This window comes from Vidua macroura, chromosome 2 (assembly GCF_024509145.1).
Source record: "Vidua macroura isolate BioBank_ID:100142 chromosome 2, ASM2450914v1, whole genome shotgun sequence".
NCBI classification, from domain to species: Eukaryota; Metazoa; Chordata; class Aves; order Passeriformes; family Viduidae; genus Vidua; species Vidua macroura.
This window is the reverse complement of record NC_071572.1, coordinates 106,705,064-106,849,242: the sequence shown is the minus strand read 5'-3', so window position 1 is coordinate 106,849,242 and position 144,179 is coordinate 106,705,064. Positions and strand designations below refer to the sequence as shown.

General features: G+C 40.2%; 1 protein-coding gene and 1 long non-coding RNA gene across 5 annotated transcripts; one reads left to right on the top strand and one right to left on the bottom strand.

Moving 5' to 3' along the window:
• Positions 1–47,138: 47,138 nt before the first annotated feature.
• NRIP1 (nuclear receptor interacting protein 1) lies at positions 47,139–121,143 on the bottom strand. Of its 3 annotated transcripts, XM_053970484.1 has the most exons (4): positions 120,261–121,143; positions 113,502–113,586; positions 70,140–70,188; positions 47,139–55,958 (listed from the first exon to the last, which is right to left on the bottom strand). In XM_053970484.1, exon 4 carries the CDS (start codon positions 55,598–55,600, stop codon positions 52,112–52,114), a length of 3,489 nt encoding a protein of 1,162 aa, XP_053826459.1. In that variant the 5' UTR covers positions 55,601–55,958; positions 70,140–70,188; positions 113,502–113,586; positions 120,261–121,143; the 3' UTR covers positions 47,139–52,111. The 3 variants fall into 3 exon arrangements, 2 of the variants coding, with proteins under 2 accessions (XP_053826459.1, XP_053826460.1); XM_053970485.1 differs by lacking the exons at positions 113,502–113,586; positions 120,261–121,143 and adding an exon at positions 95,777–95,825; XR_008435727.1 differs by lacking the exons at positions 47,139–55,958; positions 70,140–70,188; positions 113,502–113,586; positions 120,261–121,143 and adding exons at positions 83,721–83,886; positions 84,314–84,454; positions 95,777–95,841.
• LOC128803472 (uncharacterized) lies at positions 95,936–98,120 on the top strand. Of its 2 annotated transcripts, none has more exons than XR_008435729.1 (3): positions 95,936–96,008; positions 96,175–96,373; positions 98,013–98,120. It is a non-coding gene; the product is annotated as an uncharacterized LOC128803472 (long non-coding RNA). The 2 variants fall into 2 exon arrangements; XR_008435728.1 differs by lacking the exon at positions 98,013–98,120 and adding an exon at positions 97,459–97,843.
• Positions 121,144–144,179: the final 23,036 nt, after the last annotated feature.

The window sequence follows — 144,179 nt, the reverse complement described above, 5'->3', positions numbered from 1 at the left end:
ATAAATATTTTTCTAATAAAAAGCTTAAAAAAAAAAAAAAAAGCCACTTGTGCAAGCCTCTTTTCCTTAAACCAAGGACTGCATTTGTGATAGCTTATTGTTACATGAGACTGCCATGGCAGAACTACCAGTATTTGAGTATATAAATCCCAATAGCTCCCATGTCACCAGATGCTGCTCAAAGCAAGAACACACTTCACCATGCCTTCTTACCATGGATTTTAAATACCAAAATAAACACAGAGAGTCTCTAGATCATAAGTGCCAACTTCTGGAGGCAGATCATCTGAATACTGCTGCTTGTGGAGGGAATTAAGACCCCTCCAAGAGCAAACAGCAGTAGTGTGCAGTCATTTCTCAGCGGAACAACCACCAAAGGAAAGCACTGTGCACACTTAGCAGGGCTTTTATCATAATAATTTATCTGAACCTGTATACATCTATCTGCTGTGGAACCCTGAACTATTTTTGTTCCTTTGTCTGATCAGAGCACGCTGCCTGTTCTGCTTACTTCCCCATCGGAAGATGGCATTTCCACTGAACCATGAACCCGCTTTGGCATAACAAATTTTCCTGGATGTTTCTCAAAATGTGTCACAAAGTGAACATCCTTTGTCTACTCCAATTATATCAGCATTGTCCCCTTCTTCCAGCTGTCATTTGAATATCTTCTGTTTGCAACCTTTCTTCCAAGCATTCCGGCCCTTCTTCCTGAATCACCACGTTTGTGTCTAATCACAGAAAAAAGTCACCACGCTGTGTGATGAAATAAAGGGAGGCTGCCATTTCCTCACCCTTTGTTATATCCTTTCCATGGAGAAGGATCTGATCCTGCATTACTAATGGATCAAAGGTCTCCCAGTGACTTCAGTCAGAATTTCTAAGTCTAAGAATGAATCCAGACGGAGACCATAAATCTGCCTATTCATTTGAGTCAGCCAAGCGGAGTTAGATATTCAAGATATTTGTCAGAAGAACATTTTCCCCTAAGAAAAGAACTTGTACAAACAAGAGTGGACTTGAAATAATGCAATATTTCTATGCAACAATGGAGTTATATTTACACATCCATTTCAGTCTCATTTACACTGAATTAGTTCACTTAGCTCTATTACAAGGAAAAAAATGTTTAAATCAAAGCGCAGGCCTTGTTGTCACAGCACTGCTTGGGAAAGGCTTTGTAACTACAATGCCATGGCTACTTCATACTATTGTGGACCCACCAAAATCATTGACCAGGGGCTGGGGAGCAGAGAGAGGAGGTGATCTGGACATCACAGCAATCATTTTCCTGTGGAGGGGATATGGAGGCTAATAGAAATTTTTTTCTTTTCTCCCCTCTACACACATGCATTTGTACAACAGCTCTGAGAAAACTCAAGACTGCTATTATGTTTTTCATTTTGACAGTTTGCTAGCACACACCACTTCAGTGAACTGACCCCAGCCCCTGGAATTCCCTGCTGTGGGGATAACCACAATCCTCCTGGCGGAAGGGCTGCTTCAGGCTCACAATGTGACAAAGAAGGACAGGAGAGAGCAGGAATAACTCTTCCACACATTGCCATAATCCATATCCCTAGGATGAAGGGTACACAGAGTTTTGGGGTTATCCTGCTCAGCTGAGTCCAGCAGCCCAGAACCTGCTGTCCCACACATTCCACTGTCCCCTGTACCCTCACACGCTGTAGTGAAGGAGCTTTTCCCTCACCAGCCATGAGCAATGCCTCAGACCCCAGCATGTGGCAATTCAAGCTTCAGAGCATCTGCACAAATCTTCCAGAGCCCCTCAGTACACACAGAACAGGGCCCCCCACCCTCCTCTTCCCCTCTGAACCCTGACCCCCGCCAGCTGCAGGCTCAGGCCCTCGCCTTAGTCCCGGTGCACCGTGACACAAGACAGACCTGTAGCAAAACAATAGGAAGGTTTATTTAACCTGGTTTGAAGCCAAGGTTCAGAGGTATTCATGAAAGGGTTGGGAAAAAAAAGGCCCACAAGAAAACCATAATAAAACTTTGCTTGCAATACTTCCTACTTTTTAAAGATATTTGCCCAAAACATATTCTCTAGACTGCTGATCACTGATTTCTACATGTTTCCCACATTCTCATCTCATTGTCTAGATTATTTCCTCCAGTGCCTTTTCTGAGGGCTTTTCCTGGAGATTTACACTTCAGAGACCCCTTCACATTCTTTCCCTTTTTGCTTTTTTTCAGATTGAGTGCCCTCCCACAGGCTCTTGTGACTAAAATGCATCCATATGAACCTTTGAGCTCAAAAGCATCACGTACTATGGACTGTATGTGTTGTCCCTGCATTTTGTCAAACAATTCCAGACATAAAAATGAGAGTCTTGATGAGACATACCTCAAGCAGACAGCTCCCTGTGGCTCTAATTTCCTGATAGATTTTGGAGACTTCTGGAGAAACCAGTTAGGTAGTAGATGTTGCAAAAAAATCAGTTATTTCTTTTTGAAATAAAACTACCTGATTTATGCCCTTATTTAATAATATTTCAAGTTTTAAATGCTTCAACTGTTAATTTATCTCATTTGCAATTCCTATATTCAGATAGCTTCCCTTCATAGCTATGGGTTTATTTCCTTGTTTTCTAGAACACCTGAAGCATATGTTATAATAATTAAAATAGAATGAATATGCTAACAGCTCCTCTGTGTGACATATTTCTCTAACATCCTGCTTTAAAACCAAAGAGGAATGGCACATACATAATGAAAGATTCTCCATTACTCGGTTGCGCTCTGTAAACTCCATCAAACATTTTTGCAAGAAAACAAGAGAAAGTGAATTCTCCAGAACATTAAAGGTTTCAGGCTTTCTCGAAAATGAGTGATTCCCTGAAGCTGCAGGCTTGTAAAAAGGTCCTTTTCACCAAAAGGTTTAGACGTCAGCAGAGGCAGCCCTGCGTCACATTTCCTGTGCTGCAAAGGTTATGATATGGCAGCTAGAATCAACACAGAGTCAAACTGCAAATTAGATTACAGAGCTGAAAATAATTAAGCAATAACGATAGAGGGACACGGTATTTCCTGGGGCTTAATGACCTGCTGGGAGGAGCTGAGGTCTCAAATGTTACTTCCAGCTAAACATCAGGAAGAAAAGTGCTATAGCATATTTTTTACTGGTCCTTGCATATACAAAGGGCAATGCCACGCTGTTGCTACTCCCAGAGAATTAATGTTCACAGCACTAGTCAATCAGATTTATTTATTTGCCACCAGACACAGTCTGGGGCACTGCAGGTCCCTGTCTGTGGCAAAGTAATTGGAGACAAGACAATTGGAAGATGACTGTCTTGGCCAGTTTCTCTCATGCAGAGGCAGGGGAATTAAATCAGTTGTCCACAGAAAGCGGTCCTGCAGCACTGGATGGGTGGATCCAGTCATCTCTTCCAATCTCTGTACAAAAGAAGTTGCACTGTCTCATCCTCAGGCACCTCAGACCTTTCTCTCAATCCCTTAATCTCTAGAAAGTCTCCAATTCATCATATTTGTGTTCTCATTAGCTCTATCCCTCTCCTTCGTGCCTTTCCCTTCTGCCCTCCCGCACCGAAAGCCGCCAGTTCCCTGCCGCAGTGTCCCACTGTGCGAGGCAGAAAAGGCTTTCTGCTGCCCTCAGCCTCTCCCAGCAGGCTCCTGTGGGTGCTCAAACCCACACCAGGCTCTCTTGGTGCCTCCTCTGTGGGGTGCTCATGTCCCCTCCAATTGCCAATCCTTGCCCAGTGTTCCCAGCTCAGACAAGGAGTAAGCCAAAGGAACCCTATTCCTTTCCTGTGTTTGTAGCAGAATTGTATTTGTGTTTTCAGCATGGAACGATGTCACAGAGGAAGGCATAGCTAACATTCTATATTTATTTTATCTCCTGATTTTGCTGTCATTTACAGTCTTATATTTACTGTACAATGGCTAGAAAGCAGATGAAATACATTTTTTTTTCCTTTTTTTTTCAACTAAACAATGTCTATTCCAGCTCTGGTTAATGTCAGTGGGGAAAAGAAAAAGAAAAAGAAAAGGAAAAAGAAAAAGAAAAAAAAGAAAAAGAAAAAGAAAAAGAAAAAGAAAAAGAAAAAGAAAAAGAAAAAGAAAAAGAAAAAGAAAAAGAAAAAGAAAAAGAAAAAGAAAAAGAAAAAGAAAAAGAAAAAGAAAAAGAAAAAGAAAGACTCCACCCAAATACTAACTTTATATCTCTAATCAAAATAGAGTTATTCTGCAGAATTATGAACTACAGTCATCTCTTGTGCAACCCTGCTGGAGTCAAAGGAGTCACCCTGGGAACAGATTTGGCCCATTCTGTGGAAAACAACTCAAAGGGCAAGGTGACCTGTTTTGCAGCAAGAATGTAAATACAAGTAATAGAGGTTTTTTTTTTTTATTTTGATGACTAATCTGCAGAATAGAAATCTAATTTTTAGACCTGCAGTTTTGTTCAATGAGGCTCAGCAACATGAGCCTGAGATTTTCTTCATATTGTATAAGAAACCAGTAATGAACTGCACATCGAAACATACATCATAATCTTTTTTTATCAAACTATTATTACTATAATTGTAAGATAAATATTATTAAGTACTATTTTACACACCTGGATCTACAGAGTGCTGCACAAACTGGCTGAACAAACAGTACAGCAGAAATCTCACTACCTATTCCTAAAATGCAGCCACTCTGTCACAAAAACCAGCAGCTATTAATACTACACAGCTGTACCAGACAAAACCTTGGGGCATAAAATGAGCATGATGACTCTACTTATCCAAAATTGCAAGTGAAGTGTAAATAGGTAGAAAGCATGGTGATAATCCAAATACAGAGAGTGATACACTGCCACTCTCTTGCCAGAAGCAGGAGATTGTACTTACAAGGACATCAGTCTTATCCAAAACCCCTGCAGATCTTCGCCCACTACTGTCAAAGGCAGTTTCCAGCTGTAAATAGAAGGCCACAGTACCCAGCCTGGCAACTGCATCTTCTTTGCAGAGCATCTCAAGCTTTCCCCAGGAGGGCTGCCTAAAACGGGTCCTTTTAAACCAGGAGTTCTCACAGGTGCTGCACTAAGTCACAAAAAAGCAGTTTTCTTGTGAACAAAATGTGTTTTCCATTTTCCTCTTACAACAAGCCTCTTCCTTTGTTTGTTAGCTTGGATTTTTAAAGGAGATGGGACTGATGAAGACTCCTTTTTATATTTTCCAAGCCCTTTCCATCTGGAGGAAAAATTATTTGGTCAGAAAGAGTGGCAGCATAAGGGACAGAATCTGCCATCTTTCTTCTTCATGAAATCACTTACCTTATAATAATATAGCAATATATTATTATAAGGTAATAATATAGACTGTGATAAACATTGCCATGCATGTTTGCATGTATGTACTCTAAATGCCCCATAAATCCATAGTGCTTCGTCTTCCAGCCAAGACTGCAGGCCCTGCTTCTGATACCTGTTATGTCACAACAGGAAAGAAGATTCTCCAGAAATTTCAATGCCTTTAGACTATTTTTTTTATGAAAAAGTGTTTTTCAGCCTCATTTGTAATAGCAGAGTGTTCTATAATCAGCCAAAGTTCACATTAACATGTGCCATCTCCATTTGCAAATTACATAACATGGTATTTTTTTCTGTCTCTCTTCAGATCGTGGTTGTCATGAATAACTGTCAACTGGCTCATAAGAGGAGAAAAATACAAAAGCCTAGTAATATTTTCATCATCAGAGACACAAGCTTTCTAGAGATCCCTGTGACATACAATATTCCCTTAAATTCCCTCTTCTTCCCTCCCAGCAGCCTCACAGCCTCTGGAGAGACCCTGTCCTCTCTCTCACTGATGGATATCCCCACAGTGGGGGGGTATATCACCATTAAGCAGACTATTAAAAAAATCTGCCTGCCATGATAACAACAAGAAGAAAAGGAAGATTTGCCTAAGATCCAAGCAATGGATGAAAACATCCTTGGATTGTCAGGTTTCAGTGATGAAAATGCCTTACAACCAGAAAGAGAAAAGGGAGAAGCAACGATGCCATGCCAGCAGGTGAGAACAAAGGCTTTTTACTTCATGTCTCCCAGGAACAGGATAGAAAGATATACCTTTCTCAATGGGTTTTGTTCCCTTCTCCCTTGTTTATGCACCTCCAGCTGACCTGATTATGTCAGTGCCTCCTGAAACTTGTTATAACAAGTTCTCCCCATTGCAGTGACACTTCTGATGAAAGCAGCGTTGAGCTGACCTGGGGAGCGGCAGGAGATTCCTGGAACTGGCTGAGGCTCCTGTGCCACCCTGAACTTTACAGATCAGGGTTTGCTACCCTAAAAGGAGAAAATGGCAGCACACTCAGGAGGGTGCAAGGCTGGGCTCATCACCTCTGGGAGAAAAGACAAGCTTGGGGTGATCCTAACAAAGTTTTCATACAGTGCTTCCTGTACTCTTCCCCTTTCTTCCTTGGGGAAGGCTGTTTACATTAGGTGTATCAGTGCTTAGAAACAAAACATGAAGTCCCTTATAACACTAAAATGACCATTCTTCAGTGGACAGGGTGCTTGTTTACAAAAACACCTTATGGCCCAACAAGAATGCACTTTGTTAAATGCTAAACGTGGTGTGTATCCGCCAGCAAAGCAAGCATGTCAAATTTACAACTGTGACTAGCAGAGATGAGAGGATTTTTTTGCTTAGGTAGTAATGTGCTTTAAAAGGAGAGTGAATCTGCATTTCTTGGGAGGGAAAGCTGGGATACAGCCAGAATTCCAGCCAAATGATGACTCCTGATGTTCTTTCGCTGGCTGAGATCACAGCTCCTCTTTTTGATTTTGTTGAACTTTCTCATTTACTACCATTTACCTTAATTTCCTTAAATAGTGAGAACTTAGAAAACATCCATTATTTCATTTGCTTCTCCTCTGGCTTTGACAATGTGTGATGCTGGATAAATATTAATTCATTATAATTATGTATTTTTGGAATATAATAAGGGTCCTTTACAAGAGGAAATAAAGCACATCTTTCTGAGCTACTAGCAGTAATTTTCCAGTAGCATAGAATTGATATAATCTTTTCTGTACTACTTGTGACCATTGATTTTGTGGTATCCTCACCATGGTCACAGACAACTGTTTTGTGCTTTGATTTGACTTTTGTGGGAGGTCAAAAAATGAAGCCTTGGGAATAGTAATAAACATCAGAAATCCCACACATACAAACAAGTATTCCTTTGGTACAACACCCAGCAGTCCTGATGATGCTATGGCCAGTAAGGTAGGATTTTAGGCTCAGATTTTAGCATTTTATCATATGAATTAGGCTATGCACTTATACCTTAAGATGCTTTAAAAAAAATGATGAGACTGTGAAACAAATCAATTTTTTATAAGAACAAAAATCTGATCAGTTGTGATTTGTTCATTTTCTATTCAAAATATCTTCATTTGAAGCCTGAACACTTCTTTCACTATTTGTTTTCCTGTTCACTAGCACCTCTGATATAACCACTATGTTCTTCTAAAATAAAGTCACCTGTCTTTTGGCCCCACCTAAGGAACTTCACCAAAGAACACAAGAAGTAATACATTTCATTATCTGGCTTTGGTTAGGCACAAGGCATGATACAAAAACATGCTTTGATCTTTATTCTGTGCAAGAAGTCCCACTGCTGTGAGAAAAAAGAAGGAGCAAATTATAAGAGATTTGGACATAAAGACAAAAAAGACCATTAATGGGTCCCTCCTCTGTATGGTTCTGTAGTTTATGCAGTGGAGTGTAATATGCTCTCCTTTCCTGGCAAAAAAATACCATTCAAAGGGGAAGATTCCTCTGCCAGAAGGCAGCTTAGCCAACAAGGTCTGAAATGTAGTTGGTAAGCTGATTGGAATGCTCTTCTGTTAAATGTTTGGGATACAACCATGGCACAGAAGAGAAGGAAAAACAGGAGAGAACTTTTTTAACATGGTGTTGGCTTATGAGAAGTTCAGCTTTGCGGCCTTCAATCTTAAATTTAAAGTTTCCTTTTATTTGTACACCAGTATCTGCTTGGCTACTTCACAAACTTAAGGCACATCATTTTTAATACCTGTAGCAATGGATCAACCCCACAGACCTACTTACATGGGAACAAACCCCAACCAAACAGAAACCTTTTTCCAACACACCATGAAGAAAGAGGGCTTTAATAAGCATGCAGTCTGTTTTTCTAATAAAACTCCTACTCAGCCTACATCTATTCACCAGTGTATCCTGTCATCCTTCATGATCAATTCCCAAATTTGATTGCAAGCAGTTTTCATCAGGGATCATGTCTTCTTCATCCCTGTGGACATTCCGATGTCTGCTCTGCAGAGTCATAAACTAATAAAAACAGACACACACATCCATCAGCTAACCTGGCATAAATAGTAGTCACTACAGACAAATCTTTGCATGTTATTGGACTTATATGTAATCTAAGAGAGCAACAGCTGAGGAATAAAAATGAGCCAAGGTGAGATTTTCTAAGCTTGCCTTTGCAAAACACAATGAGGAGATGAAACCTACACCTTCAGAAGAGCCTGATTTCTGGGTGCCAAGGAATCACTTTCTCAGCTTCATGTATGGCTCCTTTTTATTGCCAAAGTTTTCTCCTTTGCACTCCTTCTTGGAATCACTCCTCCTGTTGGGCACTGTAAATCAGGGTCTTCCCAATCCCAAGGCCGCATGATCATTTGGTGTGAGGGGTAAAGCAGGTACCACAGGCCATCAGTGAAAGAATTTTGCAGGAGAAAGTTTTAATAGGATCAAGTTCTACTACAGACTTGGTGTTTGGCCTTCAACTCATCAGTCAGCCCCTCTGAGCTGTGCTTGTGATGCCTGGGCTTTAGCTTTTTTTTTTTTTTTTTCAGATTCTGTGGATCTGGGCTTCATATTAAGGGACAGTAAACTCTCTTCACAGAATAGGTAGACAAAACAATTCCTTCTCTAGGTGGGGACCCAAGGAGAACTGATCCATAACTCAGGCCCAAGAGCATAAACAACGGTGGACTGAAGAGAGAAAACAAGAAGGATGGGACTTCATGTGCTAAAGCTGTAATTGAACAATTAGCTCCAATGTGCTAATGGACCAAAACTTATAAAAGTGTGAGATCTTGTGGCCAAGCCCTCTTTTGCTTCCATCTTGGAGCCATCTGGGCAGAGCCACAACCGTGGCTCCGGTACTGCCAGGGTGTGGCCTTTGAAGGCTCTTCAATAAACATCTTCTTTATTCCCCTTAACCTGGTCTAGCCTCTGTTCCAGCTCCTTAAGGCATCTCTTGAAGCAGCCAAGGGCAGCTGCAAGCAGGGCACAACTGTGCCAGGAAAGGACAGAAGTGGCACTGCCAGTTGTCACTGCCCTTACTCTCACCCTGACTAACCTGCCCAGGGCTAGGGGTGGCCTTCCCATTTGGCTCTAGTAGGTAGTGTGCTATCCCCCCCAAATGCCTAACCAGGGTTTATAATTCAGTTATAGCTCCTTTCTGTCCTTCACCTTGACCAGAATTAGGCTGTAAGAATCCCTTTGCAAGCTGAAGCAGGTTTTTTAATTCCTCTTCCTTCCTTCCACGCAATATATTTGAGCCTTGGACATTTGGCTTTGAAGGACTCGAGGCCAGAGTGTGTGGGATGTGACATTTGCCAGGATTCCTCTTTCATTCTTGTTTCAATGTGCAGGGCCAGGTGAGAATTTTGCTTTCCAATTTTTATAAACTCTGTCCATCACAGACCCATGCAGAAAGCAGTGAAAAGAAAAGCTACATTCATTCAGCATGGTATAAAGGTACTGACCTATGGGTTGATTGCAGGACTGACAACACTTCTACTTTGAAAACTTTATCCTGACATAGTTTCATACTGAAACCATCTACCTTCTGCTCCCCACTTAAATAAAGATGATAATAATTATTTGGCTTATATTTTATCTCTTTCTATAATATCTGTATTCTTCATTCAGGAAAAAAAAAAAAACAGCAAAAAAAAACCCAGTGTAATTTTGTCCCAATGATATCTTCCTGTATTATATAATTACCTCCTGAGAGCTCTCTATGTGCAGTGCACACAAGCTCATGTGCACGTGGACACTTTCCATCCATCCCCACACTCACATGCAAATACACTCACGCTGATTTTACATGTTCTGTCTCCGTGTGGGAGCTGTGAGATTGCAGGAGAGGCTGCTAGCAAGGTTTCCCAATGCTTGTTATGATGAACACCCTGCTATCAATTGCCTGTAACTTTGCCAAACTTTTCCTGTCTAGCTCCAGCTGAAATTTTCTGTGCCAAGCCCATACCGCAAGCTGAATGCTTTTGGGAAAAACTGCACTAGAGCAGTTCAGTGATCTGGATCAGGGACAAACACACTTGTGTCTGTGCTGAAAGACAGATAAAATCTGGGTAACCTGCTAGGATACATGCTCTTACTAACCTCATAATTTTTATCATGGATTTAAGCTTGTCTGGAGGACTTGAGACTTTGTTCTAAGAGTGATTTTTGCAATCCACATGAAAAAATTATCACTTTGGCCTGGTGACCAGACTTTGAAGCCTCTACTTTGCATCTGAAAAACTGGAAAACTTGCAGAGCTAAAAGTTGCAAAGGGAGCAGGGAAATCCTGCACAGCCCGTGGATTGCTCAGTCCTGCTGGTGCAGCAGGGGATGGACCAGCCCAGCCAAGCATGAGACTTCGCCATGGTTTTCATGCTCTCCTCTGAGGCCAAGGCACAAGGAAAGGATTCACTCTACTCTGCAAGTAGAACAGAAGAAAGCTGGATTTTATATGCAGATCCCTATCTCCCTTCCTATGCCCTGAAGAGGTGGCCATGTCCAGAACGTGAGAAAATTTTTGTTTAGATCTACATTTGAGAAAAATAAATTAATTCTCTTATGTGTAGTAACTCAAGTATTTTCCCTTTCACTATGGTTTTTGACTATAATAGAGCACAAACATCAGGTTCTAGCCCATTCACAGTTTCACTTCACAGACCTATTTGAACTGTGTCACCCTACCTGGTAATATAGACAATATTTTTAAACAGTAGAAAAGCAATGCAAAAGAATAGAAAACCAGGCTAATCAGTGCCTTTCCAAGTAGAAGCATATTTTTGCCTAAATTTTCAAGAGATCTTTTTCTCTGGGACATACAAGATGATGCCCTAAATAACAAGTTAATTTGTGGGGTTTTTTTTTTCAATGTTTGGCTGACTTTAAACAGGAGGTTTAAAAAATCTTCCAAATTCAACACTTTCAAGGTGCATGCATCCATACTTGCCACAACATCTAGCCAGCCTCAAGATTTTTCTGTTAATCTAATAATCTTAATAAAGCAATTTCATGCTCTGGCACATCTGCTTCCAAAAGACATTTTGCATTATTTTTCTGATTGTGTTTTTGCAGCTAAAGAAAACTGAAATGAATGCTACAATTTACACTGAACACTGTTGAGTTCCTAGTGGAGATGACAAAAAATGGTTATGATTGGACACACCATAATATGCAATAAACGTTTAGAGAACTGTAAGACATAAACTCACTTGTGTTCTTCCTTTCTTGTGGTTAAAAATTGAGAGGATATTGACATTTTGTCCCAGAAGCTTACAGCTTTCTCTTTCAGGAAATATTTTCATCCAATATTCTCTGTAGTTTCTTTCAGCTAAGTTCTTTTACCTCTGACTACATGGATTCACAATAATTCTATTTTACACCCCAATAACACTAATGCCAGGAATTTAAAGTGAAAATTTTACATCTGCTCACATTTTTCCCCAGACTAGTTCATAGTAAATAGTATCTCTGACAAAAAAATTGATCACAGATAATTGCTAAGACAAGAAGTATTTTTTTTTCTTTTATTAATATTGTAGCTGCAAGGAAGTAAAATTTATGTTCTTAAATACAGATTTCACAATGCTACTTATTTGATTATTTCCTAGTCAATAAATCCATAATCTCCTGGGCTGTTGAGTATCACTGCTTTTAATGCTTGAAGAAGCAAAGCCCAGTTGGAGAGTGAGATGAAACACCTCACAGAGTGTAAGGAAAATTTAGCTGAGGGGCAACACTAAAACACTAGTGTATGTCCTAAAGGTAAAACCCAGCAGAGTCTGAATTACAAACCCTGCTGCAGTGGCCACAGATTCATGGCTGCTTCTCCCTTTGCTTGGCTACTGTACTTGCCAGTTCCTGGAAAAGAGTTGTCTCTGTCACTTTTTGTATCCAAACAATATCCCCCTAGAGTTTTAACTGCTGCACAAATAGAAATATGACATAAAGGACAAAGGATAATTTTGGCCTGTTGACAGTTTTTGTGTCCATGGGTTAAAGAAAGTTAATAAGACAGTTTACTGTGTGTACCACTTGAACACTAAAAACGTTCCTCAAGAGGTTAAAAGTTCAAAGTTGAGTCAAAGTCTGCACTGCCTCCACTCTTCCCTTTTAATTATCTGAGGTCAGGAAGTTAATAATACCAGAAATCCCCAGTAGAGACCTCTTGCTCAGTGTATGAACTTTAAACTTGTTCAGCTTTTTTCAAAGGGTAAAAAGTTCAGTGAAAACACAGTGGATTTTCCCTCTGGTATCCACCAATTCAACCTCAAGGGTTAAAAGTTTAACTGTAAAAGAGGAACCTTTGTTCTCTGAGCTACATTTACAGAGTTCACTTATTAAAAGGTAAAGATTTCAAACAGCAGCTAAAGTCCAAAGTGATTCTTTTCCATAATGATGAAAATATCGCAATAAAAGCAAGTCCTTTGATCTGTTATCACTTCCCTCAGAAGTGACTGTCAAAACTTATTTTTCTCTTTATTTTGAACTTTGGACGAGTAATGGAGCCACATGGGTCCCTAAGGCCACGTATATCTGTTAAACAGCAACATGCTGCATTTGTGAATTTGTTCTACATTTTTCAGCCAGGCAGTATCTTTTCCCTACTGAAACATTTGCGGCAGATGTTTCTCCAGCAGGACTTTTTGCACAGTTTATTTCACACAAGCTCAGGTTCACACTTCTGACAATGGGGAATGTGTCAAGTATAGGTGTTCTTACTATCTTCACTCTCTAAAGACAAAGATCCCCCTGCTGACCCTTTGGAAACTACGCTGCTAGAAAATCTAAAAACCAGCTAATCTGAAATATATCTGGTTCTTATATAACACAGTTGAGATGTGAGCTAAGGGAGTTCCCTGGGGGGTATTCAATAGGTGCAAAGCATCTGATACTAATTGGTGTGGGTCGAAGGTTTCCAAAAAGAGGAAAAGCCAACAAAAAGGTTACTTTTGTTTTTACTATTTGTCCCGTGTCTAATGGCTAGGATAAGTATTTATGCAACTGAAATAGGAAATGCCCTTGGCTTGGAAGATAATAGATTGCTATGCACGGATTTGAAAATCTTGAAAAACAACAAATTCTAATTTGGGCCTTCCTTAGGGAATCTCTTATAATGTGAGTTTTGGATTGCAATGGTGTGAGTGGCGTTTTTATTGAAGATCAGCTTATTAAAGTTCAAATATTCCCAAAACAGCTCATTTCCCAGTCCTGTTTCATTTATGAAGAAGTTGAAGCTCAGCATTCGGGCTTGCTGTACCCAGAAGCAGAAAGCCCTCACTGTGTACCTGAAAGAGTTGCTCTGACCAATACCTGTGACTCTGTTCTTTGATACAAACCTCAGCAAAATCAATACACTTTGGAAAGATTTAGATCTGCCCATCTCACTCTCAGAACAGAACTCAAGATCGTTCTCCTCCACCTGACCCATGCTTGGGAGGACTACTCAGTTTTGAAAAACTAGCTTTTAAATTTAGATCCACTCTGAAATTTCTTTAACTGGGATGTAACCCACACTTTGCATTTCCAGATCTTTCTCAGAGACCAATATTCACCACTGTGTTTATAAAATGCATTTTGCAATGAACCTGCAAGTTTCTAAATTACTCTTTCAGTTTTTAATTCTCCTACAGACTTTGCATGACCTGGTTTCCATTTAACCTATCATTCATCAAGCATTAATACAAGCATCTCTTTTTTATCATTTTGGTCCCTTATTTACACTGTCAGATGAAGACCAGAGTAAAGATGAGCTTTTCTTGATTATTCTGATAAACATTTTCTCCCTCCTTTAAGTGACCAACTCTTGAGCTCTTTCAAGTTCAGTTCAGCAGGAAATATTTGCTATTCTGGCAGAACTACTTTACTAGGTCCAACAGTTCCAAAGTTCAGCTGAAGATGCTGACCTTAGGCAAGGGTCTAGTTGGGCCAGCCCTGCTGTGTTTTCACCAGGCTCTCTGAAGAGGATGCTTGGCTTTAACTCTGCATGACCCTCTCAGCAAGCTCCATTCAGACCACAAACTCACAAATTAACAACAGATTCTGTAGGTTACAGGCCATCGAGATAGAGGAAAGGACGACTGAATCTGATTATGGAGCCACTTATGAGACTTGCAATAGGTAGCATTGCATAATTTTTTATTGGGAGAGGTCCCTTTTGGACATAATTGCCATTTTACTCAACTAATTATAATTATGCTTAATACAAAAAAAAAAAAAAAAAAAAAAAAGAAAAAGCACAGACTGTTCAATACAGCTGACACTGACAATATTTGTGCAAAGCATGACTGTGTCACAAATATAATCTGAGTTCAAGTGATTCCAGGACCAAATTGAATGCCTGGCAATCAGACGTCCATAAATTATCATTTTAAATGGAGCATACACTTTCAGACTCAGTGAGATATGAACTATTTTAGTTCACTTTTGCTTCTCTATCAGTCTCCACATATGCCCTTTTGATTTAACTGTAGCTACTGCATGTTTCTATGGACTAACTTAAACAGGCTTTTGCTGTTTCTTAACCTTCAGGCTAAAACATTGTTTTTCTTTGCAGCAAAAGAAACTTCCCATGCAAAACTGCTAACACACACTGTACTCTTTTGAAACTGGGTTGTTGGGGGTTTTTGATAGTGCATTTGTAGCCACAGAGTCCAAAACCAGTACTTCAAAGTATTTCTTTACTCATTCTTGCCATCATGTCACCCCCTTCACAGGCATGCATCTATACAGAAGCACTTCTGAATGCAAAATTCACCCTCTGACCAGGGTAGGAGAAGTGCTTTCTAGAACAAGAGCTCTGACCTAAGAGTACCATCAAGTTGCACTGGGAAGATTAGAGGATTACACTTCCCACCTGCTCTCCTGGCTGGCAATACAGCCAAGTGTTTCCACCCTCCTGCTGCCTTATTCTCCTGCTCTGTGCTTTAATGTACTATGCAGAAGTTTAAATTAAAACAAATCAGCAACAATCTTTGGTAGCTTATATGCAATCACACATTCAGATCTGTTACCTTTGCATCTAGGGTGGTGACCTCCCCACTGAGGAAAAGGGAAAGATGCTAACTTTTGAAATTTCTCCAAAATGAGTCACTGGCACTGGTGAGAAGAGCCCTGAATGACACGTTGTACGGAGGGATGGGGCAGGGGCAGGTACTGGATGTTTTCATCATCTCTGCATTTTTTCATGACTCTACTATGGTTTGTTTCATTTGCTTTTCCTCCTTTTCATTCTCTGCTAAGTCATTCTGCAGCACTTGTGCCCTTTTACTGTAAGCCCAACTGACAAAGCTCTGTCCCTTGCCCTGCAGGAACATACTGCCATGATAGATATCAGGAAAAATCAAAGTAATTTGAACGCCTTTCCAACAGAGAAAGCTCTTCTGGATTTGCTGCTCCTCATGACATATTCAGTATGAGAAGAGAAGGAGAGAACATAGATTCAATCACCATATGCTACAAGAAAGCCACCCACAGATAGCACATTATCTGATGCTATAGCCCCTAAGTTTAGACCTAATAGGTCCTTTTGAACAAATGGATCTTGCCTCATAATGCAGCTCCTGCTCATCTAAAATGGAAAGAGCCAAGAAAAATAGCTGGATGCCAGCTGCCCACAGTACATTTCACACAAAACTTGTGAAAAAACTCAGTCACAGTGAAGAGCAAACCATCTACAGAAAGCTCTAACAAGCACTTTGGGCTCTTACTATTCTTTAATCGTAGCATTTTCATGTCTATTATTTTACTGGGATAGACTCACTTAATAGAAGGATGATGTGTCTCGTAAGGAGATGATCAGATTATCTCTCTGAGAGCTGCAGACAAAGGTGATGTGAAAAGGGAAAGAGCCCTTCTGCACCCAAATCCTTCAGCAGGTGATTCATTTGCAATCTCTGCAGCCACAAACAACAAATCATATGTTAATGGTAGCACTCATTTTAATTTGATGATTTACTAATTCAGAGGAGAGAAAATCTCCCCTTATGAGTACAGAATCGCCTGAGCTTAGAATCTGGTGTGCTGACCACCATTAGGCTCACAGTTGCATGCCAAAATTATGTCCTATGACACCAAGAGAAATGAAAGGTCATAAAACTCACAGTTTTCAAGTAATCCCTCAAGACCCAGGCCCCTAAAGAACGAAGCTTTTTGTCCTTTCAAGAACAGCAATAAACGGAAATTCTTCAGAGTGTGAAAAAAAGTCTGGAGCAAGCTTTGCAAGTGAAAACACATGGCATGACTCTCATCCCTCATGGAGGGAGCACACATGGAGGGAACAACTTGGTCCAGCTTGGAATGTACTGGCCATTGAAACACAGTTTCTTCTAAAGACACATCTGACCTAAAAGAGAAGAATGAGCACAGAACAAGGGAAGGATGAGGACAGAACAATGTTAAAATGGCTACATACTCTCATCAGAAACATCTGTGGGATGAGCAGTCCTAAAACAATGGGGTCTTTCAAAACCCCCTGCAAATTAACTTAAACACACTTCTTTTGAAACCAGTTTGTGTGTTAGTTCTCTTTTTCCTTTTACAAAAACCGTTGAAGGTCATTATAGCAAAGAGCTCCAGGCAAATTTCTCAAAGTTCACAGCATCTCATGGAGACAATTCACTTCGATAAATAAAGGGTGATAAGTAATATGAATTCTGATAAGATTTAGGAGTGCCCAGTGGAAAAAAAATCTGCTTTGAATTATCCAAAAATATGAGTAAGCCATGTAGAAATAATTAATCATACATAACTCATTATAATTAAAAATGTATTCTTAAATAGCTTCTTGATTGAGAACAAATGCCTCATTAATCTGGGGCATACTGACTTAAGAACATAAGAAATGTCAAGCAGAGAATGATGACCAAAATGACATGGGACTCCACATGCTGCATATGCCCCATCTCAGAGACTCACAAAGAACACTCAGTGCAAAGGACAGTGAATGTGGTGACTTGGAAAACTCCACTGACATCGGATTTTTTTAAAGTCAAATTATTTCCTTGTAGACCACTAAACATTATAGGAATTTAAGTGGCTGTGTTATCATCCCATCTGCCATTGTTTGCAGTCATAGCCTCTACTCCAGTATTTCTCTGGGAACATTTCTGCTGCTACTACTTTTACTTAAACAAGAGTATATTGTTGCAGCTGCATCACATTCTATGCCCACATACCACTTTTTAGACAAAGGTGAGTTTGCTCTGTCCATGATACAGGTGAATTAGGAGGGGCACAAACCACAGTGGCATAACTCCAACCCTGATCCAATACATCTTCCCTCACAGCAGGGCTTGCTGTCCTGGCCTTGGTATCCTGTGATTCAGCTATCCCAACACAAAGCAAGCTCTTTGAAAGTTCCTTTCTGGACTGAAATTTGCTTTTAAAAGGCTTCACCCTTCAATTTAATAAAACTTCATTGCTGATTCTCAAAGACCATAGTCTAAAAAAAGATCTCTCATGTAATTTAGAGAAGAAATTTCATTACATGAATATTTTGCAGTAGAATCTCTGGTGAAAATAACATAAATTATTCTTTTTCCTTAGAGATTTAATTTTGTTGGTAGATTTCACCCTGGGAGTCAGAACTAGCTCAAGTGGCAAAGCCAAGCTTTTTAGCAGCAGACCACTTTCAGTTGCATATTTGCTGAGACAATTAGGCTATTTGGGCTCAATACCAGTTTGAAAAGAAGAAGGATTTTATAGAGCAGCTTTGGAACTTTGAAAACTCAGTTAACACCTTTTTTTTTTCCTGCAGTCTACATAAGGAAGGCCCTGTCACCATGACCATGAAGCCAATTTTCTTGCATTGAAAGACATCACCTTTGATAAAAATGTAGATGCAAGCCATGTTTCCAGTTTCACAAAAGAAAGGAAACTTTCTGAAAAAAAACAAAATCATACATAGAGAGAATTTGGATTTTGCTGAAAAGTTGTTTGCTGGTTCAGAAATAGCTCCACTGCACTAACATTGTCCATCTGGATGAACTGCAGCAATGGGTCACAGGAGTTATCTTGTGAGCTGTTTATGGGAGCTCTTAATGATCTCTCTCATATCTTGCTTCTCCTCTGTGCCCCAGATTGTATTTCCTATTATACAGAGTGAAGTTTAGGAGATTTGTTGGACAGGGGTTACACCTGCAACTATTTAAAAATGTTTTAAAATTTATTCCAATTCAATTTCTATGCAGTGTAAACTGTACAGATACATATGAAATTGTGTTTAAATAGCCTGAAAAGCAGTCTTATAGATAAAAAAAGGAAATTACAATCATGGGGGAGTGTCTTGCCTGCAACAGCTGTCTGATCAGAGGATAATTCAATATAGCATAATTTGCGTTTCACATTTAAGTAATAGGACTTCAGAAAAAAAGTACTAAAAAATCTCATTGAAAGCTTAATTTAAATGAGAAACATTGAAGTTATGCTTTGTCAAATAATTCTGAACAATGAATGCTTTAAATGACAACACAGATTTCACTGAGCTATTCCATGGACATAGAAGATTTACACCCATTAAATAAAGTACTCATTGCATGTTAAGTTCTACTGTCTCTGGATATTCACCTTCATTTTCCAGTAACACAGTTAAAAATGTTTAAGTATATATTCCTAGAATAGGACTATAACTGGATCATGGTGTTTATTTTACTGCAGTTCATCCAGTTGTCGCTTATGCTTTCCCAGCCTGGCAGCTCCCTTTGGGAAGAGGCTTAGCTCCCAACACTCATCACAACAGAGGCTGCTAAGTTTTCACTGGTGATTAGAAAAATGGGAAAAATTTGTCAGGAGTACTGTATTCTGAGAACATTGGGTGTAGGTGAAGAATTCCCAGAAAAAGTTGTGCAGTTACACACTGTCACGTAAAATGTGGGACCACAACAGGGTGGCTATGAGTTTATTGATCACAGGTCCACACTCTGATGGCTGTGAGGAGCCCAAATAACCAGGCAGAGGATGGCAGGGGAAAAGTGGATGATTGGGTCAGTGCCCAGCCAGGACATAACAGGGCTCAACCCATACAATCTTTCCTTTTAGCAGCAGATCACATACATCATGCCCACGTGGTTCCAGAGCCAAGCAAACAGCGTGGCAATAAATAGAGGCTGGGGTCACGGTGACCTGAGGATCAGCAGTGGCAGGATGTTCACTCTGAACTGGGATGAGATAGCACATGCTGAGCCAAGCCCTAGGCTCTGAGCCAGCCTCCCCTCCCCCTGGCTCTGGGTGCCACTGCAGAGGACATGTTTTCAGATGCAGGGCAGGAAAAGTGACTCAGATTCTGTGACCTCTTCCATATTTCTTTGCCTGTAACAATCCCCTCAGTGTGCTGGATCAAACTCTCTTGTGTTCTTGCACTTCTCTACTTGCAAATAACAAACATCCAAGCATTGTCTTTCCTCTTACAGCACCATATGATGCCCTGGTGGATATGCCTGGTTTGTGGTAGCTCCACCAGTTCATTGTTGTCATTGATCAGCTGATCAATTATCTGCCACAGGACTCCACCAAATTCTAATAACATTTGTCAGTAATTTAAAGATGTGACCGTATTTTCAAAACACACTTCATTTTCACACAAACAAACTTTCCTAGGTTATAGTTTAAAACAAATCCTCAGATAATCTCTTATTCCAATTAAATTTAATCCTTTAAATAAACTGCAGCAAATTAGAGGCAAAGGTGAGAAGGCTACTGAGGTAAAAGAAAGTCTATGGGGGGATGATACACAAAGAAACTTGTAAGAAAAACTTGCTTATGTACTACCCACACGTGCCATCTGCACAGTTATTGATTCAAGGTCTGGGCTGGGGTTTTTTTTTCTCTTGTTTGAGTTATAAGGAACCATATTTGGCAGAATTTAGAAATGCATCCCTTGTACATAGCGATGCTGCCAGTGGTCCCTGGGTGGATCCAAATTTGGTCCTGCTGAATACAGTGCACAGCTCCCACCTCTGTCCATGCAGACTGCCCCTTGAACAGCACAAACATGTATGTCACCCTCACCAGAAAGGAGCAGGCTGCAGCACCTTTTAGAGAACAGTTGGGGGTTTTCAGTTTTAGTCATATCCTTCTGTTCTTTCTAATATGAATTTTAATCTGACACAGATTTTTTTCATATTGAAAGTCATCTTCTTGTACTGAACTGTCATCTTTTTGCTGGCACCCTCTCAGAGTTGTTCTAAACTTTATTAATAACTTTGGTGTTCATCATGGTAACATTAATAATGAAGGACTTATTTGGTATTAATCTACATGCCATGTAGAAGTTCCATTGCAATCCAGCAGTAGTTTTCTGTTCCTGCCAATCCTTATTGAATATTTCAGCACAAAAATAATTCTGAGAATTTTTGAAGTCTTTGGTACACTCTGCATACTTGGTAAGAAGTTTAATGACTATTGTTACTGCTTTTATTGATTTGCTTAAAATATTTCAGCTGTCTCATAAACATTAAACTGTCTCCCATGACTTGCATCACAGTAACATAAACACGATTATCTAATGTTTTAGTGGCTTTTAACTGCAGTTTAAGCCAATCCAGTTAGCTTTATACCCAGGCAATTTGAAAGAATTCATGCCCCTTCTGAGGTAGCTCTGCTCTCTGATTCAGCTTGGGTGCAGTGGGCAGCAGCATCTTAAACATGCATGGTGGTGTTTGCAGCCCCTGGCTAAGCACAGCCTCAGGCACATTTTAAATCCAAAATCTTAAATATCTGGTTTAAAAACTGAGACTCCAAGTAACAATACAGATGTCTTTCATCAAATCAAGGTCTTAATAACTGACTGGCCTAAAATTATATTGGTAATTTCTTACTTTTTCTCTTGTTCATCTCAAATCTACTTAATAACATTTCTCAATAAATCCAGGAATAAAGTGTATTTTTAAAAACTTACAGTATAGGTGTTACAGTGCCTCTCGCTACTTTTCATATGAATTTCTAACAGGGTTAAAGGGGAGGATTTCCATTTTCTAATTGGATTTCTTTCACAATAGCATTGTCTCAATAACAAAGCCTACATGGCACAGCATGACAGTGGAGTAAGGGAAGACATGGCCGTGGAGTAGGAGTCAGGAAAAATAGATCTCAACTAGAGACTTCTTGTGGTTATGATTCATTCAACCATGCAGCCCTTTCCTGTGCCACAAATTTTGCCATCTAAAATGAGGAAGAAATTATGTTGGACCTGTGGAGTTTCCATACAGCTGTCAGAGTGGATGATCAAGCTTCTGCACCCAACAGTCCATAAAATTCAAGTGCAAGCTCATGTGGCACCCTGAAAGAAGCACGGTCAGTGTTCTACCAATGCTTCAAAGGAGTCAGCCAGGATTAAACAAGCCATGGTATTTCACATATAGTCCCACTCAGGGTAATAAAACCGGGCACTGCATAGAGATCACAGTCCAGCTTTTGCCTTATGACATTAGAACTTAACCTTGGTCCTAAATTGTACCATGTTCTAGTCTAGAGACACCAACAAACAGAACAGACCTCACTTTTTGACCTTTTGCCACCTGATGCCCTTAAAATTAACTCATCACAGCTCAAACTTAGAGCAAAATCCAACTAAAAGCTTTTACATCTCAGAAAATCCATCCAAACAAAACTACCTCGTATTCTCTCCAGGTCTGTGAATAAATGCCACTGAATTTTCAGTTGTTTGTAGCTATGAAGTGGGGAAGGAATAATTGTCTCTTGGCTAGCCATACTTTTGGTTCCAACAAAATGAAATCACAAGAAGAAAGAATTCTATGCTCTAGCCCTCCCTTGCATTACTACTTGTGATGAAATATTTCTACTACCTCTAAAACCACTTATGCTTTTTAAATACAGAAACTTGTACACCCAGATTAAAAAAAAAAAAAAAATTAAAATCACAACCCTGCAGTAGAAAGAAAACTCATTCTTTTCATATGTGAAAAACACACATTATGTTGGATCACTGAAAGTGTTTCTATAACAGACTCCAAAAGCATAACCAGACTATGAGGAAGATTGACAGCTGACTTCAATACTCACTAGAAAATATTTAACTGTACAATTAACTTTGACTGGACAGCAAATTTTTAGATAGCCTAATAAAAAGAAAATTAATTCCAGCCTAAGACTCTTCTCTGTTATTCCACATTGTATTTACCTGAGCCTGCCAAGAAAAGCATGCTCAAAAATAAATCTGTTCTCTCCCCTTCAGTTCAGCAGTGGTGGAAAGTCCCCACCAGAAAGACAGTTATCGAAGTAAAATCATACTATCTTGTAAAAAAATGAAAAGACCCCCATATTTTAACAGAGAAAAGGCTAATGAATGATTCAGTGGAATAACAATAAGATTTTTAGGAAGTCTTGCATGAAAACATACATTAAAAAGAACAGTATTATCACAGTAATAATGTATAATTATCCCTTCACATTTATCTTGCCTCAAATAGACTTACTAAAGAAGGCAAGAACTAATACTCTCATTTTACAGCTAGCATATCACAGAGCAAAATATCCCTCTCAAAGTTGTATAGGAGAGCACATAGTGGATTCAGGCGTCCTGCATAACTTTGCTTTTATTATATAACTCTATTTCAGTTAAAAAACCAGAAACAACCAACCAATCAAAACACAACAGAACCTTCCAAAAACAAACAAAAAACCAACAACAAACCCCCAAAACAAACAAACATCCCCCCAAAAAATATTGGATTCTTTGCAGAAGAAAAAAATAGTGTTTTATGGATCTCTGACTGCATGATGAATCAAAGCCTCACTACACAATTCTGCAACCTAAAGTATCTGCTTACCAGGCTTCAGAGTCTGCACAGTTATTGATTCAAGGAAAAGTAACAGTTTAAAAATTAAGAGATGAAAAGAAGCATTTTATCAAATTTCTAAAATTATTTCAGTACTAAAAGGAATTTATAAAACAGCACCTACCTACCCCAATACGTGCGCACGAACTTAAAGTTTTTGTGACACAGCTGTTCAGGGACCCCATTTCTTAGTGTAGACTAAGATAATCACGTATATCAACCTGTTTGCTGTATTTCAGGTCCAATAGAAACATTATGCAAAGATTTATGCTTCCCAAACTTACTGCAAACGCTGTGAGTTTCCCAGCTAGATAAACATGGGCACACAGATGCACACGCACAACTTTTCAGAGGTAAACAAGGTTAATAGCCAGCTGCATTTTAGGACTGGAGGACTGCAAAATGCAACTTGTTTTGCTTATTGTTTTTCAGTTTTGGGGGGCTCTAAGCACTGCACCAAGGCACAGCCTTATTTTGAAGGCTGTATCTTATCTAAGGACATGGTAATGTGGCAGCTGAGGGCACATCAGGAGGCAAGTGCCTCCCAGCAACCTGGAGACTTGTGGGAAGTCCAGTATGGAGTCAGATCATCCTGAAAAACAGGCCAAAGGGTTATAGGCTTGAGGCAGGGATCTGGGACATGTCACAACTCACAAGGAAGGGCTTGAACTAGAACGAGCAAGAAAACGCTAAGACTGAACTATATTTTAAGCGCGTAATCTCCCATCATGTGGTATTATTGAGGCAGCTGCTTGAGCTTGGGGGTGGCAGGGCTTATTCTCTTAGTGAGAGCTGGTGCGTTAGCAGGAGATTATTGCAGGGCATGGAACAGAAAAGGAAAAGGATTGCAGTGCCTGTGACGTAGGAGGGAAAGGAGGTTACGCAGTGTGAGCCAGAGAAGGGAAAAGATCCACAGGCGCAGTGGCAGGGGGCATGTGACTGATAATGAACGGGCTGACAGCTTCTCTGGCAATAAAAATCAGTTGTTTAAAGTTAGAACCCGAATCTCAAAGCAAGAAGTCACTGAACATCCATTTTGAAGGAGGAAAAAAAAAGAAAAAAAGTGTTAACTGTGAAATATATATTAGATTAGCAGCTATGGGATTAAGCTAAGCGTTGCTGTACAGTTTGCTGTACAGGAATTATTCATCTAGATATGCAAAACCTGCTTACTTGATAGATGGCTGAAGTCCTCAAAAGCTAGCTGGATAAGCTGACTCTGTTGCTTTCACTGGGGCTGAACCCGTGCCAACCTTTTTCAGAATCAATACCTAGAGATGCTTCCAAGGCATCACAATAAAGTGTTGGCATTGTTACAAATGAGAAAGCACCCTCTCCAGATCTGCATGTGCCTGCTGCCTTTTGGACAGGTTTGAGCGTCTAAATCTTTCATCCCTCTTGCAGCAGCACAAAAGAACTACTGTGCACTTAAGGCAACCAATGGGGATAGGGAAGGTATTTAATAAGGTTCACTGCAGTTTCAACACCCAATTTAAAATTTTCCAAAAGAGATAAAAAGTAATAAGGCTGCAAATCCCTCTAGTTAAGACTATCACATCTCTGTATGCATATGAGAGTAAGCAGCTGCTAATTCAAGTCACTGATTTACATTTACCAGACATATGAAAGTCTAGACTTTTTTTTTTTTTTTTTTCCTAAAAAAATCAATACATGAATTAGTAAGGGTTTGGGGCACATAGGCTCTTGTCACAGTCATTCCAAGCACTCTTTTGTCATCTTGTCAGGTGGAAATCAAGTAAAAAATGGTTATTACTCTTTTATATTGGAAAAGGCAGCAACAGAAGCAGTATGCCTGTTCCTTCTCTGGGGATTTTTTTCCACATATTTTCTATCTTTGATTTTCAGTATTTCACTTTTGCACTGATCTTCCCTTGTAATTCTTCTACATTCTGTGCTTTATATTCTTCTGGGCTCAGTAAGTGTTATGATACCTGGTCCCTCTTTTTTAAGGACCTGCAGAGTTTTTAGTACTGTAGGTGGGTCCCAAAAGCTCATCAGTGCTTCCTGACCAGACTAGGCTTAAAAACTCAGATCCCATAAGCTACATGTAAATTATCAAAAGCTGTTTGGAAAAACAATTTAAAAAAACCTTTGCAAAACCTGAGGCTGCTCTTGATAGTTCCTCCATACACCTTAGCTGTTATTGTTCTAGATATTAAATATGACCTTTATGCCCCTTATTTGGCTTCCTTAGGCACCATATCTGACCAGTCAACTCAGGTGTTGTTTTGGAGGGTGGAAGGATAAAGGCAGAAGGGCAGGAGAGCAGGGCAGCACAAGCATAAATAGGAGAAAGCATGGAAGAGATTCCTAACAGAGGGAACTTCAGCCACTGTAATTACCAGAGACCAAATTTAACTATGCTACACTGATTTTTGCAAAAGGAGCTTCTTATCTATTAAAGATGAAGCTGAGAGCTTCAGTTTGATGGCCTAGTTCCTTTCTAAGGCTATCTCTAGAGATACAGCCTTCCTGGTGACTTTAACAGCACTATTCCATCTTTTTCTTTAAATCTTGGATATTTCACTTCATATTACCTCCATTATCAAGTTGCTTTGTTCAGCAGCTTTGAAATGTTATATAACACCAATCTCCTTTGAATACAAAATATTACTACTAATCTTTTTGTAACTGTGAATCTAGGTTATATAATTTCTTCTATAGTCTTTTTCTAAAGTTGACAGAAAATGCAGAAGAGGTCTTTTCCTGATTTAAATTTTAGAGCTTGTTCCAAATGAAAAGCTACTCGATTGGCCTTTAGGCAGAGTATCAACAGAGGCAGACATATTTAAGCAAAACCAAGGTGCACAGAAATAGATAAGGTGCTGATAAAGTCTTCTAGGCATTTTCAAATGTAGACTGAAATTATTATAGAACTTAGACATGTATCAAAAATATAGGGCTGATATTTTTTGTAATGAGGAGCTTGGCTGTTTGATGCCATGGTATTTTACAGATCCTAACTTCAGTGTTTATCTCTTCTTACAAATTACTCAGAAGTTACTCAGGTGAGAAAAAAAAAAACAACATTCAGTCGAGGTGTCTCTGACACATGGAATACATGCTAAATTTATGTTAAATACTGTGAGAAAGTTAACAGCTAGACTCTCTACATTCACATTCAGAAGCATCATAAGTTAAGTAATTTAATTGGTGATGATAAAATAAATCATGTTCTTTTTAAGGCTATGCACCTAAAAGCTGGTGAATGAAAAGCGACTTTTACTCAGTGGGCAAATCTGTTAACTGAATTTCAAGTCCTGCAGATTAAAAAAAAAAAAAAAAAATCTTTCTCTGTGCATTGAATTTAATTCAGATTCCCATTCTGAGAGGAGATACTATTGTACTGCCATTGTCTCTGCTGATGTAACAGACCTGCAGCTGAATGATCTTCATTTCTGAAATGTCACAGACTGAGAGATAAAACAACTATAATACTTTTAATTTAATAACTAAGTAAAATTAAAATCAGAAAAGTCCATTCTAGAAATGAAAAAAAAAAAAAAAAAGAAGAAAAAGCTATCTTTATCTTATTTTATTTTACTGTATGGGACTTGTTGTGGGAAAACAACCCCAAATTTCCAAAATTTAACAATAAAAGGGCTGTAAACAGTAGGTCTATCTAGAGCAGACTCCCCAGCACTGTGCCCAGAAGAATTTTTAATATCTCCAAGAATGGGGATTCCACAACTTCAGTGGGCATCCTGTGCCATTGCTATGCCACCCTCACAGTAAAAAAGCTTCACTCTCTTGAAGGGAAACCTGTGCTTCAGTTTGTGCACGCTGCCTCTTGGCCTGGTACTGGGCACCACTGACAAGAACCTGATGCTGTTGTCTTTGTGCCTTGTTGCAGATATTTAAATACATTGACACCATGCCCCTGCTCCTTCTCTTCAGCTGGGCTGTACAGTCACAGCCCTGCCAGCATCTGGAGCCTCTCTCCTGGGAGGAAAGGCTGAGAGAGCCCAGGTTGTTCAGCCTGATAAAGACAAGGCTTTGGGGAGACCTTAAAGCACCTCCCAGGGCCTGAAGGGAGCCCACAGGAGAGACAGAGAGGGGCTTCTTACAAAACTTGTGGTGACAGGACAGGGGACAATGGCTTCAAACTGAAAGAGGATGGATTTAGATTTGATATTGTGAATAAATTGTTCCCTGTGAGGGTGTTGAGGCCCTGGCAAAGGTTGGCCAGAGGAGCTGTGGCTGCCCCATCCCTGGGAGTGTCCAAGTCCAGGTTGGATGGGGCTCTGAGCAGCCTGGGATAGTGAATGATGTCCCTGCCCTTGGCAAGGGCTTGGAACCAGGTGATTCTTCAAGTCCTTTCCAATCTAAATAATTCAATGATTCATCAGAAGAACAAGAAACAATCAAAGTGTTCAGTCATGATTGTGCAAATTAGCCACTATGGCTCCAGTGCCTCTTCAAATTAATCTGCTACTTGACACAGGTAACCCTGGGAAAAAGGAACACCCTTCTAGGAAAAGCTTCATAATTTACTTTCTCTCTTGCTGAATAGCCTTGAAAACCCACAAAAACAATGAGACAGCATGAGAAAATACCAGCCACAGCTAAACTACATATTCTGCTGAAATAGAAAAACCTGAAACTGTGGCTTTAGGAGCAGATTCGAGTGTGCTCACACTGCACAGCAAGCAGGGAAGAGGTATTTGCCCCTCTCACCTGTACAGCATGGCTCACTATCCCACCGCCTGGGGAGCACAAAGACACTTCTGCCCTTTTGCTGCTGACTCTATTAAAATTCTCCATTTTTTAAGCTTTCACCTGTAATCTTGATAAATGAGATCTTACTGTGTATGTTCACTGAGTTCACTAAGATATATGGCTAATCAGGGCAAGAGTAACCTGTAAACACTAAAAATGTCATTTTTTAAGGAAAAAAAAAAAAAGACAGAATGCATTTTCCCCTAGTATACACCCAACTATTTTATGTTTCTGCTGTGGTCTTACTTCTGACAGAATTTTTTAAAATAAGGGCAAATATGATTTTGCCCCCAACACCCTTTATTTGTCGTTTTGTTTTGTGTTGGTTTTGGTTTTGTTTGTTTGATTGGTTTTTTTTGTTTTTTTTTTTTTTTTGTCTAAGGAATTGAGAAGAGCAACAGCAAATGCCAATGTTTGTAGGGATCTAGAAGAAGTATATTTGTGATTAAATTATTAACCAGGACTTTCTATACCAGGAAGGTGTGACTGAAAATATCTAGGCTGAGACAGACATTCCTCTGCTTAAAATTCAGCGTGAAACATATGGAAAGTGATACATCAGGATGAGTTTTGAAATCCTTATACAGAATAAGCTGGTGGGAGCCAACCAGCTGCTGTTTAATTTAGATTGTGCAGTGAATAAGCAGTGTCACCTGGCTACAAAAGGGAAATAAAGGTTCATAAAACTCACTACAGCCAATATTATAAGAAGGAAAGTTTCCTGCATTCCTCTGTCAATGTAAATATTGATTATTTCAGCCCCTCTGCTTAACTGGTGATTTCACTACTAGATATATCGCAATACGTAGGTTTGAACCAGTTCTAGAAATGAAATATTAACACAATGTGAACTGAAATAAAGAGTAACCTGCTTCAATAACAGTTACAGGAACTTGCCCACAATGGCAATGCATTTCAAGAAACTGCCTGAACACATAAAGGTAATTTCAACTTAGGTATTTTTTTCAGTTATGTGAAGAACTAACAGATTTTAGAGAAATGTGTGAACACATTGGAATTCCTCACTCTTAATTGAATCACTGGGCTGCAATTAAAAGCCTGGAGCCTGAAAAATAGGTATAAAACATAGTATGCAATATTTTTTACACCTATTTTTGGAAAAAGTAGTATTTTTCAAAATCTCCACAGAAAGTAATTTTCTGGCATGCACACCCATCAGACATCATATCTCTTTGTTTATGGGGGCATTTTCATACCAAGCTTTCACATTTGCTGTGGTTGACTGCATTCAGTCCAGAACTTCCCGTTGAATTGTAAGGGCTCTGGAGAACGCCATCAGTGACCTAATGTTTTCTACCTCTTCAATTTAAGTTTCTTTGAAGCTAAAAATAGATTTTTCAGTAGAGCATCTTTCCTCCTTATACTTTAATTATATTATTCTAAGCCAATAATACTTTACATTGAAAATATGTACAGCTGTGATATTTCCAGAAGCTGTGACATTCTGTTAATACACACCTTCAGTTTTATTAGAGACCTTATTAAAACTTACCCTGATTTCTCAATGTTAGATGCTAAGCTGTGGTTACAAGGCTGAGTTCTCAGTTTTATTCTAGAAAATGTGCTTCTGTAAATAGAATATAACTAGTTATTTTCCAGCTGTTCTGTAACTCAAAACACAGCACTGCTAATTTCTGCAAAACAGCAAACTCAACAAATTTGAGTACTTTTTGTTTCTGCTGCTAAGGAGCCTATGTGATCCACAGCAGGATAACCAAGAAAAAGCTTTGGTGATCTCTGGTTTAGATATCTATTGAATGACAACAAAGATCATGGTCTTATACTTGCAAACTACTGATAATCTGAACTAAACAGACCAGCATTAGATAGCATTTGACCAGTGAATCCCTATGACACATGCCATGATGCTCCCTACATAAACTGAACTGATATGCTCTGAGGATACAATTACACTTCTGATCCTAAAATACATAACCTTGGAGAGAGTTCCTAGGAAGGAAAACAAGAAAAATGAATAACCAACATTTCCACTGGGAAAACAATCTCACTTTAGTCTGCAGTCTCCACCAAATATTCCCACAACCAACTTTAGCCTGCTTTGGAGGTTCACAAACAAGTCTAAAAAGTATTCTTAAAAAACCTAAACAAACAAACAAATAAATAATAATGAAACCAAAACCAAACAAAACAGATCACATATTTATTTTACCACCCAATGACAAGCACTAGAACTATATTACTTGGCAAAACTAGAATACATTCATGAATCTGTGAAGCACAAGTTTCTTTCTGAGATCTCAGGACTTGAATTTTACTTTTAACTGCTTCTGACTCCGTCTCAAGTTTTTATTCAGACATATGGAACTGGAGAATTAATTTTTGTCTGGTATGTAAAGCTGTACTTTGAACCAGCCACAAGAAAAGACACCATATGAATGGCTAAGACCAGTGGCATTATATTATACCAAAATTACTCACAGAATTATCGTACAGGCAACAATTAATGGAAGATACCACTAAAGTCCAGTTTATGCTTCAGTAAGTATCAGAGTTCAGAAAGTTTCCATCTTAGTTTCCAGCACATTTCTCTCTTAATATTTGCACAGCAATATTTTCTTTTCTATCCATGACCTGTCTCAGAATTTTTCTGCTTGTTCACACTTTTCTTCTATTGAGAAGTACATCTAAAATACTTAATCCAGATTTGACCCTTCTCAAATTTAAATCTCAGCTTCCAACTGGTGACAAATTTTAAAATGCTGATTTTTTTTTTTCTCGTACTAAGACCAAATAAATCACTCCTTTAGCATGGCTGTTCAGACCCAAAGTGCTTCTCAAAACCCTGAGGCAGTCTTTAGAAGGATTAAAAAACTATAATAGGATAGCACCTCAGAAATCAATAAACAAACATCTAATAATGTAATGCACACCACTCAACTTTTCTATATCAGGTGAAACATTTCTCAGTAATTGAATTTACCTCAGATCCTTTAGGAATGTTGATGATCCACACAGCTGCCTGAAATTAAAAAATTGGAATATGATTCTAAGTAATTTTATTTAACACACAATAGAAATTTATCACTGAAAGACTTGTGTCAAGGGTCCTACAGCATCTTATCTAAAAGGATTGTGATGAATTTTCACTTGATTCAGCAGTTGCCTATGTTTTTATTACTAAAGCCTCCAAAACTCCTGGCAAAAGCAGCACTGCCATAATGAAATATCTCACAGTGAGTGGTGCTGCACACTAAAGGAAACAGACTGGGGTATGTCCCTAGTGCAGAACCCTGGGGCTGAATCTCTGCTGACCTGCCACTGCTCTCTCTGCACTTCAACATGGCACTGAAGACCCTGCCCTCTAATTCCTGGCCTTACAGCTGAATTGGAGGTTAAAAGAAAGTAAAATGTTGTATTTTGGTTTTTCCTACTTCAAAGATTGGGGTTTTTTTTTCCTATGGAGCTACTGCTTGGAGGTAGGAAAGCAAGGAATGATCTGGTAGGATTGCACTGTTAACTATTGCCCATTGAAATAAGTCTGTGCCTTTTTTTCACAGAAAATGCAGTTTTACAAAAACTGTTGTTTTCCACAGCACCAGCTTTTCCTTGTTGCTGTACACAATGTATTTTCAGAAACTCTATTTTAGCAAAAAGGTATGTTATTGTAATTACTCTGCTAACTGAAATGAGAGACACCAGAGGTATCAATCAGCTGATGTGAACCGAAGACTTTTATCCCAGTGACTGTGTTTCGTGAATCTGTGTACCTTTGGCACACACAGAACGAGCTCTTTGAGAGAGCTGCTCTGTGAAATTCATAATGATTTTTGCTCAAGGCAAGAGGGATAACAAAGAACCACCCCCTCAGCAGCCAGAAAAGGCAGGGGAGGACGCTGCCCAGTGAGGAGCAGCAGCAAACCTGCGCAGTGGATTCCTAGGAAGACGCAGCCTCAGGTTCAGCTACTTCCCCAGGATGGATGTGACCACTGCACTTCAACACAGGAGCTGAGCAAAACTAACAAGGAACAAAACCGAATCTGATGCTTTTAGAAATGAAGTCATGGCCTACTTTTACTTCCTGACCCCAGGCAAATGATTGACATTGGAGCAGACTGTGACCTGTTTAGACTGGTTTAGTGTGTCAACTGCCACCTGGTTTTATGTCATTGAACATGTAATGAGGCTCACTAAATAAGGCAGACCTAACCTACAAAACTGCATCAGTCTTCACTTATATTTTTAGGGTGATTTCTTCTCAAATAAATTTAAATACCAACCTGAGTCATTCACTGTGAAAGTCTGTACAAGCTTTCCTGTGCTATCAAGAGAGATTAAGGATTCTAGCCAGTTACTTGGTGTTATTTTATTCTGGCTGGGGTGATTTTTCTGTCTTTTTTATTTATTATTATTATTATTAGTTTCTTTTAAATGAACTCTCATATTATGTGTTGAAAACCTGCAGAGAAATGGCGTGCCAGAACCAGAAGCTTCTGTGTTTTCAGGAGAGAGGAAATACTGGTGCAAAAAGTGAGAAGTCATGTGCCAGCCCCAATAACTGGCCGATGCTGCTGCTCTTCCCCAGTAACAAATTAACATTAACTATTTTTATTACTAGCATTGGGCCTGGGTGAGGAAGCAGGACTACTGCTGCACATTTTCCTGAAGGTGACCAGTGCAGTTGTTTCTGATGGGATTGTCCCAGCCTGCCGCACTTTTGGATGCCCAACTGAGAGAGCCATTATCGCCCCAGAGCTAAGCTACACTGCCCAGGGGACACTCAACACTTACTGCCTTTTCTTCTCCACACTCCAACAGCGAATCAGCCTTGTCAAAGGGCAGGTTTGTGGTAGCCCTGGCTGTGGGCAGGCTCTGCCGTTGAAGGAAGCAGCTGGTGGGCAGGCTGAGCTGGGAGAAGTACTGTGGCCCCACACAAACCCCGAGATGGGCCATAACAGTATGACTCCAAGGCCAAAACCAAGCTTCATGCTTGGCTTGCTCTCACAGAGATGTATTCCTGCTGCTGTTCCTAGTAAGCTCACATGAGAAGTAGGGCATGTGTCAGCTGAAGCTTAACCCTTTTAAATTTTTTCCCCTGACTGAACACTTCTTAAAAAAGCATGATGATTTAGTCTCATTTTTAATGTTATTGCAGCATTGGAAGGTCTTGGATTAGGCTTTTGGATGTTCAGTCAACTTCTGGATCTGCTGCAAAGCAATGGCTTTAGGCAGTGCCTATGTTTTGAAAAATATGCAGATACTTTCTGTGAGTTGTTCAAACTGCAGTGCTGGGTCTAAACTCACTGACCTACTTTAACTTGGTTTTTGAGTGGCTGAGTTTCAGACTTATCTTCATTTTATCTGGATGTCAAATATTTCTCAGTTTTCAGAATTATTGTGCATGGCTCTGTCTGCAGTCGATCTCTTCTCTGGGTAGGTGGTTTCCTGTCCTAAATTGTCATTGCTAATTGTAGTCATTCCTAATGCACACAAAAAACACTGTTCCAGGCTACGATATCACCAGTGCGTGCTCTCATCCCCAAGAGGCCTTCAGACATCTGGGGCATTATGCAGTTAAGTACTTTCACATCTGAACATATTGAAACGAGCACATGTAAAAAAATAGTACTTGCAACGTGCTTGCTGCCTTAAAACCGAACAGCTGGCAGGCTACCAGAGCACCAAGTCCATTTGCAGGGATGGAAACCAAGTGTTTGAGGAAAGTTCAGCCACTAGGATTCACACATGATTGGGCTGTCCAATTGCAGGAGCGAGATGAGCATCTTTGAAGGCTCCCCATTCACAGAGGCAGCTGCCCAAACTGTGTCAGTTCGTGTCATTTGCTGGAGAACGTGGCCCCAGATCTTGGATCCTGGTGGGCAGATGTTGCTGTTCCCGTGCGGTGCTCCCCTTCACTTCCCGGGAGCCGTCGGGCATCTCTGCTCCGCGGCACACGCCAACTGTTATCACAAGCTTTCCTCGCGAGGGATTTCCGTGCTTCTCTGCAGAGGCAGTTGTGCAGGCTTCAGCTTCACCAGCGTGAAAAAAGAAAACAGCAGTTTCAGACGTTCAGAAACCTCCGCTCCCTTCGCTGCCTTTCAGTCTCTGCCACGTGCTTCCTTTGTGGAGTGGCTGAGGTTCCCCCCCCAGAGGGTGACACTGGTGGCTGTGCTGCCATTTCTCCACACATGGCATACCTTGCTGAAAGGGCTGTGGAACCCTTAGCTGGAAGCCAGCATCAGCTTATGCACTGTCTCCTGTATTGTGCTAGCATCTTACTCCAAATTTCTCCATGACAGCTCCAGCAGGTTCACATTTCCTTAGACTACCTTGACTCTGAGTAGCTCGTAGATGTGGCACAGTGTAGATGCCACACCAGTCACAGTATTTTTACTTTGTCCTAGCAATACCTCAAGACACTGTGTTGGTGGTGATCCAGCTGGCTGCCAGATTTTATTGAGTCATTGGCAGAGGAGAGCTGCCATCAGCAGAAGCACTCTCCTCACGCCCCATCTCCTCCTTTCTGAGCAATGCCCAAGTGCCCCTGAGAGTCCTGGCTCCCAGAGCCCTCTCCTGTGACATGGCACAGTCCTTCTGTTCTCCCAGGACAGGAGGAAGCGCCCACACCCAGCACCTGTTTGGTTTTAGTGAGTGCATCGTACCTGACCGGGTCAGGGCAGCACATCGGTGCGCTTGGCGCCAGGGTAAGAGGCTGCAAACGGCTTTGACATGATCCAGGCAGGCCCAAAATAATCTCAGCTCTTGGCAGAGCTGACACAATTTGTATGAGGAGATTTCAGGCTAGTCAGGAGACACAGTAGATCTGCTTTTTAAAAAAGCATTTGAAATGTTTGGAAAGTTCCTCTTCTTCAGCTTGGGTTTGTTCCCCCCACCCCCCTCCATTTTTGGATTTACAAAGGTATGTCAGTGGATAGTGCACATCTTGCATGCAAATTCCATATATTTTCCAGATGTTTGGAATATATATGGCTCTCAGATGCCACCATCCCATGCCCTGCCTGGGTCCCTCCTGCGTGCTCCCCCTAAACAGGGAGAATTGCCTCATCTGAGTGCACAACAGACATTATTTTTCCTACTCCCATCATGGCACAGGGCCACTACAGCAGGGCATGGCAGGGCCTCATGGCCAGTCCTGTCCCACCATCTCCACAGGGAGCAGAGGTGGCCCAGGAGCAGCATCAGCTCTGCCATGAGGGAGGCAAGGGACAGCGACAGCCTGTCGTGGTGCCAGGGCCCTGACACACACTCCAACAGCCCTGGTTATATGTATTTTTAAACAAAAAACTTTGCAGAAGAAAATACTGGAAATTTAGCACCAGCAAGGACTCATCCTGACCCACAACCTGGTGGTCAGCACAAATATGGTACAGCAATAGAGTCTGCTCCTCTGCTTCAAGCTACACCTGTGTGCTTGCAGTAGGAGTTAATGAATTTACTTAAAATCCCCCTCCTGGTAAAATCCTTGCTCCCTACAATGTAGCTGTTACACCAAGCCAGGTACAAACCCTTGCTGCTCAGAAGTCCTTTTTTTTTTTTTTTTTTTTTTTTTTTTTTAATCAGAGCATAAACAGAAGCTCCTTCAGCAAACCATAAAGGTTTGAAAATATCCATGTTATGAATGCTTGCACACTGTTCCTGCAGACACGTGGTTTCTCAAAAGGACTCTGTGAGGCATGGGACTGGACAGCTACAGGCTCTAGAGACAGACCATGGTGCTGTGCCTTCCACTGGATCATTGTCTTCTGTCCTGGAACTAATTGTTTGTCTACAAAAAAAACAGATGATGGCCTGATCAAAAAAAGCATAAAAAGATATATTACTCCTCCTTTGCAAATCTTGCATGCTCTCTACGTACCCCAGTGCAGGTGCTCCTAACTTGGCTTTAAAAAAGATCTTCTCTCAAGTGGTAAATGATGCAGATTCATTGGCAATACACTGGATTTAGATATGGAGATTCAAAAGCCCACAGTTGCAAGAGACCTCTGGTTTCCCTGGAACAGAGACATGGGCTCAGGCCCTGCCCTGGCAAAGCCACATGCAAGAACCAGGAGCTAATCACAAGAATGCCTGAGATCAAAATTTCATGGAGTCCATACCAGCAGCATGGCTGCATGCTGGACTCCTTTTAAGTAGATAAGAATCAATCACAACAGAGTTTATCAAATCATTTCTTGTTTACAGAGCCATAATTTACTTTGATATAAAAACGTAAGCCCCAGAAGTGTTCACAAATTTAATGTTGTGTTCTTTTCTTTGTTTAAGCTGGGACAATAACAACTTGCATAAAATCTTAGGAAGAGTTCAGAGTGACACTGTACCATTATTAAAAAAAAAAACCAAAACACCAAGAAAGCCACCATGGGAATTATAAAAGATGGGGCTGGCACTGGAGATGAAATTCACAGGCACGGCTGAGTTGGAAGTTGTCATGGTACCACTGCTACTACGTGTGAATCACAGCACCATCAGACCACCCTCTGAAAAGCAGCAGTTTCGCCTGCATACAAAGCAAGCAAAACCTCAGAACAAACTGTTCTGTACCTCCCAGGAACTCAGTGTTCACTCTGATCTAGTTGTTTGGATCCAAAGCTGAAAAAAATAGTGAGATTTTGGAAAAATTAGTAATTTTCTGCAAGCTAAGCTGGACTCCACCTTGCCATGACATTGTGGAGTTGCAATTCTACAACCTGTGAATTAAGTCAGAAGCACCAGAAACAAGTACCTTGTCAATGGAAAAAATAAAAATGAGCAGAATCTCTCTCAGTAATCAATGCTTTTATTGCTATTAGCCCTTTTGTGCTCTGCTACACATTGTAGCGTGGATAATTCATCACTATCTTGTTAAACTTATTTTGCAAATTTTTGCTTGAATATGTGGGCTAAGGTTTGTTCCCTTTATTGCTATGCTCCTAATAATAGTGTGCAGCCAAGTGTAAAAGATCTTCTGTCTTCTCAATTAACAGACTATTAAGCTTTCCCCTAAGAGTAATAAACTCCTGAAAACTGGCAGGAGCAGCAGTCCACAGATACATCTTTTTCCCCAAACTGCAGGTTTCTCTTTCCAGATCTGTGTGGAATGTTCTAAACCAGATTTTGCTGAGGAGATAAACAGAAGGTATATTCCCACTAACTACCATGCTAAACAGATGAAAGGTCATCTGGTATACAAGTAAATATTTCAAAAAGCATTTCTTTCATCAAGTATTTGCTCATGGTACACTAATAATCTTTAGAGACTCTTTCTCAACAACAGATATTTTTTTTTGAATAGGGCCACAGGGTCTCTGAGCATCCCTGCAAGAGACAGCTGGAAAAAGCAAATATGTTGTCAGGATGGCTGAATTCACTGACTTAGAAGCATCTGCACTGTTATGAAATAAATGTAGGAGGCTATAAATTCCAGAACCCTTGCTCTGAATTGAGGAGTTGAGGAATGCAGAAACTGAAGACAATGGTAAACTCTCCCTCCCTGCTCCCAAGTGCATGTTCAGATATCTGGGAAACAGCCTGGAGTTTGTAACTATACCTGTATTTGTAACTAAATGCACTGCTCTTCAGTCCAAGCCTCAGTGTCCCCCACACAAAAGGCAAGCAAGGTCAGGCTGCAGAGGTGAGGTGTTACCACACTCATTAAGTTACGCCACAGGAGAGCCAAAGCTCACACCCAAAAGCAACAGGGCTGCTCTGTTTTCACAGTGCAAAAGTTAAGGCTGGGCATTCACAGCTTAACAGGTCCAGGGTCAGAAGATGTTCTTGCATAATTTTTGAAAAGGATGAAGAATTCCTCCCTGAAATTTATGATCTTAGAAGAAAGACTGTCTGCTTCTTCTCTCCCTAGTTTGCTTAGAGAGCAGCCAGGATCATCTGCTACCTGGAACTTGGCTCCCTGTGAGTGTGCGGCCCCAGTGAATACACAGTAATAATATGAAAAAAGAGAAGGTGGAAGGAGGTTCTTTTACAATTTATAGAGTGGGTAAGGTCTTCTACTTCATCAGACTCTGTTTAAAACTGTGGCTGGTTTGAAACCTGCCCAAGAGCCATGCTATACTAGCCACAATTTGTTATTTTCTTGTCCCTTGCAACCAGAAACCAGGAAGATTCACTAAAATTCACTACTAGGACGTCCCATTGCATTCTTTTTCAGCTTGCTGTGATAAGATGGTACTGTCAGCACTAACCTTTAACTAAGCAAAGCTTAGCCTTGGGTTCTGTGTGGGGGCCACCCCCACACCAGGATATACTTCTGTCTAAGTTAAAACCAACTAAGTATAAACAAAGGGAGGCACCTGGCCACTCGGAGTCAGCTCCCTCCACATGACTTTTCCTGCTTTTACCCCACTACTACTCATTTTTCAAATCCAGATGACACTTATTTTTTCCTCTTTGCAATTTAACAAACAACTTCTTTTTCATCCCACCTTTGCTCTTCCCTTTTTTTCCTTCATACTTATTGGGTTCATAGAATTTTTTTTTAAGGTAACGCTGGACAACCCCGCAGCAATGATCCCCTTCTGTTTTCTGATCACCTCAATTACACGGGCCATATATAATCATTATTGTTTTAAATTAAGAAACAACACACTCCTGAAATAAGGATAACCAATATTCAGGTAAGGAGTTAATTAAATATAGCTTTCCTCTCATCTACTCTTGTTTTATTTACAATTTTTCTACATTTCATATGGTATTGAATGCTCTGGATTGACTCAGCTCTCAAAAACCATCTCGGTACCATCTGTAACCAGTGTTCCTTGACTAGCTCCAAATCAAGCTCAGTTGTCATTTTGTAGTTCCATATATCTAAATATTTTCCCCTTTCCTTCTTATCTTCCTCTCTTGATTTTCAAAAGCTCCTTCAATTCCCACCATAAAACCTTTCCTTCCAGTCCCACCTGCCTCACTTTTCTCCTCCTTCTTCCAACTGCCCCTCCAAGTGGGAAGTCATCTTTCTCCAGCATCAAGGATAAAATTCACCCCACACAGAGGAGCTGGTGTCAGGTCCACTTAAGTCTTCCAAAGAATTTCACCTCAGATGACTTTCCCCTCTCCTCCTCCTCCAGACTCATTCCTTTCACAATGCTTTTCAACAATGACCTCAGTCAGATTCCTTCACTACTGCTAACTTGTACCAGCACTTAATGTACTTTATGTGCCCGCAGTGGTTTTTTCTGAGTTTGTAATAGGCTGCAAATTCCTTGAAGCATGTCTCATTATATTTTTGTATAGCTCAACTCACTCTGCCTCTACTTAATAAATAATGGCTACTCTACAAGAATGCTCACTACACACCCCTCCTGCTTTAAATACCAGCCCTTGCATTGTCAGCTTTCTTCATTTTTCTTTTGTCTGCATGAGTCATTGTACCCATCTTCTGTGTGTGTACATACACATTCATGCTCATTGACATTTCTCTCCACAGAAAGAAATGCTAAAGTAACCCTCTGCACCAAAATTCCTTACTTTGCACATTAATCTAACCAGTTTGATTTAGCTGTAGAGTGTCAGGTTCAAAGATTTTCCACTTTTTTATTATTTTATTTATTTTATTCTACACTTAATTTTTATAGAAGTTCCCCTTTCCTCCCCCAAAAATACCTAACCAGAGAGTATAAAATCACTGTTTGTGTTCTCTGAGAAAAGCTATTTTAGACACGAGACCCCATGTTTAACTTGCCCTGCTGTTGCTATAAGAAATATATAGCAGATTATAAACAAACAACATGCTAAAATTACACAGAAGTCTTGAATACTGGAACTAAGCCTAAGTGGAAGAGCTTTATCTTGAGGAGAACACAGTGAGGTGGAGCCTGGCTGAGAAAAACACTGGATCCCACAAGCACAGTCACAATAAGGCACTTTCACTGCTGCAAGGTCTTATTTACTTGTCCAAGCCCATTAGGGGTTAGACCTGCTCTACAATTGCAAGCCTGGGGTCAGCTTTCACAGGTTTCAGGTACAAATTACAGCCAGTGTCCTGTTTCTGCTTTGCTTATTCACTGGCTTCAGAAACCTTTCTCTCATTTTCTTCACTCACGTTGGCTTTTAAATTTGCTCATTTAATGCCCTTCAAGTGAGTTACGTTTCCAAAATGTTTCTCTTGCAAGTACATTTTAACCTAGTTTTACTCAAAGGTCTCAGGTGAGATAACCCAAGCAGGGGCAGGCAGGGTTAGAGAGTGTGATTTAAATAACCAATGCAGACAGGAAGCTGCATCAGAGTTGTGGAGCTCACTGTCTCCTCTGTGATCTGTCACTTGCCAAGACGTTTCTGAGCACATCATAGCAGTCCCATCACTGCCAGGGATGCTGCCATCTGATAGGAGTCCTCACATTCAGGTGCTCTAAATTCAAAGGCCAAGCCACATTCTATGCATTTTTACACACCCAAACTTGAAATACTGCAAATTATACTCTCTTGTCTATGTCACATATATGTGCAGCAGATACTCCACTAGCACTGAAGTCTCTCTAAAACAAGAACTCTTTTTTTCACCTATTTTGCAGAGAAATCCTGACATATAGTATGACCATAAGCCCCACCTGAAATTTCATCAACCTCCAGAGTCAACTGCAGTGAAAATCTGGGGTTCCTCAGTAATAATTTGCAGACCATCACTATTCTCCTCTCTGTGAGGATCATGGTAGGAAATACAACAAGTCACAACAGGTTACAGACAACCCCTGAAAGCAACACAGATCTGTTTCACATAGATGCTGTGGAAAGAGCCACCCTTGCTCATGGCAGGAAAACTGCAGCAATTGCTGCAGAGCCCAGGTAAGAAGAGATGAGATAGCATCTGGAACTTCTGCTGTGGAAAAAGAAAATACGGCAAACAGAATTCCTACTGTCACAGGAGTCTTACCATTTTGGCTTTATAACCTGGCTTTGTTTGCTCAGATGCTGAAGCAAGGCATCCTGATACCACAAGGATCCTGGTACCACACCACCTCTCCTGAGGTCCTTTTCAGTGAACTCAACCCAGCCATCCTTCCCTCCAGACTCGGGATGGACCATCTGCCCACTGTGTATCCCCCAACCCCACTGAGCAGCAGCACCCCTGTGGCCAGCAGGGCTCCATTACATTGCCCCTTCTATAGCACCTCTTTTAATCCCTGTCAGGTCCCAGGAATTTGAATATCAGATCAAAAAGAGTATCTCTCTAAGCACTCCTTTGACCAATATAGTGCTGCAGCTGTGTCCTGGCCTTAAGGCATTTCTGAACAGAGGTTTCTGTGCTTTGTCACCCTCAGATTTGGTCCTCACTCCAGGGGCTGAATTTTGCCCCACAAATGCTGTTCTCATCCATCTGACCCTTCCCCTCCTGGTTCCCACTCCAGAATACTTGGATTGAGCGGAGTGAACTCTGAGCATCCGGAGTGAAACTGCAAAAAACAAGAAGCTGTGCCCTGCTCTACAGATGTTTCCACAGTTGTCAAGAACTTGATCTCCTCTGTTGAAGTCTCTACTTCCCTGCAAGGCATAGCATTCCATGCCACAGGCAGCCACGTTCCACATCAGAAGGGATGGCACCGTCTCGGCTCCGTGGAATTGTGTTTGCTTCAGGCCAACGGGGCACAGGCTCAAAGGGTGACACTGGCACAGCTGCACCATTAATGCAGGCTAACAGGAACACAGAAGATGACTGGAAACCAGCTGCTACTTCTGCAGCCCATAATGTACTGCCAAAAATCTCAATATCCCCTTGATCTGAAGTGGGAGATAGAAAAACTGAACTAGGCAGGAATTTACACAGTGCTCAGAATCACATATGACCAACATTACCATTTACTGCTCCAGGCACCCTAGGAGCAAGGCACAGCATAGCCTGGCTCAGAGGAGACTTCTGTTCCATGCAGGAGCTTCCTGGGACTGTCAGGAGACATTTTGCAGCAGCATTATACAGAGTTACAGGCATAATTTGAAATCAAACAAGTGATAGCAAGCCATATTGTTGTAGTAGAAGCACAACAAAAATGGTAAAAAACAGAAAGAGATAAAGAAGGCAGGAAAATTGGAATAGTACCTTTCTGACTAAAGAGAACTAAGCTTTCAAGTGCTAGGCAGATGTTGGAAGACAATGAAAAAAATCTGTTGAAACACTGAATACATAAAAAGTTGATTTTTTTCTTATGCAACTAGCTTTATCCCCAGACCTTTTAAGTTTTAAAGAGTGAGATGTATTCAATACGATAGCTGCTGTCAGTTTCTAGACAATTATTCCTTCCACTTCTAAATTAATAACTGCAAATCTATGCCTTGCAAAAATACAGGATGATTCTTTGGGCTGTGAACATTTTCAGCAGGGAATTTCAGTGCCTTTTCTTCTTTTATCAGGAGCTGCCACGGTTTTGTCTGTGTTGGGAGCAGCTGCCACCAGTTCTCTGAGAGTCAGATCTCATGTAAATGGCAAAATTTGGCCCCCTGGGAAACAACCACTGCCTGCACCAACATAGTGCCTTCCATCTGGGAAACAGGTGATGGGACAGGATGGGAGCAGGCAACAGGCTGACAGCTAGACCATGCTGAGGAGGACACCTAAAAAAAAAAATCCCCTCTCATTTTCCCTTTCTGACCTTGAACCTGCAGTTTTCATTCTGTGCCATTTTCAAAAGCAATTTTTTTTTTTTTTTGGGAGAAAAGCTTTGTGTCATACACTCTGCTTCTTTCTGCCACAGTAAGCAGCATTCTAAAAGAAAGGGGGTGCTGGGGGTAGCTGCTGTTAGATGTCATCACCTCTCTTCTCAGTGTGCAGGCACTGTGCAATGCCTTGGGTGAATGCTTTCAGAGAGACCAAGACACAGCATTCAGTACAGCCAATGCATAACGCAGTACCTTAGGCAAACACTTATTTCAAAAGAGTTGTCTAAAAATATATATTTCTTTTGTCTCCTCTGCCCTTCATGGGTGATGACTGGGCTCCTGTGTAGTTTAAAGATGAGATGAAACGACTCAAAATAATAGGTAAGAGGAAGGGGGGAAATGGCATGAGAGTTAACAGTTCCTTACACAAGAGACAGACATCACTGTATGCAAGGATTACCTAAACTGTTCTTTTCTGATTTTAAACATTTACATGCTGACCAACCAGCTCCTGGTACTTGTTCATAATGAAATGTAAAGTTTCTTTAGATTTTGGACTAGGAAGTAAGCACACCTGCATCAGTAATACTCCTTTTTGTGGTGATTTCAGTGGTGGTACTGATCTCTGTACACTCAGCCAAACGTGTGCTGGGCTCATCCAGAGCCCCGTGGGCAGCAGGGCAGGGAGGGGATTCTGCCCCTCTGCCCCGCTCTGCTGAGACCCCACCTGCAGGGCTGCATCCAGCTCTGGGCTCCCAGCACAGGAAGGACAGGGAGCTGCTGGAGCCAGGCCAGAGGAGGCACCAAGGTGATCAGAGGGATGGAGCAGCTCTGCTGTGAGGAAGCTGGGGTTGTTCAGACCAGAGAAGGTTATGGGAAGACCTTAGAGCACCTTCCAGTGCCTAAAGGGGCTTCAAGAGAGCTGGAGAGGGACTTTCCACAAGGGCATGTACTTATAGGACAGAGGGAATGGCTTTAAGCTGAAGGAAGGTAGACGTAGATTTGAAATTTGGAAGAAATTTTTTACTGTGAGGGTGCTGAGGTACTGGAACAGGTTGCCCAGGGAAGTTGTGGCTGCCCCATCCTTGCAAGTGTTCAAGGCCAGGTTGGATGGTGCCCTGAACAACTGGTTGAGTGGAAGGTGTTCGTGCCCATGGCAGGGGGGTTGGAATGAAATTATCTTTAAGCTCCTTCCCAAGCCAAGCCACTCCTATGAGTCTACAACCTATGACATGAATAGCTACACAAGATTTTTGTTTTCCAGATCTACCTAATTCTTGCTGCAAATGCTAATGAGGATTTTTTTACTATGGCCATGTTAAATAGCAGAAAATGAAGTGGGATTAGAAAGTAAAAGGCACTTAGGAATAGCATCTTGTAGCTTGCCATTTTAAGATTCCCCTTCACTCTCTTTCTTCCTTCTTAACTTTAAATAACTGTGGCACAAAAGCTAAGAGCCCCAGGTCACCGGTCCCCTACCACACACACAGAGGACAGGCGCACAGATACACTCGTGTGGGGACAGCACACATCACTTGAAGGGACACAGGCTCCCTTGGCTGTCCAAAGGTGAATCACTGAGCCATTTGTGAGGCATGTGTGAGTGAATGAGGCTTCTTGAAAAAAAAACCCCAACACCAAACCAAAGGATTCTTTCAGAGTAAAATGTGAATTCAGGGAAAAAAAGAAATGTGCAATTTTATTGGCTACTGGAGGAACTTCCCTCTTCCACAGAAACTCTAGCAAAGCATTTCCCAACTCACAGCATACAAGAGACTGAGGGCAGGGCATCCAACTCCAAATCATCCTTGAATTTCATCACTTATTCTCTCTCAGTACCTGTGATGAGATTTGGGCATGGAATCTAGTCAGGCAGAACTTGAAAAGCTGTACATTTTGCTAGAGTTACAGAGGTGCAGACAGCAAATGTAGAGAGGTAACAACACATTCCATGTATCTGTGTCAGTGGCTACCCAGGACTCACCTGCAGAAGTAACCTTTGAGCTTGTACTGAAACTTTTGAAGGAACTTGAGCACACAGAAGGGTATGACTCTCAAAGTCAGCAGCAGCTTCAGTGAAGACTGGGGCCCCCACTAACTTAGAGACTAGCCCACTTTGCCTCCTGTTTAGTGACAAATTTTCACCACCTTCCCAAACTAGACTGGATGAAGAGAATCCAGATCATCTGTACTGTGGATGAGGACAGTTCTCTCTCCATCTCTCCCCAGTGATGCACACCACAATGCACTGAAGGCACACGGTGACTTTAACTGTGGAAGCAGCCATCAGGTTTATCCAAGTGGCACATTCACAAGTCATTTATGTTTGTTTTGCACTCAGCTAAGTTCTGAGTAATTTAACCAGAAAAGTAATCTGGAAATAGTGACAAATCTCTTTATTCATTAACAGTGAGCACTCCTTAGAAAGCCAAATGAAAGTGGGCTGCTGTGAGCTTGGATCAGCATATGCTCCTTCATTAGCAGCATTGATAGCTACCAGCAAAGAGGATTTTTATGCCCCCAGTTCATGCCATGCTCCCTTTGAGTCGCTCTGACAATCAAAAGGAAATAAAAATATTATCAGCAATTACTGCCTGCATATCCCAGCCTCTGCTCTAGGCTCATATCAAGTCCCTACAGACATTCCCATGGGTGTATTCCACAGCCCTAATGTGCCAAGCTGTGCCATACAGCAAAACACTGTCATTGCATTCTTTAGTTTCAGACACACATTTTTCTTGGCAAGTTTACAGTCAGTGAAGAATAATTTGCTTTACTTTTCTTTTTTAAAGATATGTCTGTACAACTGCAGTAACTTTCTCTACTCTTAAAGAGGCTTCCACAATGCACATCCCTGCAAATGATCTATCAGAGTCCACACCTGTCCTCAACACCCACAAGCTCATGTCCTTGACACTGCAGCCCATTTCACTCAGGAGCAGAGAAGATTGGGGTGCCAAGTCCCACAAACACAATTGCTGTCCCCTGCCTTCCCCCACTTTGGAAATCTCTGAAGCAGAAATGAAAATTCCTTCATCCAGCAGCTATTTTGTGGAAAAAAACCAATACCACATGCAATTTTCATTCTGTGAGGAACAAGATGGGGACCAAGAAGATTCCATGTGACCACAAGTCTGTCTGTGAAGAGTTCACTGGCAGTGTGAAGCACTTTTGAGTGAATTCATTCCGAATCACCAAGCAAATGCTGTTCACATTCACTCAGAGGGGAATGGTTCTTGGGATATCACACCCATTCTACATCCTCACCACCCCACAGGCTGTTCAGCACACCATACCCTCAGCTCTACTGCCCTGCTTCTTCTGGTAGACACTGTGCAAGTTTTACTTGGTGTTACAGCACAACTGAATAAATATAGTGAATTTACAAGAGCCTGAAACCCCCATCAAGTAATAACAGAAAAGTCAGAGATATTCAGCTGCTCCATGGAACTGTCCTAGGGCATGACTACTTAGAAACAGAGGTAGTGTTGGCTTTGCCTGGTAGGCAGACTCAAAACTGAAAGAAACACAGCAGTGATGAAACCACGTATTTCAAGAAATTATATCCAAGCTGCACTGCCATTAGATGAGATTGGCTCCTTAGCAATATTGCTTCTTCAGGTGGCTGCATTTTGGCTCAGCCATTGATCCCTCACATCAAGCCTACTTACAGAGAGAAGAGTCTGTGCAGAAGCTGGGTCAGGGTCCTTTCCCTCTGAAGCACAGTTGAGCATCACTGGTGGCATTATGCCCATACTGCAAGGGGACATATCCAAAGCGACACAGCATCCCCATGCTGCTCCATGTTGGATACTGAACAATTAAAATGCTCAGTTATACAGTTCAGGAAGCCCTAGCTGAGGGCTATGAACTTGGAATTACTGTTTTAAAATTACCTTCATGTATTGTATTTTCTGCTTTCCAGAATGCTTCCAAAGAACCCGAGGCACACAATTTATTGCTGAGACCAGGAAGCATAGGATGATTCACGAAAATAGTTGTCAGTGTTACCCAAGACAGCCATGACCTATCCTATGTGATTGCTTGCAACTGTACAGCTCCAGACACAGTCTGGACACCCTGGAACAAAAATTTTCTGGAGAAATAGCACTTGCACTAATGCTGCAATCCATCATTTGCAATAATGTCATAAACTGACTTAGCTCCAAAATATGATGGAAGTGCACTGTTAAACCTTTGTGAGGGCTTCATGGGCAAATTGTGCTCACTTATTATTTTATTTATGTTCTTAAGCAAACATGTAGAAACTGAGAAATCTTCTTTGTGATATGAACCAAAGTAGATTTTAGTGGGAAAACAGATCTTTCTGCACTGCACAAGGGACCTGAAAAATGTTTTAACATTCAAAATTATTTTCACATGAAAATTCCCACTTAGAGGTTTCCAGTTTATGGTCACTGATTTCAAGTTAATAAGAAGAAGGGTATTTAAATAAAACGTAATACAGAGCTTTGTGAAGTAAAGCTGCTAATCTGATTTAGATTGCTTCATTTCCAGCTCCACAATACTCAGATTCCAGTCAGTAGCCTTGCTGAAGGCTGTGTATGCCTAAGTTCCTGGAGGTACTTTCGTTATCAGAATTTGCATCAACAGCACTGATGCAAAGAGCCCACTAACACCTCAATAACACAAAGTACACATGAAATAAAGCAGATTTAAAAACCATCAAGACAATGCATTTTTCTCATTTATTCAAATCTTCTGCAGGAAGTAAACACTGAAAGATTTTAAAAAACTTCACACTGCAGTATGTACAGTTTTGTGACATCACATGAGGAAATTAATTTCTAATAAAAAAAATGAGACCAGTTAAATTACTGAAGACACATCACAATAAAACTGGTTGTGGTAAAATCCCAAATTCTTATGTATGGCAATGAAAATCAATACTCCTTTGTTTTACAGGGATGGAATAGTCCAGGTACAATATTTCAATTACGCAAAATGGAGTCCTGAACTTGCATGACTTATTATAGTTGTATGAGCACTTCATGTTTTAAAAGTAGGTTTGCATTTTTTTTTTCCAGACCCTTTTGAATTGAAGCACATTCTTTCACAAAGCTAAAATATCACAGCAGAAGTCATGTCCAGAAGTGGAATACTGTTGTGTTTTGAACTGACCTGACTTGTTAAGACTTTTTTTTTTTGCCAACGCACAGATGCACAGGGTCCCCCATGCATTTTTCATGCAGCAGTTAATCACAACTGTAAATAAAAGAATTTCTCTATACATTCTTCCAGACTTGCAACTGTATACATACATGCAAAAGTTTTTAAACCTATGTGATCATATTTACACTTATACATGGAATATACATAACAAAAAAGATTAAAAGGTTTTTTTTCCTTTGCATTAGAACAATACAAAATATGTATTTTTCATTAAGGAAACCACTATTTACATCACCTTTTAAAAACCAATTTCAACATATTATAGGCGTAACAAGTCAACATATTTACATTATATATAAATATATATATATAATATATACTTACCAGTTTACTCCTCTGTAAGATGTGGCAGAGAACAAACTGGTAATATCATGTCACTGACGTCAATGAGAGCTGTAATACTTTCACCAACATTAAACAGGGAAAATTTAAACCACTCCTTTATTTTAAAAACATCTGTAAATTAAAGATTTAAAAACATCACTAAGAGTAAATGGCTACGAAAAGTAAAAGTTATGGCTGAATTCCCTTTTGATCTCATATAAACTTCTCAAACCGAGCTGCCCAGCTATGTGTAGAGAAGCCCTCCAGCTCTCCACTTTTGATTCTGTGGTCAAGTGTTACCCACCATCTTTTCCTCAAGCTTTGACAGAGGAGACACTAGAAACCTGGATATCTGAGTCCCAGACACTTCCTTCTGGAAAGGAAAGGCATATCTGCATGGCAATTCCAAGTCAATCCCCAAATCCAGCGGGTTTGGGCGCTCCACCAGGCACTGGTGACACCCCCTCGAGCAAGGCACTGGGGTCTCCAAAACACAACTGCTGCAGCCCCAGCCCTTCCCAGCTATGTGGGGCCAGAGTTAATTCAGGTTAAAGTTCAGGCTGCAATTGCGCTCTTAGCGAGGTATAGAGACAATTCCCTAACTCAATTCCTCACGGGTCTGAGAGCTGGAGCTTTCCCCCAGCAGTCTCTGCTGGCTGTAAGTGGGATGTGCTCTCCCCTCCCTCCCTGCTCCTTTGATGGTGGGATCACACACCAGCACCCACTGATGCTGCACTGCTCTGCCCGTACAGCTGCTGCTGCCAAGATCTGCCAAGACCCCATTTTGCTTCAAATCTGTAGTCTAAGGGCCTAGAGGAAACAGGAGTTGCTGAGAGTACCGAGGGCTACTCAAGAGATGACCTTGGTTTGTGATTCATCTACAGGGACTGGTGGAAATCAGGGATCTTAGAGCTGCTTGGGAAAACGTGGCCAGCCCTACCAGTCCCTCCTGGGACAACAAACCCAGCTCCCACATCCCTCTTCTGATGGAAGAGTCCTCAAGGAAAAAAATAGCAACTCCTTTTTACTCACCCATGCTACAAGACAAAAAATAATTAAAGAGCCTTTGGTCCTAAGGTGTCAATGCTGTAAATGTGGATGGAGTAGATTCAAAGAAGACCTCTCTTCCCTAGGGAGGGGGTAACACCAGTGATACTGGAGAATTCCATATAGGAGGGGACAGCTGCCCACTTAGCAGCTGACTGAGCAGTCCCTTGGCATGTCCTGCCCTCTCTCAAGGGCCTCAGCCTTGTTACCTGCTGTTTGAGAGTGCAACGTCTACAGGAGATAAGAGTCTTCCATGAACACCACGTCCCAAACTTAAATTCTTGTATATTAGAGTTTACTGACGTCTGTGAGAATGGCAATACCCTTTTGTTAACATCAACTAAAAAGAAAGCTAAATCCTTAACTGGTCAAACTGTTAACATTTTAACTTAACTGTTTTACAAAACTTTCAAAACTAAATGTTCAAAAGTATATATTATAACAATAGACTACCCTAGAATAAATACAAAGGTCAGTGCATTGCTTGATTCCAGTATTATTTTTTCTTGGGGTTATAATCTCTTCCCCACTCTTCATCTCAACTTAGCTTTGGAGAAGTCTTTTCAACCAGATAATTCCACATCCTCTCATGCTGCATTTTTCTGTGGTGCTCTTCAAGCAAATTATAACCCTGTATTTAGTCTGGGGACCATCTATTATTCTATACTGTATATATCTCCTACCTATATACACATTGTTTCAAGAAAAATAATCAATTAAGACTTTAAAAGACATTTAATGGATGGAACAAATACCATCTTTTTAATATTTCTGCTGGGTTGACTCATATAAAAAGAATTCAGTTCCACTGTCAATCCAAAATATACTTTATCTCATTAATGATTATTCTATGAGACATCTGAATTGTCATTGGGCTACTTATAAATGCAATATTAAAGACAAACAAAATTTTATTTTTATATTATACTTCAGACAATGACATTTAAAATGATATTAGATTTGTGTGAAGGTTTTAAAATATAAATCTTTTTTGTACAGCCCATTAATATATTATGCTTCACCAAAGTAACATAAAAATATATCTTTAAATTGCTCTGTTATTTCTCATAAAAACCAGGGGGAATGTTTTATACCAGATACTGCCAAATATTTGTGTTCCCTAAAGGAAGGTATCCCCCGGAGGGAGGCAAAACAGAATAGTGGTGCATTTTCCAGCTGTCAGACAGAAGAAGTCCCTTTTAGTAGGAACTGCACTGGAAAGAGGAGGAACTGATCTCGGGCTGGGGCAGGGACAAGAGGGGGACAACAGCTTGCTCTGTCTCAGCAAGCCAGGAGTCTGGGAAAAGGATCTGTGAAACCAAACCAGATGGAAAAGAGCAAAATGCCCCGTTACTCATGTCTGCTGTGCAGACATGGGATGGACAGAAACAGCAGTTTTGTCATGTCATTGGCTCGCAGTGGAGAAAACAGACAAAATTAAACCAGAGTGCAGCTTTCATTATTTGTGCAAGACAACCGCTTAGCTGCTTGCTGATGGCAGAGAGGATTATCAGTGAAATCAAGAAGCCACAGAGAACTTTTTTTTTTAAGGGGAGTAAAAAGCTCAGCAAAACTTCTGCTTGCCAATAATTGATATAATTTAGAGGAACTGGATTTTGTCCTCTTCCTGCCCCCAGAGAAATAAGGGCTGCAAATGGAGTTAACACTGATAGTGTTAACAGGAAAGGAGAGCCACACGACTCTTCCCCAGCCAGCAATTCTTTTAAGATGTCTCAGCTCTGACTGCAATTTTCAGTTCCTCCCATCTCAGCCTGATATTGCCAGATGTTACAAATCACAGCACAGGTGGGGATTGAGGAAAAGGGCAGAGAAGGATTTCTCAGATATATCCCACTATCCATTACAGAACATGACAAAACCACAGTTTTATCCTCAGTGCTACCTGGAAAATTATTCTAAAGCCAGATTTTCTGCAGTGAAAGGGCAGTGCATTAAACCATGTATCAGCTGTTCAGAGAGTAATAAATATTGGCAGATTATAGATTCTTTTCCCTGGTTGTAGGAAGAGGCCAACACATTTTTCATTAAAATCCTATTCCATCTTTGAGTGGAAGTCTGATGTGCTGCTTTAGTGCAGTTGGTATTCTTCCACAGGGAAGCAGGATGGTGCTGAACACACAATTCTGCTCATCCCCTTCACAAGCTTTCCAGCATTTTCCTCACTGAATACATGTACTAAGCCTTCTCAATCACACTACTCCAAGAGGCATTTTGGCTTTCCCCTTTTAGGCAGGAAAGTGACAGGAATGTGCCGACAAAAGGACTCATGCAGTACTTGCATGGCCTATGAAAATCTGCCTTTTTTTATAAAAACCTAGAAAAACCTCTTAATTCTAACTAGTAACTCATAACTATGGCTAAGAATTCTGAGGAAGGCATTTGTTGAGAGCAGGGCAAGGAAGAAAAATAGATTTTACACCACTATTCTGGCAGGACCACAAACAAGATTTAAAAATAACAATATAAATTTTGGAAGCACTAAAAAATACATTTCAGTGCACTTCAATTATTAACACTGACGCAGGTTTTCCAATATGACGAGCTAATACCTTGGACGGACTGCTCCACTTCTTACAAGTTATTCTTAAAATTTCACAAAACATATTAAAACATTCAAAAAAAAAAAAAAAAAGTACACTGTCTCTATGCTCAGGCTTCAAAAAAATAAGGATTATTTTACAGGGAGGGAGGAAACGCAGCATTACCACCACCTAGGCTGTATGCTTACACTTTATGTTATACCAAAAGCTTGCAGATCCAAATAAGACTCTGATCAAAGAGTACTCATAACTTAATCTGATACATACAGAAACGTCTTTTACAAATTACAACCCTTCTAGTTTCCTTGTGACAATCTACTGTAAAGGAAATTTTATCTACATGTATTTTAAATAACATCACCAGAAAAATAAAAAGTTTATCAAATGAAAACGTTTCAATTAGACCATGCTTTTTTTTTAAAATCATGCTCAATTTATACAGTAGTGAAGTTCATACTCATTTTTCTTTTTTTTTTTTTTTTTTTTTTAAACAAAGATTCAAAACCGCTGATTGTAAACTCACTGAGGAGGCTACAGTTTATTCTGGCTCTTTTTTGATTGTTCGCACTTTTTCCAGAAGTCCATGCACTTCTCCATTCACACCACCATGCTGATGGGAGGTGTTACTCCCCATATGGCTGTTGTAAGGGCTTCTTAAGTTACTAAAAGGAGTTTTAAGCTCTGTGTCAGATGTCAACTCCTCTTTGATTGTAACACGAGTTGAACTCTCGGTAAATGAAGGTTCATTCCAAATTTCTTTGTCGTGTGCTTCTTGGCTGCTGACAGAGCTGCCACCTTTCTGTAACATGTAGTACAATATTGGATTGGTTTTGGTCAGTCTTGGAGAGTCTTTCTCATAATCATTCTTGTCCATGCCCGTGATCACCCATCTGATGGGGCCCTTCTCACTGGGCACGGAACACATGCTAAAGTGGTCGGGCTCCAGCCTGGACACCGTACTCCCCAGATGCTCAGGGAAGGGGGAGCTGGCCGGACTTTTTACTGCTACAGGATACTGAAATGTTCTGTGATCTACACAATTGTTCTGCTGCACAGGGCTTCCCACCAATGATCTTACTGAAGAAATGGTGAATTCAGGTTTATTGATTGTTGCACTGGTTTTGTTTCCTTTTTTCTTGCCCTCTGTTAGTATATTATTCCTATGTTGTGACAGATCTCTCTCACAGTTTTCAGAGAGAAGCAGCTGTTTCAACACATTAAAGCCTTTACTATCTCTAGACCAACTCCTATTTTCAGTTTCACTATTTGAACCATGACTTACAGCATATTTAAATTCAGCATCACTTCTGCTGAATTTCAGTTCTTGCTGGTTAAGCAAAGGCCCGTACAGTGCCTCGGTAGGAGAAGCGTGATTGTTTCCAGCATCAGACACATTACTTTTCATCTTTTTTAACGGGCTTTCCAAAGGCTCAGCATGAAGCTTCCTCTTCTTCGGTACTGTGCAAAGACTCTTGGATTCCAGGTGTGTCAGCTCGTTGTTTCGGTGACTCCTGTCCAGCTCATCTGCAGGGTAATTGTCTTGATTCTGTCTCAGCAACCTACTTAGCAGGCCATTTTTGGAAAAAGAGAAATCTTGAGGTGAAACAGGCTCAGATTTCACCTCCTCGGATGCTGGAGAAGCAGCTGTGTTTCTCTGCAGTGAATGAACAAACCCTTGGAATTTGTTACCCTTGCATTCTCTTACTTGTTGTGCATTTGAATTATAAGGAACATTTGATTCGTCAGACGGTTCAGTTTTTATTTTCACCGTCAATATTTGCTCATTCAAAGCCTTGTCTGTCTGTTCTTGAGAACTTTCATCTCTTAAAAGCATCCTCTCTTTCTTTTCATTTTTACCTTTAGTGGGAGTTCCCAGAAGCAGCTGAAGGACAGTGCGCCTTTCAAGGAGATTTTCTATTTCCGAACCTGGAAGTCCTTGTTCAGCGGGTGCGGGCTGACAACTGAATAGTTTGTTATTTTCTTCATGCATACTCAATTTATTCGTAAGCAGAGGGCTGTTCAATCTATCAATCAAGCCCACAGGTTTATCCATGTTCCCTGCCAGCAGCTGTTTGCTAGCTCTTTGTTCCTCACTCGACATGGAACTCTGCATGCCGCACTGAGCCAGGTTCTGCAGCAGCTTGCTGGCACTGAATGCCGAGGGGTTCTGGGGACTATCGGTCCTGCTCAGCTTAGCTCCTTGAATTTCTTTGCTTTTGGACAGGTCTATCAAGTGTTTAGATGCAGAATTCATCAGTCTGTCTGGCTGGATGCTGCAGGCATAGGGTGGCGAGCTCCGCTTGACAGCCAGCGACTGGTGTGAGAGATTTATAGGAGAGTCTGCTTTTGTAGAAGCCAGCAAAGGTGGAGTGCTTAACGGAGTCATTCGGTTGGCACTGGGACTGTCAGTAACAGGAGTCCTTTTCCCAGTCTGTACAGTGAATTTTGCCACATCAGCTGCACTGTGTGGTCCCTGAGGATCATTACTCTTGTCTACCTGCTCTTCAGTCTTATGCCCAAGTAACAGCTGAAGTAGTGTTACTTTCTGGTGGGGATTCAGCTTAGAAGCTTTCGGAGTGTCTTTCTCTTCCTTGTTCTCTGGACAGGAAACTTTTGGATCCCAGTTACGAAGCAAGGACTGAGTCAGGTTATCCAGTGATGCAGGTGGACCTGCATCTGGTTTATCTGTCCTCTGTTTGAAGGATAGGTCTATAGGAAGACAGTTAGAATGGGAGCTTTCATCATCACTGCTGTCTTCTGTAAAACTGGGATTGTTGTCTGAATACTCATCAACAGTTGTTGGTGTGCTGCTGTCTTCAAAAACACTGGCTCTCTCACTCTGCTCACGCCCTTTCACGTGCTTGGTGGTGTTCTGGCTTTTCAGCAGATGTAAGAGCAAACTGTTGCTGGGAGAGGTTTTCAGGTTACTCCTTTCCACAGTACTTTTGTATCCCACAGTTTTGGGAGGTGAGTGCACGATTCCCACCGAACTCTGAAACGGTACCATATTGCCTTTGCTAGCCACTGTTTTGGGCGATGATCCTGCTTGACCATTGAGATGGCTTGTCATTCCTTTGGCCAAACCAAATTGTCCCATGTCCTTCTGAGCACTCTCTTGTAGCCTGGCCATTGCTGCAAGTCTCTCGCTTGCAATCTGATTGGCATTTTGTGCTTTTAAAGCATGTTCCCTGGAGTACTGCTGCAAGTGGGCTTCACTGGAAAGGAGCAAAGCCAGCTGGCTGCACGCTACGCTGGGCTTGGGCGAAGCAGCAGGACTGGATCGTTTCTCTACCATGCTTGCAACAGCTTGTAATCTTGCAGCACACGACAGGGGCTCATTCATCACCTTAGGGCTGTTCTGCACTGCATGAGGAGATTCTATAAACCTCTCTTTGGGCAGGTTCTTAGTGATGTCAGGCAGGCTGCTGTCCAGCTTCTGATCTTTTGCTTTGCTCTTCTTCAGCAGTGTCTTCAGGTGGCTGGATGCAACACCGTAGCACCTTAAATCTTTCTCCACTTGTAAAGAATCATGGCTAAGAGAATACCCTTGCTCCTTAAGACTCTGTCTAATCTGCTGTGACAGAGCAACACTCTGCAGCCTAGAGCTGAATGACTGAAGCAAAGAGGCAAGTAATGTGCTATCCTGTTTGCCTTTAGGCACATTTTCAACCATGCCAGCCAACAAAGCTTCCTTCTTTCCATCTAAATCTACAATGGAATCAGACAACCGCCTTCTCTTCGCTGCATTCCAGTCTTCTGAAGACTGTAACAGTCTTGCTTTTTTGAGGTGCAGCATGCCAGATCCCCGATACGTATTTGTGTTAATAACTGGACCATTACTCTGACAGCTGGGAAATATATTTCCTGAAATCTTAAAGTTTTGATCCTCCCCACTATGCCCAGTGGACTTTTTGTCAACTGCAGTACCTGAGCCTCCTGCTGCTTGATGCATTAGTAATCCCTCTAGGTAAGTTAGAACAACAGAATCCTGGTGCATCTCAGAGCCAAGCTCTTCTCCATGAGTCATGTTCAATAAAAGTTTCCAAAAAGGCTCTGTTTCTGTTCACTTCAAAGACTAGTTTTGCTCAATCAAGATGCAGAGTTAATAACAGGTAGATGTCTACAGTGCTTTCTTAGAGACTTTCAGAAACAATAGAAAATTTATTATCCTAGGCAGGCTTCTCCCAGTGTACACTGTTTGATGAGCCAGGTTTCCAATCATAGCAATCAGCTGATATCTAGGATATTTGTCGACGACGTCTAGGAGGAACACTCAAAACATGGTTTCACAGAAGAAAAGTTCCATTAAATATTTGCTGCCTTCTTTCTTCAGGAGGCCAGCTTGCTTTTCTTCCTTTTCCATCTCCACCAAGCACATAAAATTCCTAAGTCAGAAACACAAAACAAAAAACAAAGAAAATATTTAGGATTAAGATATAAGACATTTTTTCCTTAAAAAAACCCCTCCAAACCCAACCCCCCATGCATTGTCTTAGGCAGAGATTCATGATACATAAACAACACATACATTCCAGAAGAAACTAAAAATCAAATAAAGGACAAAATACATGGTATCCAATTTAAAAAACATTATGAAAACAAGTCTGAGATGAAGTTTTACACAAAAATTAAGCTTATTTATCATAAGCACAGCTACTACAAGTCTTCACTGAATTTCACTACTCTGCAGCTAAAAATAAGGAATAGCAAACCTGACATGAGAATCTTATTCTAAACAGAGTTTAAAAAAAATTCCATTGAATTTTACTTCACAGTTGCATAAACTTTTCTTCTGTAAATGTAAATACACAGGACACGCAGCATATCACTCTTAAATTGAACTAATAGGAAAAGGCAGGCCTAAAGTCAATGTTTAGTTTCACATTGCATAAGCCCTCAAATAACAGAGTAGACAGCATCATATATATGAGTACATTTCTGTTTGGCAGGTGGATGATATTGCTGAAAGTAGAAACAAAGTTGTTAGTGCTGCCCAGGACTATGCTAAAATGCAAAATCCAGTATGGTAACACAACAGGGGCAAAATCTGTTATTCTTACAACACCCAAACACCACAAGTTATTAGAACAATCATGTGATAAGAGTGGGGAAGAGGTTGCTTATGCTCCTGATGCAACATAAATCCTGGCATCAAAATCCTTCCTTCCCTGGAGGATTTTCACCTTTGCGTTCTTTCTGTACACGAAACATACGATGGCAAAACCAAACCAACCAGTCCCTGAAGTCTTGTTATTCTTAAAGAGTGTGTAATATCTCTACTAAATACCTCCTTGGATGGAGCACTGTGGAAGGAAAAGCTGTTTTAAAATGCACAGCAACGGCACTTGTGCTGGATGCATCTCTTCAGTTTCACTTATAGGGCTGGTCAATGGCAGCACGAACATTTCAGTCACCACACCTCAGTAATGAGACCATTACACCACACATGCACCTTCCTTCACTCACTCAGTACTAAACTGGCATAAATATTCAACATGAGCAAAGGTAAGTGTCCTTCTGCATACTGAGCTCTGTAATTTGCTTTCATGGGCTAAAACTCCATTGAAAATCTGTATTTATAAGTTTAAAAGGGATGTACATAGATGAAATCCTTGTCTCCTTAAAGTGAATTAATATTTTATGATTGATTTCCCAGAGGCAAGCTTTTAATTCAAAACCTACAGGCAACTTGAAGTCAGAAAATAATCAGATCTTAAAAATGTAAAGAATAAGAACTACTAAATAGCTGTAATGTTAACCATCCTTAATCTCCCTAGGCAAATATTCCCTTACTTGGTTTTAAGTCGTCTAGAAAAACTCTAAAAATTGAGCTATCTTAAAAAAAAAAAAAAAAGAGCAAAAAACAAATCCAAACAAAAAATATAACCAGCAATGCATTGTAGTGTAAATGTGTATATCCATGCATTTAAATATCAAATGCAAAGCTTTTAGCTTTTATTGAGGTCTCAGTACTTCTCTCAGAAATACATTAACCAGCATTTACAGAATTACCTGTGGAAGACACAGTGCTCCTTCAAACACGAAACAATTTAAATGTGGATTCAGCTAACTGAAAATTACTGATCATCTTACTGTTCCTTCAAAAACCTCTGTACTTCTGAGTGGGCTTTTACAGAGTTTCAACCCAAAAACAGAAAAAAAATCACAAATAACAAATCCTTAAAAAAAAACAACAAAACAAGATTACCAATGAAAACATCAAATATCCAGCAACAATAACAGCAATACAATTAGACTAATTTCCTCAAATATTTGGGAACACACGTTATCTGGAGAATATATTCTTCCAGCTTCCAAAAATATTGCATTTAAGACAATAAAATTGAAATTCTGTCAGGATTTCTGACTATCTGGTAAAAGCAAGGTTTACAGGACACCTTTAAGATATAGTCCCAAACAAATGCACCATTAAGCCAATATTCTGTACAACTTTACTCACTACACCTTTGGGTAATTCAAAAAAGACAACATAAAGACTTATGCTTACCTAATCCCTCAGGTACTCCAAAAGCCTCTTGCAGGAGATGACACTTGTAGCCAGTACAGTTTATATACAATAACTATTCTAAGAAGTGTCTTGCCACCTTTTTCATTTTTTAAATTTGATTTTAATTACCCAATGCTAGGGAAATACTGATAAATTTAATGAAATCAGGTTGCTGCAAAGAAGCCTCTTTAAAGATAATGAAATCTGGAAAGCACTTAACACATTAGAACAGGACATCAGCAATCCTTTTAAAAAGCCTCTTTTGATTTAGTGCTGTAACAGATATTACAGTGTTAAAATCTCACATGACAATGTCCATCTGAGGTGTAGTCATGCCAAATCCAAACCAGCTTTGGAAATTAATGTTCAGCAGGACACTAAGGCGACCACTCAGCTACCTTCTAAATACATACAAACTGTACAAAAGAACTTTCCAGTACCCACTGAAATGTTGTTTTTTTTTTCTTTAAATTAAATATTAAAGAAATTACCAGAGCAGTGCTAAGGAAAAAGAAAAGAAAGTTCAAAGAAAAGGCAGAAAAGAGAGAAAGGAGAAATCATACAGGAACAAATTTATTATTATTTCCCAGCAAGAGCTGGAGCAACTGCTAAGATCTATACCTCTCTAGACCTAAATATTCTATTTAATTACTATGACAAAATGAATTGGTAAGTTCATGTGCTTTCCTGACCACAACTACTCTAAATGCACTTTTTTGTCACTTCTATCTTCTCCCAGACTTCTGTATCATAAGAAATAAACAACCCCACTGTTGTGCAGAACCTCCAGGAGCACCAACCAATTACAGCTCATTAAGCCATGTTTACCTAGACAAAACTAAAGCAGTAGCAGAATCCAGAGCACAAATGCTGCAACCTGGTGCCCAAGTGGTGTGCTTCACTCCCCAAGTGAAGCACACCATGAGAAATCAGTTCTTCGGCCTTTTAAAATGTGCCTAAGGAGAAACTGTAGGCAGTATAGGGAAAATAAAGGAATATTAAAATGTTCACTGAACTGCATACGTCCAGAAAATTAATTCCACTTCTGCAGTTGTTGAAGTTTTTCTTTGTTTGCAAACTACAAATATATTTATCCACCACAAAGATTTTAAAGGAATAATAACAAAAAAAAACTTTAAGATCCTTTGCTTACCATATATTACTGCTGCAAAAGATAATGCAATCTGAGAACACAGCTTCTAATATGTTAAAGTGCAACAGAACCAATTACTTTTTGCTCCTGAATATTTGTTTTTGATTTTTAATGAATTCTTTGAATGAATGAAAACCTTAACTGCAAACCTGATGCTCTAAACAAACAGCAGACTTTTAGTTCACCCAATAGGTATTTCCTGCTATTTAAGAAATTCTAGAAGTTCACAGTTTAACTAGCAAAACCACATTCCAGTATCTCAGACTAGCGTTTGCAGTTAAATCTTTTTGCTAAATGGAACAGAGACCCACAGTAAATTAACAACACTAGACTAACAGTATTTGAGTACGAGGGTTACATAACCGGTTAGGTAATTCAAAAAATTTGGTATTATCAAGGTGTCATCTTCTGCAGTATCAACTGAAGATCATAGGAAAAAAAATCTTACAGAAACCATTAAGGAATTCATTTAGGAAACTGGCAATGGTTAGCAGATTGCCCACATGAACATTTATTAGAAGACACATTACCCAAACTCATGCACATTGTTAGAATGATTAATAGAGGTTGAGATTAGTATATGTTGACACAGATAAAATATTTTTATTAACTACATTTCAGAGTTCTTTCATGACTGTTAAACTCCTATAGCAATTTTATGTTCTATTTTTAAGTTGAGATGAATCAAAACATGCATTTGTAAAGCTAAAAATCAAACTGGTCTGTAAAATAATCTTCAGTTATTTAATAAATTTGGTGTTCTAATGCTTAGCTACTACTGGAAGAGTCAGGAAAAGCCTCTTACTAGCTTCACTGACTTCCCATTCTCATATTCCCAAGTGTAAAAGCTCCAGCCCACCACATCAGCCAATGGCTCAGACTGTCATTTTAATTATTACAGATTTGAGGAATGCAGTACAGTGATTACAGTGGCAGCTTGGGATCCAGGGGTCCAATTACTCACTGTGCTGCAGACAGGCTGTCTGACTTCTGGTTTTATTTCTCTGTACCCTGTTTTCCCAGATGGAGTAATAATAGATGGGAACTTCAGAAAGACAATTGAGGATAAATATATTAAAGGCTGTATGTTACTCAGCAGCTCCAGTATCAGCACTAAGTAAGAATCTAAAACACAGGATTTTAAGTGATTCCCCATCCTTATGGCTGCCTACAATGAAATGTTGAAGAGCACAATGAAATTAGGATCTCAATAAAAAATTCCTAGATGCACTGGGAATTGCAGGAGAATCTTGCAGTGAACTAAGAATGAGTGGGGGTAATGAGACTTGCTGTCTCAGAATTATTTTCTTATTAAGCTCAATTTGCACACCTTTGATTTCAGCAGGAAGGATGCTTTCAGAGTGCTGGTTAAAAGCACTTCAGCCTTCAGTTGGCTCTGGTTGCAAAGGTTCTGAGCAGCAAAACAGCCCTGATCAACAACCCCGGCACCAAATGCACCGAGCTGCACAAAGGAGCAGGTACTTCAATGGTACTTAAGCACGTGCTTTAAGAGAATCAAGTGTTTAAGTGCTTTGCTTTTCCGAAATCCACGCTTTGTTTGTGTCAGAAATCTGTTCAGATGAATGGAGCAGCTGAGACCTCTTCACAGTTTTGATTCAGGCAGCCAAGACATTTTGAAGGTTCCCTTTGCAAATGTAATTTGGAAAAAGAAAAAAAAAAAAAAAAAAAAAAAAAAAAAAAAAAAAAAAAAAAAAGGAAAGAAAGAGAGGCAGAAATAATCAGATGGCGGAGCAAAACTCAGCAGTAAGTGGGTGAATTCTCCCACAGCTGCACTCAAAAGAACTTGGGAATCCAGAAGCCTTTTTCTACAACTAATTCATTTAAATAAAATAAATCAGGCTCCTCTCCTACAACTAACTGTAGGGTATCAGTTTGAGAAAGCAAAAATAAGCTTCTTCCCAGGAGCTTGGCACATTATTCACTCCTCCTAGACCTGCTGACTGACTCCAAAAGACATTTTAAACATGGCAAGGATAGCCAATCCCTTTCAGACAGCTCGGACAGGAGAGGGCACATGAGGAGCTCCTGCTGCTGCCGGGAATTCTGCAGAGGCTCCCGAGACTCTGACCCCACCAGAGCTGGCATTCCCCATCCCGAGCTGGGGCTGTTCCCTCCGGGCTGGCACGGAGCGCACGGCAGCACCGCTCCCTCTGTGAAACACCCCCTTGGATAATGCCGGATTAGCAATAGCCACGGCTTCACGGCCAAGTTCTGCACGAGCAGAGGAATGGAAAAGCCTTTTCCCCTGTGTTTTGTTAAGCTGTGTGCTGCCAACCCCAGCTTCGACCTGACTTTAAGTTTTAGGCAACAGAAAGAGGCGTTTTCTTCACTATGGGGATGCGGCAGCAGTGGGACGGGGTGTGTAGAAGGGATCAGACCCAAACCAGCCTGATCAAAACCTGATTATTTTAGCAGTTTCAGTAATAATAGGATTTTGAAAAATACTAGAGCAAACCAATTCCATAAGAGATGATGAAACAGTTCAAAAGGATGCAAAATGTATCGTTTTACAAAAGCGCACAAATCCTGAGTAACTGAGAAGTCTTTAAGTCACAAAAAGCCGACAGAAACACAGAACCAAGAGCACAGCAGGCACAAGACACAGTTTTTCCTCTAAGACCTGACAGACCACTGTACTGAAATGTTAGCGAACCAACAACTGAGTGGGGAAGAAAAAACCCCAACTGTTGTCATGGTAGAGACTATTTAGATTTACTCCAGCTTTTAAGAGACCACTAAAATGTAAATGCCGATGACTCTTTTTGTTAATAGCAGTGCCAGAGGCACATAAGGAAGGGGAGGCTGTTCCTACGAATTCCATTTGGGGTGTGGAAAGGGAGATTCAGTCACCTCATCTCAAGTGTCCCTCCACTCCTCAGATTTCACATGGGATTCTCCAGTCCAGGAATCTGTGCCTCACTCAGACCACGGAATACCACCCCATGACAACAACGAGGAGCTTTGGGATAGTATGTAATACATACGAAGGGGGAGCACGACATTTCCAGCGTGCGCTGAAATGAGGTGTGGAAATGTCAAGGAGATTTCCATACCCACGCAGAGGGCCGCTTGGGGAGGTGGCGAGGCGAGGCTGCACACCCTGCCACGCAACTCAGAACACCTCAAACTCCGTGGCTAAGCTTTGCCCCGTGGAAAACCCAAATTCTGAGCACTGCTGGCTACACTGAGACTCATCCGATGCTGGTGCTCAACCCATCCCAGCCACATCATCTAGATCGTGGTGCATAGCTTGCAGAAGGCCACAGGCAGACATTTCTCCCTAAGTTACATGTGCCTTGTGTTTTTTTGTATCTCACTTCATAAAGCTACCAGTAAGGAGTGGGAAAGAAACTGACAATGAAAAAAAAAAAAAAGCCCTAACAAAAAAGCCAAACCAACCAACCAACAAAAACCCTACCTCAGAAATAAAAAAATCCCTCATCCAACATAATCCCAAACGCAATGAAACCCCCAAAAGAGATGAAGTACATGGGAAGGAGGAAATGAGGAGCAGACAGCTGCTGAGTTTGAAAGCTGAGTTTGTGAAAGTCTTAGTAGCAGCTCTCCAAGGTTTACAAGTACATTTAAGCACCATACACAGCTTAATCCAAATGTGGCCTGCACGTCAAAACCTCCTGGTGCAAAGTTTGGACACACTTCAAACAATAGCTCAGCCTACCTTAGGAAGTATTTCTTATTCTAACAAGTACGAGATCAGAGCATCACAGAAATAATCACTCCTAGACACCCCTAGATTACCCCATGCCGTCTGTATAACTTATGATTCACCTGGTGTTTCACAGACAGCTCAGTCAATTCCTTACCCAGACTACTGGAGGAATATTTGTATTTTGTTCTCTAATAGCACTCTAAAGGACATCTTCGAGTTCACTTGTTGATTATGGTCTGCTAACACTCCAGGCATGAACTTAGAAACACACTCTCTGCTAAATCTTTACTAATAGTAAGGAATGAGGAAGAACAGACATTCAACTTACGAACACCACCTGTGAAGGAAGCAAGTATTTGACACCTAAACCTGTCCCATTAGTCACTGCTCAATGGTGTTCTGCTGCTGAAAACAAAAAAGGCAGAAACTAAAAGATAATGCAGAGAAGTTACACCCCAACTGCACATCCATTAAGGACAGGGATACAGAAATAGCATGTATCACTGAATCCCAACTAACATGGGAAAGGGTGTTGATCCAAGCTCAGAAACCCAGTGAGCAGAAAGGCTTTTGGCTAATTGAGTCTTCTTATTCAAGAGACCAAGAGCAAAAAACATACCAAAAAAATCTATACAAAGACTTGTTTTCAGAACAGAGGAGGACAACATACAACAGAATGGACAGAGGATGCACCTCTCCAGTGTTTGGTAAACCACTTGCCTATAAATAAGCAATTAAAAAGGAAACTCAAACAGATTTCCATTCCCTCTGACACCTACAAAACCAAATCACTGATTATACATTTAACTCTACATCAACTCCCCAGGAACGAAGTGTGATTAATATACACTGAAGAAATCAATGTCCTCTCCTGGGCAATGCTTTTGAGTTATGATCAATGCATGCAGATAATGCATTTCCACACAACTCTGACCTCCTGCTTGTTGGAGGGATCTAAAGATACAGGCATTTACTGATAGCAGGCACACTAAAACATTTCTTGGAATAACTATGTTAGGCGGTTTGGCATATGTTAAATCACTTTATGTTATTTTAACCAAGAAGGGGTTTCAGATGTCAGAGTGCAACAAAGGACTAAAAAGTAATGCAATAAAAAGTATTTTATTGACAGTAATAGCTGCATTTCACCTGGGACGAAGCATGGTTATGAATGAAAGCCACTTTGTAGACTTCTCAACAGAACGGATTTCAGCTAGCTGAACACAAATACACAGGAATTCCAGGCAAGGTGAAATACAGGATCACAGTCACATAGCATTCAGCTATATGTAAAACCCCCCATAAATTCATGTTAGAGATCCTGATGATTTGTGATTAAATCACTACACTACAGCTTGAGAAGACAACACTACAGCTTCTGTTGTAATAGGAGATTTCAGCTTATTGTGGATGATGTTTACAAAGGTTGTTGTGGACATCGAAAAGGCTCATATACCTACATTTAAATGGGAAAGGAAAAATCTCCATTAGCAAGATGGTCTCTGGTAGCTCAGTTCAAATTAAAAAAAAATTATTTTTTTTTCTCTCCAAAACAGCAAAAAAGCCAAGCAAAATTGAAGATAAAATGTAAGAACCAGCTTTACTGAAACCTTGGGAGAAAGGGCTCATAATATATTGTAAAGACAAAAGGACAAAGAGTCCTTATCATGATGCCAGAGTTAATCTAAAAACATTCACAACATAAATCCCTAAGTAAAATATTAAAAGGACTTGAAGTCATGTAGATGTATAGAGAGGTGATCATCTGACCGTCACACATTAAGAACAGGACCTCACCTCTAGTCATCAGTCAAATGAGAACAATTAAAATACCAATTTAATTCAAAACCAGGGAAAATAACATTTACTGCCACAAAGGCATAGCAAAACCAATGGATAGTGGATAAGGGGAGGTGTTTAACTATCCCTCACTGTAAGGACATACTCTTCTAAATAATTTCTCAAAATTTATGCTGATAATGGTGCCATGCATTTTAAGAAGATAACATGCCATCAAAAATTTGTGGAAAGGAAACATTTTGTATCAGTTTTTAATGAGTCCTTCATGGAGAAAACAATTGCAATAGCAAAAAAAAAGCTGCTTATTATTATTGCTGTTCCATTACTTTCAAGTTAAAACAGATGCTTATGCCAAATTAAAAAGTATAAAACAAAGTAACATAGATGCGTGACTGATTTTTGAAGAAAGCATGTGATTTCCTACATAAAAGAGCATTACCCCAGAAAAAGACCTGTTAAAAATAAATCTATTACTCCATACTTGCACATAAGTATTAGCTAATTTGGGACCCTATTTCACAATACCCGTGAAATCAACAACCTCACTAAGGCTTTATGAACCCATATGCCCAAAGTGCCAGTGTTACACCAACCAACTCTGCTGCCCTGTTTGCTCATGTTTAAAATAAGGGCTGTGCTCAAGAATCTGCTGAGTGCACATGGCACAAAGCTCCTACCAGGCAAGCCAGACTGAGGATCTTGTCACAGTCCAAAGAAGCCCCAAAGATCCTGCCAAGCATTTCTGCAGTTCTCCCTCTGGGAACAGGGGATTAGAAGTGGCATGAGGCAGGACAAGGAGCAGGGACTACTTTCAATGCTGAACCTCACTCAGTGCCAAACAAAAGCAGAGCCACTGGTGAGATACTTGAAGAGAAAAGCCAACCTCCAGGCAAAAGGTCCAAAGGTCCATGCTGAATTTAGAAGAGTTTATTGGTGAGCTAAAGTTGTCTTTGTAAGAACCATCTCCTAAGAACAGTAACAACAACAAAGTCAATGTCTTCAAACCCACTGAAATCTTAAAAGATGACTGAAAATTTAACTGACTCAAATATTTTAATTTTTATGTTTTACTAAGATATCCTCTGAAGCTGGAGTATAAATCCTATTAAACTGAACTTAGTTTGTCCATCCCTAAAATAGATTTGACATACAAACACAAACACAAGGTCAAGGTCACAGATCAGCAAGAAAGATTACAAAGAGGACTGATGTAAGAGCTGGCATTTGATCAAAGCTTCTGGATGTATCTTTTTTTTAGTACACTTACCAGAAATACCACTACACTTCATTTTCTTCACATTGGTACATTACATATTTTAAGTATTCCCTACATTTAAGAGCAGCTGCTCTGTCCTTATTTATTTTGATAAGAGCTATTAGGTAGCACAGCAAATAAACTAAGGAAAAGCTCTTATGTTAAATGAAAAGGAAGACACTTTTTGCCATCCTTTTCACTCTATTCAGCCGTTGCTAATATACGTTAAATTACAAATCTAAAAGGAAAACCCACTCAAACACTTAGCAAGACCAATGCTAAAGAATCAGGACCTCAGGTTTTAACTTGCAGCACTTCAAGACACTTATCATATATAACAATTGTATATTTGGATGTGCACTTCCAAGCACAACACTTGCTTATTTATCATAATTATCTGTGTGCACAGCACATATATTTCTCAATTAACAAAAAAACCTCAAGGTCTGTGCAGAACACAATCAAACTAACCTCTTCTGTAATCAGGACAACATTTACCTCCTAGAAAGCCTCTCTAACGCTGAACGCTGAGTAAGTGAGCAGATTAAACACAGTAGCAACAGTTGAAAGACTCATTAAAACTCAGCTGCTGAAAATAGTCAGCAATGAAAGTCATTTACTGATCTATCCATCCATCCACGCACTGATACATTCTCAAAGCTTTAAACACATGCAGGAGAGTATTTAGCTTACAGGTCACATCTACCACATGCTCCCTTCTGGTGCCTGAACAAGAGGAAGAGGTGTCTTGGGCGACACAATGGCATTCAAAACTGCACTGCTGCCACAAAGTTTAGATGCTCATTGTAATAGGCAGTAATTTAAAGAATAGTGTGGCTTGTACTCTTAATTCTTAACCCCCACCTTCAACACCAGCACTGCTCTGATGTTAGTCTAGACATGAGTGGGAGCAATTTATATTTAGACAGAGAGATATGTCTATAACTAGGACTGCCTGTGTTAATATTAAAGCTTTTACTGGAACCCATCTGGGGTGACCTGCATAGCTCACTAGTATGTGGGCATCTTGGACATTGCTAGTCAAACCTCCATGCCATCACATACCCTCCTGCATCTTGTTTCAGCTATTTAACATTTGTTTACTGATTTTCCTCCATTTTTGTAGAGGTAGTAAATTTGCAGCTCTCTACCTGTATGACTGGGTTGTTTCAGCTACTGATGAAAAGGCCTCAAATGAAAAAAAGATGGAAAAAAAAAAGGTTTAAAAACTTGTCTCCTTTTTGAAAATATCCTTCACAAGAATTAGGTTGTCACCCTTTTAAGCTATAGTATTGGCTGAGCTACTAGGGCCAGATACAAATCACTCCTGAAGCCTGGGATGCCAGCTTCTCAGCACTGTGGTATAGGTGCTTTTAACTCTGATAGTGATTCATCAGACCTCAAACAGTCACTGGTTTAAGATTAAACTGATTTAAGTTGTAGACCCCAGGGTAATACAATTCTGCTCTTCCTTAGCCCCCCTTTAGTGAACACTTTCAGCAAAATGGGAGAAAAAGGGAGGTTGGTTATTTTTTTTTCCAAGTGGAATTTCTATCCTTCCTACTTTGTGAAAAGCTGATAAAGCGTCTCACTGCATTGAAGAGTTAGAAAGGGAAAAATAAAAGAAAGTAAACCAGGCAATGATTACAACAAATCAGCAGAAGTTCCTTCCACATCCACGAATCAGCAGCTTACTTTGAGAACCAAGCAGGCATGAAAATGTGTATATAGGACATTTCACAACTAAAAGCATTTTAGGAAACACATCGGCTTATTAGCAGTACAGCTGCCCAACATGTGAAACCCTACAGCAAATTTATTTGGAGTCACATAGCTTTTTCAAGTTTACAAACACATGAAAAAGCCTTTGCTTTAACTGAGCTGCATTACAGTAACTGTTCATTCAGTGTCATGGCAAGTCTTCTCTCAAGCTTATACTATAAAAACCTTCTTTAATCTTCACAACCAAACCTTTGATAAAACAAGACAGCGGCCATTGTGAATTTGGGGTTTTTCCTTTTAAATACAAGCTCACGCTCTTAACACACATAACCTGCAGAAGCAAGAGGTTTCTGCTTATTCTGAACTTTGGATTAAATCCCCCACTTATCGAGCAGCAGGGATGTGCAGGCTGCTGTCAGTAGCCAGTGGTGGTTTTGGCTGTGACATCATGTAGAAAATATCTGCAATCCAGTTCTTATCCATTCCTCTTTGGAGAGCTGGAACAGGCATCTTTCCACACAGTGATCCAAATGTAAAGCACTTCAAGGGTTCTGTCTTTTAAAAGGGGGTAATGACAAACAGGAGCAAACAACCAGCCAATACAGCAACAACAGTAAGTATGACAGCTAGCAAAAAGCACTTCTGGTCAATTTAGTAGTCAACAACAGTCCACAACAATGGATTATGTTGAAGGACTGGATGGCTATCAATCCCAAATTCTGTAAAAGTACAATTTGTACTGATTTTTTATAAAAATGGTTCATGGTTATATTTACATGTGTGAAAAGTCAAGTAAGTTCCCAAAAAATCTTAAAACACCATATTGATGAACAGTGTAGTGGTAAGTTCTTGAACTTTGTACTTCCTTTTTGCTTACTTATTTTCCCTGATGTAAGTACACCTAGGAATTTTAACGGGACAATAAAATAATGACAAGGTTATGCACACATGCAGATCTGTTCATGAGGAAGGCATCAAAAATTTTCAAAAAATATTAAAATTACAGACATATGCATAGGACAGAGGGGTATCTACCACGCTAAAACCCAGTAAGACATCACCAGTTTAAGCATCATGACTACTAAAAGCACACTAGTTAACATTTAAAGTTTCAGTGTTCTTCTATCATTCAGGACACAGCATAGGATTTCCAAGATGTGCAACATCAGTTATTCCAGTATTCTCATTCCTCAAGTTGTACAACAAAAAACAACTATTGCAGGTGATTTGGTTTTTCACATGCTGGAAGTCTGATATCGATTCATCATCAAATAAAATTTGTAACAATGAAAGGCAGTGGGAGGTAGGCGGTGAATTTCTCTCTGCAAATCTTGTCTCAGCCTTGGGGGAAATATCTCAGAATTACAGTTTTAATCTATTCAGTTAATGACTACTGAAAGAATGTGGTGAGAGTGGGAGAAGCTGTCATAACAAAAGACCTAAAAGTCAAGAATCTAGCAAATAAACAGGTGAAACTGCACCAAAGTAGCTCAAGCCATGTATGATGTAGTATAAAGTCATTATCTGATACTTATTATCTATAACCACAACTCTATCAATTCAGCTGATCAGCTATGTATTATTTCCAGTTTACCCTGCCATAGCAGAGATTTGGACATGGCTGACAGGTCACAACCCATGTTCTTTGTCTTATATAAAACCATCTTTCCTTGATGTAACTGGAAGAGTCATTTCCCAGCTCAATGTAACATCAATAATGCCACTGTTTTCTAAATCAATATATAGTAAGGCCTTGTCAATAATCTGAAGGTAAGTTTCACTGACTGCCTGCATTATTACTAAAGCACATTTTTTTGGTTTCTTCTCTTTTTCAGTCTATACATAATCTCGCTAAAGAAGGATGGTTTTGTTCAAATTCTGTTGCTCAATTTCATCAGTGAGTGAGACCAAAAGAACTCAAATGAACACATTAATGTGATTTCATTCAATAGCATTTAAGAATTGTGAGTACCTGCAGAATCTTACAGAATCATAAACAACTCCCAAACACCAAATAAATGCTGAAGCAAATTATATTGGAAAGGGAGGTACAAGCCAAAGAGGGCAGCAAAGGAATACCAGAGGGAAAAAACCCACAACCCGAAACACTTTCTCAAAGGAACTTAATGCTATTAAAAGCATACAATTTCAAATCCATTTGTCAGGAAAAAGCCAGAAGTGCTGGTGGGCAGGTGACCATGTCTTCAGCCTCTCAGGAAACGAAGCAGATTGTTACCTCAGCACCCTCGTTAGCAATGTCAGGAGAATGAGATCAGGACTATAGAGGGATGTGAAATGAATCATCTTCTGACTGGGAATTCCTAAGAGGGATAAGCACCAAAGCTAGTGTCAATGAGACAAAGTTACCACTCCGGGTCCAGGGTGAGAAAAAACCAGAAGTTTATAAACTTCTCAAATTCAAGGCAGAAACTCATACCTTTCAAATGTCAATGCAGGATCTTTGTGAATCTGGTTTTCACTCCTCCCTGCCAAAAATAAATACATTATAATCAGGATATAGAAACTTATGGTGGAAAATAATTATATTTCTACAGTAACAGGAAAGTAATTTTGTTAATTCAGTATCCGCTCACAAAAGGGAGCCTGTCTTACTTCTTAAAAGGGTATGAAGAGATTAATATAAAGTTTTCCCGAAAAGCTGGTTATATTTGTGGTTAATTTGTGAGAGTATCAGAACTTGACAAATTGACAACACTGAGCTGAACAAGCTGGTAAAGGTAACCTACCAGGAGAGAGAGAGAGGATAGCTCTCCTTGCCTGGTTAATACTACCCACATTGTAAAAAAAAGCTGTCATCAGAAGATTATCTTTATTCTAACACTATCCATTTATTCCCACTATCCATTTACCCACCATGACAAAAAAAAAAAGTCCCAAACGAACAACCAGAAAGAAACCAGGAACACACAACACACCCATGGCACTGCATTCTGCTTCTCTAGAATCTTACTGTCTCCTGCTCTCATCATTACCCTCATTCAGTCTTCCCTCAGCTCCCCACTTCCACAATCCACACTTGTGTAGTATTAACAACATCCAAAGACCATTCCACACTGCACAAAACACAGCTATTATTTTAATCTTTCCCCTGAAGACACTCTGTTCATATAACCTTTTATTTCAACTTTTCAATTGTTTTTCTCTTGCTCTAGATTAAGTTTAGAATTTCTCATCTGAATTCTACGAACATTAATAACTTCCATTTCTATCCACATAACCTAACCACTTATTGTGTCCTTTTTCCTTACCCTTTTGTTTCCACAAACACTCGTTTCTACTATAATACTAAGGCACCTCTCACATAGGAAATTCCATTATGCTTCTGCACTGCTCCCCAGGCGAAGATCATCTGCACTCTGGAGGCTACTTCTTCCTCTCCTCCAGCAGTAAATTACCAGAGCAAAAATTAATCCAAATCCACCAAAATACCTCCTGCAAGACCACAAGCCAAAACACAAATGATATATGTTGCTTGCCCTTCCTCACAGACTTGTTTGTTCCCTTTTCCTCATCATAGTCTATAAGAAGTTTAAAATAAATACATCTGCACCTGTGAGATGCTGACAAGTTCAGCTGGACAGCAATTAAATGAAGCCCTAGAGCAACACTGGCCTCCAAAATAAGTATGTTTTCTCTTCCTCTTACAGAAGAAAAAAACCATGCATTTATTGGTTTTGCAGTACAACAATACGTGCTGCTGTAATAACAGTTTTAACCCAACACCTGTCTTTTACTACATATGATTGGAAGGGAAATAAAGAATGATATACCCTAAAAGATCAACAGAACACAATGACTAATGATAGGAAGAAAAGGGTACAAAAGGCCTAAAATATAATGTAGAAGGGCTAAAATACAGCATCAAAGGGCTCCCCTTCTCTTGAGCTGCTACTTTTAAAAAGTCCAGTGAAAGCTCTTTCACTTCTCCAGCTGGTACAATGACAATATCCCTACCCTGATGCAATCTGCTTTTACTTCAGAGGGCACAGAGGCAAGAAAGACCAGAAAGTGAAAAAATATTGCTCCTAGGAAAGAAAGGAGATACTTCTTTTCAGAGAGACCGTAACTATTTACTTACTTTGAATCATGACCACATTAATGACAAGAATGAGGAAACTTTGAGGAGCAAGGTGAAGGCTGAGGGAGCACCTGTCCCAGGGACTGGCTAAGCATAAACCCAGACCTCCTCCAATGAAACCAAGGAAGCTTTCTGTGTCCCAGCTGCCTTCATGAAATAACCTTCCCAGACCAACCAATACTGTAAGTTTCCATTTTTTTGAACATAACTTCTCCATGTCAAAACAGAGTGGTTTGATTTACTGGGTCTATGTCTGAATTCTGTTTTAGTGCAAATAAAACATAACCCTTGCTTCCAAAGTCGCCTCATATCTCTCTATTAAATCATGTAAACCAGAGCTTGCTTGTAGCACTTTGGAAGGTGAACAGTTTGACTGACCAAGAATAACCTACCAGGATGCAAATTCCACTTGCCTGCTTTATATGCTGCCGGGTTTATGAGAGCAAGTCTGTCTGTGCTTGACATTTGGCATAATTACTACTGTAAAATGTTTTATATTCCTGTAAATTCAGACTATGACCCCCAAGTGCTTACAAACTGAGAGGAGCTGCAGAGATAACGAAGCAGAAAGGAAAGATGTAGGGAAAAAGTAAGTATAAAAGAGGAAGAGAGTATCAATGCCAGGAAAGATTGTGAGACTGTTCAAGCTGCCTGACCAGCATGGAGTCCTAAACTGTAAAAAATGACAAGCAGAAACAGGTTACAGTAGGATACTGCACACTGTAAAACATAATAATCAATTTGCCTCACTAAAATATAAAGCCAGAGGTAAAATTCTAGGTAGCATGGTTCCTACCATACAGCTCTATTTATCTACCATGTTGTAGAAAGTATTTCCACTGAACTGCAGTAAACTTTGTCACAATGCACATGCATGGAAAGTCCAGAATTTTCATGGGTTTAGACTGTTTTTACAGTGATTTTGACCAAAGGAACAAGAGGAAGGACTGGAAGCTCTAAAACCTCTTGACTCTAATCTGTTGCTGAAAAACAGGTGGGATGGAAAGAAGGAGAAAAAAACAGTAAATTACTGCATATCCATCACCACTCAAGACCAAAAGCTCCACTTATATGGGGGCATGTGGGGTAGGATTCCAAAACAAAAATTAACAGACTTAAAACCATTCTTGCAATTCACTTCCACACGTAAAATATAAAGCATGCACTGAATGCAAATTATTTTTGCCAGCTGCTTGTTAAGACACGAATGATTGCAGAACATGGAGTAACAACAAGCTCCTTTTTGCTAATATATCTGAAAACATCTTTCTTGTGTTTTCCACAAATTCTTGTATTTCACTGCAGTTACTTTACTTGAAGCAAGTGTATATTTTTCAGGAGCAAGCATGATCCATGTTCCTCACAAATAATTATCAAAGGAAAGCTAACAGTGCACATCTAATTTCTAATGCGCATCCAGAAAACCCAGACAACTTGATAGGGATATGTATGCACAATCTTTGCCACTTCAGGTACTAAAACCTCTCTTGTTTAACATTTCTTTTTGTATAATTGGCAAATTTGATTATGAGCTTAATTTTCGCATAGTAAAGCTCATCTCACCATTTTTAATTTCAAACTGGCTTGCACTCCATCATGACTAGCTCAATGCTACAAAAACCTTTGACATCGCAACCTCATAAATCTTGGAGAGCAGAAGAAATTTTCGTAGGAGCAGGGAACTGTTGGTAAGATACTTCTTCCACTGCTGACTGTACTCTGTCAGCTGTGCAAATGCCCACACTTGCAAATTACACAAAACATGCATCTGAACTACCCTTCCATGAAATTATTTTCTCTGGTAAAATGACAGTCACAGGTAGAAAAGCTGAGAAGAAAATGTTTGAAACTGACCAAGCATCAGGGGCTTTTTTGATGAAACATACAACCACAATTTAAAAACTTAATAATAATACCACTAAAAAAATAATCTTAATGTACTCCACCACCAAGCTGCAGAGTACAAGCAACATCCTAAGTACAGAAAGACTTTCACAGACTTATGCATTCACTACATGAATCTGGAATTAAAATCCCAAACTATTTTGGATTTGCGTGAACTACAGAATTAAATTACATATTGTTTATACATAAACCGAGTTCATTAAAAAACCCCACTCACAAGCAAACTAACAAGTAAGAGGCATTTCAGCTACCAAAGACCTGTTTCAATCTGACATCTAAATATCTGATGTTAGATGGCTGCTGCTATTTACAGACTGATCATAGTAATTTCACTCCTCCGTTGTTCACCAGGACCTCTCATTACATGCACTGTGTGGGTCTAAACCATGTTGGAGGCTACTGGGTACTGTCAAAATTGCAAGAAAAAAGAGATTCCATCTTGGAACAAAACAGAACATTTTAGGAACATCCATGAACATATCACAGCAGCACTTTGGAATACTCCTACTCTACGCAAGAGGAACAGCGAAGACAGGAGAAGATTAAGCAGCCTGCTCAGTAGCACATTAACTCCATATCCATAGCAAATAAAGAAAGATTTTCTGAGTTTCAGCTGAGTTACAAGATAGTCTCTATACAGTTTGTGGGTGTTTTGGTTTTTGGGCATTTTTCCCCTACTAATGAAACCAAACAACAATTGGGTACCTTAAACTAAAGGAGTAGGAATTGCACACTATAGTAAATGCCTTTCTCTTCCAAAATAAGACCAATTACTGGCATTCCCATCACCCTCAAGTAGAGATTGTATGTCAGTCAAATGCAATAATATGGTTGGTTCCACTCTACCTGCCGAAACAACGTTCTCTCCAACGAAACATCACGTCAGTACTGAACTAAAGTATCAGAACTGAAGTAAACATGAATGATGGTATTATGATCAAAAATATAATTCCACCAACTTTCCCTGGGCAAGAACTATTACATGGACTGGAGCCGCAAAAGCCACTGCACAGCAGCTCTTCTGATCCACCGACCACTTTCAGTCTCTTTCCTAACCAAGTACAATAAAGTCCTTTCAATCCTTAAGCAAGGGTCTCTCACAGCCAAGTATGTCTGTACACATATCTAAGCACTTCCTGCCCAAACAGGTCAATTTTTAACTCCTTGCTTTAGAAAGCTGTTAAAACCTGGCTTTTGCCAGTCTAATTCAGCTGCAATACACTCACAGCTCAGATGAACCAGAACACAGGGTGTGCCTTCATCCCTGGTTCCACCAGTGAAAAGGCAGAACTGCAGCAGCCCGTGCCAGCAGCAGTGAAAGAACTGATGCTGCAGCAGCAAGTGAATCCAGACAGACAGCTTTCTTTGTGCTGAACTGCTCAGTGGTGCCCAGCCTCTGGAATCCTGTATTACTCCAAGCCTGACTGAGCCTCCTCTGCAACTCTCCTGAGTAACTAGAACTAGGCCTGCAAAAACAAGTTTACTCCCCCTCAGTAATCAATATTAACATTTTTCCCCAATGAGTTTGGACAAACTCAAATTCTAGCTTCAAAAGCTGGAAGTTTCCAAACTGACCAAACTCAGTCAGTAACTTGGCTCCTATACCTACAGATTTGTAGAACTCCCAGATAACTGCCCTGCTGTTCTCTTTGCCTGAGTGAGAGAAAATAGATCATGCAGTTGCCAGTGGCTCAAGCATCTAAGTCTGGGAGGAGGGGAGGCATCCCAAACCCTCTAATTGCTAATAGTCAGTGCCACCTACGGTTGATGCTGCAGAAACAAAGATCCAAAGAAAGAAAGAAAGAAAGACAGAAAGAAAGAAAAGGGTTTTTGGAACTTTTAACAAGGTTTTATAAATGGCTTCAGAAGAACAGATTAGACAAAAATCTATGAATAATTTTCATCTATTTTAGATCATTTACCACTGCTGTGCAAGGTAAGGTGCTAGTATCAAAACCAGGTCTAAATTCTTTATATGATTTTACAACAAAAATATCTTTAAAACACATTGGAAGTTTAAAGTGCAGCTTTCTATTTTCTTATGTTACCACACTTGTCTCCTCAAGTAAAATTCATCTTGTTTTTATTAACAGCTCCATTTCAACCGTTCAACCTGACTCTGGCGCTGCAGATGCTTTGCCCAGTGGTCAGGAAAAAGATACCAGAGAGTATTTCATCACGCCTTACAAAATCCTCCCCCATCACCCCAACAAACTATCAGCAATAGACTGTATTTTCTGGGAAAGTTAACCAACACAATAGACACAGTAATTCCCTCCAGAGGTTTCCCAGCAGTCTCAGTTCAGTACACAGGGCCATTAATTACACAACTGCCTTTAGCATTAGCAGGATTCTGGTAGTGACAGCACTGGTTGAGTTAAGGCAGCCTTCAGTATCTGCACCAAAAATCTATCTACTTGAAGTTATGTAACACCTCCACTTCCTCTCTTCTTTATTCTGGTAGAGCATGGTAACAGAAAGAAAAGGGGTGGAGATGGGGAACTAGCATTTCGCAATCTCAAGCAGGGCACAGCTACCTTTCAAAAAAAAACCAGATGTAATCTGGAATTCACCTCTAAAATCTGCCTAAACTAACACTCAAGCACCAACTCTTACTTAAAACTTAGATTAAGTCTTTCCAGGGGAAAACCTATGTAATACAGGTAACCAATGCTGGAATCAACTGCATACGTCCATTATAAGAAAGAATTGTTTTTAAAATCTGATTTATTTCGTTGGGGTTGTGTTTGGTTTTGGGTTTTCTTCCTCATTTGGTGTCTTCTCCATCACCCTACACACAATACAGCAGTCTACCCCAGCCCAAATTGCATTCCAAAATTCTCATCAAGATTCTAATGTCATCAGTCATGCTCAATCAGTAAAGTTTGCAGCAAAAGTTTTAATTCAGCAAACATCCTTCTACTTTCCATTAAAAAGAACCCAAACAAAAAAACCCCACCAAAAACCTAGGAAAAATCACAGGCTACTCAAGCTGATATATTCCATGGCACTAAGAAAATCAAGACAAAATGAAAAATAGCACATCATCAGTCCTCTTTTAACTATGATCTGAAAAGTCTACCTCATATCTCTAATGATACGCTGAGAATTGACAAAAAGAAACGAAATCCCCACAACTCTCAGAACTGGCTCTTCTCAACACAGGAATTTTAAGAAGTCCAAGGCAGTCACAGCAATCTTGACTGGTAAAATGTTTTCAAGGACTTGGATTTAATCACATGTCATTTTCTTTTCCTCTGATCATTTATTTAAAGTCATAGGTTGAATTATTTATGAACAAAAGTTAATTGCATTGAAATGCAGTATTGCCCTGTATTTATCTAACACCTTCTTCAGAACTCAACCTCCTGTCTCCAACTGGTTAAAATCTACAAAAAAATCAATACAAATTTGAGATAAGTATTAACCATTTCTATAGCACTACTGAAATGCCCTTAAATATGGTTGAATATGATGAAGTCCCTGGATCCTCCCATCTGCTGCGTAAATTGTGCAACTGTTCTTACCAACTTTTGTTTTTGTTACAACATGTGTTTGTGTTAAAAAAAAAAAAAAGTAATTCGGGGGAATGACAGCTTATTCACAGATTTGGTTTGAATAAGTAAGTTTTGACTAATTAGTTGCAACTAAAGTCATATTTGACTCCAAAGAGTCACATCACAGAGCCTCCCAAACTGGGGCTCTTCAGAAATTTTCTTAGCTGTCAAAGGATCTCAGAGATCAATAACTTGCATGTATAAGGCTGTATTGACACTCTCTGCAAGGTGTAAAATGGAAGCTCAAAGGTACACTCATAAACATACCCCACACCTATAAAGTGTTAATCTTAAGTCAGCAAGGCCATTTGACAGAAGCAACTATTACAGTGCATGACTGCTGCTCAGGACATATAGCATTTTCCAAGTCCTTCATTTCCTTAAAGGAACTCATTTACTTGTCACCTGCCAGGACAAAGAGCAGAGAGGATTTCACAAATACCTCTGTGGCTTGTGCGTGGTGATAACACACCAGGAGAGATAGATTTTCATTTTCTCATCAAAATATTAGATTAGGTTTACATGTAGATTTAAATGCCCAGGAGGAGTCTGCCACCTGTCCTAAACTTAATTAGTTAGGAATGTCTGCATGACAAGAGCAGATAGTTCAGATGTTTTGGAGTGACCACAAGCAAACACCCAAATAATCAGCAACAAAATTTCAGTGATGCCAAGAACGAACCACTAAGCACAGCCCTCTGTGAAACAGCCTGAATTTTATTAATGGAGTGCTTCATACTTCCCACACAACTGAAATCAGCTGAGCATCTGTAAAACCAGAGAATCAACTATGTAAAGTCCACAGCTGGGTTAAGGAAACAAAGAGCCCTAGATTTCCTATTAAAATAGGAGTGCATATTTACACATTACTAAAGGGGGGTTGGTGAGTGTGTGTGAGATACGAAGACTCAAATCCTCTAAGACTTTTCCTCAGCTTTGTTCTTGTGCTGTTTATCACAGCAGCACATCTAAGATTTGCAGGTTTTTGTACCTCCCCTAACCCCCTCACATACCGCCCCCCACCACATGTAGGACCATCACAGGAGATTAGTAACTAGGAAAAAACAACACATTTTCATTTAAAGAGGCAAACACATCCATGTTCAAGTATATTTCACATTAACCATCTTGCAAAAAGCTAAACCCAAATCCCCTTAAAACATTAATTAGAATTTTATCTGTGTAGGTACGTAGCAACTACTGACACTGATGTGAGGAACTGAATAGAATACAGAGAATTCAGTCAATCATCTCCTTACGTTGCCATTGGCACATAAATTTGTCTCATTAGCAGGGGCTACTTAGTTCGCTGTAGTAAACAAAGCTCCCGATACGACAGCCTCACACTTTTCATTCATTCACGTATTTTTCTTTCCTTAGACTTCTAGCATGTGCCATAGAAGCGCCGAATGTTAAACATTCCTGGAGTGTCACAATATGTAATACAATAAAACAGATTACAACCATACCTTTCTTTCACAGCAGTGGTGCCAAGCACAGGTACACTGTAGCAATCAATTTGTTCTGCAGACAGTAAGGCTTTCATAGAATACTAATGCAAAATCTCTTTTCTTTCTCCTTCGACTTGACTCCCCAATGCCTGGGTCCCGACCAATACAAGGAGGAGGGCAGAATGTCTTCTGCTGAGATAACCACAACTACTAATCAAGTATACGTGTACAAGGGCACAGGATTAAACCTCCACCGGGCTTGACTCGGGCACCGAGAGCAGCTCAACACATGCACAGCAAGGTCAGAATTAAACACACACACACACGCACGCGCACCTACTTGAGTGAACTAATTTATCACACTTTACCACTGACGGCTTTTTACCTCAGGGGAGTAAAATTACATCCTGGTGAACTGACGAGGCTCAGACACAACAGTTTCCCACAACAAATCAGATTTCTCGGAGAAGGGAACTGGCTCAGAGGTGAACGCTGCTCTCCCGGTTTCCCAAACTCCGTGCACACCATGCCGTGTGTTTGTGCGTGTGTGTGTGTGTGTGTGTGCACACAGGTGTGACACACACCACCCGGCATTGGCTAAACCAGAACCACAGCAGCAAAGTTCAAAAACAAGCACTAACTCCCTTCGAGAGAGTTCTCTTTCTGATTATATTTATCTTTACCTCTTAACATAATCAATCTATCAAGTCTAATTACTCCAGAAGAAAGCATTTTATTATTGTCTAACATAGCAAATGTCAAACAAGCTGTTCATTTACCTTGAAGTTTATTAGCATAGAAATGCAACATGAAGATGCTCTCAAAACACTGTCACTTGTATTCACAACGTTTTCAAAAACCCACTTAGCAGGTTTTTATTGCCTGGCATAGTTGGATACTGTTCTAGTTCTCAAAATAGGTAGGGCATTATCTTAACTGTATTGCCCTTGAACTGATATAAATAAGACTTTTTCTTTAAACATCCAATTTATATTTAACTTTTCTCTTTGGTTCCCCTTAAATAAAGATTTTTCCAACTTTCCACTCAGCTGTACATATGTGGATACATGTTATTTCATAGAGGTTCATATATGTGCCTTTCAAGGAGTAAAAAGTGAAACACTGAAATTTCAAAGCAGAGAATTTTTCCCCCCTTCAAGTTCTGCCCTGTCATGCATCCTTCCTGGCGTTTTCCTTCCAGTACAACCAGATGTGCATTTTATCAAAAACATCAAGATGAGCCCTAGAAATTATCATTGGCAGGGTTTTAACAACACTGCTGTTGCACATGACCCGAATTGAGAAGAAAACACTGCACAAATGCTCCCCAAAATAATGCCTGCCACTTTACCTAGGACAAATTAGCAAAACATTTTTGAAATATCAGTGGCTTTGCAGAGACACCAGCAAAAAAGCAGCGTTAATCAATACTGATGAGTTTGTCCTTGACATACTGACCGTGTCATCGGGCTATTGTCATGTGATATCATGTCATTTCCCCACCTGGCTCATGACCTTGTCCTTTAAATGACCCAAAGCTTCCCTCAAGTAGCAGGAGGCCCCTCCCCGCTGCCTCAGCAAGGTCGAACGGGTCAGCGTGTCCTCATCTATAATCCACCACCATTTGTCAGCAGGGAGGCTGGAGGAGGCAGGCTTGCTACAAGGGGAGAATGCCCAATTAGGCAGCTGTCACACAAAGCATAGGCTGCAAAATTATCCCCTGTCAAAAGAAAGAGCAGCTGCGGGTGCCAATTACAGCAACCTTTCAACCCTTTAGGTACTGGAAACTACACAGAAGTAAATGAAGTACAATTAGTGATAACAAATCGATGAATTAGGACAGTAAATTAGAAATTACTAGCAGGTGAGCTTAGGTCTCCCATAATATTAAGGGCACAGCACACCCCAGGCAAGGGCAGGAATATACAGATTCCACAGAGCACATCAGTTTTGTCTTATCCGTGCCTTCCTTGTGTGGAGCCTGTTTCTCTCTGTCCTTTTCTTCTCACGAGCCTCGCCTGAGCCAGATGGTGCAGGGAAGGGAAAAAAGAAGCAACCCAAAGAAGAAAGAAGTTGCAGCACCCTATCTTCCCTCTTTATCCTGGAAAATGCAATTTCCTCCTTTCTCAGGAGGTCCTCAGAGCCAGCACAATCTCTTTCTAGTAAGCACACTCCATCTGACATTTACTGCACTGCAAGTTCCAGCTGAATAAGGTTTACCCTGGAAAAAAATCCCCAACAAAACAGGAATAAAAACAACCAGAAAAAATAAATCCCCCAGTAAATTTTATGTCAATTACTCTTGAAACACTTAAATCTGAGTTAAGTACTAGACTTTTGATGACAGGAGAAGACTAATTTCTACACATTTCACTTCTCAGACAAATCATGCAGTGACATCTCCAAGCATATACAGAGCCCAAACTCTGCAAGCAAAGTTTCTACTCCATGATTCTTCTTTTGCCTTTTTCCCCTTAGTGAACAACTCACAAGTGGTTTTTTGCCCTCACTGTTTTATTCAGCAGACAAGCTGGAAAGTTACTGTGTGCTGGCACCAAAAGGCAGGTCCTACAGTCTACAGTAAATCCAGCTTCTCCTCTGGTGCATCAGGTCAATCCTTTTAACAGGAGAGTGCTACCCGTGGATACCTGGGGCTCTGCATGCCCAAGGCAACCACAGAAGGGTGGTCACCTTACCAGCCCCTGGCGTTTACAGAATAAGCAGCTTAGAAAAAAGAATAAGGAAAAGAAAAATAGGAGGATAGGATTAAAAGTATGAATAATTAAGATACAGCTACATGAAAGCATGGTTGAGACAGTGGTACCAACACCTTTGTATTTAGGTGCTTTGACTCAAAGTGACAAGTAAATTTGAAGAACAAAATTCAAATGCATCTCCTCTTCCCAGACAGTTCACAGTTATTTCAAACTAAATGAAATTGCCATTTCTTGTCAATTCTCTTCTTTCATTTCTCATTCCCTAATCCCAAAATCCACCTTTAATATGGTCTTACGCCTTGCAACCATGCTGAGCACTGAGGACAGGAGTCCAGATTCCTCCCAGAGGCAGCTCTGAATAATACCTGTATTCTTGCACTGTATTTCATACATGTACTCACACATGCATACATATATTAATGCTAATACATTCATCAAAATATGAGACAGAGCAGAAATTAAACCACTGATCTCCAACAAGCAATTTCCTATAGCTATCTCTTGATCTCTCCACAGTGAGTATTCCACTGTTTAATAAGAAAAAAAATCTTACAGTCATAACTCTGATAAGAGACAGGATAATAAAACACTAACTATAAATAATGTAAAAAATGCTCATTTAACAGCAGTTGCGATAATGCTCATCCAGTTTGACATTTCCTTTTGAGTAGCATATGGAAACCGTAGAGTACTGAAAGAGTTAATGTGTTTAGAATTCAGTTTCCATCATACTTGGGTGACTATCTCTTTAAATAATTTAAATCCTCTCCATCAACTACAAAGCTGTTTTGAAGCCATTTAGCTTTGTTCTTTACATGTGTTCTAATTAAGAAATGACCTTGTCATCACACACACCAGAAATCCTGGATTATTTCCTGCAGCAAAAATCTACGACGCCAAATTAAAAAAAAAAAAAAAAAAAAAAAAAAAAAAGAAAAAGAAAAAAATATATACTTCTTCCTTTAGTGAGGAACTGAGGAAGTTGTTGGTTGGCTGAATGCTGAAGCAGTTTCACCGCATAATTTCTGTGTGTGTGTTGTTGAATGTCACAGGGCGGGTTAGTGTGACCTTGAGCTGCATCAGCAGCACAGCAAGGGTCGAGATGCCTGCAGGCGCCCTTGTACTGGATTTGCAAGACAAAAACCTTCAAACTGGCTGAAGGACATCTTAAATCTCTTCAAAGGTTTTCCCGAACTAATCTGGGCTGCTCTTAGCCGGATCTGTGCCAGTGTGAGAGGCAAAATTAAAAACAAGGTCTTTGACAGGATGTTGTCTCCTCTTAACCCTTCCCGTGCAGGCGGCAGCACCGCGGCCGCGCTGGGAACGCACCGAGGGAGGCTCAACCCGCAGCAATTCTTTCATAACCCAATTATGTAAGGCACCATTTCCTCGGAGCCGGGCTCTTGCTCCCGCACAGCACCCAGACGGCTCCCCCGCTCCACCCCTCGCCTCCCGCGCTGCTGGAAATGCCCAGCATTCCCCCAGCACCCTGCGGGGACAGAGCCAGCTCGCCGGAGGCAGAGGGGAGCTCAGTGCCTCCGCTCCCCCCACAAATATCCCGGGAGAAAAGACGCTTCTTCCAGGTGGAAGCAGTAGCACCCATCACAGCATGTTGTGCATGCTAAGGCCAGGCAGGTGAGGAGGAGGAGGGTCAGGAACATGCAGACGGTTTTTGTGGTAGGCATCAGACATGTTTTATGAGAAGGAATTAAAAAGTGACCACTTCTCGTCCTAACCTGTGATCTCCTTCTCAGTCATCCCGAGCCAAGCAGGAAGCAGAGCAGAGGGGATTAACATGGGACGGACCTACTAAGAGTTGGAGAGCATGACTGTACACACAGGGGAAACAAAAACAAACCAATTCCCAGCCTGCCTGTGACTGCTCATCATCCCACAGAGTGACACAGAGGCAGAGATAACCTCTAGGAAAGGCCCTAGGAACACATGGTTACTCCACAAAACGACAAGTTTACCCAATGGATTTAGCAGCTTTATTCAAATGCAGCTATGGGCACACTGAAGGGATGGGTGCTTCCTTCAGAAGTGTATTTGCACACAGAATCGCCAACTCCACCTCCAGTAAAATTTTGCCAAGTAGGAGAATGCTCAGTTAGAAAGCAACATGGATCCCCATATCCGAATGTGGAGAGAAAGGCATCACCACGTTCCCCCCATCTGTTTGAGTGGTGATATGTTAATGGTCAGATTAAACTGTCAATTTCTACAAGGGGAAAAAAAATAAATACAAATGGGTTAAAATAACCTCAGCTTAATCAAAAGGAGCCAGCATCACACTTCAGAACTATCTTTTACTGTTTCTAGCACCAGACAAGTCCTTGAGGAGAAAAAGAAGGAGTCACTCGTACCAGCAGAGGGTGTTGTGATTCTTCTCTGCTCGAGCACGGAAGGCTTCCTTTAGTCTGGTTTTATACAGTCATTTTCTAGGCACTGTAGTCTGTTACACGGTAACAAAACACATTTAAGTTTACTGAAGAAGGACGCAGCTTCGGCAGTTATGTCACAACTGCTATAACACTACCCTTCACCTACCACTAAAATAGATTCACTCCCTCACTCCCAAGAACCACAGCTCTTCTCACAAAACACCCTCCTCATTAGAAGGCTTTAACAATTTTAGTTTTCAGTAACATCAGTGACGGTGCCTTCTGCATCAGCAGAGGAGGAACTTGCACCATATAGATGCTCTTCCATAGGCCTAAGGTTTCCAAGGCATTTGTTACACCTGGACAGAAGGCCACGGTGTTCCCACAACACCTGGCTGTCGGAGGAACCCCCGTGATGACAGTCTCAGGGACTGCTCTTCCACAGAGGCCACCGCATCTCTTCCCCCAGGGAAGCAGGAGGCTTGGGGTGGCACACACCTCATGTGTCTTCTCCAACACATTGCAGACCCTGGCAAATGGACACTGACCAGACCCACACATGGGTTATTCACTGATCTTCCTGCACAAAGGTGTTCTTTTTGCAGCCTTTCAGTGACAGGATGCCATACAGGCAGCCAACTGTGGGGGGTTTAAAAAAAAAAAACAAAAGAAAAAGTTTAGCCACTTAGTCTATTACACAATTATTGCAGTACTGCATTCCATGCTGTGCTTCTTAGAAAGCTTCCCAGTTCACCCCAATTACCAGGAAGAGGGATTAGAAGAGACCAGTAGAAGTAGCTCCCATGTTACATGTTAACCTAGTAGAAAACACTAAAATGAATTTTCATGGTATGGCCATGCAACATCTGTGATTTCTTAAGCTTCTCCAACCTGTAACAAGACAAAAATATATTATGGTTTTTCCAAACACCAAGTGTTGTGAAAACCCCCAAAACAACAACAAAGAACTCCTATTGCAATGTTCCAGCTGAGCAGGGTGACTCAAAGACGCAACAAAAGCTTTCAAGCCACACAGTCATTGCTGCCAAGTATGGGACACGTTGTGTGGCCCTGCCAGAACTAGAAGCCAAAAGCCAAAAATACAAATTAGCAGCTTTCTTCCAGGGCCACAACAGTTCAGTAAAAACTTTCCAAATCAGGCCATCCCTAGGAGGTTCAGACAGAAACAGTGAGTGCAGTTACACAGCACGCCCACCCACCCAAACCACAGCCACCATGACAATGTCACATCTGTGGAGCTGGACAGTCACTTGTTTCTACCATCCGATGAAAGTGATCTTTGTGGCTACAATTTCTCATGCATGGCAAGCTGCAGAGAGTAAGGCTGTTCCTGGCCTGCTCCTACCACAGGGATACTCACAGGAGTACACACAAGCTCCATCTATGCATGGACAGGATAAGCATTTTACAGACCACCCAAATACAGGTTTCCCACTCAATCTTAATTCTGCCAGTTTCTAGCCATTGATTCTGAATACACAACATTCATATTCTTTAAACCTAAGACTTCTTTTGTACACAGTGTACCTCGGGTGCAGCAGAAAAAAAGAAGGGATAAAGATGGCAGAAGTTAATATAAGATATTCTCTTTCCAGTTGGACACCATTATTATATAAAAAATATCTGCTAAGGACGCTACTGACAAAACCATTCTCCTGGAACCATACATCCCATCGGCATTTGTAGAAACAGTTGAAAAATCATTTTGTGACTGACCACGTATCTCAACATTTCTGGCCTAACTTCCCAGCAGCACCCAAAGATGTCCCTGGTCTACCAGAAAAATGAAAATTAACACTACTATAAAACATTAGGTATATCTGATTTGTAAGAAGCTTTATCACTAGTGTGTTAGTTTTAAGTATGCTCAATATAACTGGCCTTCTTACACTAGTATGCAATAACTGACTTATACTAGTATAAAATAAATTAATATTGTAATTACTACCTGACAGTAACAGGTAAAGGCAAGAAGTACTGAATAATGTATATTAAAGTCATCAAATACTGTGATCCTTTCCATATTCTCCATTTGGAAAGTACCTACAGGAGGGCCACAAGGATGGTAAAGGGTCTGGAGGGGAAGCCACATGGGGACTGGCTGAGAGCACTTGGTCTGTTCAGCCTGGAGAAGAAAAGACTGAGGGGAGACCTCATTTTGGTCTTCAATATCCTCACAAGGGGAAGTAGAGAGGCAGACATGGATCTCTTCCCTCTGGTGACCAGTGACAGGACCTGAGCAAATGGCCTGAAATTGTGACTGTGTCAGGGGAGGTTTAAGTTGGATGTTAGGAAAGGGTTTTTCACCCAGAGGGTGGCTGGGCTCTGGAACAGGCTCCCCAGGGAAGTGGTCACAGCACCAAACCTGACAGAGCTCAAGAAGCCTTTGGACGGAAAAGGCACATACAAAGCTGCATCCAGCTCTAGGATCCCAGCACAGGAAGGACATGGAGCTGTTGGAGCCAGTCCACAAGAGGCCACCAAGGTGATCAGAGGGTTAGAACAGCTCTGCTACGAGGAAAGACTGAGAATTGGGATTGTTCAGCCTGGAACAGAGAAGGCTTTCGGGTGACCTAATTGCGACCTTCCAGAACCTGAAGGGAGCCCACAGTAAAGATAGAGAGAGATTATTTACAAGGGTTTGGAGTGATAGGACAAGATGAATGGCTTCAAACTGACAGAAAATACATTTAGACAGAATATTAGGAAGAAATTCTTTACCGTTGAGGATGGTGAGGCACTGGAACAGATTTCCCTGAGAAGTTCTGGATACCACATCCCTAGATTGTTCAAGGCCAGGCTGGATGGGGCTCTGAGCAACCTGGTCTAGTGGAAGGTGTCCCTGGCTCATGGCAAGGGGTTGGAACCAGATTATCTTTGGGGTCCCTTCCAGCTCAGGCCATTCTATGATCCTATGGTACAAATGAAGTAACCTTGTTCTGCTGAGATCTCAACTAACACCCAGGCATCTTCCACAACTTGTCCAGTGTTTAATTTAGGTCTCCCACTGACTCTCAAATTCCACAGCAATCTTCTGCAGATGTTTTTTCAAAAACAGTAACTCCCAAACTTGGCACATCTTTTCAAAAAGTGGATCTCAAAAAAACAAGCCTGATGACACACCCAGACAACACCATTCAGTTTTGGGATGTTCATTTCCTGCTTCAATCATCTCATATACTGAGGTGATTAAGGACATTATCAACACTTCGTGCTACATACACTCACAAATACATTTTATTCTAATATTTAACCTGTGTCCTGATGTGGATTACATGAGCATTTGCAGAAGAATAAGGACTGTATCAGTGTTTAAGACTGTATTTTGCTGAATCAGGACCCTGAACTTTAATGCAGGTTTTTCTCATTGCTGTGCCAGTTTATTTTATTCAGCACAAAGCCACCAACAACCTTTGAGTTCTTCTGCTCAAGGTCATTTTTAACATTCACAAGCACAGCTTTTTGGCTGTCTGCAGAGCACAGATTTTTTTTAAAGTGGATTTCAGAGCAAAGTGATGTCTGGAAACATCTTTAAATAGTGAAAAAACATCCTTTAAAGTTGCCTTAATCAGTTACCTGTTAATAATTCTACTTGGCTACCTTTAATACCATAGGCTCTAATTTCATCTCCATCTCTGCACCCACCCATATCTGGAAGGTATAAACATGATATAAATTCAGTTTCAACTCCTGCAATCTCAACGTCTAAGCTACACCTCCCACTCTTAGCCTTTGAAGGCATCCAGTACACAGTCAGGTCCTTGAGCTCCTTCCCCTGTTCTGCCAGACACAACATTTTCTAAATTTGCACTTAAAAGGGGGGTAAGGGTGGGGAGCTACCTACATTCAACAATAATTTGCAATATTTTAAAAAATCCAGAAGTTTGTTTATATTATATTTCATAAAATTAAACACAATTCCCTATTCCTCAGACATCCTCTTTCATCACCCCAACAAAACTCCTTAAGCTTCTGTATCACTTCCTCCTTCTTATAATTAAGGATGTGGGATTGAAGGGGGTAATATAAAGAAGCACTTATTTTATTTACACTTCTGACGGTGCTGTATTAAATATTATTAGTATTTTATCAGCAGCTGACTGATAAAGAAACATCACAAGCCTAGGAAATGAAGACTACAGTATGTTTGGGGGGTTTTTGTTGTTTTTTTTAACATATATATCAGTTTCTGCATCATCACTGAAGGGCTACATTGCCAAAGTTCACCTTCAAATACTCTTGTTTAAATACTCTTTGTTTTGTCTGTGCAAATCTCAGTACAAAGCAAGAAGCAGCATACTGATTACAGAAAATACAGCTAGCCATGAAAATTGAAAAGATGGAAGTGTCTGTCAGGCAGGCATGTTTTGTATACACTGTACTTCCACAAGTGTGCATCTATGTTAGACATGCACACTTCATCCTGGTACTCCAGGCCACTGAGAAGCTGACAACCAGAGAAGCCCAACAGAAGAGTGAATTACACTTGTAGGGTTCCAGCAATGAACACACTGTAATACTGTTTCCACATGTCCAGCAAAATAGCTGAAGCCAACAGCAGTCAGCAGCGATTCCTGGTTAAGTGTATTTACGTACTCAGCTGCCAACAGCACTTGCTTCTCCAAAACAGGCTTCATTAATTCCTAGGTCGTGCAGTGGCTCAGACTCCCTGAATCTCCAGCTGGCAAGAGTGTCAGAAACCCACCCACCACAATGTTCTCTTGCTATTTTGTTATTTCACCTTACAACAGTCTCAATATAGAATTACAGGTGTTTTGTATTAAACTCAATCCAGAGATTCCCACTTTACTGCACACATGTACATTTGCAATGTATTAGGCTCTTTTTTCTTAGCCTTAGAAATCCAAATGGTTATGAATCTCTAATACCTTTGTAAGATTCAGACCTCTTGACTACTTCTTAGCGTAGAACACAAAAGTGGTATCAAATCTCACATTAAAGTTAATAGAAACTTAAGTAGAGGAAAGTGAGATTTATCCTGTTCCTAGTCAAGCCATAAGCTTAAGTAAGGACCACTTCTTCATTTACTTAGGAACCAATAGTTTTAAAATACCTAACAATAGAAATAACAAAAAGTAACGGAAAGAAAGCTCCAGGCAATCATCCTGAACTGCTCTCCCTTTCTCAGAAACACTAGATGGATCCTTTTAGAAACAAAGCCCCTGATCTGTCTTGTAGCAAACATAACCCCTCGGCCCAAACACAATGCCTCTATAAAACTAATACACAACAGTTCCATACTCTCAGCAATTTTTCTAACTACAGCAGGTCTTGCCAAACTACTGGCTTAGGAAAGCAGAGAGCACACTAAAATTGTTCTGCTTTTTCAGAAGACACATTAGGTTTCCTTTTAGTGAATACCACAAAACGCAAGTCGAGTCTCTCAAGGTGTGCAATGGTTCATTCAAGTTTGTCTAATTCTTAGTATTTTGCCAATAGTATAGTTGTTACAACCACCACCACCCCCAGGCTGGCTGATTTAAAGAATCAGAAATATGAAGCTTTCACAACTTTTTAAAATGCACCCAGAGATTTCAAAACATTTACAAAACCCCTGTCACTTTTCAATTATTTTCATTTACGGATGATTAACGGTATGTCTGTGCCAAACACGGACATAAAACACATTCTTCAAGAGGTATGAATCTACATAAAAACACAGATTTACCAAATTACAATACTGGGAGAACAATTATTTACCTCAAACAAAAACAAAAAGGCACTTAAGATTAATTTGTCAGCTTTCCAAACTTTCATGAACATCACAAAAATGGTTTGAGTTATTAGAAATGTACATAATGTATATAATCATAAAAAACCAGCATTGTTCCACTGTTTCATCTTTCCTGACGTACAACTGAAGCATTTGAGAAACCACGGACAAGAAGAAATGCAGCGCTGGGAGAAGGCAAACTGAATACTAATTGGAAAAAGATGAAGATGGAATGTTACTACTCTAAATATAACTTACATAATTTATAAAATAGTTTTACAGATAAATATCAAATGTCCTCCTAGAGGTTGTCTTAATTTTCTGTTGGTTAATGGATCAGCCATAATAGGGAGAGAATTGGCAAAACTCTAAACCTTTCCTCCTTGCTATGTTTATGTGTTGGTACTAACAAACATCAAACAAAGCATCAACAACAAATTACTGTCCACAGAAAAAAATAAAAGGACCCAGTTCATTTGCTCACAAGAGCAAAATAAACATTATAGTACTCTCCAAAAGCATAAGATGACCAAGAAAAACAACTGTACATATGGTTCACCTACACAGATAGTTCTATGTTGTGTATCCCCCACATCACCCAAAGGATCTCCCATGCTCATGAGGCAGCCTTCTCCTCTCATTTGTCACACTGACAATTGGCATCCAAAGAACAGAAAAGAAATGTATATGGGAAGAACCTCATGGAAAATTTCCTTCCCTTCATTCTCTTGTATGTATGAAGTCCACAGCAGGAACATTTTGGCAGTGGAATATTCATGCTCACTACCACCTGACATCAAGGTTCATTTCTCTGTGAAAGAGTCTCCAAAGGATAATAAAGTAAAAGCCTGAACACTTGCAAGAAGCATATAATAATGCAGAGAAGCAGTAAAGATTACTCCTGCCCCAAGCAAAAGGAATAAATAGATAATCATGGAAAAGAAACTACTAAGACCTTTCAAAAGCCTGCTACTTAAGAACACAAGAATAGCCTGGTCTTTCAACATAACAACCATCAACATCTAACTGATGTCTTTCAAGGCAAGCTCGAATCATACAAATTCATATAAACCTTTTTTTTTTTTGCAACCCAAACCAGAATGCCCGAGCTGCAGCCTGCTGGCCAGATCCAATCCACTGCAACAACTCATCTGGCCAGCTGCCCACTCCTTACTGTCCTCCCCAATGGCTAATTAGATATAGGAAGGAAGCAGGAAAGGGCTCAGGGAATAACCCTCACATCTGATTTCCCACCGCTATGTTTCATAAGGGCCTGCAGCCTCTGCTCTATCAAAAAACACGGCGGAAATTAGCACGCGTAGTGATGGTGCTTGTGTATCTCCATATGGCTGTTAATAAATGTGACTTTTGCTCCATGTCTGCTAGCACTACCAGCCCAGTGTCAGGACAACTGTGTGTTGCCCACACGTTTCTGTTACAACGCACCATTTACACACCCTACCCCAGTTATTCACACCTCTACACACACCATCATCTGCAGTCCTGACCCTCTACCACCAATGCAGCTCCCTGGAAAAGCTGGACACTAGTTCTCCAAACCAACATGTTTTACACCAAACCAGGCAAGAAATGTCTTGAACTGGGGTGAGTTTCTTCCAAAACAGGCCCAGCTCACAGAGGAATGCTCTCCATGCTCCCTGAGTAACATTTAGCTCTAAGTTGAGAGTGACTGCTAGCTGCCACAACTCCAACAGGGCATGCATACTAATGCTCTTGGACTCCTGCCATATCATCCATATATGCTTTATTACAGCTCATCTCCTTAACGTGCAAGACATTTATCTTCAATTCTTTCAAAATGAGAAAGAAAAAAAAATCCCGATACTGTAGAACTGGTTTTAGTGCTGTTCAGACCATTTAAACTAGGTCACTGCAAGCTCTTCAAACAGATGTTTCTTTGTCACCACATACAAGTACGAGCACCAAGTTATATTTGCCATACTAACAAACTTTTCTGGATTGTAAGGGCTAGAATTCTTAAACAATGATCAGGTAAGCCTCTAGCCACAGTTTTTCCATTTATCAGCAGAAAGTTTAAACACTAAAAATACAGCAAGAGCAGGTTAATCTCATGAATCAACCAACCAGCCTCAACACTAGTCCATCACGGGCAGTGGGGACAACAGATGGTGATGGGACAAACCCAAAATTTGCCAATTTGAGTCCACAAATTCAAAGGCAGATCAATGACCATGACTGACAGAAGAATAAGTAGATCTCAGAGACACCAACCAACCATCCTCAGAAACATGAATCTCTTCCCATTCCTTAGCTACACCATGAGATCAAGGAGTGCAACTGAGAAGCAGCATCAATTCAACAGCAATGTAGGCTCATTGATATGTGCTCTTTGGAACAAAGGTACTGGACTAGAATATATTATTTTAAAGTAGTGAAACCCTTTGCCGGTATGGTTTTATTTTGAAGATAAATTGTATGAATGTCCTGCAAAAACATGACCTGTCCTAGAAACCTGAGAATTAGTGGTGTGGAAGAAGAAAACAAACAAAACCATCAGAGTTGAAATAAATGCATACTTCAATTAACTTGACCAATTATTCATAAAAATGTACGAACCCACATGAAAACAAGATTTGCTTCTCTGTTCTTGCTCTCTCCACACCCAGTTTGTTGCCAAAAAACGTATAGCACAAAACATCCCCACAATCTCTTTTTAAAAAAATTAAGAGTTTAACAAGCAATGATTACAACTTGCTGAAGTCAATAATGTCCCTGTAAAATATGTCCCTTTTGTCAGATGTAAGACATCTTAACTCTAGTTCTGTGGGTGTAAACAAAAACACTGAGTAGACAGTCTTCTACCCTGAAAATAGGATTCATTTAAGAAAGAAAGTGCTCTTGGCAGTTGTTCCCTTGAGAGGGAAGCTATGCCAGATGGTGAAGCTGCTTGCCATGGAGGCTGGCAGGTAAGAGGTGAGGCCTGGGATCTGCCAGTCCCTCCTCCAGAGCAGCCACTAGTACAGCTGAGCACCTGGGCTACTCCTTTCTCTCATAACAGCCAACGAGAACAGCAGAAACCAAACAGCAGATTTACAGTTCGCCATCAAGTTTTGTCACGCAAAACAAAACTTTTGCAATAGGCACATACAGTTGCAAAACCCCCGAAGAAACTCAAGACTTTTGCCATGACAAACTCGGCTTTTCATCACCAAATTTTTCTTTTTTTTCCCCCCACAAGTTTACAGAAAAAACTTCCTCTAGGAGAAGGTAATAGGGGGAGTATATTTTAAATAATCCACACTACATTAAAAAAAAAAGGGATGGATACAGCTGTTGAGGGCAAACAGGAAAAATTACTGGTTCTCCTTTAAGGTCTAAAGAAGAATGAAACATCAAGAAAACACAAAAAAGGGTGAGAGTGACCTCAGATGTCTGTAATGAAGAGGTTAAAGGATCCAGATTGAATTCTCATCAAGAAAGAAGACATTCTGAAATAACAGATTTTCAAAGCACTGATTGAAAACACATTAAATAGATCAGTTCTGCAGAAGTACCAAATGCTAAGGGTGGCAGAATGAATTACTGCAGGTGGTAGCTGAAACAGAGCACTTATACAAGTTCCAGGAAAACCAAAACTAGTTTCTAAGTTAATGATGGAGCAGCAGCTTCAAATACAGTCACTTTGCTTTTTGCTCACACAAGGTAAATCTTATTATTGAATGCCATCATTTTAGTGCACTTTCTAGATCTTTAATATTGTACACCATTTGCCTTTTTTAATAAAGTAGGTTGTACATCCATTTCATGAAGATGTAACAGTGATTAATCTCAAGTAGGAAACACTGACACTATACCAAACGTGCAGCGCTCATAATTGATCAGACTGGTGTTCCCAAAAATCATATTTGATATGGATTCAGGCCACCCCAGACCTCAGATATGAGTGAAAGGCATTCTGAAAAGGATGAGCCTTGGTACTACAGCTCCCCCCAAGCTGAATCCCACAGACCAGCCAAGGCTGACATCTTTCCCACCTCATTTTCCCTCCCTGTGTTACACAAGAGGAATCATTACACAGTCCAAGGCTGTGAGACTATTTCAGCATTATTCTGTGCCTGCACGACAACATGAACACAGACATCCAGGGCTACACTGAGCTTGGGCATTGTCAGAAGTTTGTCCTAAGCTCTCAAAACATTTGATGTTGCTTCTATCATTTTCCAGACCTGACTGAAGAGTAAATGTCTTTGAATATGCCATGAAAGAGACACGGAGGATATACAGCAAAGTAAACACTGTTTAGGGATAAGGCATAAATAAAGAAAAAAAAAAATTAAAAAGAAACAAAAAACACATCAAAAAGCACCCAACCCAGATTTAAAAGGAAAAAGGCAAAGATTCAGAAAAAAAGCAACAAAAAAAAAAAAAAAAAAACAAAAAAAAAACACAGATAAAAAACATTAAGAGAGCACATCATCCCAAACAAATAAAATTAGCAATAATACAATGAAAAGCAAAGAGATTAAGAACCAAAAAAGTGTATCAGCCAGACACTTTTGGTCAGCTATGCTACATTATTTCCTACGTTTCCATCAGCATGCACGCACTCACCCAAATAGCTGTATCTTAATCCACGTCAGCTTGGTTTTGCTACTCAGCTCCAGATGACATCCTTGTCCTTCCCAGAACTGAGAGACTTTGCTAGGGTTTGGTTATACAGCCTGCCTCATAACCCTGTGCGATTTGTAGATCAACAGAGGCACATTCTCTCAGACCTCTCCAGTAGCATCTTCTTCAAGCCCTTCAAAGTCAGTGCCTGGGTCTCAGAGCCCCAGTACAAGAGTAATTCCTCAATGGCTGAAGATCAGAAAACACGCATGAGGACATGGAGAAGACGTGTGGAGAGCTGGGGAGCACAATACAGGGAAAAAAATACTGGAAGAATAAAAGGAGGGAAAGAAGGAAAGTGGTATTTCCAAATATGAAGTGCCAATTAGGGGAAAAAAAGTGAGAACCATCTCTTTAAAAATATAACTTTAGGCTTTAAAATACATTAAAGGTGAAGAATCAGCCTTACTAGTCAATTAGCTATAGCTTTGCTGGGTATGAATTCAGCTGCTACTATTGCCTGAGCTTTCTCCGCCCCCCGCCCTCCCCCCAATCACTGTTTCATTGTGAAAGAATTTAATTATTATTTTCATTACCAGATGCATACATTATAAAATGAGCCTGCACAGAGACAATGAGCACTTTAAGAAAATAGGTGCAATAATGAGAATGATATGTTTTGTTTACATTTTTCTGCAATAAAAATGAAGACATTCTCAATAAGGCTACTTTTTAAAATATACTTGAATAAAATATTTCATAATAGTCATAACACTAAAAGTGACACTCCTCTTTTTCTTAAAAAAGGATTAGTTCAGTGACTTAAATTTTAATACAACTTAAAATCAAATTAAAATGAGGGGTTTATTAACGTCTCTATCAAAACCTTCCACAAAATTTAACTTGGACACATTTCACAATGATGAAATAGTAATGCTTTTCTGTTTTGTTCTTAAAAAATTTTAAAAAATTAAAAATCTCTTCCAGAGACATCAAGTATATGGCATACCCATGGAAAGAATACTGCAGCCACCATATAATATGCTGGTATTCCAAATAAACCACCAAAAAAATTCAAGAGAAAAAAACCCCAGAGTTTTCCAATTAAATACAGATACATGTGTCTATTTATTTGGGAGTTTTACAGCATAAACAAAAATCTCAAAGCCATGAAGCAATAAAACCAATTCATACATTTGTATGGATATAATAGAAACAACACAATGGTAACACCTGCATATTACTTATAGTCCAAAACTACTGACTTAGTAACAACAAAACCCGAGTTTTTGTGCTTTATGTGACCCTATTCAACAACACAGGGCAACGCTCCAATTCCACCCAGGAACCAGGTTCAATAAAACATTTGCTGCCCATGGCCCACCAAGCACGCACGGGGTGATTTACAGGTAAGCACCAGGGCTGTCACCAGCACAGACCCCCTGCTCTCAGTAACAGCGTCCCCATGGAGCTCGTCGTGTGACCAGCTGTCACATCCGCACACGCTCACCTGTAAATCAGTCACTGCTACGGGGGACACTTAACAAGCCTCTGCTTCCAGCTCTTGGGAGTCTCCCCCTGCTCCAGAGCTGGAGGAACTGCCCACGTGCACTCACGTCTCGCCAGGACTGTGCCTCCAGAGCTGGGATCCACCCCTGGTGTCCATGGGCACCAACACCAGAGGAGCAAGGAGTCACCATGGGTTGGCTCCTGCTGCCCACACAGAGATGGCACAAGGGCCGTGCCCTCACAATGCCTCAGCATGAATTGCTGGCCCTACCTGGGCAGACCTCTGGAGGCCCTGGAATGCCAACTTCCATTTTGGAAAGGTGTTGAGTCTTTACTCAGGTAGGATGGAGGGCATCTGACACTTAACCACAAGCCATAATAACAGAGCAACCTTCTCTTCCCATTCTTAGATGTGGATGCCAAGCCAGGATTCACTTGACCAAATGAAGATGTTTACAGTGTAGGTGTCTGTATCTGAACAGGTCATGTTGGTCTCCCTTTACAGCCCATGGGAAGAACTCGGCTCTTGGACTGAACTCCTCCTACAGAACATGTCAAAAGGAGGTCAAATGAATCACATCCCACAAGTGCCTGCTTCTGCTCCTCGCCTGACAGGAGTTCTCCAGAATTCCTGTTTCTATTTGCTGGATACATTTAGGGCTTTCCCGCCACTTCCACTCAAGAGTTAAACCTTAATAACACAGGTGAGACAAAACCCACACTGTCCTAACATCAGCTTAATCGTCCCAGTTTAAAAATGACTAACAAAGCACTGTTTGCGTAAGTTCCCAGCATTTCCTACTCAATACAGTGGATGCCTGATCCCAGGTAACACCAGTCCTTCACATAACTGCTTTCAGTAACATGACTCCAATTAGTGTGTTTACTTCAACATTATTTGTCAGCTTGCACTTATTCCTTCAGTACTTTTCCTCTCAGATGTCACAAGAATTGCCTGACTCTGGGTAGCAACTCTTTCTCATTAGAACAGAAACTTCCTCTTTTTGTTGCCAGTCTTCAAAAAAGACTTACCAAAAGATCTCTCTTTAGGTGTGACCTATATATTTTCTTCTACCTTGAATTTCCTCAAGTTCTCAATTTCCTAAACCTTTTTTCTTTTGTCCTACACTTAAAAATATTACCCAGTATCTACTGAAACCAGTGAATCTTCATTTGACTTTGAAATGTCAGGTTTCTGCTCAGGTTTATCACCTCCATTATCTCTTACTTTTGCTTGTAGAGTCCTCATTTTTACTAGATAGACAAGAACTACAGCAATTAGTATTCTCAAGTTCCCTAATTCTACTTCTGATTTACTTCCTCACCTTTCCCAGAAACAAATAACTTTTTTTTTCCTTACTTATAACATCTCATTCCTCTTCTTTCTCCTCCTAAACCATATTCCTAAAGCTCTCCAGAATCCAGACTGGCAGGGAAAGGGTTAAAATGTGTTTAGGAAAGGGAAGTAACTAATTTTTTTTTTCTATCCTGTCCAAAGCAGCCATGGCAAGCTGAACTCCCTCATTCTGTAAGGCCAAGCAGTGTCTCACCTGAGCAAAATGTGACATGATATTGATGTACTGTTAGAAATTGGTTCCACACTGAACTAACAAGTCTTAGTTGCTTAAGATGAAATTTATCTCCCCTCTTCCTTCCTCGTATCCTTCTATAACCAGAGTCACCTCGGTTGGCTGTTGAGCACTTGCCAACAAACCCTCAGACATGTCGCAGCAGTTGGAGAACAGAGCTTTTCCAGCCCAAAGTTGTGACTGTATTTATATTCCAACAGTTCACCGCTCCAGCTTTGGCATGCAGTTGCCATGTAGCACTCCAGACAAAATCCATCCTCCTCAAAACTGCTTTTGATCCTGAACATTTTGCTTCAACAACTGATCAACGAACAGCACAGCTAAGAAAAACGCACCAAACACCTTCCCCTGGGGCAAAGTGGGCCCTGTTACAGCCTGTTCAGCTGTGAATCCTGGAGATGGTGATTTAAGCTTAAAGCACTTGGTGATGGTTTTAGTGGTTTGACAAATCTCTCCCAGCAGGAAGGAAACTTTCCATGTCTGGCTGTAGAGTGTTTCACAAAGCTGAAAGAAAATAGCACTTATCTAAATTTAACTTGCCATACTTTTAAACTGGTCTGTGTGAGGAAACATCTTTTGCTTTCATTTCATGCAAAACATTCAATTAAATTCTTTCAGGAAAAAAGCCCTTCCATACTAAGGCACGCATGCTATTTTTTCTTTCACATATATTTCATTTATCTTCCCACATGGCTCAAGTGGAAAAATCTTGGTGCAGTGATTATAAACTCACATTAACCTGCTCTTCTACCAGGGCAAAGGAGAACAGGAGATGCACTGAGCCATTCCTCATCTCCATAGGCAAAGAAATAAGATAGGCCTGGCGCAGAGCCCGCCCAGCGAGCCGACTCCACCAGACCAGGTTGGGAGCACATTCCACAGGCAGGAGTACTTCTCGAAGAACTTCCTGCCAATGGCTACTTGACATTAAAAACTAGGATGATCTAGGTCAAGTATCCCAGTTGACGTTAATTGCTATGTTGGATCAAAAAAAAAAAAAAAAAAGCAGGCAGCCTCTCAGCCGGAGCTCAAGTCACATCAAGCTTAAAAGTAACCGAGGCCAAAACCTTGAATTGTACCCAGAAGCCAAAAGGAAGCCAGGCAGCTGTTGAAGAACTGCCCGAGCATGTTCTTGCCGCTCCTGCCCGCCGCTGCCGGCCGGAGCTGGGGAGCACTGACCAAGAGCTGGCGATTCCGTGGCTTCGCACGGAGGTCACAGAGTCACAGGCAGCCCCTGCGACATGCCACCTCCTGAGTACATTCTCTGCATCCTCATGCAGAAGGTTGGGGGCCTGCTGGCTGTACCTACCTCAAAAAACCAGCAAGTTGCAAAACACTTAGATAAAAGGACAGGTGATATGCTCCAGAGGCAGGTGCTACTCATAGTAGCACCTGCCTTTACTGCTTTATCTCTGTTTGCTGCTTCTTTTATCTCTACATACTCTGAAGGTAAATCATGTGCCATTTCTAACTGGAAGGGAAAGATTACCTGGAAAAGCAAGTCATCTTTTGATTGACCAGAGCACAAGACCAGGTGACTCAGTTACTCAGAAAATCCAATGTCAAGGAGGTCAGATTCTGGAACAACTGCTACCATGTGAAGGGTATGTCCTTCCACATATTCCAGTTATTTCTGAAAATGTCTTACAGCAGATGAAGACAGTTTTCAGGTACCTAGTGAGTTCATGACAAGAAGAAACAACTCCATGAACCCTTTCAATTCATACAGCTGAAACAGAAAATAACTATGGGCTCATCTGACTTCTCTGCCCACCTTGAACAATGCAGCCTTTTATACAACAGGCATAAAAGGAACAAATTAATTTTTAAAGAGCAAAAGATGAAAATATATAGAGCTGTGCTCCATAACTCATAGCAGGCTTCCAAATTGTAATCAATATTTTCTTTCGCATTTAAGAACTGCTGATTCTTAATGCTTTTTAGATGTCCAAGTGCCAGAAATAATAATTTTATTATAGATAACTGTATGTGATTAGAGTATGTCTGTAGTTTTTGAAGTTCTCTGCAAAGCCAATATGGGACAAGTGCCCATTTGAATTGTTATAAAATTTCTTTGCAGTACAGTAATACAATACTCAAGTAGCAGACTCCGAGTTAATATTTAGCATACAACCTGATAACCTCATATAGACCCAAACACAGCTGGAAAACCTAAAGTCTACAGCAAGTTCAACAGTATTTGTATTATTTTATTCAAAAGTTTAAAAATACAGGTGCCAAAATAACTCCTCGAAGCAGGAACAATGTTTGAGAAAAGGAACTTATCAGTCAATGGAACTATTCAACAATTACAGCACATTCAGTACTATGGACCATTGACAGCTTATTTAGTCCAATGGCAATATAAAAAGGCTTTCTTTCCCCCACGTACAAGCTCTTTTGCTGGTAAAGATAACTAGCACTTTGTCCAAAATTTTACAAGTAACAGTCTGGGGCCAAATACAAAGCTATGTCAAGGATAACTTTCTAAAAACCTAGCCAGTGCCACTCAAAAATAAATCATCAAAATCAAATAAACAACAACAACGCAACAACAACGCAAATATAAAACATACAATCTAAAACATATTTACTTAAGAAGTTGGGGTGTTTTTTCTACTTTACAGATCAGATCCAGGCAGGGCATAAAACATTTAAATATTATGACAATCAAAATTAACCCTAAAAGTACTTGTAGGAAGAAGTGCATAGCACTTCTCCATGTATGCCAACAGGAAGCACCAGAGTCTGCTTGTGTTACCAGGAGAAAGTCTGGTGACCCTCCCAGCAATTATGGACTAGAGCAGATCTTTCCCATGCCCATTGGGATATTAGGAAAAGGTTGTTCACTGAGAGGACAGTCAGTCAGTGGAACAGGCTCCCCAGGGAAGCGGTCACAGCACCAAGGGTGCCAGAGTTCAAGGAGCCTCGGGATGACACTCTCAGTCATGTGGTTTAGTGTTAGGTAGTCCTGCAAGGAGCAGGACTCACTCGACAGGCTTTATGGATGCCTTCCCAATCAAGACATTCCAGGACTTTATACACATATTTTTAGTCATCAAAATGTTGGTTACCTATTAAGACTTTTCAAAAGGCTTTTTTGATTTGGAAATACCCAAATGTGCGTCTTCTACCCCTTCATTCACAGAAGGGCATCAATACTTTGTGATAGGTCTCCTGTGGTCTTCAGAGCAGAGCTCTTGCACACCAGGGGCTACCTACGGAAATTCCTAATGCAGGCAGCTGATCAGCTGCACAGATTAAAGATGGAAATGAGTGGTCTTCATACATTTTTTTTGTTGGTTATGTTTGTTTAAATTAGTTCCAATTACCAGATGCATTCAGAAGTTACTGTAGCAGTATTTCCCTTTTCATCCAATACTAGGCTAGAATAGTCATTTATTAACTATGGCAGTGTTGTATTTTACAATGAAAGAACATGAAACAGATGAGTCAGGGTTTGTGTTTTAATAAAATTTCCTTTAGCAAAACTGGAGCAGGGTATCTCATAAACCTGATTCAGAAACATCCTCTACTTAAATACCTGATTATGTGTTTTCTTTACTTTGGAGAAGTGCCAAAAAAATAAAAATGGAAAAGAAAGACAAAATAAAGACGGGGGAGGGGGGAACCCCCAGAAAACTTTGAACACTGACACAGTCTCTCAGAAGGAAACAGCTGCCATTTTTTTCAGAGAATCACCTAACGCACATTACTCATTTTATTTATTAACTTTTACTTAACCCAGCTCTTGCTGCTGTTCTTGATTATCTGCAGGGAGGCTCAGGTGAGCCTACTGAGGAGGGAGGCAGAAATAAAGTATATAAAAAATCCTCACTTTCAGTCTCCTGCTTTCTTTTACTTCCACTTGTGCTCTCATCCAAAGCCTTCCTTAGACATCCTCCAGCTCTCCCAACTCTAATCAGTAACACCACTCTCTTTTCTCATCCTGCAGTGGGCTCAGGAAATGAAGATGGCACAAACATTTATGTTTTTAATATGACAAATAACTGCGCGTCTTTAAAACTGCTCCCACGAGGGCAATACCACAGCCCATGCTTGTACCAGTGAAGTGGCAGGACTGAAACTGAGCTGTAATATAAACCTGTGTACTTTGTCTTTATCTATAAGGAGTCACTCTTGCTATTCTCTTGTATTTCCGTATCAAATTAAGTGAATATGCCCAAGCTTTCCCTCACATGTGCAATGCCAGCTTCTGTGCAAGCAAAATCTCTCATTATTTGGCAGCTGTTTAAAATGAAAATTCTTTACTGGGTGCTAGAGCACTGCAACTGCTAACACTGAATCCTGACTGCATCATTCATTCACGCAGGCAGCAGAGCTTCTGCCTCCACATGATGAGCTCAAGTTAGAGAGGTACTTTAATTTCTCAGACTAAAGCACAGGTGCCTTCTAATCTCCAAGTCTAGCAAGAAGAGACATAAACATAAAAACCAAAATAAGGGATATTTGCTCTGTTTGTTTCTGAATATAGACTCTCTGGTGAGAGGGTTACCTGTTGTCATACCTAGCCCTAGTCTGGTCCCTGTCTCCTCCACAAGCTAATTTCATGCAATGCACTGCCACAAAGATGTTGCCCTTCCTGCTAGTCTTTAGCAAGCATCTTTTTCCAGTGTTCTATTGTTAAATAATGGCTCCATGCAACTAAAACCAGGTGTTTGTCAGTGCTGAACTGAAGTAATGCTGGCATAAGCCCATGGGACCCTGGGATGGCTCTCCTACTACAGGATCCTCTGGCCAACTTAATACCCCACACATTTTAGCCTGTCAAATTTTAACAGTCCCATTCTTGCCCTGTTTCAGTGTGTGCATGTGGTTTTCTGCTCCAAAACACAATGGAGTGCTATTTCCAGCCACCATTTCTGTGCTCCTGTGTTACAAAACACTCATTAGCATAGGAAATGAAAACCACAGCAGACTTGGGGGTGGAATCACTTGTTCCCTAGGTCCTTCCAGCAAAAGGAAACAACAATACCCAAACACCAACTCACAGAAGACCCTACGGTTTCACCAATTTTCATGCTAAGCTCCCCCTGAAATCAGTAGGTAGTATGGGGTTATGGGACTGACTTCTCCTTGGAAAAGGCACATTTACTGCAATGTAGCTATTAAAAGGAACAATTAAAACAAATGTCAACATATTAGAAACAGTGTTAACTGGTCACAAGCTCAACCTTTACCTCTAAAAAAGAGCTCACTTTGTGCAGGCAGTAGGGCTATTTCCCCTAAATTTAGGTGTGTTCCATTTAAGCCTGATGTTCTCTCACACTCTGTGTCAAAGCTTTTGAGAGCAGGAAGCACTGAAAGCAAACCAGGACAGGTTTCCCTTAAAAACAGAATATTTTTAAGCATCAGAAACATGAAATTTGGCATGTTGAAAGAGACGCAAACAGCTATCCCTTTAAAAAGCCTCTTTTAGGACCAAAATATTTTACGTTCCCTTTCTCACAGCTTTATGTTCACATGCTCTAATCTATTTTTAGAATGTCCTTCCTAGATTAATTTTTAAACTTGAGTCTGGACACTTCTCACCCTCTCTCTGCCCAGATATCCATGTTGAGTCTGTTCCACTACTGCAGGCTGCAAGGACATTGAAGTCAGTCTGCCACAGGTTTGCATCCCACCCTTTCCCACTAAAAGCAGAAAAAAAACAACACAAGGATAGAGAGCCTGTAGAAAGGAACAGGGCACAGCACTTACAGGGCAAGAGCCATAACTTCCTACAGCAGGCATGCTATTGCATGTACTTTCTGCCACAGTAGATGATGACTTGAAGCCATCTCATTAAATGCTGCAAGGCTTAAAAAGAAGAAAAAAAGAGCTGCTCTCCAACTTTCAAGGAAAAGAGTATAAATAAGCATGCCTGCCTTCATCTATAACGTAACCAGCCCAGACTTAGGCTTGACAGTATCTCTCTAAGCAAATAAACCCACCATAGACTTACAGGATAAATACGTAGCTGAACCTTATGGCAGTTCTCTTTACCAGATAGAATTCTACAGCTTTAGCTATGTTAGCTCACAAACGTGACAATTTTAACCCAAGCCTGCTTATATGCTTTTATTTAGAAGAGTCTTGTACCTGAAAGTCTGTATACATCACAAATCTTTTGAAAGGAAACAGATTTCAGACAACCATTGATGTCAGTGTGAACTATTTAAGGAGTAGTAAGTTGCTTTAGACTAAGCCAGTTCTCCACATTCCATTTACAAGGAGCTGGGAAAACCAATGCAATGGTGATTAAAAGGAGTGGGTAGGGGGGAGAGGGATTTAACCAGCTACTTTACGTAAGATGCTCAATGAGCAATTTTTGTGGACTAAAATTTAATCTGACATTAGTTCAGACCTCCGTTATTTACGTGCATAGTCCCAAGGAGTGGTAAACAGCACTTGTAAACTGAGAGGAAGCTGTGCCCACAGACCACAGAGTATCAAAATATCCAGTGCAGGTCAAATCCAGGCAAGTCTCCCAGCCATACCATGGCCACTGAACTCCTCAAATAAACTATTGCATTTCCAGACAAAAACGTGTTCTCCACATTACACAATCTGCAAAGACTAAAGAGCACACATGAGGCAACCAAGTGAGAGCTAATAAAAGCACAGATATTACATCTTTTTCTTCTCTTCTGTGATCTCATTTTAGTAACTACCAGTTATTTCTACATATCTTAAGAGACTCACTTGTAAATAACAAATACAGGAACACAGTGCTGGAACACACCAGCACATGTACAGGGAGTCAGAACTCAGGAAAGTGAGTTTATGAATTATGTTTACACATTTTTAATACAGTCTAATGATTAAATCAAAAAGGAAACTAGGAAGGATATTTGCCCTTATCTTAATTAGTGAGGCTGTTTATGCAGGCTGAAAGGTAAGCATGTGTTTGTTTCTCCATCTCATTTTTATGTATTACAACTGAAGAGCATTGCATTATTTGAACTCTTCAAATCGTAAGTAGCTTCCAAACAATTTTTCCATAATTGATACTTAAAAATTTCACATTTGATCCATCCAAGCAAGACCTATTTTACCCAGAAAGAATAAAGCTCTCACTTACCAGAAAGATTCAAAAGATGCAAAATAAACATAATTCCCTTCCTAAACTTCAATCAATACATTCTTTCCCCTAAAATTTCTACAAGTAAATTGCATCACTACAAGTTCAATTATGCCATAAAGTGCCTTTTTGCCTTAATTCTTCCAAACAAGAATGTATGAGGTCATTTGATTGATATCTTAACTACAGAATCTAAATTGGGATTGAAAACCAACCAACAAAACACGACCCCAAAACTGACAATGCCTAAAAAGCTGATCACGGTAGGTGTTTCATCCCAGACAGATGGAAGGGGTTCAGGAACTGTAAAAATGGTTCCCATCCATTATTTCCCTCTCACTCTTAGAAGTATTTGCTGTTCCCAATATCACCAGCTCTACTACACCTGTTTGACACACCCTTTCACATAGTCTCTCTCCCATCAACATGATATCTGCAATATTCAGAAATATTGCAGTATCTTAAGTTACTTTCCTGAATTATTTAAACAACCACTGCTATTTCTACAATGCGGTACATCCTGCCAGAGTTTTCTGAATCCCGAAGACAATGTCCACGGGACATGGGCAAGTTTTTAGATTAAAAAGAAAAAAATAATAAAATTAAGACACATAGGACAGCTGCATCTCCAAGCAAGTCTCTTTGCTCAGCAAGGTAGAGAAGCGAGCGAGGAGATGACACACCCTGACTTGTGCCATCTCCCTGCAGGGAAGGAACCTTCTGCACAGGAATGGAGCAGGTCACCAAGGTCAGCAGCACTGCCACGGAGAAACCTGACAAAGTCCACCTGCCACAGCACCAAGCAATAAGCTAACAAAAATTAGATCAGATAGCAGACCTCCAAGTGTTTATAGCCCATGACTCAACTTTCCCTCCTGTACAGTGACCTTTACAGAGGACAGGAAAAGGAGGCAAGCATGCTTATATGTTAAATTCATACAGTCCATTATCCAAAAGAGTAACTGGTATCAGAGGCTCCAAATCTACTTAAGAGGCAGTGGCCTATGATATCCTCAGAAGGCCAGAACAGAGGAAATTTGATTGTTTTTGTGCTCCTGGTATCTTGTGAAACATGCACAATTTTTCCTCAAAAAGTAACAACAAAGTCATAAGGTAGAAGACCCAGAAGTAGTGTGATCATCAGCACAAATAGCATATTTTAAGACCTGCCTTTAATGCTCAAGTTCAGTTTTGCAGAGACAGAATACAGCTGACATTTGCCTGGACGAGACATCAGAGCTAGAGGAATACAGCACTGCAACACAAAATACTCAGCATTACCCCAAAAACAGTGTCCAAATACTGTTCACTTCCTCTATCAAATGTTAGAATACTCTGAAAACAAAAGCAGAGCAGGGTAAGGCAAAGGTGAAATTGCCTGGAAAGCCTGAAGGGCACACTGAACAGATCCTTTTTCTTCCATTTAGGAAATTCACAGTAGAGTATCACTAGTGGTAAAACTTGAGGTCCAGAAGATAAATTTCAGTAAAGTGACCTTTTATGCATTCAGATCAAAAACCAGTTGGGTCATATGCATGCTCAGACAGCCTTGGGCATATGACAAACAAGCTTAAAAAAAAAGTTTGTGAGCAAGCAGTCCAGACAGTTGTGCTCAAGAGCTATATCCACAATACATGCTCAAACTTTCATGTTTGATATTGTAATCTAAAGATGAGCCAGAGTTCAGTAAACAGTAAATGTGATTCTGCACAACCTTGTTATCTTTTCATCTCAACAGTTAAACCTATGTGAGGGAGTGCAAAGAGGTTACAAAATACTATCAGCACAGTTTATTAAACGGTCTTTTTGCATTTATTTTGTAGCAGGACAAAATTTAAGGTAGCAGAGACTTAAGTCAGAGACCAGTAAGTCAGAGGACCAGGGCGGATTCTTGAAAAATCCTTTGGAGTTCCAGAGGCAAGACAAAATTTTTCTTCAAGAAATTCTGCACTCTTACATGGCCATTGTTTACCAGACTGGAGAAGTGCTGCTTTTAGTATGTTAGCTAAGCAAAAGTGAATGGCAAAGATGCATAGAATGGCATAGATTCTTCCCTTATTTTTTATAAACAGGATCCAAACTAACAGATTAAGGGGATTTTTCTGCTGGTTTTGCCTTTCCTTCCCATAACCACACAGCTCTAGAGATCCATTATTCTGGGAGTTCTAGGACTTAAACATATGATCTTGGAATTCAGGTGAAATTTTGGACTTTGAGAACTCAACAGCATCACTCCTGATTTCGAAACTGAAGGATTTCACACTTATCTGTGGTGTTGCACCTCCCCAACGTCCTCAAGCCTTTTGGATCATTATATTCTGTTTTTCAACTTTAGTTTCTTATCCTTCTCACATCTCACCCAAAGAGATTTTGCTATCCACCTTCTGAAAGCACTTTTAGATCATTTCAATTTATGGTTGTTATTGTAAATTCAAGAAAAATCTGTCCTGTCTTCACAATTACGAAAAAGAGAACATGAAACCTTCAGCTCTTGTGAAAATGGGAGGGCAAGGGGTGCTCTTGAGTTTGAGTTGCAGAGCATCTCCACAATCTAGAAACAGTCAAACAAGACTATTCACTGAATTAATGAGCATTTGAAGGATATTCTCACTGTTGCATAATTAGCACATAAAATTCAAGTAAACAGAAGAAAGTTAGCTACCTCAACAGCGAGGAGCCCACATGATTCTTGTGTTAGATGAGAGAAATTACAAAAACCAAGTACTCTGCAAAATAAGGTAAACACAGCCAGCAATCCTTGTTGCCCAAATGGATCCAGAAATCTGAGCAGACAGTTGTGTCCACGTTCCACATAGCTTTGTCCTTCCCCACCAAACTCAGTCCAGTGTAGGACTGGCAGAACACCCTTGCTTGGATCTCCCAACCCAGCAGGGATGTCTGCTTCTCCATCTGGAAGCTGCAATCCTAGAAAAACACCATGAGACAAAAAAGGTGTGGGAAAAAGTTTTTTGGGGGTCTTTTTGTTCTGTTTAGTATGACACTTGTCACGTACTCATCTCTTTGCCAACTACAAAAACTCCTAAGTGGAGGGGAAAAAAAACCAACCCACTCAGGCAAGCAATTTTTTCCATAAATGATAAGCAAAACAACTACAGTCAAACAAAGTTGAAGGCTATTGGCAAGAAAATAGAGGCCCAGGCCCCAGTTCCTTCTATTGCCTGAGAAATGAAGGCAGAAACCAGCATCTTGATGTTCCTCCCTGCTGTTTCGTGCTGCTTTCTCACTGCATTTCTGCAACAGTGGGAATAAAGACAAAAGAAGCACCAAAGAACAAAGCCTGAATCTCATTCTGGCAAAAACAGGGAGGGGGAACAAACAACAGAGTGGAAGTGGATGGACTACTTATAGCAATTATTGTCAAACATTTTTGCACTTCCTTCCTTAATGTAGCTCCTTTTGTACACAAAGGCCTCCAAATAGTTCTGAGAGGTTCCCTTTGTAAAACAAGGAGAAAGGAAAACTGTAATAAGACTATGCAATGAAGATAAATTTTCCCAATAATGCAAGCACCAGGAAACACATGGAGGTCAAATAAAACTATTATTTGCCTTTTCAAACACTATTTTCTTCAGCTTCTAAATAAAAACATTATGAAGCCATTTTACACAGTAAAATTTAACCTTCTATTAACCTTCCATATTAAGTAAACAAACCTTTCTAGCCAATAAGCATCATTGTGAACTCTCCAAGATGATAAGCAATACCTTAATTACATTCATTTACATGACTTTGAAATTGTTCCAGACCAAAGTCAACAACTACAAGGTCAAAGAGTATGGAAATCTAAAATAAGGAGAAATCCATAGTCGGCCAGTTCACAAGGACTGTGCAGCATCTTTCTAACCCAGTTTGCAAAGGGTCAGGGATACCAACCAAGCACTCACTTTTCATCAATTAGATCAAAAAAGCAAATCCTCTAAAACACCAAAGACAAAGTCTACATCTTCTTTTTTTTCTGAAGACTATTCAAAGTCGAAAGCAACGGACACTTCATAATTATTTCTAATGCCTAATGACCAATCCAGCTGTATGAACACCTTATGCAAATGTTTGATAATATTCTAAATGAAAGGCACAACATAAAATATACTTTTAAAAAATACATCCATATCACTGAGAACTAGTGAATATTGGTACAGCGCCTTTATACTTGGGAACACTAAGCTGACAAGTTGGCAACTTTTAGAATGCTACGTGAACACCTTCATTGCTTCATCCATGGTACACCTAGAGTGGGAAATGCCAATAATGCTCAAACAGCAATTAGAAAAAACTTTTAACAATGACTGTTGCAAGAAACTTCATAAAGTATGACATGCCCTGAAACAGCAGAAAAGTACAGACGAAGTCCATCCATTCCTAAGATATTAGATAATGGCTCAGATATGATCAATAGCAATCAAATTAGCCAAAATGGAGCACACATGCATGCTGCACTGATGGATCATTTCAGGATTACATTTTGTGCATTATAACCATGAAATTATTGCTCATATACATATACAAAAATCTAAAGTACAGCTTTTGGATTTAGGCAGTTCAATATCAATATACTGCAGTTGACAACGTTTTCTTAGTATTAAATTAGAGAAATCTCCCTGCACCCTACTTTACTAGCCAAGCACTTTTTATACAACTCTCAAGCCAGCAACCTTCTGCAATTTAAGTTTGATTTAGTGCAAGAGAAGCAATGAGTATTATAAAATTTATGCTTGTTCACCTTCTCTCCCCACAGAGAAGGGCAAGACGTTTTTTCATGTAAATATGTATTAGATCCAAATCATTTAAATAGATATTATTCCATAGAGAACATGATGCTGCATATGCCCATTTCAGCTCCATGTTACTAAATAAACTGCAACATAATGATGTTGCCTTGCTCATCCTAAAGGACGCTGTAAATATTTCTAGGCATTTTAAACAGAAGTAAAAGGAAGACACTTTCACAAGAAAAAAAGAAAAACTAGGGTGCTCTTACAGAGCTTCCTAAAGTGAAGACAAGTTACTGGCAAATTAGGAACTCTCATTAGGAACAGGTCACAGCTGCCACAGAAAAAATATAGCTCAGGTACACGGAATCTTTACAGCACAAATAGCAAATCATTGCTATCATCCAATTTCATTTTCTTTTAAATGGAGAAGAGAAATATAATCACATTTGCAAGAGAAAACCAAGAAACATTTGACAGGTGACTACTTCTAAAAGTTAATGTAGAAATGCTAAATGCAGGGTGCCAAATGCTAATTTGTCTCTAATACGTCTCAGTTATATTTAGCTACAAGTGTCACTGCTTGAATGGAAAAGAGACAGAACAGGGAAACCTTACACAGTGCCTTAAAAATGAGAGCTTTAAAAGTAACTTTTAGGTGAATGCATCTATCTCCCTGCTTGTCACAAAATGCACTGGAAGGTAATCAGTATCTTAAACAAAATGCAATTTAAGTTAACAATTTATTTCTAAACCATGTATATATTTAAAGTGAGGAGGACTGTCATTTGATTTGAAGCTATCACATACCATTTGGGCCACAGTCAGTTATCTTACAATACAGTCTGACCTCTACTTGATTTTAAAATAGGATAATCACCTTCAACTGTGTGTGAACCTTGAACATTATCAAAAACAGTTTTATTGCATCAACGATTTATTAATAGTCTTATATTAATAGTAATGTAACTTTGACTTTACAAAGTCATAAAGATGACAAGAAACACAGTCAAAACTTATTGTGTGCTACCTATTTTATTTTAGGCTTCTAAGGCAACCTCATGACACAATCAGAAAAACTATCCTGAAAGTAAGAGCTACAAAGGAAAACAACAGAATACTCATGTGTCGTCCCAGTTGAACAGCAGAGCAGGAAGGATACAGACAGCATAATGAGTTCAGACAAATGCTGAAACCTTTCAAGTACCAAAACTGTCCTGCAGCCAACTGTGCTTGGAACTGCAGAAGTGCTCGTGCTGAGACAGGTAACCACTGGATAGCACACGAGCAGCGACTGCAGTAAGGAAGAGGCGTGAGTCTTACGTGGGAACGCGCTAAGCCAGATTCCCCTTCCAAGGAAAGCGCTGCAAAACGCCCAAAGCCTCCAGGCTCACATTCAAAACAAACCTGAGGAAGGAGGAAATGTTCCTCCCAGAGTGTTTCTAGTGCCCAACACTCACCGTGGCACCCATGCCACGCGGTCACTTCTAGAGCTGCTGGCCTCATTGCACCACAGTTTAAACAAAGAGCGGCTAAGAAAGCACAATATTCCATAACTGGCATTTACAGCATCGGCCTTGGACTCCTAATCTTTACCAGACGGGCATACAAATCAATCTATCAGCTCATAAAGGTAAGCTTTTTAACCTCCAAAACAGATGGGATTGGCCAGAAACGTCTGGCATGTCAAACTGCTAATCGAGGCTGCCCTTTGCACAAAATAACCCACTTAAGTTGAGGCATGGTTGCACTGTAACAGACATTAGTCTGTGGGAAACCCATTTAACTGTCACATACTCCCGCCACTCTTGCTCTCCCTTAATTAAGCCTAATGCCTTATGCTTTGACCTTTTGTTCTAGCCTATTAACCCTATCTAGTACGAGTTCAAATATGTTAAACCTAAAAGTTTGCTTTTGATATTAAATGCCAAGCTACAGAAAGAGTGACGGATGCTTCTCTACCCTGCAAGTTACCAACACCTGTGTTAGTCCTCAAAGACAAAATATGTTCAAATACTAATCAGTTTAACAACAAAAAAGTGGAGTTTCTTCCACTGGCATAGCCTTCTTTTTCCTCTTCAGAGTAAGGTGAGGGGAAAAAAAAAAAGTGAAACTTCTGCAAGCAACTTCATATCCTCAGGCTTTTGGGTTTTTATCCAACAAGAAAAGCACATGCTATCAGCTAAGATCATACTGCACTCATTTACTGTTCTCTGAAACCCATCATTAAAAATAAGACATAATTGGTTTACAGTGACCATTTTCTCTTCAATTAAAGGCTGCCTCTGCCAACTCTCCTCACACTGAGTCACCATCTTGTTCTTTTGACAAGATAGTTACACTTACTATTAGTATGTAATTCTCATATGCATCTCCAGGTGAGTTGTATCCTTTGAAGTTTCTCAGACTTGCACAGACTTAAAGACATGATTTATTCATTCTAGCTGCACACTTTTCCTTTTATGCAAGCTCAACTAAAGCATGGCTGCCTCCTGCTCCACTATCTCTTAATTCACAAAGGCTACACAACATAAACAAGACCAGCAGATCTGTTTTTAATGCAGATACTCTTTTGGAGAAAGTCTACCCTAAGGGTCCAGAACTCTGACTTAAACAAGAACTCTAATTCCAGTGACAAGAACAAACCTCTGATCAAGACACTACTGGACTCCACAATAAAGCTATTTATGTATGCAAGCAAGCTTGGTATACCAACAGAGGTATTCCACAATTAATGCTCATAACCAGTAAACAAACCTATTCCCCACTCCAAAAAACCAACGATGACTGCCCGTAACTGCTTTATAATATAGGTTAGAAACAGAAAACAGAACGCAAACTGTGCAGGGATTACCAGCCATGTGTGCAATGACACACACATTCTCAAATCTTTAGCTTAACCACCTTACTGACAAGCTGAACACTTAGTGCAACATCCTTCTTTACAGTTTATGCTTCTGCAACTCTGACTAAATAGACCCCCTTTTACAAAGAGGAAACAATCTTGAACCAAAGCTTTGAATTACTTTGAAGATGTGGAAGATTTCAAAAGGGTTGCTGCCACAAAAGCCACTGTCTACTAAGTTCTATTAAAGCTCTATAAGAGACCATCTGCTGCTGATCACAACAATTCTCCAGTTTTAAATTGCTAATTAATTAATTATGTTTTAATTCCAAAGTGCCTGTCTTACTGATTCTGAGACCAGCAAGTAATACTATTAACTTTTCTGTAAATACAATTGCTCAGACAACTATTAAATGCACTACAGCAACATTCAACTTCTTTTTTTGAAAAGTCAAATAGAAATAACTTTGTGGGGGGAAAAAATGGATTTCTAATCTCAACGTCTGGTTATTTCCAAAGCACTGATTCTGGTTGAATCCAAATCCCTACAATTTAAAAAGTGCATTTATTTTCTAATGATTTCACTTGGCTATATTCTATTGTGTTGGAGATGCTCAAACAGCACTACACAGACCAATGCTGTATTTGAGTAAAGTCAAACAACGCATGGATTTATTTAAAATAAGAGAAAAATATATCCTTGCATCTGCAGTCTGTGTCATTACAATGGATATGAGAAAGCTCTGCAGGCTGGGATTTGGTATGACTGCCTCCAGCTTCTAGACCTTCCCTACTAATGCTCACAAAAGTTGCCACTGGAGGCAATGCAAATGAGTCCTAAGAGAGACAAGAAACAAAACAACAACTGCTTGTCAACCATTACATGCCCAAATTGTATTCTTTATGCTCATCAGCATTCTCAAGTTCTTAGGCACGCATGTAGGCCCACTGAGGACAGTGGGGCTACTCAAGTGAATAAAATGACTCACCAACCAAAGTGCATATACATAAGCAATCACTGGACAACACTCGGGGAATTATTCCCTGGTATCAAAGAAAAATAGGATTTAGGAAACGAGAACCAAGGGAGCAGATCCGAACAAAATGACAGCGATGCTAAATGTCTACAAGCCATGGTAATGTAATATCTAATAATGATTTTACTGTGATGGTCCCTTGCCACACAAGCTCAATTTGGATGTGTTTTATTTAAAAAATAAGAGAGATGGTAACACAGTAAGTGTTATTTAATCTTCTCTTTCACTCTGAAATTACATGTAAATCAAGTTCTTCACTATTTAGCTACCTTCCAAACAAGTGGGCTAAATCATCAGAACTTAACAGCAAATTACATACAAAAAGTTCAGAGATTACAAAAATACTTATTTTTCTTTAATCAGCACACATACTAAAAAAAAAACCCAACTCTTACAGTAAAAGAGAGGAATTAACTTGAACATTTACCACTTCAAAATATATTATAATCCTAAAAGGCTTATACATGACACACAGCTGTCTGACAGCTTTGGCAAGACAAAGAAGAAAACAAAGAGACAAGGTAAACAACCCAAACAAATGATTTACCTTGAATGTGGTTCCATTAGGAAACCTCTTCCTTCAGGAGTCCAAGGATGCATTAATTTTCTTCCTCAAAAATGTCATGCTTGATCTGAAAAGAACAGCAGAAATCCCCCTATGAAATTCTACAAATTGTTCCTTCCTACCTAATATGCCTTGATCTACTTTCTTACTGTTGGTGTAACAAAAAGCAATGCTTTGTTTAGTACAAACTGCAAGTAACATTTTCATATCAGAAGAAAATGTAGTTCCAAACTTCAGAAATCAAAATCTTCCAGACAGAACCATGAGTGAAACTAGTAAAAACAACTCATGTTGTCTAGACTTGTACTAAGGGACATTATTCTGCAAGAACAAAATCCACATTCAACTCTAAGCCAGAATCCTCTTTTCCTTCCTTTCATTCAAAAAACAGCTGTGACATGAAAGCCCTCCTTCCTATGTAGTGGTTACTGCTTAACACTTCAAACTTGCACCCATGAACATCAAAATCAGTTTCTAGAGAGTCTCTATCAATTTACATATACATAAGGAAAAGACAAGAGTATACTATAACAGGTGAGTGCAATGCTAAATGCAACAAAATTAGTCAGTAAAAGATAAACCAGCAGAAATTGTAATATTTGCTTTTGAGAGATTTAAGAATCATATATAACACTATTTTATTTTAGTTAGAGAATGTTATCCATTACAATCCCAACGTAAAAGTTCTTCTCAGCATTTGCACATTATTCTTAAGTGAAATTTTGCTAAAGGTTGCAAGCTTAGAGCTAGCCCAGATCATTCTTATTTCTACTATTTCAGCTTTGTTTTTGTGACAAGCCTCACTATTAAAGGTCTTTGAGTTACCACCAAAGCAGCAAGCTTATTATGCATAGAGTCAACTTTAAATACAATAAAATACACTTTAAAAAATTAAAAAAGAAGAGACTTTCTTCATCACTTAGCTGAACTTTCCCCTCCCTCCTTCTGCTTGGCAGTGGGAGAGTTCCTCTCCTTATTTCAACACCTTTAGCCTCTGTTCCCAAAAAAATGCATACAAAAACATTTTGAATTTCTCTAGCACTGAGGACCCCACAGGTGGGTACAGGTGGGTGGGACAGAGGGGGAAGAGTGGGAAGTGTGTGTGCTGGGGGCACATCTGACAATTTCTCCCTCCACAAAACCACTTGGGTCCAAGCCATGCACTCTTACCAGTGCATGGTAAGCCATGCACTCTTACCACTGCAATGTGCTTGGTAACTGGGAAGAAGGATACAGGTGTTGAGCAATGGGTCATCACCCAAAAAAATACCTATTCAAAGCTTCCAGGGACATGAAATAACAGCAGCATGCTGGACTACTGCCAGCACCAAGACCCAACAAAAGATGCCCAACAGTAGAGCAAACTAAGCTGAAAAATAAGTAAATACCCTGGAATACTACATGCAGACACTATTTTAAATCCTTCTTCCATATACATCACAAAATAAAAAGGTAAGCTGCACCACAGAAGGGGCTCAACACTGAAAATCTGTATTCAGTTAGGAGGGGGAAAAAATGATCTACCATCACAGTAAAAATTAACAGAGAAATGACAGGTACAGTGACAAAGGTGCTAATAAATACAGTAAACACAGTTCAAAGCCTTCTCAATTCTGTTTTACTGAAAAGGTAAGTAAGTTGGATGTGAAATCTTTTGTAGACAATAAAAAACAGGACAAGAGGGCCCAAAGAGCAGAAGAAATCAGCATTATTAAAATAACAAGCCACCTGAATTTGAGAAAAATAGTTAATTCCACTATTACTGCTCTATACTATAGATGTAGACAAAATGTTTTTCAGCACTAAAAAGTGGGTGAAATTAATCATGCCTACTTCCAAGAGAAGAGAGGTTGCTATGTAGTAGGGAAAAACTCAGAACAAGAAACAAAAACACACTCCATGCAGTACTGCCATCAAGGTTCAATGTACAGATGGGATTTCCTTTAGGTCAGTATTCAAAAGTTTTTTGTATTGTTCCAAGTAACTACAAAAGGTTTATGAGAGTTCAGTGAAAAGACAACAACAGATTTCATTATTTCTGGTAAAAATTCCATATTCCTTCAGTATGTTTTAAAAATTGAGGAAAAAAGAAACTTTTCTAGAGTAGTATTTTATTCCTAAACTCTTTGCATATGAACCACTCATTACGGTTTTTGTAATGTTGATTTTTGTTGTTTTATGGATTACCAAATGCAGGATAGGCGATAACATAAACACCACCAACAAGGCCATCTCCTGGGGCAAGAACCATCATTTCTTTTTACATCTGAGGCAAGCCTTGCTTTTGACATCACTGAAAAAGCCTTTTCAGTTCACTTCCCTGTCTCTTTTCACAGTGGGATGGCGCACAAAGAAGAAGCAGAAAGCAGGTAGAGATGAACCTTAGAAGTTTGCTATGGAAAAAAAGTCAAAACAACAAAACCAACCAATGAGAACAAAAATATGGTTCATCTGTGAGCAAGACTTGCTGCTTGGCTACATTTCAATACAGAACTTCATGGACTATTTTTTGGAGAAAATTAAATACTCCCTTATTTATTATATAGTAATAATAGTTTCATCCAGAACTGGAACACATTTTACATCTAGCACATGATCTCTTTGCAAGGACTCCCTCACAACTTCTTCTCTTGAGAGGAGGAAGAGCATGCCCTCAGAAGTCTTTCCCAACACTGAGTTTCTCTCCTACATTAAACTCACAGTCTTAGAAACCAGTGACTAAAACAGAAGATCTGTAGCTTCTGCTTTTAATCCGAGTTTGTCTACAAGCAACATCGGTTTTCCTCTGCTGAAGGCAATTTAGAAATAAGTGGTATGAAAACAAAATTTCACTCAAGACAGGCAATTAAACAAGAGCAATGAACTCCAATAACAATTTAAGTACGAGAAGACTATGCCAGGAGGGGTTTGACCCAAGCTAAAATGTCTAGCAACTGCTTCTTCCCCTTTCTACACATGAATATTTATTTACATGAGTTTTAGTTTCTATTCTCCTTCTTCAACCATCAAGCCAAGTGACCTGCAACAGCCAGCCAAATAAATTACCAAATTAATTCTTTCAAGTGCTAAATAGGTCTGCGAGCATTTCCAAGTATTTGAAATAAATAATCCAGAAACCCTAAAGAGCAGGCATTCATCTTTACCAAAAGAGTCCCTCTGCCCACTTTTCCCAAGGAGTATCTTCCCACTGGGAAACACATGAGTTTTCACATGATCCCAGATGTTCACCCAGAAGTACTGGGTGCCAACCCTTGCATGCTGCTCTCTAATTCAGTCTTTTCCAATGCAACTAGTGAATCCCTAACACCAAAATGTGGAAAAGCAATGCCACAACCCTGCTAAACACTTCCCCCAGCTCTCCCCCTGTTTGCTACAGGCAGGCCGGCACAGCTCAGAGTTACTGTTCTTATTGTTTTGGCCTGCTGGCAGGAAGAAAGAGCAAACCACAAATGCTGTTACCATTAACCTTTTTGTCTTTAGTTCAAGACTGTTTAGACAGACTGTCAAATTTCTGCTTTCTATTTTTTTGTACATTTATGCATATTCTTTCACACCTTCTCCTCTTGCTCGGGCTTCATTCTCTACCTATGTATCCTTCTGCTTGTCATTGCCTGCTCCTGAGCAGCAGTGATTTATACTTCAAAATTTACACTTCTTGTCCCAAAAGGGTATTTTAGGATAGCTATCCTATTAACCCTGCCTCCTGCTCACCACCTAACCCATCACTCAGCACGTGGGAGATGATCCCTGCTCTACTGCAGGCCCCAAGAATTGAAGGGCAGCCACCAAAGCCCCCCCTGGAAAAGGAGCTTGTGCCCCCAAACCAGGCACCCAGCTGGGAACCCCACACTTCCCCAGGCTCTCTTCTGGATTCCCCTCCACTCCCTGCACATTCACATACAGGAAAAAGAAACACAACCACAAGACTTTTGGGGTTTGAGGTACAGGCAAGCTCTGAAGAGCTATTCTAAAATAATAATTCAAAGATCTTATGGTCTTCATGTCTTCTCTGATAGCTCTTCAAGGAGGTGTCAAGCACAGCCCTAGAGCAGGACAGCTGACTGGGGGAAATGCCTTGGGCAAGTTTATACATGCGCTCGGCACAGTGCAAAGCAGGTTTTATCTTTTATTGTAGTCATGCCCCGCACTGTCGCTGGTAAAATTAACAGTGCTCTCACCACTAATGATAATAAACCTGGCACTATAGAAACTTTTTGCCAGTGCTTAAAGCCTGAAAAATAAAGTTAGCTCTGAAGAGACAAAATAAGCTTTAAGCAAGCAGGACTTTGTCAATTCTTTCAAGCAAATAGTGCAGTAAGCAAAACTACAGGCAAATACGAGCACTGTAAAGTTAATTGACGTTTGAATTAACTGAATCACTTAAAAAAAAATGTCTTGATGCCTTTTACAGAACAAATTTACCCCAAACACAACTATCAAACATTGCAGGTGATACTGCCAGTGATTAGATCACCCTTTTAAGTTTACAATATAAAAACATTATTGACTTTTGCTTCTTTATCAACACAGTTTTTATGACTATAATAAATTTTCCTTAGCACATCTTTCACTTTAGAAAAAGAAAAGTATGGGAAGCAGAGAAGAAGAGCATCTTTTCATCTGCAATTTTCTGCTGAAAGACTAGAAGGGAAAAAAACCCAAAAACCTCAATCCAGCATGGTTTGGCCTCTGACTGCATGTTGTATTCTGTGCATGCATGGCCTACAAAACCTGAAAGCCATTGATAGCTCTTGCTCATTAGATAACCCAGAAGCATAGGCCAGTCTAGCAGCAGGTCAGATTTCACCCTGCCCAAAACGTGCAGTCACTACTCCTTACCTCCTCCATCGCACTCACAGAACACAAACACCCTCACATCTACATTTCACTCATGACTAACTCACTGTCTTGCTTTCGAGTCCATGTCAACTCCATCTCAGGAGACCACTGACAGAACAACAAGTCAAACTTCTCTACCACAAGTTTGGGAACACAGCTGCCTCAGATAGCAAAAACCCCAATGCTGCCTGAACACTGTTCTCGATGAGAACTTGTGCTTTCCAAGATGTTAGTTACTGATGCCCATAGAGCAGAATTACTCACATGCCATTAAATCTGATCCCAACCACAAGATATCCTCAGCTCTGAGAGCTTTTGTCATCTGGCATCTTATGTGTCACTCTCTCATGTGTTCAGTCAGCCCTAGAAGCAGTAAATCGCATTTGTGTATTAAAGAAAATGCTCCCTACTCGCTCAGAAATACACCACCCCCTTTCCACAAGTGACTGCTTCCTCCCCATAGGTCTTCACAGATTGGATTCACACTCTTTGTTAAATAAAGCTTTACGGTATCTCTGAGCATTTATAGTGCCATGACTCAGTTAAATTCTAATCAGCCTGTGAGCTGTCTGACACTGCAGCAGGTCCTCTCAAAATAAAACAAGGAATAATATAGTCTCCAGATTCCAGAGAGAAGAGGCAAAAAAGGACAACTTCCACTTCAGCCTTCTTAACAACAACATACTCCCAAAGCCAGAAATCCCACTGTTTTTTTCCAACACCTTCAACATGGGTCAAGCATTTTATCCGAATCCTTCTTTAAATTAAAAGCCCAGTAAATCACCAGGATACACGAGAAGAAGAAATGTGCGGCACAGACACAAGGCTCGCTACAACGCTGCCCCCGTTTTGCCTATACTACGTTTCGTTAGGTCTCACTACCTTCCAACTTAACACCCACTGACACTTAGAAAGAAGAGCCTCAAACAACATGTTCTGTAGGGAGAAACGAAGGGTGGAAGTGAGAGGAAGAAAAAATTTTAAAATTCACCTTTAGAGAGCTTCGGGGACACAACCAAAAAAAAAAAAAAAAAAAAAAAACCCAAAAAAAAAAAAGAAACCACCACGTCTGGAAAAGTAACCTTTAATCTAGAAAGGAAACAGCGACGTCCCTAAGGAGCCCGAAGCGATGAGAAGGCATCTTTGGGGGGCGCAGGGAGCCGAGCCTGAGCCGCGGCCGAGCGGGGACGGCGGCGGCAGCCCCGGGCTGGCTGCGGGCCCGCAGGTGGCGGCGGGCGGGCAGCGCCAGGGCCGGGGAGGCGGCGGGGGCGGCGTGGCCTTGCCCGCAGCCCCGGGAGCGAGGCCGTGTGCCCGCGCCGCCGCAGCGCACCGAGCGGGCGGCCCCGGGGATCGCTCGCTCCGGGAGGGGCGGCGCGGGGTCCCTGCCAAAGGGGGGGCCCGGGCGTGCGGCCGGCGCTCGGTGAAACACTCGCGGGTCCGGGGGGACGGACTAGTAACTTTTCCGTTCCGGCGGCTCCCCCAAACCCACCGCGGCCAGGCAAACTTTCCGCCCGCACCGGGGGTGCCGCGGGGCGGCCGCCGCCGCGCCGGGCTCACCCCGGCATTGTTCCCCGGTGCCGCCGCCCGGCAGCGCGGCCCCGGCCCGGCCCGCCCCGCTCGGCCATTTCCCCGGCGGAACAGCGCCGCACTCACCCCGCAGCCGCCGCGGCTCCTCCCGGCCGGGCTGCCCGAGCCCCCCGGAGCCGCTCCGGCCGCAGCCGCCGCGCACGCCGCCCTGGTGCCGCGGCCGGTCCCGGCGCTGAGCTCCCGGGCAGCGGCGGCTGCCGGAGCCGAGGCGGGAGGACGGAGGACAGGACAGGGCTGGACAGGGCAGGACGCGCCGCCTCCCGCCACCCCCGGGTCCGCGCGTCCCCCCCGCCCCGCGCATCCCCGCGCACATACAGGGCGAGCCGAGCTCCGCTCCGCTGCGCTGCTCTCCGCGGCTCGGGGCTCTGCTGCAATGCCTGCGAGGCTGACTTTCAAAGCCTAACCCGCAGCCGCGATCCTCCCTCTCCGCCTTCCACCTCGCCCGCCGCGGCGCAGCCCGGCCCCTCCCCGCGCCGCGCCATTCATCTCTCCAGCCAAGTTTCTTAACCCTTTGGTAACCTCCCGGCAGGAGGCAGGGCGGGATGCGGGCATGCAGGGATGCGCCCCCCGCCCCGCCCCGCCAGCGCGGCGAGGGCAGGGCACGTACGCGAATCCCAGCCCCTCCTGCCCTCTCTAATTAATCCGACTGAAGTCGCAGAGCCCCCGGGAAACAAACTTACGAGCGACAGCACCGGCGGACCCGTATCTAATGAAAACGGCAGCGGCTTATAAATAACACTTTTTTTTTTGGGGTTTTTTTTTTTTTTTTCTTTCCCCCTTCGGCTGCTTTGGAATAATAGCGGGGGGGAGGGCGCTATTAGTGCTACTAGTACTTGTCAGTTTAGAGCTTAACTTTTCAGCCTTTCCTCCGAAAAAACACGGGCTAGAAACTTCAGTGCTATTATTATTATTGTTGATGTTGTTGTTGTTGATGTTATTGTTACTACCGCTATTTTGAAGGTAAAGCCGGGATGCTCCCGGCAGCGGGCGGCGGCACGGGAGGGCAGCGGCCCCGGCACCTGCGGCTGCTCCGGGGTGGCGCTGCCCCCGGCTCCCGGCACGTCTCCTCAACCTCGGCCCCAGCCTCCCAGCCCACCGGGAGCGGGGAGCATCCCTGCCGGCTCTGATCCCTGCCGGCTCTGATCCCTGCCGGCTCTGCCGGGCCGCTCGGCGGTCCCTGTGCCGCGGGGGAAGGAGGGCAGGCGGGTGGAAGCGCTTCCAGGATCGGGGGCAGAGCGGCTCATCAAAGCCACGTGGCAAATAAATACAGTTTAGGAGGGGAAATAATAATAATAATAATAATAATAATAATAATAATAATAATAATAATAAACAACCGGAGCTGAGCAGTGCTTCCCAAAAAGAGTCAACCCTGCATTTTGGTAGGCGACGTCCCCCAAAGCTCTGCTGTCAGAAATTGCACTGAATGTCAAGTTGTTCTTTAGACTTTGCTGCCACCAAAGAGAGCACGCAGAGATACAGGCTGAACTTGGCTGTATAAAGGAAGCTACAAAGTGCATGCGACCTTCATCACACCTCCTGTGTGCCTGTGTTTAACAAACGTCTCGACGTGTCGCACACTGTCTGCCAAACGCTTTACAGAATACTTCATGATACTTCACTTCTACAAGTCAAAGACTGACGAAAGAGAAAGAAATTTGTTTGCAAGTCACATATAAACTGCATGGTAATTACTGCATTAACACATGGCAACCTTTTAGTTTTAAAACTCAGGTAAAATAAATGATCTATTCAAGCGTCTCTTTAGTAAGAGACTAATATTAAAGAGCACAGGAATGTCCACTTTAAAGAAAGCAAAAGGGAGTCATATTTATGAAAAGCTAAATATTTTAACTGAGAGATAACATGAATGAAAGTAGATGTAGGAATGTTAAGTAAAACCTCTTTCACTTTGGAATGTACAGATTGTGTAAAGGCTTAGAGTGGAGCTAGTAATGTGTTACTTGACCTATTTTTTTAAGCCAATGAAAGATTTAGGTTAACTTCATCATGTGTTTTTAACCACTTTCTTCCAGACATGCAGCAGCATTTTCTAAAGCCATTGCATGTCACAGTATTTATACAAGTCTCCTTTTTTTGAGAGCATAAGTCTCATAATATAGCCTGATCGTACTTCCATTAAAATAATGGGTTTGCTCTTCATTTCCATTATAGGCTCATTAGCAAATTTTGATCGTAAAGAAATTATCCTTAATTTTTTTATTTCACAAAGAATCTTCATCTCAAATTTTTTTCAATGCTAAGCAGCTGAGTTATCTAGGGAAAAGGAAATTTTCTCATTACTGCAGCAATTTATCTGCTATTTCAATCAAGAGTGTCTGTAGTAAAAGACGTCTTTCATTCTTAACCTTAGGGAATGTATTGCGTAGATGAGAGACCTACAAAATGAGGAATCTTGGACAAGCAACAGAAAAAAAATGCGTGTGTGGAGTATTTGTTAAAATGATTGTTGTCAGGTAACATATAGTTGCTTGAGGACACAAGTTTCAGGAAGATACAATCAACTGAGACTGTATTAAATAATAAAACATAAAGATTTAGTAGGTTATTTCCACTACTTAATAGTTGTATCACAATGAATGGTGCCACTAGTCCATGTTTACTTAACTATGAGAATTCAAACAATATACCAAATAAATACCCTGTACAAGTAAAGGAAAAGATCCATCACACAGCAAATTCCATCTCCCAAGAAGTATGAAAGTACTGATGTGTATTTGTTGGTCCTTTCTGAATGTTCTTCAACCAAACCCAAACACACACTCACTCTCCAAACATAAAAGGTGAGCATCCATGGCTGTACCAATCTACCATCTGTGGGTGGTGTCTGTACCTTCACTATCCTATAGACATCACAAAACAGGACACTTTGTTCCATTTTTTTTCAGAGGGAATTCATCACTATAAGATGCTGTTCAATGGAAGGCCAATTGTGACAGGGAAGCATAAACTACCTTTACATCAGTCTTGGAAGGGAAAAACTTATTTATAGAGCTTACATTAGAACTCACTCCCAGAACTGCAAGCACTTAGTGGAGAGCTATTGGTGTCATACTTCGGTAATATCGGCAAACCATTTCTTTTTTTATATTTATAAAAATATATCCTAATGCACCCCCTCCTTTACCAGACAGAGACGTATATTTTTGACCTAGGAAAACTTCTATCAAAACCAAAATATAACTAAGATTCTGACATTCTGGAACAACAAAATTAATCTGTCTGACCATTTAAAAATGGTTAAAAAGTAGTTGATGTACCTACAACTTCTCTTTGATAATTTTGATGATTACAATACTGCATTTAAAAAAAATAAGCAAAGATGCATCTTCAGTAGCAAACTTTGTCTTCAACTTGCTGAAGCAAAACACATTGGTCTGTGCCATATGGTAAAAAGGCACATATTATTATCAAAAAGTAAATGCAAATGCTATTTTATAATTCCCAAACATTTTTAAGCTAATGCTAGCTTATTCTTAAATCACATAAGGTGCTTTGAAGAGCTTGGGAGAACTACAGTTGCTTTTATTTTGATTTTTATTTAAGGTTATCTCAGCCTCTCAAAAAGCTAACCACTCTGAAACTACCTTTTTCAATCACAATAATTAAGGCCTTGCTTTATGGCATCCAATCATGATATGAGAGGCTTAGGATGTGGTCGAGAAGCTAGCTAGCTTTACAGAAATGCATTTCCAGACTAAATCTTCCTCTAAAATAGTTTGTCAGCCTTACATAGACAAATAATGAAATTCTGTCCTTGACTCAGCCTAGTTCAATTCACGTAATATGTCAGATTAGCCACCATTTCAAAGGTGCCTTCACAGAGGATTAAATCACCTAGTTGTTCCAGAATTTAGGGAGAGACACACACACCAAAAAATAGAAAATAAAAAGAAAAAAGGCATTATGATGAATCCTGTTTATTCAATAAAAGACTTCAAAGGAGGTTTGCTTAAATTAATGGCCATCATGTAACAGTGTTCATCCATAAATCTGAAGTAGTAAGGTGCAAAAGTCTGCTGTTCTTCAGGAGTACTGTCTGGGAGTGCCTGAAATCAGTGGGAACCTTACAAGTGTTATCAGAGGAAGAACTGCTCCAGAGGGGTTCCTGCAGGGGGTACCACAGTGCATCTCCTGTTTTCCTCGTGACAGCAGCAAGTCTGTTGGTGGTGGAGCTGAATGACACAATGATGTGTAAAAGGAAGAGTAATACACTCTCTAGCTGAAAGTTATAAAAACTACACACCACTGCTTTTTCATCTACCTACATTTAAAATTATGAAGGTATTTGTATGCATACATCTATCATTCCCTACTGGAGCTGTTTTCCACTTCCCTTTTTTTTTTTTTTTTTAATTACAGAGTCTACTTCCATTTTTACAAGTACTTCCAAGCAGGTCATCTGAGAGGAATGTACCCTTAGTAGCTCAAATTAATTTTTTTTCCTTGCATTATTTAAAAGTAGACTTCAGATTGTGACTATTTATTCTAAGAGTAATAAGCAAAGGACCAGATGCTAGAGTCTTTTCAATTACAGAAACATTTAAAGACAGCTGTACCATATAAACTCTCATGGAGGAATCATATGCTTGCAGCATCTGGTGAGCTTTGGCCATGCCTCCAGCACGCCGTATCTGTTCTGAGGCATGAGCTATGTGTGTTTTTGGGGTAGGGGTGTGCAGTTTTTTGACCCTAAATGAGGACTAACACTTCAGGTCTTACATTTAGTGGCAGGAAATGAACACTACTTTACACCTTTTAGAAAAGAGTCAAAGGGGCTGGTGCTCAATTGATATGACTACCTTACATTAATTATTTTACCTGAATAAAATACCAGGATTTTTTATCCAGAAGAGAGCATCCTGTACTCTTGAATTTCCTTCAATTTCATCCCATTTGCACAAACATGGAGATTATATTTCTGAGAACATTGTTCTGATGAGTCACGTTCCCGGTAGTGTGAAAGCACACCCAGAAAATAACCACGCTGGAGTCCCTGTTCATAAACTGGCATGAGAAAGTACCAGCAGAGCAGGTACTGCACTACATAAGCACTGCTCCTACTTGGGGGTGTGCAAAGATAACGTTTGAGAAGGTTACAGGTGCGGGGACTGCTGGACTCCAGGACGGTTTGGATGGGTGGTAACGCAGGATCTCTGAGGCCCGGTCTTTAGAGCTTAGGGTTTATTGTAAAGGATGAAGGGCCCTGCTTAGAGTTGCTAGCCGCAACTCGTGGCAGGCCCAGGGAGAGCGGGGGGGAGAGAGAGGGAGAGAGAGAGATGGTGCCAGGTGGGTGTCCCAGCAGGAAGGTCCGAGAGAGAGCGTCCGGTCCCTCGGCCACACCTTATCAGGGGGCTTCAAGGTGGGCTGGAACAGGACTTGGGCCAATGGGGTTACAGACATCGGATACTTCAGGGGAGGGTTACAGGTATGGATGAACCATACATTGGGGGGTGAGACAGAACATTCCATTTGACCTTTGGATCTATCAGAAAGGGGGGATTGCTTTCAGCTTGGCTGTATTATTGTTTTCGGAATGCTCAGTAATGAAGGTTTGGTATTTCAAACCTCGTTTTCATCTTGATATCTGTATTCTCTGATTCTTTTGCCAGGCCCTCATATTTATAGGGCCTTGCTATTTCATCTTCCCCAACATACAGGCATGTAGCTGGAGCTGTTCAGAACGTTCATTCTCCTGTCAGAATCTGCCTCTTTTCTCTGACAAAGCTGAGTTCCCCATGTCAGCAGCAACAGATTGAAAGAGGACTGAAGAATCATGCTCTTTTCACACTCTGCTTTCAGAAGTTACTCTCAGTAACAATTTTGTTTCACAGCCCCGTTTTCCTGGCTGGCTAACATGAGCTCTGGGTAACCCTTAGCTGTGGTTCTCATGATGACATAAGCCATGTTGTTGAAACAGTATGTTCTAAAATGAAATGAACAGTACGTACGAATTATACACACACGATCTGGCAGCCAATACCACGCTGCAAATGAATAAAGTTCTGGAGAGGACCATTAGGAAGCACCTAAAAAAGCAAAGCTTAAGTGTCCTGTGTTTCCCCTTCAAAATAATACAGGTGCTGGACAAACATTTTAAAATATATGAACACTTTAATTACGTATTAAAATTGCAATAATATTCTTTAGTACAAATGATACTTGGTGCTCTGACTCAAGTACAGGAAACTGCTGTGTTAAGCTAAACTGTGCATCTCATGTATTTTTATTAAATCTATTTCCCTCCCCACATATTAGCTTATGTACAACTAAGAAATTCTGAAGAAAATCTGGCTTTTTTTGTCTAGGGACCTAAAAGGAGACTGTTTTGAAAACATGGTTCCAGTTCTGAGGATGAAATATTCTCAAAAAAAATTGTTGCTTACCTACCTAACATAATAAATTTATTCACAAGTGATTAATTAGTGTTTCTGTTTACATACAGATGCCTAATGAGAAAATCAATTTAAATTGTGTATCAAAAAACTTAAAGAACTCAAATCACTGGGCCATGTAAAGTTAGATAAGTTTCTGCTTGATTGTATTTTACATGAAGAGTTTATCAGAATCATATTAGCTGTGGTTTTATAACTGATCCAACTATATATCTTTGCATATTTTTATTAGCATACAAATATCTAGGTTTTATTAGGAGACATTAGCTCCACTAAATGTTAGGTATATAACAAATCCAGCTTTGATGCTGTTGATCATCACAGCAGCAGTTTACATCTGACATAAAACTGTCAGAGGCATAGGAGTGACTCAAGTCACCATAAACCACAAAGCAGCAGCTCTGTTCACATAAGATACATCCCCTCACAGAGCTGGGGAATTTCCCTTGCCACTTTTTGCATATATTTTAGAGAGCTGCCTAGCCAAGACTGCCCTTGCTTTGAAAGCAGTGGGAACTTGAGGATACTGCCATGTATAAACAGCAGATACTATGCCCTGTTTCTATATATGTAATTCTAATTTTGGCATAATTGCATCTCTTTTTTCTTGTTTGATATATGATATAAAAAAAATGGTAGTATTTTCTGTAGAGAAGAAAATTCATTCTGGGTTTTGATGACTTAGCACAGAGAATATCTGGGTTACATTCTTAATTTGAAAAACATCCATTTTGCTGCATTACAGTGGCCAAAACAGCTACTTAAAAATAAAAGCCTGAGTAGAGAAAATAACTGCATTTTCTTAATAGTTTGAACATTCTGTTTCATCTTTATTTGGTTTGGAAACAAGACTTTAACCTGCTGAATTTTGTCTAACCTGCTGTGCCCACCTTTTGCTTTGTTTTGTTATTTTATTTAAGCAGAATAGTGTAATCCTATACAAAATGCAAATGGATCCACGTTTTTCTGAAAATCTCCTTTCAAAATTATTCCATCCCCTAAAATCCCTTCTTTAATGTAAACCATACTGAAACTCTTGGTACATCATACTGTTGTTAACTTTCTTGATACAAGGGTAAGGACTCACATTGCTTGTTACAGGCAGCTCCTAAAATATGTTATATTCCACATCCCTAATAACTCCTAAATATTTCAATGGCCTGGCCCATTGTCTACCAGCAGAAACATATAAAAAAATTTGCTTGAAAAAATGTGCTTGAAAAAAAAAAGAATTGTCTGTGTGGCTTGCCTAGAGCAGATTTAAACTCCTGAAAAGGTGATCACTAGTTACAATTATTTAACAAATAATTATTAAGCAGTTAAATTGACCAGGTTGCAACAGCAAAAAATAATTAAGTCCATAAACATTTTTTCACCTCTCCCAAGCCACTTTATGTACCAGTTATTTGTAATTTTCCACTCATGCTGTCTGATTAATGTCGCTCATATGGATGCTTACAGAAAGCTAATAAATGACAATAAATGATAAATTTATTATAATAATAAATTCTTGGATTTTTGAAACAAATAGTTTTTGGATTTTTGAAACAAATAGTTTCATGTGCTTTCCAGAGTTATTACTTCAATGGTAAATAGATTTTGTCCATGTCCTTTCTAAAAAGAAAAAGAAAAGGTATAAACAATTTACTGTGTTATGATTCTCACTATTCTCTACTGAAATTCTCTTTCCCAGTATCAGAGATATACTGCAATTCCAGTAATAAGCTGTACTTGGATTTATGATCAAAACACAGTGTAAATCATGACATGAAGACATGTAATTTTGTTTTCTATGACTCATCAGCTTTTTTCCAGTTCCCACCTTGATATCCAAAAACCCCACCTTTTTTAAAAATTTATTTTTACTTTTATTTTTGGGATAAATTGTATGGCCTAGACACTCCAAATGAGAATACTTTTCCTCTGTTTGAACAGCTCTTCTCTTCTGAGTTTTCATTCTTTCTTTCCCCTATCTCTTCTCTGACAGTTGAAATATCACTGAACATTTCACTGATATTTTCTGATCCTGCTGGAATGCTTCTGGTAGAAAGAAAATCTACACCAGAAAATAAAAAGTAACCTACTGAATTTTTTTCCTAAATCCTCAAAAATTTATTAAAAAATAATGATTTGCAGAACCTGTCAACCTATAATTAGGTTTAATTGTCTTTTTATTGTCTCTTCTGGGTTAAATGAAAAAAGAGTAGCAATAGCATTATTCAGTTGCTCAAATCCAGAAGAAAGCAAGATGTGCCATACCATGCAGTAATTCTGTTTGTTATAAGTTGATACACAACTGAAAACACAAAATCCCTCCAAGAATTTCTGGGTTATTTTACATCCCCAGAAATCAGCATCACCAAAAGACATAAAGGATTTGCTTTTGACTTCAGTGAGTATGGAAACAGATTCTATATTTTGGGTGGGGTTTCCATTGCTTAAAATTTCCAGCAGGACAGCAGAGATGTAACCTTCTCCTAAAGGCAGGCTCTCATACACCAGCTACTCTCATTTTGCTAGATCTTAATGTTCTTCTTGAATGCCTGAGGAGCTTTATCTTCCTGTTTGGCACAGTTCTAAATTGGCTTAAATCATATTTATCCAACATTTACCTGCATTATATTTTCAAGGGTAATTTGTGTCCTTCTCCCAGAGCATTATTTTTCTGAGCTCTGTAGGTCCACTCTGGCCCTGTTCTTACTCAGCAATCTGAAGCTGCCTGTGAGCAGGGTTGGTCATTGGCATTGTCCTGGATTTCATTTCTATACTGACAAGACACAGATATTGTCAACCAAACCAGCAATTTCAGATGATGCTATTACCATATTGACAAGCTGGTAAGCATAAAAGCCTCTACAAGCATCAATTTTCTTCAGTTAAAATCAGAGAAGAACCCTGAGCTGTTCATGGCTGGCTCTTGCCATCAACCCACACCCACTTGAACTTCTAACCCAGCTTTAAAATTCAGTGTAGGTTCATTGGCTAAAAACCCTATATGTTTTATGATTGCAAGCTCTTCTTTCAGTGTTGCAGTCAAAAGATTAAGGCTTCTTATTATTAGTTGAACTAAACGTGCTTTGCTTATTGCTCACTCATGCTTTCATGTTCCCTAGGCTAGATTATTTTAATGCCCAGCTTGTTGATCTGCCGAGGAGGCTGATTATCAAATTTCATCTTGTGTACCAAGTGCTGTTTCCAGAGCAAGTATTGTACAGACTAATGCATGTTTCATACCTGCTGTTCTCTCACAGTGGTCACTAATACACCACAAAATCTATTGAAGCTACTACTGCTCTTGTATTACCAAGTTTTTTCATGAACTTTAACTTATTATAAGAGATATTTGTCAGAGGGCTGATTCTACCAGGTTAAGGTAACGGAAGCTTTATCACTGACTTCAGACAAAAAAAAAAAAAAGAGATGTAAACCCGCATATTGCCTACTCACAGTCTTAAAGCTATTTCAGGGGCACTGGGTGGTGGATTTCTGCTTGTATTCTGTATAAATTTCAGAAAGTGTTGGTATATCCCAACTGGCAGATTCAGAAGCACTTTTCAGCCCCCAAATCTTGGTGCTTGTGCACTATGGCTACACCCTGTGTATTGAAATAAGACTACATATAGGCACCGTTTCTTTGCAAAATCTGATTTTCTTCCAAAGGAAGACTTCTCATGTGTCACCACCCTTCTGCCAGGCTGATCAGAGCACTAGGACTGACAGAAGCACTCTGGGCTGCTCTGCCTGCTGATGGTCTGTGTGCGCTCACAATTTGCATTGTTTTCTGAGGGGTTCCAGCTTCAGCTATGTCTGACAGCTGCCATGAAATGCTTAATAAGTGCTAAATGTCTAAGCTGTTTAATTTTATTTTGGTCTTTCCTGTGAAAAACAAAATGTTAATAGGTTTGTTCCCAGGACTTGGCTTTTAAATGACCAGAAGTTAAACCTTCCAGAATAGTGTCATTAGAACCTTCCTTGAGAACACAGAACTTCAAGAGTCAGTGGTAGGGAGTAAGAAGATTTATAACTCTCTAGCACTGAAAACAAAAGTAATTTCACAACAGACTGCAGAACTTACTTGCTTATAGGATCTCCTTACAGGAGCAAGAATTTCTGCAAAAAAAAATTCTGCCACCATTTAAAAGGAAAAGAGAAGTTGTAGAACCCCTAAACTTGTAGCTAAGAATATGAGCCTACACAGATTACACTGAAGATTAAAATATTTTGGCTCTAGTGTCTGCTGTAATGAGAATATGTATAAACTGACAGAGCTGAAAATTATTTAATTTAGATGGCAGCCTACAAAAATTAATGTGAAAATGAGAATTGCTTAGGGGTAATAGATTGAGGGTACACGACTAATTTTTTAAGTGTTAACTTTTTACATGACAGTGTGATACTGTAATTAAAATGGCAGCATTCTTTGTTTGGGGAATTTATTTTACATTCTTAATTGCTTTGTAATTCCTAGGTTATGATTTTTTGTTCTGGCAACTTCTGACTGACAGAAGTTGAGGATTTTTCATATCAATACAATGGAATGAGTGAGCTTCATTGTATTGAGCAAAAGATTAAGCAGCAACTTCGTAAATTATTAAATTAAACTATTCTTGAATTTTAATATCTGTTCTGGTCTATCGTGAATGTGAACATGGAAAATCAATTGATTTCTTTCTAGTAACTGGATCCTTAAGAATTTACCCCAAACTTTGAGCCACTTTGATGTTCAAAGGCTGAGATCAGAGATGAGAAGAAAAAGAATGGAGACCTCTTCACAATATTTTTACCTTTGAAGTCTCAGGTTAAAAGTACTATTTCTGTGTGCTTAAACAAGCAAGGGAATGAAGGATAAGATCATGAATTATGATAACAGACAAGTGACAAATGTTTTGCATGAAGTACTTTTCCTTGTCAGGAGAGAGAATGTTCTTCTAAGAGATTTCCAAAGAGATTGGCAATTTGTAGAGTCAATTATTGGGAAAGAAGAGATAGATACTGTATTTGGGTTTAACTGTTTAAGTGGGAATAAAAATTCATTTGGAGCTTTTCCCCTTGTTTCCCTCTACATTTCATACAAGTGGTAGCAAACATGCACATTATCCAACTGTCAACAAATCCCCTAGACTCAAGCCTGGAACAGTACATCCCATGTTTCCCCCATGAAAACCTTTCATGAAAGCTCCTCTGTCATTCAAGATCATACTATTCCCTCCTCTATTTATTTCCAAGTGTCACTCAGCTCCATTCCACCAGCTTGGAAAAACGTCAAGAACTTTTATCTTCAGAGTCAGTTGCCAGTTCTGTTTAGTGAACAAGCCAGCAGGGACCTCTGGTGCCATCAATGCAGCTCCGTCAATGCCCCTCTCTTTAGGGATGGAGTATATCATTATCCCGATGGCTGGACAGAAAAAAGCTGCATTTTTAGAATAGTTCTCAGGGAGCAGTTACTGGAAATCTCCTCCCTTGAGACAGACTATTGGCAACAAGTTTTGCTGCTGTGACATGAGGTATTGCATCAAGGCCCAATCCTGCCACTAATAAAGTTAGTGGGAAACGTGCCATTCTTTTCAAGTGAAGTCAACAGGATTAGTGGAGCAAATCAGGGCTAAAAAACGTACCTTGCATCTACAAATGCAAATGGAAAGTCAGGTCCCAAGTGAGAATGTCATTTTATGTCTAGTTTCAGAATTTGGCGATGTGTCAAATCAGAATAAGTCCCTTCCCCAAATTTAAAACTGACATTATAGAAAAGGGAAGTTTTATTTTCATATTGCAACACTTCCATTTTTGGTTTTGGGGGTGTTTATTTAAGTTTGCATCTAAAATAAACCAGGAACAGACTGTTTCAGTGTTCGATTTCTTCTTCCTCTTTAACAAAACAATTTGTTTCCTCTAATACAAGGCATACTCATTGTACAGATTTTAATTTTTTACAAAACTATTTTCTGATAGAAAATGCTTCACACTATGCTTTTCCTTAACCAGCTCTAGCAGACTCTTTTAATTACCAACAGACACATTACCCAGCTGTGCTAGGAAACATTACTTAACCTGCTCAGCCTGAATGGAGAATTTCTGTTGATGTCAGCTGTCAGACCCACAGGCTCTTGACTGCACTAACAGGTAACAGTCCCACTCTCTTGGCAAGGGCCCTTTTCCTATAAAGAAATAACATGGTGCTGGGTTATTTTAATTCATATATATATATATATATATATATATATATATATATGTGTGTGTGTGTGTGTGTGTGTGTGTGTGTTGGTTCATTTTTTTTATAAGATATTATCATACTTGGCAATACTGGCTTTAATTCTACTTAAAATGACAGAACTGGATGATCATCATTTTTAATGGGTAAAATCTATGCAGTTCGTCAGAGGTGCTGTAAAATCTAAGCAGAAATTAGGCTGTAAAATTAATAGGCCTATATTCCCTATAATGCTGTTTGATAAATCTGGAATGGTAGCAGGTTTGGAGTTTCACACACGATGCGATTCAGCAGTGGTGGAATCTTCAATTTAAACAAATAACATGTGCAGTAACTGGTCCCCCGTGCTAAAGAGCTACTGGCTGTGTTTTACTTTGAGCAGTAGGGTACCAAATCCTTTCATTCCATGCCTGGGCTTTCATTTGAATGTATTTCTACACCACAGCTCTAGACCATGGGATAACTTCCCCCCAGTTTGTTTTTTTTTTTAATGCAGCAGAGGTTAAGAATGGCTGTGACACACCGATTTTGACCACGCAGCCCTAGTGTGCGAATATCCAGGTGAAGGGAGGGCAGAGCTGACTCTCGGGAGAGGAATGATGGGGAGAAAAGGACAGGAGAAGCACGACGCAAGCTGAGGGAGGTGAACAGCGCCGTGGAAAGGGGAGCGAAGCCAGCAGGTCCCCAGCAGTGCCCGGCCCCGGGAGCCAGGCGCGGGGAGGGAGGCGGGCGATGCTGCCAGCATCCCCCGCTCCCTGCGCAGAGCCTGGCCCCGGGCTCCCATCCCCAGCAGCCCGATGGGAAAATCCCAAGCGGGACTCCGCAGGATTTTCCTCCCCGTGAGAGCAGCAGGGGGGCGAGGGGCTGCCGAGCGAGGAGCCTCCCCTGCCCCCGGCAGGATCGGGCAATCTGGCGGCACATATGTGACATATGTGACATTATGTAAGGAGCGGCTGCTGCCGACCGTGAGCGATGGCAGGGCGGCAAGAAGAGACAGCAACCCCTCCTTCCCCGCGCTGGAACGAGTCACTTCCAATGGTAATTTGCACGATTTTAACGCCGAGCACCTCCCGTGTAATGATTATACAGCGTCACTATAAAACCTCAGGGTTCATCTGCAGAAACATCCCTTACGCCGGAGTTCTCTGCGGAGACATACTTATAAAAATTGGTGTGAGGGGAAGATTAAATAGATAAGAGCATAAAAACAGATTGTAGAATAAATACAGTCTTGTAGATCGGTTCAATGGCAAGGCAGGAACTCCCACTCCTGATTCTCCTGCCAAATTCTGTAATGCTGGGCAGATTCCTTCACCGCGTTTCCCAGATGTGAAAGGCCTATTTCAACTCTTTCTCTACCTTTTCTAAATGCTGTAATACAACAGAAATACCTTCACTGCTATCTAGCCTATGGATCTCAGTTTAGTCTTCAAACTTGGAACAACCTATTATCAACATATAAATATGCTTCCTTTTGGTTTTGGATTGTGTACCCTTTTCTTGTAGATCCTGCTACTCATGCCATTCCAAGAAAAAAGTGTTTGCCAAAAGCAAAAGAGCAAAATCTTTTTTAAACAACCTGATAGAGAATAAAACACAATGAAAAGGATACTTTTTAAAGTAAAAGATACTTTTTAAGTTTAAAAAAATCCTTGAGTAATATTTTTTATATTAGTAAAGCCATTGTCTGAAGTAATCATGTCTTACACCATTAGTGCACAGCAGCACAAACAAGGTGAAATCCTTTGAGAAAGAATTTAAAGGAATGAATCTGTAACACAAAAATGAATCTGTAACACTTTCTCTCTGTCATAATTGCACATTTAAGAAACCTCTGATTTACCAGTGGCAATTCAAAGTGACAATTCTTCGCTTAGTGCTGTTGTCTTTTAGCTACTGTTATAGAAATTGTAGCTACACAATTTTCAAAGTGAGCAATTTTATGAAGTTAATTGTGTAACATTGTTTATGAATTTAAACCACACAATTAATGTATTATTCGCAGACATGTAAGACATGCATAATGGACTCTTTGTATTGAATGATGGTTTAAGAAAAAATGTAACTGATTTTGGAGCTACAATGAGTGATTTATGAGGTAAAATTAAAAGTGCTAAGTATGCATTATTTGTCTACTCACTAGCTAAGTGGATGGGGGTGGTATGAAAAATATCTATATATAACTAATTGCAATGCATGGATATCAAGGAATCAGAGAAATTATTTAAAGCAAAGCAAAAGGATTACTCTAGAAGTAAATGGTGAAGATTTAAGAAAGGCAATTGGCTATCAAGGAAAACCAGACAAAATTAGATGTTCTTGCCTATAAAATTCTTCTCTAATATAAGGTAATGGAAGCTTTATTCTTAGAAATTTTAAAACAGCTGGATCGAACAATATCAAATTAAAAGACAGCACTCCAGTAACATCTCTCATTAATATCTTGCTTTTAAAGTAATGGTGGGACTTTAAATTAAATGGTAACGAATATGAATAATGGAAACTACCTGCCTCTAATGAAGAAAGGACTTCTGTTGTACCAAGGGATCTGACTTCTTGGTACTTACCAAGAAGTACTGGAAGTACTTTCCATTTTTAATCCATTTGGAAGGAAAAAAAAAAAAGATATCATTGTACATGGTGAATATCATATGAGTTCACAGGCCATTCCCTTAAAGAGATTTAAACCAAATAAAAAGTTTAGTTAGTTTAGTTAGTTTAATTAAAAACTATGCCCTGCTATTCTGCTGTAGCTTTTTATACTAGCAGATTTTAACTGAACACCAAATTGAAGGAGGTACTTGTTTTATTTCATTTTCTGAGCTGATAGTTTAACAAAAGTATGTAAAATCATATTAATGCATGGGGCCAATTTGGAAGAAACACACCAAAGCAATGCACTAAGCTTGCTGCTTCCACCATCCACTTCTACTAAGCAAAAGAGTCTCAATTCACTGTTAGCTAAATCCCATGAACATCTTGCTATCCCCTATTTGAGCTAGGCTGCTTCAGGGTAAAAAAACCCATCTACAGGAAAACTGCTCTAGTAAAAGACAGTCCCTCTCGTCAAAGCGCAGAAGGAGATGGGTTTAGCAAGGCAAGTCTTTATAATTTAATAAAAAAGTTAATCTAAGTGTTTCCATATTGATGGGTCTTGATTTAAGCTCTAAAATTAAGGAAGGTTCACATTTCTATGAAACAGCCATGAACAGCAGAATATAATATAACTTACCTTTAAGCTAGAGTAAAATAGCCCATTTTTCCTAGATTGGCAATTGTCACACATTTTTACATAGAAATAGGACATGTGGGTTACTTATTCATTGTTTGATTTTAGATACCTAATTCCGTCAAAATATTACAAAGCAAAACCATTGTATCAGCATGGAATGTTTTATCCCTGAATTTTTGATGGGCAAAATTAAATAAATTCGCCCAGATCTTGTGACTTCTATTTTCTGTTGAACACACACATATATATGTAAATTCCTATGCTACACCATTTTGTGTATAAACAATGTAACATGTATAGCATATAAAAAAGCACTTTTCTTTTCACTCAGATTCACATTATTGTCTATATCATATGACTTGTAACTGGTTAAGTATCAACTTCATTTTACAACTCAGCTTTGTACTCCTTATCCATTTATTCTCCTGCCAAAGCAACCTGACCCTTCTTCCACCCGAACATTAACACACATTATAAGTTTCAATTCTTCCTCTTTCTGGAAATTTATCTTCATACTTTGTGAACTTTGCAACTCATATTTTCATCAAGTTTCAGTCACGACACTCTTATGGGTCTGAGCGACCGCATTTTGAATGTGTTTACACTCTTATGTCATGTGTGCTAGAATGACATTATGAACTCCCATGAAAAAAAGCACAACACGCATACAGTACATCAGTAATGTTTATAACATGTCCCACAGAAATGAAATGAAGTTCTGACACTACTGCCTTTTCTAGTGTAATTTATTGAACTTGTGGTCACCAATTTGAAATGTTTATACATGCTAACAGTTCTGTTCACCTCCACTGGCTCAGACATGGCAATATTCTCCCTAAGAAAGGATGGCCATTAGGCACAATACAATAACTAATAGAAAGTAGAAGCTCATATTCCACAATCTAGCAAAGTACTAATAGAAGACCATTTACAGATGGAGAGCTGCAGTTGTCATAAATTTTAAAAAGACAAGTTTACAGTTAGAGAGCTGCAGTTGTCATAAATTTAAAAAAAAAAAAAAACAACAACAAAAAAACCCCAACAAAACACCCAAATTTATCTGCTAGATTTCATTTGCTATTGAGTAAATTAGAGTACTCTCTACTACCAATGACCTGGTGGCTGTCTAGGATTACAGACTGGAGCAGGGGCTATCCAGCCCAAAGGTTAGGGCCTGTGTCCAGAACTGGGAAATGAGCTGAACATTCATGGCCAAAACCCAGGAACCAGAAAGTCAAACCAAGGGTCAGCAGCCAGAGTTAGGAATAAGCATCTGCCCAGGAATCACGACCTGAAATCAGAAACCCACAAGAAGAAACTGCAACTACAGGGCACAGTGCAGAGGTGGTTCTGAAAATATACACTGTGATGTGTGAGAGATGCACCATGGTTCCACCTCAGATCTCTCCTGAGCCATGGCTGATGTGCTCTGGGTGATGGGTCCAAACTGCAGAGACCCTGATTTACTACTACAGAAGAAGGTCTTATCACAGATTAGCAAATTCTACCTGAAAAACATGGCAAATAAACCAGCCTTCTACCCTCCAAAACTCTCTGGATGTTGAGAAAGATAGAAACTCTTTTCTCAGTATCACACTTGTTTAGGTAGATCCATAGAAGGCTTACAGATCTGCTGCAGCCAACCCAGAAAGTTCCAGAGGAATTACATCCACTTAACATTTCTGTATTTTATACTAAGATGCAACTTCCAAATCTGTTAAGAGCAGGAATGAATTAAAACCAAGTTATCAGAGTATGGCTCCTTAGAGTTTTGGTAATCCTGTGATATTCCTGAGGGTTTTTGTACTGTCACTGGAGAGAGGGGTGCCAAATGGTCAGACTGGACTTCTACCTGTAATTGTGTATGCAAGAAGCACAGTGGAGGAAAGTGGTGTGCAACAGGGCCTGGTGTGACAAATCAAATCAAATGATAAGTAGAATGGTTTGGGTTGGAGGTCATCTGGTCCAACGCCCTGCAGCGAGCAGGGACATCTTCAGCTAGACCAGGTTGCTCAGAGCTCCATCCAGGCTGACCTTGATCAGCTTCCAGGGATGGGGCATCTACCACCTCTCTGGGCAATCTGTAACAGTGTTTCACCACCCTCATCATACAGAATTTCTCTCTTGTCTCTAGTTTCAATCTACCCTCTTTCAGTTTAAAACCATTACATCTTGTTCTATCACAACAAGCCCTGCTAAAATGTCTGCCCCATCTTCCTTATAAGTCACCTTTTAGTGCTAAAAGGCTACTAAAAGTCTACCCAGACTCCTCTCTGCTCTAGAGGCCCCAGTTCTCTCAGCCCATCTTCATCTACCTTGCTTAGGTATGTAAGGATATCTTAGGCACATTAAGAATTTAAATATGCAAATATTGTGCAGTGGGTCAGAGCATCCACATATTTCTTAGAAAAAAATCATGTTGAGGATTTTGCTATGACCTCACCCTATTTTTCTATGAGAAAGAAAAATATTGTCTGACTTCCCTCATAGCATATTCTACATCTTATTGACAAATCACTTATGACACTAATTTATTAGCATAGAAATATTACTACACTCAAGACAGCCTGCTTTGATTTACTACATCAGGGTTTTTCATATGCCAAGGTCTTATCATCTCTGCTGGATCATTAAAAGTCCCTTGGCTTTTTTTTTTTTTTTTTTTTTTTTTATTTTTTTTTTTTTTTTATGCAACCTAAGAGTTTTGCCCTGTGGCCCTGGCTAAAATCCTGAGTATAGGAATGGATTTGCTGCTCAAAGGAAGAATCACTGTCCTGTTGCTCAGGATATACAGGATGTGTTCATCAAAACCAACAACTTTACATTAGCTACTTGCCATAAAATTCAATGGCAAAGAAGGGAAAAAAAGGGGGCCAAAATGCAAAAAAGTAAAATCCAACCATTAGAGACAAGCTGCTTAAACTGCAACACTGTTTTATCCTCCTTGTGTGAAAGCTACATTTATGACATTCCAAGGGAAGGAAAGCAACTAAATCCATCTATCCCTTTCCATACAGTTAGCATTCCAGGGGTTGATATCTGCTTAGTTTTGTGAAAACATCAACACCACTTTAAAGAAGCTGGCTCTAGTGACTGTATCCAGAGGCACCTGCTGAATTCCACAGAAATGTGAAACACTGTAAGAGTCAGGAGTATTTTGCCATCACCATTATAATACAAGGAAGCTGGGTGGCCAATTTCATAGGCTGTTGTCCCAAGTTTTTTTCCCCTCTTTTCCATGGCTTCATTTCACTTTGTACATAAGCAGTGACTGACTGCTGGTCCTAGTCAAAGTAAGCAAGCCCTGCATCACCAATATTCCAGGCTACAGGAGTCCGTTCAGAAAACACATTAAAAATAGAAAACTTGAGACTGAAATAAAAACTTAAGCTCTGTCCCTCACATAAATTGATTTGGTATTTTGAAAAAGAAATCAAAGTCTCAATGACCTAAATCTCGTGGCTCAGATGAAATCCATAGAAAATCAACTGGCTTATTTTTAATTTAAGGGTCTTTCCTGGAAAAAGAAAAAAGTACATCTTAACACCTAACTGAAGATAACCAATTATTTTATCTTGTCTGCACTTCTTCTGAAACCAAATAAGCCCAAACAATTTCAGTGTTACTTAAAAATGAGCTATCGAAATGGGATGTGAATAAAAAAAGTGGAGACATTTTCAAGCCCTTCTTGCATTCTCTGAGTTTTTAATATATATTTCAGCAAATGCTATTTTAGCTGTAGCAATAAATTTGAGCACCTGTTGTTTGTGTACCTACCAGTCTCTCAAAAAGACCAGTACATGCTAAAAAATCATTCCAAAAAGTATGTTCGTATTTTGTCTGAAAAGTAAACAATTCATCTCCTGACAAGGAAACAAGTCTGCTTGTCAGCATAGAAAATAAATGCATGGTGATGCTATATATCCAGCATAAAAAATAGCACAGAGTTTTGAAATAAAAATAAATATATCAAAACAGCCTATGCGTATAAGTTCAATTAATGTAAACAAGGAATAGCTAATTAGTGAACAGTTCAGCTGCATTATGGAAAATAGGCAACACACACCTTGAAGTCTGTGAGGAGCACAATTTGGAGGTGCACACCACCCACCAGCACGGCTGATAAGGCACTGAAATGCCCTGATGTTCTGCCCTCCCTCTCCCTCTCCAGCAGATATGGCAGCACGGTGGAGATACCCAGCTGCGTCAAACGACCGCTGGGGAAGCAAAATCTCCAGCAGGAACTTTGTACCCGTGCAGATCTAAAAGTCAACACGGCTCATTGTCGCATTAGGGAGCTGCTGCTGTCCCAGGATTGCTGAGATACTTGGCAAGACAGACGGGCAGCCTCTCTGTCTCCCCGATGGCGTCTGCCTTGCTGCAGATTTGTCATGCAATTCATTGAGTTGAACTGAGCACATAAATTTTCAGTTATGACTAAAAAGTTAGAAAATTCTCCACAGACGAAAACGACGTATCTGTGCTGATAGTCAGGCAGGGAGCACTTTGGGGAATAAGAGCAGGAAAAAAGGATCACTCCCAGAGTGTGAGAGTGACTTAGAGAAAGGACGAACAAGCTAAAAGCAACACTGCTAAGAAATTAATTCAATGTTAACTCTAGAAGATCCTTCTACATTCATTCATTTTCCAGTCAAAACATCATTAAATATTTAAATCACTCCCACCATAGGTGGCAGTTTACTGAGATTTGGTTTTGAGAACTGAGAGTTCAGCAAACCAAAAGCTTCTACCACAGTCTCAACTCTTAATTTAAAACCAGCATCTATCTTCACAATAAACCACTGATCTCCACCCATAACTGTGGCAAACCAGCAGCCAGACACACAACAGGGAGATCATGCAGAACCCTCCACTTAACACAGAAGCAATATGAATCTGGATTTTCATATAAAATTTCATGTCAGACAGAAAGACCAAGAACAACAAGGTTTTTTCATAATAAAGACTCAAACCTTTCTTATATCATATATTTTATATGATGTCTATCATAATTCACATGTTGTAAGCAAATTTGGGTATTTTAGTCTTTTTTTCTTTTCTTAGTAAAGCTTATTTTCAATCAATATTTTACACAACTCAGGCCATGCTCTACAACTGAAGTCCAGGGAAGGACTTAAACCTGAATATGAGGAAGCAAACATTACTTTTTGAACAACTCTTTTGAATAAATTTGTCAAAGTCCTTATATAGTAAATATATACATATATACATATATATATATATATATTTAATTTAAGTCCACTCTTTTTGTAACAATATGTATAACTCATCTAACATGTACTTGTTCCATTATTAACAACATATAAAATAGTGAGCTACTCAGAATCCTCCTCTAATTTTAACATTTACCCGGGGTACTTTTTATTTTATTTGAAATATGTTTTTTTTTTAATTGGCAAAGTCCTAGTGTGCAGTTTTACTGAATGTGACGCCAAATGATCAATGCCAATTTGCTTTAGAGAGCGCTCTAAGTATCTCTACAAGCACTTTCTTGCTGATATAACACAACCTACATTAGGAAGAAGCAATGGGTGGTGGAAAGTTTGCCTTAACTACCCTAGAAGAATAAAGCAGTAAAATTGTGGCTGCAGACAAGCCTCTTACTCTATCCAGACAGTGTAGTCAAGACTGAATGAAGAAGACACTCAGAAAAGAAAGTTCTGAAGAGGAGAGCAAAACCAAAACAATAATGAGAAACAAATAAAAATGCCTTTTGGAAACTTCTGTCTTTTTTCAGCATTCCTGCTAGAGGAAATCCCCCAGCATTTTCTTAAGACACCTGTATTTGCATGAGAAGGAGGAAGCTAGATGGGAGGGCTTTTCTGATAGCCTTACCTGGAAGGTTTTGAAACAGGGACTGGGGAGTGTTTAAACTGAGAAGAAAACATTTCACAGGCACAGATTCTTAGTGGAAAGATACTAGTTCCCAGATTAAAAAATATCCTGCAAATCATATTTGCATGCATACACCTTTTTCTGGCCACTCTTGTTTTCATAAGGGGCAATAACACTCTTCTCTTTTAAGAGTCTCAGCACCTTGAATAAATTCCAACTTTTACTTACCTGTTAGATCCCTCTCAATGTTAGGATCCTGGCAGATCTGCAACCAACTAGTATGGCACAGTCCTTCTCTGGGATCTGGTTCTTGGTTCAGGCAGGCAACAGGTGGGATGATCCTCAAACTATCTGCTGAGAAAGAAAATAGGCAGCTTCAAACAAAAGCAGGTACACCCAGGCAAAAATTTAAAATATAACAAAAAGGAAAAAAAAAAGAAGAGAGGAAAAATAAAGAAGCAGAAAACTGAAAACAAGAATTGACCTACAAGTAATTTTCCTGTTTATTCTTGTATTTCTAAGTGAAGCCAGGTGACACAGGCACATGAGACTGTGATGAAAATGGGGTGAGGGGAAGGCAAGAGGGAGATGCAAACATTCACCTATCTACTTCAGTGGAGCCAACAACCAGCATAGCTGCTGCCTTGTAAACCCAGTCCCAGTTCCTGTTTTGCTTGATTTGGACTATGTACCTGAACTTCAGCCTACTGCCCTGGCCCATGAAACCTCACTAACCATGGGGCTATAGGCACTCTCCTCCTTCCTTCCATTATACCTTACCCTGCAAATATATTATTATTGATATGTGGTCAATGCCAACAGAAAAGAATGAAGGAATCCTACTCCATACAGTAGCATTGACCTGACAGAGTTCATCTTTTCAGATGAGGCAAGCCAAGGCTCAACCTTGTAGTCACCACCCAGAAGAGCTCTATCACCTGAAGCACTTTTATCAGTGCAGCAAGCAATGTACACATTTTATAGCTGTTAATTTTATCATCTTCTCCCCACCTTTTGTGTATTTTCAGTAGCCAGAAGTGCTGGGGAGGGTAGTGACAGTCAGAGTTTCATAGGAAACTAAGATTCCAAGGCCAGGTATAATGAGCCTAGCAAAGAGAGGCCAGAGACTTGGGTGGAACTTCAGCAGTGGGAGAAACATAAAATGTTACTCACTATTGCTGCTATGTCAGGGATTTGCAGCAGTGCAGACCAAATGAACTGATTATGGATGTGCTCTGCCACAGTCACTACTTCCAACAATGCCTCAATGACTTGGTCTGCTCACTGCAGAGCTTGCATGCAGACAACAAAGAGTAGCAGAAAAAATACTCCCTAATATTCCTGAATTTCCACAGGTGCAGTTCCTGTTATTTCTATTTCTCAGCATTCTCCTAGGAAGGGCTCAGCCATTATAACACACTATTTTGGATCTGTGGACCTTGGCTGACCTTTTTTCCCCCCACTTCTTTTTAAGCACTGAGTACCTCATGCTCTCTTCCAAGTCCTCACAAGCCATGATCTGGAGTGTTCACTGTAGGGTCCTTGTTAGTTTCTTAAATATATTGCTTAGAAGGGGAAGGTCAGACTTGAAATGATAACAAAAGCACAGAACTAACCCACCAGAGGAAGGCTCCTCTGGTGTTTGGTAGACTCATGAATGTTTGCAGGAAAGAAAAAATCATCATTTCTAAACACACAAACCTTTTGGTCCAGAACTCACGTTTTTTGGCTACAGCAGTCCTTCCACGAATCCTGGTTTTAATCATGGCTCTCTATAATTAAATTTCTTGAACCCAGACATTTAGCAGCTGTGATACAACAGGGGCAGACTTCTGATGTCTGAGAAAGTTTTCTGAACATGCATGTTCCTTTCAGTGAGGTGAGATGACAGTAGTCTGCTCAGACCTGCGGCATGCTGTGGGCACTGAGCACTGATGACTTGGTTTACCACCCATGGTTTATCATCCTTTCCATGATAAAGGATGTGGCAACAGATAGGAAACTTTCCTCTATCTGTAATACAGCTACAGCATTACCTGAAATATAAATTCCTCCAAGGTACCAGCCTTTGCTCTCAGCTGTCAGTCTCCATTCTCACTCAGGGTCTGTGCTTGGGTACAGCAGCCTTTGATATGACCACAGCTAATCAAAAAAACTGCACAGGTGGGTTTTCAGCCCTTATGAATAAGAAAGTTTGGGTTAGCTTCGAAAAAGCCTCTGAAGGAGGTGAGAAAGGAGGATTTGAAAGCAGGATATCCAGACACATTAAGTTCTCTTCACCCCCATGGTGTGGAACACCGTTACCATGACACAAAGGGAACACAGGGACTCACTTTTTTTCTTTCTTGTTTCTTTTTTTAAAAGAGTTGTTTCATCTCTTTGGATATATAGAATTAGCTGTTCATTTTTCCTCATTTAAATATATCTCAGGAGGAAGGAGAACGCACATGGGCACTACTTCCCACATGCATCATTTTCCTACACTGCTCCTTCAGAGGGGTTTGGTGAGGTCACTCCATTAT

Coding starts and splice junctions, on each gene's coding strand:
- NRIP1 (XM_053970484.1), bottom strand. CDS start 55,600: ATGACTCATGGAGAAGAGCTTGGCTCTGAGATGCACCAGGATTCTGTT.